This window comes from Eulemur rufifrons, chromosome 29 (genome assembly GCF_041146395.1).
Source record: "Eulemur rufifrons isolate Redbay chromosome 29, OSU_ERuf_1, whole genome shotgun sequence".
In the NCBI taxonomy this organism is placed as follows: Eukaryota; Metazoa; Chordata; class Mammalia; order Primates; family Lemuridae; genus Eulemur; species Eulemur rufifrons.
This window is the reverse complement of record NC_091011.1, coordinates 34,789,412-34,911,307: the sequence shown is the minus strand read 5'-3', so window position 1 is coordinate 34,911,307 and position 121,896 is coordinate 34,789,412. Positions and strand designations below refer to the sequence as shown.

Sequence of the window (121,896 nt, the reverse complement as noted above, 5' to 3'; positions counted from 1 at the left end):
GAGGGCTCTTTTATTACCCAAAGATAAGTGTTCATCAGTGTATAGATGAGGTACTTTGATGATTTTATTTTGCCGAGGGAGGTAGATCATGATTGACAACCTCAGACTAAATCTGCCTGCTGAATTCCTACCCAGTTAACACTGAACATTGAACTTCCTCACATGAAGTCACCCTGAGCAGCGTGATATAGGGCGTGTGAGGAGGGGTGTCCACTGGCACCGGGAGAAAAGTAATGGAGCATAAGGAAGATGAGAATCAACACGATACCAGAATTTCATCAGCAAAGTGAGGTGAGAATTCTAATCATTTTGATCTGCAATTATATATATTAAAATAATTATTACTTTGTTCTCCAGTATTTGCGAAGTTCCCTACTGTTTAAGTTCTCTAATATTTCTCTAACATTTGCCACCCGCAACAACAATAAATTATGAAACAAGATGAGTTATATATATTCATAGGCATGATTTATTTTAAAATCAACACAAGAAACCTTGCAATGCAGCACTATCTTCAGACGTCACAGTCTAGCTCTGTTTACGTATCACATACGCTAAACACTGATGCCAGGACATTCTCTAAATGACAGTTATAGATCAGTGTCTGGACAGGAAGAGTCCCATGAAAAGCTTACAGGAAGATAAAAGTCAGCCTTTCAGGTGGAGTATGGCACATGAATTAGTTTTACAGTAATTGTGTACACAGTATGTTTAGCCATTATTTAATCAAACATTTCAGGAAGTTATCTTTTTTTTTTAATGTGCATGCTGAGATAAGCCCAGATATGCCTTAGTTCAGCGGTCCCCAACCTTTTTGGCACCAGGGACCATTTTCATGGAAGACTATATTTCCACGGACTGGGATGGGGAGGGGTGGTTTCAGGATGATTCAAGCACAGTACTTTTATTGTGCACTTTATTTCTATTATTACATTGCAATATAAAATGAAATAATTATACAACTCACCATAGGTTGGGGACCCCTGCCTTAGTTCCTTCTGAGGGATTGGACATTTCTGAAGGTGCAAATACAAACATCACTGTGGGAACTACACAAAGTTCAAACTGCTCAAGATCATTGCTATATAAAACTACAATTAGCTGAACTATGGCAGAGATCCTTTAACATATAGCTTTTCTTCATTTCACTGCATCTTAATAAGCAGAACTTCACTATTTCAAATGCTATTTATATGTATTTTATTTACATATAAGTTATGATTTTCCTATCTACCCATCTCTGTGGCTATAAAATTTTTCTTTCCTGAAAAATCTCTCTTCCCTACCTGTTCTGCTTGTCCCTTTGTTCCCTAAAGCTTATATTTCTCCTTTAAGGGGATTTGTTTTCCTTTGAGAACATTTGCTGGGGAGCCAGCCTCAGAAAGGGAATAGAAATATTTTTCCCGTATTTTGAAAGAGACAAATTTTCATAGGAATATCTGTTCAGTTACAGAACAGAAATCAATAGGAAATTAGGGCATAGTAGACAGAGCTTTGCCTGTGAACATCTATTCTACGAAACATGGAATCCTGCCATGGTGTCATGCAGGTATCACGAGGCAATGAGGATACATTCACATGAGTTTTCCAGCTACCTGCCAGGGTGAGGACCATCCATGCTGGCACGTGCTATGGTTTTTATTCCTCAGACACCTGCGGACCTGCGGGAGCATCCTGTAAGCCTTCCAACCCGGCCTCACTTTGAAGACATTCTTTCTCTTCTCCCACAGCATCTTTAGGATTGGAATCCTCTCGGGAGACACCCGTTTCAGCCTCTGGCTGCTCTTCATTAACACAATTAGAATTGACATCGAGTTTGACATCTGATTAAAAAAACAAAAAGTTATTTTGTTCCTACCATGTGGCGGACACTCTTGTAAATGCTTCACATGTATGAATCTATTTAATCCTCATCAACTACATAGAGGTACGTTATTATGTCTACTGTCATTACTTTTGGTATTTTATAAATGGGGAAACTGAGAAGACAGGGGTTTGGTAACTTGCTCCAAGCTTCACAGCTAGCAAAACAGCAGAGCCAGCATTTGAAGTCAGGTCTCTGCTTCCAAAGCCGGTCTCCAAATCAGGACTGTTTTGGGGATTTGACAAAACCTTCATTCAAACACAGCTTTCCTAGTACTTAGCTTGATGTCCTTGGGTAGGTAATTGCCTATCTGTGGTTGCTTCCCTTATCTATAAAATAGGGGTAATAAAGGCTACCCCACATTTTTGAAGAAGAAAGGGGTCTGCAACATTTAGAATAGTGTGGGCCACGTGGCTCATGCTTTACAGCTGGAAGTGCCCATCCTACGAGCAATCTTCATCTCCCACAGTGGTTCGTTAGTACATGAACAGTTGTCATTCTCTGTCCTCAGCATATAGAATAGAAAAGTTTGGTCCAGAAAACAGGAGGAGGCATGGCAATCAGAAAGCCTGACTATTCTCTTAATGACAAATGGTTTAATTTTGATTTAAAATATAATCATCTCATCCCACTAAGCATGTTTCTCAACCAAGTGGAAAAGGAGACATGGCCCTTTGAGGGGTGCAGGCGGAAGTGCCTAGTATCAGAGCCATCCAGGTAAATTTTTCAATCTATGTACACTTCCCTAGAACATATGATACATGTTCTGGGGTGGGTGTGGGGGTGGGTGTGGTTCTTCTCTCCAACGTGAGAATCAGGAGGAAGCCACTCACTATTTCTGATGAAAATGAGTCACATAACCTCACAAGGAATGGAGAGAAAAATATGAAACACTGTTCTGATACTTGCCGAAATTACAATTTAATCTGTAATTTACAAGTATATTCTGTAATTTCACATGCAGTTTTGAAATTTAATTAAGAAATTTAAAGGCTTCCGACCTTAAAATCTTCTGGTAGTCATTAGGGGGAATTTAATTATTTCCCTATTCAAAGACCTTAAAATCCTTCATGAGCAGAATACAAATGAATACCCATTAAGAGTCTCATTGTTCCAGGGCAGTCTCCTGAGTTAGAATGTAGAATGTGCAATAAACTACATGCCTCAGAATTCTATGTCTCTGTTTTCCAGTGATGTCTAGGCTGGCTATATCCTATGCATTATCCCAAGGACTCAAAAAAGGGACACCTTGGAGCTTAAGAATAATCCTTATGTTGGTTTCCCCGATCTCTCGTGATTCCCAGAGAAGACTCAGTTCCGGTGTGCCCTGTGTTAGTACTATCTAGCATTCCTTTCTCTGCTAAGAAGCACAATGAGCTCAGGTTTTATTACGTACTGTTCTCCTCTTGACTCTTTTCTTTGGCAGCTTCCAATTGTTGCTTCTCATAAATGTCCTTCAGATTCTTACAGATTTTCTTATGCGCAAACCAGTGTGTTTTCTGGCAGGTTTGATCGCAATATATTACCTGAAAGCAATTGTAGGTTTATTTTCATTTCAAGAGCTCTGATTGCATGATTTCCCAACTACAACATTAAACCAAGAGCTATGCTGTAAAAATGTTCATTTTTCTATACCCTATTTTAAAACCATGATGTGTGGCTGTATATTGATTTAAATTTGTACTTCCTAATTTACACTTTCAAACTATAATGGCTATATAACAAACTGCCTACCAAAAACTCTAACAAATAGCTTACTATAAACCCTCTATGTGACAGAATTGGTATAGCATAATGACAAAGAAGATACAGCTGTTGTCCCAGAGGAACCTAGCATCAAGACAGAGCAGGATTAGGCAGAAAGGAGGGAGGCAGGCACCTACCAACATGATTTATAACACAGCACAGGATGTCAGAGCGATGGGAGCACAGAGCAAACAGTGACTCACTCTAGCTGGGGGCATCAGCGTAGACAGAGAAATGGGAAAGAAGCTTTCCAAGTGGAGGGAATATCTTGTACAAAAATGCACAAGGGAAGTGAATGATATGTTCAAGAACAACAAGATGTTTTTGTAAATGAGCTTATATTTTTGCAAGTGAGAGAGGCAAAGAGATGGGAATGAACCTTATTAAATACTTATTATATGCCAAGCACTGTGCTAGGCCCTTCCACGTAGATGATGTCACAGATTGTATTATTGGCCCCAATTCATCCCTGCATTCATACACTTTCCCATGTGATTTCAGTTCTTTGCACTAAAGAGGAAGAGACTTGACTTTGGATTTGGCCATGTGATTTGTTTCGACCGACAGCATGGCAACATGGCAATTTCAAGGCTAGCCCTGAAGACGCTTCGTTTGTTTCTACTTGCCCATTTGTTTCTCTGCATTGCCATGAAAACATGCTCAGTCTCGCCTTCTGGTGCAAGGAGAATGAGAGACACAAGGAGCTCGATTGCCCCAGCCGAGGCCAGCCAACCACAAACGTGGGAGGAAGACTAAATGATTATTTTTGTCAGCACTGAGTTTTAAAGTGTTTTTATAAGTGTCAATAGTTAACCAATATAGATAGTTTAACTTAATTCTCACAACTCTGGCTTCATTACACATAAGGAAACTGAGGTTCACACAAGTAAGCAATGAAAGATGAAGCTGGAGAAATAGGTTATGGCAGATTTTAATGGGTTTCATAAAATATGCTGAAGGATTTCAACCTTAAAGTCAACAGGAAATTGCTGTTACCTATGGGGTTAAGTAAACGTATAGACGTACGCGTGCAATATCTGGATGTGAGAAAAACACGATCAGATATGTGCTTTACAAAGATAATTCTGGCAAAAATGGGCAGTGTAGTCCACAGGGATTAAAGACTGGTGACACTCAGAAGGAAGTTGTAGTTTCACAAGAGTTGATGAAAAGATTGTCATTAAAGTCAACATCGGAATAGTTAAGACTGTATATTCATGAATTGTTCTATTCTAGGTTTTCATATCTGCACTAGCCTCAGTTTCCTTTCCCCATAGATAATCTTTCTCTTATTTTCTCACATTCATTCATTCACATCCTTTCCTTCCATGAGGTGGACAACATTGAAGCTGAGGAAGACTGGTGGTTTGGCAGAAGATAGAAACAACACAGAACTACGTTCATGTTATAATTCTCTCCCCAAACTACTTAAGTATTAGATGCAATATTTTCATGTACTAGAATTTATCAAAAAACTAATGTCAACTGTCATAGTTATAGAATATTAAAACTCAGTCATCAGCTTGGCTGCAATCTAAACCAGAAGTCAGTGAACTTGAAAGAACTCCATTCTTACCATTTTGCATACTGAGCATCTTTTACTTGCTCCCTTTTCTCCGCAGGTAGTGCAGAATTCAACATCCATAAAACCCACCTGACCAGTGATGGCCTGGGTAAGTACGGAGAACGCAGTGGGATCAGAACCCTAGAAGAGGAGGAAAAGAAACCCTGAAATCACCATGGAAAGACTACAGAAATGTCACCCCATGAATAATGCTATCTCACAATGTTGACATAAAAGGGAAGACACAGACTTTATGACAAAATGACAAATATCCTTTCAAGTATAACGTTTTCTATACAAAGCATGTAAGAAGTAAGTAATAGATCTCAATAATTAAACAGAAAAAACATGTCTCTACTTTAGAATAAAAGTTGTTTTTCAATTAGGATAATTCAGTAAGCCCACAGTGATTTAGATATAGGATAATGAACTCAAAGTGAATTTTCTTTTGAGAACTGACATCAAGATAATATTCTGTATGACAATTATAGGGCACATCGCAAATATTTAACTATTGTAATTCTTAAAGTTTGGTACAATGTAAGTATTTTAAAAACTTAATATATTTAAAATTATTTACTTGTTGTTGGTCTGCAATTCAAATAGTTATTACCTTTATCATTGGACCATTCCAAACTCTTTAAGAAACATACATGTGATTACATCAAAGTATTAAGAAAAACCTAAAGTGTGAAACTTATTACTAGAGGGCTCTGGAAAGTTAGAAAGCATCGTTAAAGAGGATTTATGAAATATTTTTGTTTGTTTTGTTTTGTTTTGTTTTGAGACAGAGTCTCACTCTGTCAGCCAGCTAGAATGCGGTGGCGTCATCATAGCTCACTGCAACCTCAAACTCCTGGGCTCAAGCGATCCTCCTGCCTCAGCCTCCAGAGCAGCTGGGATTACAGGTGTGCACCACCACACCCAGAAGATTTTTTTCTGTTTTTAGTAGGGATTGGATCTTGCTCTTGCTCAGGCTGGTCTTGAACTCCTGACCTATGAAATTTTTTTACAACAAAAATCATAAGGGTAAATATTTATTGGTTGGAGATAATGCTATTAAAATCTATCTTAAGTAAGCAAAAATAATTACAGGGCATCTATTATTCTTACCTACACCTAATAGTTCTGTGTTCTGCATTTTTCATATGTTTATTTCTTCCCAACCAGGATTTTGCCACTTTTCATAATTTTCTTTTCCAGTTGAATATTTGCTTTTTCTTTCTGAGAATATTTGTCTTTATATTATTTTACAAGCCATACATAATAGATCTTTAAAAATATCACCTGGGAACAATTTCTAGCACTGTTCTGTATACTCAAGATAGTCAAAGGAAATATTCAAAAGATTCAAGAAGCATTTTTAACTTAGCACTCATTTTGAAATTATCATATTCTTTCTGAATACAAATAATGATGGTTGGGTTTGTTTTTATGTGAAAATGCTGAGATTTCTCTTTTGGAATGAAAAATGATGAGAAAAAAGTAGGTAAAATGAAGCTTCAGATATTAGATACTGAAGTTAATAATTTCATCAGGAGTAAAGGTCTATGGCAGTGCTCAATGCTGGAGGAGCTCATCACAGAACCTGCTAAAAATTAGATCCATCCCACTACCCCATACCTTCCAAATCAGAATGTTTAAGGGTGTGGTCTAGGTACCAGCATTATTACCAACCACCCAGTTAATTGTAAGACGTACTGAAAGTTTGAGAATTACTGGTACTTAATATTGTACTGAATGTTTATAAATCTATATAATTCTTTAGTCTCAAAGGTAGAATACTGGATCAGATAACAGTGTGGTGCACAAATCAACAGAGTATGATGTATTCAACAGACATTGCGACAATTATGTTTTCATGTTCAAATATTTTTTCACAAAACTGCCTGAGACATGTTCAAAATCTCCCGCAAAATAGGACATTTGTGGGAGCCTTGGCACACGTTAACATTCTCACAGATGTAACTGAAGTTAAAACTGAAGGCTATTTTGCTAAGAGTATGGCTGTTCTTGTGAACTAACACTTCCGGAAAAAAGTAACGGTGGTACAGATGAGTGACCATGTAGAATCTTTCCTGTCACTGTTGTGTGACAAGCACTTTCTTGTTATACAGAATTTTCTCATCTACTTTGTTAAATATAAATCTTTCTAGGTGCCAGAGCTCCTCCCATGGAAAGAGATTCAGCCTAAAAACAAACAGGATGCTTTATTCAATGTAGGCTATCAAATCAAGAGATAGTAGCTAGCCTCCCAGAAGTTAAAATACACAGTGTTGATGGATGAAGCCAAACATCTTTAACAGTATAATCTGCTATAATGCTGGAGCAATATTTTTAAACTTAGCCATGCCTCACACTTTCTGTGGAGCTTTGGGACAGGCAGAAGGCAGAATTCCACAAAGCAGAGAGAATCAAAACCTGAGCAAGAGGCCCCAGGCATCAGCACTGTCAGAAAGCAACATGGGAGATCCTCCTGGCAGGCAGCCCTGAGAACCATTGTGTTCTGGGAAAAGGGCAGCTTCATTTCAGAGGCTTCCAAACTTGCAGTGTATATGACGAAACCCTTTAGGCAGTAAACAGTGGCAATCTGGATACCCATAACCGCAAGCATTTGAGATAAATAAAGTTTTCCAGAAAGTAGAATATATAACTCTTTTTTTTTTTTTTTTTTTTTTTTGTTGAGACAGAGTCTCACTTTGTTGCCCAGGCTAGAGTGAGTGCCGTGGCGTCAGCTTAGCTCACAGCAACCTCAAACTCCTGGGCTTAAGCGATCCTACTGCCTCAGCCTCCCGAGTAGCTGGGACTACAGGCATGCGCCACTATGCCCGGCTAATTTTTTCTATATAGATTTTTAGGTGTCCATATAATGTCTTTCTATTTTTAGTAGAGACGGGGTCTCGCTCAGGCTGGTCTCGAACTCCTGACCTTGAGCAATCCACCCGCCTCGGCCTCCCAGAGTGCTAGGATTACAGGCGTGAGCCACCGCGCCCGGCCTATAACTCTTAAAGAACAAAAGTTTTTTAAAAGACAATTCTTTCTAAAATGCATTAGCTACTATATTACAAACCTTTTCTTGACTCAGATCACTAGGATAAATATTCATCATTATACTTTATAAACTCTAATTACATTATTCTGTCAGCCGGGGCCAAGATGATTTGTTGACCCCTACACTGACCTGCTTTGACTTTTTTTTTTTTTTAAGTATTCTTGGCTATTTTTAGTTTTTCCATTTTCTTGCATGAAAGTAAAACATCAGCTACCACTCGTCAGTGCTGGAAATCCCTCAGAACAGGTACTGCTAGTTGCTTCTCTGACACTGCTTCCCCCAGCTGCCTCACTAACAGGAGCATAATTTTGTTCAGAGCAAGACTGTTTAGATGAGCCAAAAATAGTCCTGCACAACTAAGCATCATCATGTGACACAGGCAGAGGGTTTCTGGGAAAGCTTTTTTCCAGACATAGACCCTTTGCTCTTCCTGCCTGGATAGGAATGTGAGCCTGGAGGAAAAGCGTCAAATGCCTTGCAACCATGAGGTCAAAAGTATGTGTATGATATGAGAACCTACACGGTTAAGGAATTTTGGATGGAAAGACGGGAAAGTGTTTGAGTGTCCCATGCATTTTTGAGCCACTATGTCAGACCTGGTATGCCTCCCTTTGGGCGTCTGAGTATGTGTAAATACATAAACCCTTATCTATTTAATTCATATTTGATACGTACTGGCAAGACACATTTGTAATTGATAAATCACCCTTATAATCTGCTAAGTTTAATCTTCCAAAAGCTTAAATACCAAATAGCTGCCAAGTATACTAAAATATAAGAGTGAAAAATCTCTGTGTGAAAGTATGGGGAGCTCTCATGAATAAATGAATGCATGAACTTGATGAGATGGTCTTGTCTACTCAGGTCTTTATTTCACGGTTCAGAATAGGTGAAGTCTTAATGTATAAAGTAATACCTGGAACTCACTTCTAGCCCTGATTTTCCACACAGAATGATATCACACGTAGGGAAGGCACAGAGAAGGGCATTAACGTTGCCAGAGGAGAGAGGAAGCCATGGATGAGACTGGTCTCAGGATGAATTTCTTATCTGATAGATAAAGGCTGATAAAGGATTTGATTGAAACGTAAAAAAGCATAAATGGGTATAGATAAAGCGAACAGAAACTTATTCAAAATAGAAAAAGCAGGGAGTGTCTTATTAAATGTTACTTAATACATGTCAAAAGGGTAGTAAGTAATTTAACAAAGTGCACTTCCCATAGCTGGGAAGTATAAATGGATTTCTTTTTTAAGTATGGAAAATTTCTAATCAGAAGCATTAAGGTGGATTTTAGGAAGCTGGACATACTCTGAGATAGTTATGGGGAATCACCGTGAGCCTTCCCATGGCTCATCCAGCTACATCCCCACTGCCTGGACACATCACCCTAGATGATCAATTGTACCTTCATCTAGCACAAGACTCTGCACTGGTAATTCACATAGCCACAGGTAGATGTGTGTGCCTGTATTACATAGGTGATGTGTACCCACTTTTACAGCTTTCATAGAGGTATTTAAAATGTCAATTTCTACTATAATCACCTAGAATGCATTCCAACATAGGGAAATACTGTTTAAACTATGAACTATAATAATGTAAGAAGAGGATCATGAGATGGGAAATGGATAAACAGAAACCGATTTAACAAACAAACTTATCTCCATCTTTGTTCCTGAAAATTTTCTGAAATAATAAAAATAAATATTAAAGAGAACTTGCCTTTAACAATACAATATGTGGTTTTAATTAGGTCTTACTAACAGAGTCAACTTAGTTAAGAAGAGTCTTACAATTTCAACAGGAGCGATGCTTCGAACCAGCTGCTGGAGTAGTGTGGCTTCACAGTAAGGAAATTTTCGGATACTTTCTCTAATGATCTTTTCTTGATAGACTGGAAAGCCATCAGAAGGTCGACCTTTCAACAAGCTGAAAGATATATTTTTGATGAGTAATTGGAGTTGAATCACTAAGCATTCCCTCCTAGCTGAACCCAATAGCTTTTAGTAGCTTCTTTTAGTTACTTAAGATTTTCATTGTCTCTTTAAATCATGAGGAAGGACTTGATTCAAATTGCTATTGAACCTGTAAGTTAGGCTCGGCCTTATCAGGTTTGGGGCCCTGCGGTGAATAGGCAAAGGTGACCCCTATCATAAAACATGCTAAACGCTGTTATCGGATTAGCTAGTTACTCATTACCATGTCAGTTATTTCAACTAAGAATGAAAACTCTCATGGAGTCACACCCTTTTGACTTAGTTCCCTTTTCTCAGTAAAACTGCAAGAGAATTTGATCTCTGGTGGTCAAAGAACAAGGATAACACCCAGCTCCCCAAGGAACAGTAAGTAACAGAGACGCCCCAAGTGCCATTATGAACCCAGAGCTGCAACCTGCAGCGTAACATACTTATTCTCAGTTTGGACTTGGGCCACTTTCTAGCTGTATGATCTTACACACGCTATTTAACCTTTCCAAACCTTATACAAGAGTTCTCATGTATAAATTGGTGATAACAACAAAAACATCACTGTAAAGGGTACGGAACTGAATAATCACTCAATCTAAATATAATATTGTACCCAGTTTCTTGCAGACTAAATGTGATCCCAACAATAGCAATTGCTGCCAGAATCCTGAATTTTAAAATCCACAAAGAGGCTTTATACAATAACACATTATCCACTTGAGTGTATTTTATTCATGACATGGTAAAAACTGTACCTTTTGATCAGGGTGTCTAATTTATTCTCTCCATCTTTTAAGAAACTAATGCATTTCTGAAAGATACAGCTGATGTAATGCATTTTCATAGCCAGTACTTCATTCATGTCTCTTTGCTTCATACATTTCTCACAAATCAAATCCAGCACCTTGTAGCATTTATTCAGGGCTGCTGCTTCTGTCAGCAGAGGATTCTCATTTACAAGCATCACGATCTAGAAGAAATTCCATTGAACTTAGCAATTTCATGAGAGACTCTTCCATGTATAGCATAGTCCATTTGGATGATTTCAAAAGAAAGTATTTCTTAGGATCATGTAGTTACTATGTTAAATCAAATTAGAATGCAAATTGCCCCTGATCAAAGTTATAGAACTAATACAGAAGGATCCTGATAGCATGGACTCTCTTGAACTCTGTATATCAAAGTTAAATGTGATCTTCCACCTAGCTAAACCAGGGTATTAGTATGCCATTCGGAGTGCATGGTTTTACTGCCTGTGTTGAAAGCACTATTATTAAAGATAAACATGGCATATTTGCACAACCTTTATATATAGAATGAAATCATTGACCAATAACTGATTTTAGTTAACATTACTTGGCTCTAGAATTCCATGGCTAGCAGCACTAAAATTCTTGTTAATTCTTATTAATTATAAGAAAATGAAATTTTTTTTTTCAGAGAGAAGTATAAAAATGAACTGTGTTTTACTTTCCAATTAACTACATTTCTCTATGGAAGTTTTCCTGAAGATACGTCCAATCATCTAGAGTAAGGAGAATAGTTAAAGAGAAAACTATAAATTGCTCTAAGAGGGGGAATATTAGAGAGTTATCAAATCTTACGCGTTATGAGTCTCACATTTCCCATGTATGCACAGATTAAGCTTGAATTTAGTGTAATAAGAAGTATTTTTTTATTGGCTTTATTATAGGGTAGATTATTTGAAGTGCGTCTGCACGGGACAGTAATGTAAACATGTGTGTAACAGGGCAGAGAGTCAATCAGTACTTGCTAAGCCACATGTTACAGCAAAATCCCTGTACCAAGGATTGAAAATGTCAGGGAACAAGTAAATATCCTGAATTAGAGTCTTTTCTTTAGGCATGAAGAAAGATCATCTGTTAGTGTAAGTAAAATCCATGCCTAGCCTCCTACTTGGAAATTTAACACAGATTGAATGTCCCTGTGAAATTTAAACAAGATTTCCACTTATTTTTGACACTATTAGATTTATATGTAACCTAGTATTTTACTAAAAATCTATCACTTAATAATGAATTGTTAGACTTAATGAAGTAAGTATAATCAGAATCTTTATTGGTAAATTTGCTGATAACTCCCTCTATCAAAGTATACATCAAAATTAATTTGTGGCAGAAAAGAATAGACTCATTACTCATCTTACTATACTTCTGCTAACTATAATCATTTAAAATTGTCTGATTAATATTTTTATATATGGCATTTATAATCAAAGTATTAAACTCACAAGTGAGAATTCTTTTAAAAACTATCAAATAGAACCCAGATTAATGATTTTTTCTTTGGAGACATTAGACCTTATTTATTTTATAATATACAGCACAAATATATACCAAGAAAAATGATAAATAACCACAGCATTACCATGAGATTACGGAAACATTTATCTAGTTGCACACAAAAGAATAATACTTGTACTGGTTTCCTTCCTTTAATCTCTGCAGCATTATGAAGTAATATATTATAAAGGAAATCCTTATTATTAATTACTGAGGAAGGGTAAATATATTCCTGTCAGCATTAAATCTTATCTCCCAATGGACTGCTACCTGAAAGTATATCTACACAGTGGAATTTTGAATTCTTTTTTTTTAAATCCCATTTTTAAAACTTGCTAAATCTACAATTCTGGGCTTGAAAATCACATTAATAATCAAGACAGGATTGGTCTGTGCACATCTGCCTCCTGTCCACTTAGATACCCTGCTCTGCTCTTTTGCCATTTTTTTCCTGTGATTTTTGTTTTTCTTCTAGATAGCTTTCACATTCTGGGCATCGGCACAATTCCCAAGTCCCTTTTGAAAACAAACACATGCTTGTTGCTATAGCAACCACTTAACCTAGACACAAATGTAGCTCTGTTAGATGCACTGTGTAATGAAAAGGTGAGTTGTGTATTGGGGAACATTTCTGTGCTTATTTTCTTTTCATTTTCTGAACCAGAAGAAGGTTATCTGTGCTTATTTTAAAAGGTGCTTGACATTATACAGTGGCTTTTAGTTACTTTTCTTAATACTCCATATGAAAACCTATGCTAGCTTGAAAAAGTATAGAACAACAAAAATGGGCCACAGAAAAAACAACTGGCAGTTTTTATATCCAAAGCATGGATAAAAGAAAGAGTTTCAAGTGAATATTGTTTATACTTACAAAAATCAAGGTCTAGTCTGAAGGAAGGTACTATAGTAACAGACTAGTCTCTTTTAAAAGACTAAGTGCTCTAAAAAATATTATGTAGGCTACTTCAGATTATATACCTTTACAATTTATTGCTTGTATAAGTATGCCCTTAATCTAATTTTCTCACAGTGTATGCCTTTAAAGATATTTAAAGGTAGAATAATTCTTAAGACAATTCACCCTGAGACACTGGGTTCCATGTAAACATCAAAAATTATTCCATAGGCCAGGTGTGGTGGTTCACGCCTGTAATCCTAGCACTCTGGGAGGCCAAGGCCTGCAGATTGTTTGAGCTCAGGAGTTCGAGACCAGCCTGAGCAAGAGCGAGACCCCATCTCTACTAAAAATAGAAAGAAATTATATGGACAACTAAAAATACATAGAAAAAATTAGCCGGGCATGGTGGCTCATGCCTGTAGTCCCAGCTGCTCGGGGGGCTGAGGCAGAAGGATTGCTTGAGCCTGGGAGTTGAGGTTGCTGTGAGCTAGGCTGACGCCACGACACTCTAGCCCGGACAACAGAGTGAGATTCTGTCTCAAAAAAAATAAAAATAAAAAAATAAAAAAAAATTATTCCATAAACCCTTACTGCAATCTAGAGTAGAAATGTAGATCTAAAAGACAATGGGTCAGAAAAATACAGGAAAACTTCTTCAAATCAATCTAAACCAGAGTATCCTGTAATGCTCAGGCAGCAGGAGAACAAGGCTCTTGGAAAACCACACATACTTTCCACATTGAGAAATACTGTACTCCTACAAAAAACCTGTCTCCCCATCGCTGCCTGTCCTATGACTCAGACAGACAGTGCCACACACAGGGAATCACCGCTACTCACCTCACGGGAGTTCTCTCTTCCCCACATGTGCTGAGAGAGATAGAACCACTAACACAGAAGAGGATACACATTTTTTAAAGGTTAAATTCTAAGCCCCCTGTAATCTTCACCAGAAATATGAGCATGCAATTCACAGCTGAATTCCTTTTTCACCTACTTCTAGCAGTTCTTCCAGAATGTTAAGAAAAACCCTGAGTTTTCTAAAATAAAAATTGCAGATTTCACTTTCCTGTCTGATGGGAAAGTCATCTACTAACTTGTCATCTCTCTTAAAGGCCCGGAAAATTAATTTGGGTGGGGCACTACAAGATAGGTATTTTTTGTTTGTTTCTTGAGAGTCAAAGACTCAAGAAAGACGCATAGGGTGCATCAATAAAACAATACGGTTATATACATTTTGGATCTTATATCTTTGAATGAATGTTAGTCTTCAAAAGAGTAACTTTATAATAACTCTTATAGAACTTATTTATTTTAGAGACAGGGTCTCATTCTGTCACCCAGGCTGGAGCATAGTGGTGTAATCATAGCTCACTGCAGCCTTGAAATCTTGAGCTCTAGCAAAGCAATCCTCTTGGCTCAGCCTCTTAAGTAGCTAGTACTATAGGTACGTGCCACCATGTCTGGCTATATTCTATAATTTTTGTGGAGATGGGTCTTGCTATGTTGCCCAGGCTGGTCTCCAACTCCTAGCCTCAAGGGATCCTCCCACCTCAATCTCCCAAAGTGCTGGGATTACAGGCATGAGCCACCACACCTGGCCCTGTCTACTTATTTCAAGGGTGCTCAGTATATTCCATAGATTCTTCTTTTGTAATAGGCTTCTAAGGAATCCTATTTTACTATATGCTAGTAACACCTTGCATTAAAGAAAAAGCTCAACTTTTGACCCAACTTACTATCTTGCTCACCAAACAGCTCTGACACACTATCAAATCTTACACTATAAATGAAGACAGATACTAGACATTGAAATCTGAAAAAGGACATCACTGTAGCACACATATAGCTATGTAGATTTCGTTGATAATTCATTGAAGAAATTGTACTTCTTTTGACTGATTTAAAACTATTTTGTAAACAATAACAAAAGTTTGTATTAAATAAATCTGAAGAAAATAGTGGTGAAAATTGTTCACAACGGCTCTTGAAGTTTCCCAGCTAAGCCATTTAAACTTACGTGTTAGTCTCTATAAATTTTGAAAATCTGCTTGATTTGACTAATTACAGGAAGAATTCTATTACTTAAAGGCATCAAATGGCTACTTGCATTCAAAATGTGCTCCTGATTACATTTCAGAATATTTCCTAGAAAGACAATGAATGCAATAGATGCTGTTGGCGTCTCACCTATCTCGTCTCTACCAGGCCTGTGCACCAGGCCCCAGGGGCTCTGAGTGTGGGCTGCTAAGGCAGTTTCTCCAGAGAACTGTCCTCATTCAAAGGGAGCCACCTCACTTGGTACTATCTGAGAGGCTGTCCTTTCCCTCTGGAGACAGGCTCCAGCCAAGGACAGTCTGACGGATACAAAAACTGGACTCCGTTGCTTATCTGGAGCCATTTACGCTCCAGAGCTCCCAGAGGGATGGTGGGAGCTAAGCTTCAGCCAAACCCACCTCTTGGCCCGGCTTTTCCTCCGCCTCCAGGCTGTTTCCCTCACTCTCTTCCACTGAGAGTGCTCTTTCAATAAATCAATTGGCCAAGAGAATCCATTGCAAGCTCTATATCTACAAAGCCCAGCCCAAGCCAATTAGGATCCCATATAGTAAGAGCTGTTCAAAGTCTGAAGCAATATTTACATAAAAAGCAAATGCAATTAGCAGCACACTACCTTGACCGGATGAAGGTTAGTTGTGGTGATAATTTTGTGCAGCGGGCCTGCCAACTTTGGGGGCAGTTTTGGCTCTTTATCCAGTCCCTGGGGTTTAGTATAATAATCCAGTCTCTCTCGAGGAAAGAAATTGTTGATTATAGTCACACAATCATGTTGACCTTTTAATTGAAAAACAGAAATGTTGTATTAATAATTTTATTATTAAAAATAAGTCATCTGGATTTTTATTAATTATGCTGCTGCTTTCTTGTGAAGTAAACATGCATCAGTATCTTTATTTTTCAGGAAAGGAGAGTAGAGGAGGAGGAGGAGAGGTAAAACATTTCAGAGAATATTTATAAACATTCCGTATAAAGTCGAGAAATAATATGTTAAAGACACAGAATCCACAATACATATAAAGATTATGTGGATTACAAAAAAAATCACTGCTCAACTTATAATTGACTCTAAATATTTTATAAAAGTTGCTTGTCATTTAAATGTCTCTTCTTCCACTCCTACACAAATGACGGTCTTGGTTCCCTAATCACATCTGGTTGTATTTATACAAGTTTACTTGTTATAAAGTATATTTATTATTATAATCATTTTTAATATTATTAAGCTAAATCCCCCCTCTCCCTGAATTTGAGAAAAGATTGGCCTCTTTGTGAAATGAATAAGAGAAAAAGCTTTTGCTCTCGTAAGCTTGGAATCCATATCACAGCTTCTCATAGATGTCTAAGCCATTTCTCTAAGGCACTTCCTGCATTAAAAATGGTTCTACCAAAGCAAAGCTGGTGACTGGAAAGGTGTTCTGTTGCCTCCCCCTCCCAGCTCCCTCTCCCCTATCTTTCTGGAGCAAGGAAGTAGCCACTCTGGGCAAGTAGGCAAAAACCACAGGGCATATTGGAGGGTGCAAGCTCTTCCGAGATCTCCAGAAGTGACACTTCTTCCTCTCTGCCTGTCAAGGGCCAAGGGACTAGTGACAGCAAGTCCTGGGGAGAGCACCCAGACACTATGGCTCTGGCTCCTGGAGAACGGTCCACCCTGGATGGCTTGCATGGCCCTGGCCCACTTGTGTGTGATCCTGGGAGCATCTGCTTGAATCTGCTGACACCAGGTGACCTGCAGGGGGATTGCACTGTGGGCCGGCTGGAACCTGGGCACTCAAGGCTGGCAGAGGTTTATGCTTGTCCCTGGGAGTTCTTGGGAGAACCTGGGAATGGAGGGGTTCCTCCTTGTGCCTCAGCTGGTTTGTTGACCTGGGCCTACAGGTAAAGAGACATAGCCCTTTCCTCCACTACTCCACGACTCTATCAGCTTTACCGATTGCCTGGGAGGTACACAGCAAAGAACCCAAGGAGATCCAGCATCTCCGAAGACTATGCAATGCCTCCAACCAACGGCTTCTTGGTTTGGGAGTATATTGACAACATTCACCATAACAACAATCATAACCACTACCACCACCACAGCTAACAAATTAGAACACTTAAACAGATTCAATTATAGTCTATAAATAGACTTTCAAGAATTGAAGAAAGATTCAAATTTTAAAATGAATAGGCAACTGAAAGAGGTAATCCTGGTCATTACCAAGAACTCAATTAGTAATGTAGAAGATCAAGTGGATGAAATATCTCAACAGAGAAAAAAATCAGAGTCAGGAATCATTATGGCAGAGAGAAAATCTGAAGAACAAATCCAGGAAATCTAATAATGAAAAATAATAGAAGTCCCAAAGAGAAAAAAAGACATGGATGAAGAATTAAACAAATGATAGAAGAAAACTTCCCTGATGTGAAAAGAGAATTTAGTAGTGATCACAGTATCACTTTTGGTACTCCATGCTATTGTTAAGTACCAAAACCTTCTTTTTCAGGGGAAGGGGGAGGTATTTCTTTTCTCCTTCCTTTTCTTACTTCCTTCCTTTCCTTTTTTTCTTTATCAGAAGCTCTATTACAGACATCTTGAGGAGAAGTCAAACAGTAGCAGTCTATATTAAAAATGTGAAATGAGCCAAAGTGCCTTATTTAGACAGTGACCATCTCTTCCTCCAGAATCTTCAAGTAGAGAGAAAAATGACCTTCAACCATAAAAATCTCCGAAAGTAAGTGGGTTATGAACACGACAGCATCAAAATCAACACAGGTAGCTATGTGTGGGCATTTATAACTGCACATGAGGAAATAAGAGAAGATGAAGACAAACTGTACAGGCTTAAAACACTATCTATCTACAGCTTCAATAAAAAGATAGATGTTCCTATTAAAACAAAAAGTTGTTCCAAAACATCTCATCAAAAGTATCAAATGAGATATAGACAGATTTGAAGATAATGGGATCAGAGAAAAATAAGGAATTGTCTTATAACCTTATTTTCTCATCAGTCCCCCAACTGGTATGATCAGAAATGGCAATTAATAGTTGGAAATATTTGTATTACTATATAAAAATATCTGCTACATAACAATGACACTGTCACAGGACTAGGAATTTCTTAATTATACCTTTTGGAAAAGAAAAAATAATATTACTTTATTTTTTTTCAAGATTAATCTTTTTAATTTTAGGTAGTTGTTAGATTATTTTGATTTTTTTCCTTCTTTTTTAATTTTTTATTTTATTATTTCTTTTTTTTTATTTCAGAGTATTACAGGGTTACAAATGCTTTGGTTACATAAATTGCCTTTGCACTGCCCAAGTCAGAGCAACAAGTGTGCCCATCCCCCAGACAGTAAGTACCGCATCCGTTAAGTGTGGATTTACCCATCCCCTCCCCCTCCCACCTGCCTGACACCCCATGAATGTTACTTCCATGTGTGCCCATACGTGTTGATCGATTAGTACCAATTTAATGGTGAGTACACGTGGTGTTTGTTTTTCCATTCTCGTGATACTTCACTTAGAAGAATGTTATTTTCTTTTAATCTGCTAAGAATTTATATTTGAATAATATGTATGTTTAGAGCTTATCTTTGTGAATATAATTTTGACTTGAAAATTTATGTTTAAATTTTTAAAATTGAAATTATTAAATATTTAGTTTTACTGGCTTTTAATTTATGAATTCTGAATACAAACAAATAAAACAGTACTAGTCATACAGAAATAAATGCTGTGGAGGGAAAAGCAAGTACGTCATTTTGCTCCAGTGTTACAATCACTAGATTTGCATCTTCTAGACCTAAAGGGCTCACTGAGTCGCAGGCAGGATTAATGGGAATGCACACACACACACAACTAGACATAGCCTAGTAAAGTTTCTTACTTTTAAGGATAGATGGAAAATCAAACAGTGTTCCAGAATGAGAAATGAAAAGTTCATAATGGAAAACAAATTGAACTCTGATTTGCCAAATCAGAGTTTAGCAAATAGTAGAGTAACTTCTATACACGACTGAGAGAAAAGAGCTGATACAAGTCATAAAACTAGCCAAGATATGACAGACATTTCAGAGAGAAAGAGAGTTTTGTTATGATGGGCTTCAAAAATATATATATACAACGTTCATAACCCATCTGAGAAGTCCCTGTAACTAAAACCTAAATGAGAACAGAGATCTCAAGACCGAAATGGGAACAGGGAAAGGGAGTGGAGAGCACCAGAGGGAGTTAATCTGAACGGGAGAAAATACTGGCCCCGCAGATCACACTGAGGATTACCGAAAGAGAAGCAACACCCTGTCAATGACACTCCGATAACAACTGCTACTAAAAATACCAAACTCTCTCAGCTGAGTCCACAGCTAAAAAGGTATGATTGGCACAGGCTCTGAGGAAGTAGGGGAGGAGGCAGAAAGGAAAGGCGTATGGTCTGACAAGGCAAAAACAGACTGGGGAGCAATAATTGAGTTATGAGGATTTCATCTTGTCGGGGGTTGCTAAATGGGCAAATACAGGGCCTTGGGATCAGGGGATGAGGCACTGCATGGTTTTAACCAAGAGCATCACTTTAAGGAAACACACAGGTGTGCATACACATACACACAAGCAAAAACAACGACCAAGTAACATAAAGAGAAAAAATGAGGTAAAAGAGGAGGAATTCAATCAAATATATCAGTAATCATATTAAATATGCATAAGCTGAATAGCTATTAGAAGAGAGACTATTTTGAGTTATTAAACAGAACCCACCTATATGTTTATAAGTTACACTACTAAAATGAAATGATAAAGATTGAAAATAAAGAGATAGGCAAAAAGATTATCAACAAATACAAAAAAAAACAAAAAAAGGAATCAGGAATGGCTACAATAGCAGAAAAAGTTGAACTAAAAGAACTCAACAAGAAAAAGAGGGACATTATGCAATGATAAAACCAATAACAATATCATATTAAAAGTAAAAAAGCTAAAAACGCTTTCACCAAAAACAAGAAAAAGACATGCCAATTATCACTGTTGTTATTTCTTCTTGCTTTGAAGCCTGAAACTAATTCAAATAGAAAATAAAATGAAATTTAATGCTAGAAAACTTAGGAAACTCTAATAAAAATGATAAGAAAATAACATAGAAGTCAATAGCTTTTCTCTTTATTATTCATAACCAGCTAGAAATGACAGAGTGTGGAGGTGGTGGTAGGAATTCTCCTTACAATATGGACAATAACTACAAATTACTAAAAAATAAATTTTAAAAGAAAGGACCTACTAAATATTATGGAAAGACCAAAAATAAGTCCAAAAAATATATAAAGGCATACTATTTAATTGGGTGGGAAATCCTAACATCACACAGAAGTTAATTCTCTGCAAATAATTATATAACCACTTAGTAAAAGAGAATTTGACTTGCCACAAAGGTGGTATTTCAATTCAGTGGGAAATGTTGGGCAGTTTAATAAATGGTGCCATTGCAATTAGCTATATATACAGGTGAAAATGAACTGTAAACAGATAAATTCTAGAAGTATATAAAAAAAAAGGGGGGGGGGGGGCCGGGCGCTGTGGCTCACACCTGTAATCCTAGTACTCTGAAAGGCCGAGGCGCATGGATTGTTTGAGCTCAGGAGTTCAAGATCAGTCTGAGCAAGAGCGAGACCCTGTCTCTACTAAAAATAGAAAGAAATTATATGGACAACCAAAAATATATAGAAAAATTTAGCCGGGCATGGTGGCGCATGCCTGTAGTCCCAGCTGCTTGGGAGGCTGAGGCAGGAGGATTTCTTGAGCCCAGGATTTCTTGAGGTTGCTGTGAGCTAGGCTGACACCACGGCACTCTAGCCTGGGCAACAGAGTGAGACTCTGTCTCAAAAAAAACAAAAAGAAAAAAAGGAATCATAACAAAAAATTTCAAGAACATTTAGGAGAATACTTGTATAACTCCTCCTCCAAAAGACCTCTTTTAGCAAGACAAGAAATATGGAAGCTATAAAAGAAAAAAATACGACTACTTAAAAATAAATTTTCTCTGGCAAAAGTCCCCATAAAGTCAAAAGAAAAAAAGACTGGCATAAAATATTTGAAACACATTTGTTTAGATAAAGGGTTAGCATCCATAATATATATAAAGCTCTCTAGGCAGTAAGAAGACTAAGAAGATGACAACTCAAAAGAAAAATGAATAATGAATATGAGCAGGCAATCCACAAAAGAGAAAATACAAATGACCAACAATAGAAGAAGCTTAATTTCATGAATAATGAGGGGAAAGAATTCACAATATATCATCTTTTCAACTATCTGACTGGCAAAAATGAAAGAATGATAATATCCAGTTCTGATGAGGATACTGATGTGAATTATTATGCCCTTTTGGAAAGCAATCTAGACTTACATTAAGACTATATACCTTTGTCTCAGCAATTTTACTTCTGGGAAATAAGTTACATATTAAAAACATGTAAATATTAAAGTACTAACATGAAAAAAAATAAGATCTAGGATGATTATTATATTATTTGTAGTGAAGTTGTTAAAAAATTGTAAAATCTGTCCCATAAGGGAGGGTCAAATGAACTGTGGAACATCTGTCTCGTGGGATATTATGCAGCTGTTGAAATAACTGAATTCACTTATACCACTGAGATGGGAGGGACTCCATGATGTACTGGTAAGTATAGAAAACAAGTTACAAGTAGTATTTATTGCATGATTGATCACATGTTTTAAAAATGACAAAAATCTTGTATATGGGTGTATACATGTATACATATAAATACATTGATCCACTTGAAGGAAACAAAAAGGGCAGAATGTATTTTTTAAAAGGCTAATTATATGGAAAATATAATATCAACTGGAAGGGTATAATGTAATTTTCTGTTTGTGAAATTAGTCTGAATAGATTAAAATGGAATGAAAACATTACTCTTATTTTAGGGTGGAATTGTGAAAAATTTTTATGTTAGGCTTTTGTTAATATTGTAGTGTTAAGAAAAAATAAAAAGCATTGTATTAATGGTTGAAAGAACAGTCTCCTTCATTTCCAGCCCTGTGTCTTGAGAAAGTTACTTAACCTCTATCTGAGCTCTATTTTGTTACATCCTGAACATAACAAAAACTTGTAGAGTTACAGAGAACTTTACCGATCATCTAATTTCCTTGCTTCATTGCATACAGACCAGAAAATTGAGGCCAACAGAGATGAAGGGATTTGCCAATGATCCTGTAACTAATTATCATCAGCAGACAGGAGCTAAAATATAAGTCTCCAGATTTAGTGTTCTTTTTCCACTGGACTGATATCCTCAAAATTAGCTTAGAAGTGAGTTGGAAGAAACCTGGGGCCCCTAACTGTGGGAGATAAACTATTTCTCTGAAGTTTGCACAAGGCCATACCTTTCTGAAATCCTCCTGAAGCTGAATTAAAATAAAAGAAGAATATCTGTTCTAACAAAGCTGTCATATAAAATAACTGAGTGAGTGTCTGGCTTAATCAGCAGGAGCTACTATTAGTAGTTTCAAGAAAATTTAATAATAAAATTGGATACAATACACAGTTATTGTATACATCCTCTATCCCTGACTAATTCCCACTGTATCTCAACTTCAGTGTAATTTCTCTCAGAACCCCCTTGCAATGAGATAAAAGTTCCCCCTCTTCTATGTATTTCTATGGAATTCTTAAGTTGTCCCTTGGAGTTTATTTTCACTGTCATTGCTATTAGCCTCTAAGTGCCATGAAAGCACGAACAGCTTCTGTCTTGTTCAGCACTGTAACCAAGGCACCTAGAGTGATGCTTGGTGTACAAGTTGTGAACATTAAGTATTTGTTTAATGAATTATTAGTCCCCACAGGGCCACTTATAGAACTCCCAATAAATCAGATGTTTCTCTCTTTGCTTTTCTATCAAGGGACTCTCTTAACTGCCAATTCAATAGAGGCAAACTACCAATGTATTCACTCCTACTCTCCCCTAGAACCCCATAAAATGTCAGGTAACAGAATTAACATGCCAAGAATTATTGGTCACACAAAATAAATGTTTGTGGTTGATAAGGATGATAATGAAGCTGCTGTGTATTATAAACACTCATTCCTAAGAAAGAATCACATCGTTGTAATAATTAGTAACAACAGTAACTGTTACCATTTATTTAGTGCTACATGTAAAGTTAAATCTATCATTTCATTTAATCTTTATAATAACCCTGTGACCATTTTGCAGAGAGGAAACCAAAGGTTAGAACCATGAAGTACCTTGTTACTAAGTGGCACAGCCAAAATTTCAACTCAGGATTATTAACTTCACATTTCATATTCTTAAACATTAGGTTTAACAACTTCCATTAGAGAAGTAAAATATACTTGCTCAAAGCATTTGGCTGCAATAAAAAATGGCCCCACCATTGTTCGTATATTATAAAGTGGAAATTCAAAATAGCAGTTCATTTTTTCCTAAGAGTCATTAGATGTTTCACTAAGTTAAAATGGACTGTAAATACATTTTTTTAAAAAAAAACAAACATGACAGTATTGCTCCCTGAGAAGCAAAGTGGTATTTTCTCCACAGAGGAAATTTTCAGCATAATATAATGTATTATGCTGCCCTTTTAAAAACCAAACCAACCCAAACAAAAAAACTCACCTACAAAGGCTGCCATCTGAGCTGCTGTTCTCCCCACAGAGTTGACAACATCTGTCTCAGCACCAGCTTCCAGCATTACCCATGTGATGTCTTTATTACCTACAGTTAAAAAGGAATATATGTGTTAATATTAGGTGTGCACAGTTTAAACACTTGGTTTTTGGTGTCTGCCATGTAGATATTTTCATTTTTTTTCCAAAATATGAATCATAACTACAGTAAAAAGTAAAAGGCTACAGAGAAGACTTAGAAATTAAACTTATTTTTTGGAAAATAAATCAAGCAGTAAAAAAAAGGATATGAAATTGAAAATCACTTTTTTAAACAAAATGAAACATGTTTTCCTAGGGATAATGCTTAGTATAAAATCAAAACACACATATGAGAAATATCAAAAACAAAGACAGAAAAGATAAAATGAATAGAAGTCCCTGTTTAATGTCTACTAACCCATCCCATCCCTCACACCTACAGACTCTGGAAAACTATTAACCATTGGGGATCTGTCTTTTTTTTTTCTATCTAAACATCCATAGTTACTCTATTCACATTCTCCCCTAATGAAATCATTATGGACATTTTGCTATTATAAACTCCACTCAGTGAACAGTATTTTCCATTCTTTTTTGTTAAGTTTGAACAATGATTTTCTTAGAAACTGTTCCTGGGAAACATTGATGGATCAAAAGTTATGCATATTTTAAAAGTATTTTGCCAAGCTGCCATCCAACAAGGTTGGATTGATGTTCACTCCCCATAACAGTGCAAAGAAATACCTGGACATTATCACTGTTTCTTAACCTTTGCCAATATAATGTTGATCAGCCAATGGTATTTCTTTTGTTCTCTGTCTATTGTAATATTTATATTTTTCTTATTTATTTATGTATTTATATATTTATTTATTTATTTCTGTTTTTAGAGATGGGGTCTTGCTATGTTGCCCAGGCTGGTCTTAAACTCCCAGCCTCAGGTGATCCTCCTGCCTCTCGAGTAGCTTGGATTCTAGGCATGAGCCACTGTGCCTGGCTTTTCCAATTGATTTAGAAGAGCTCTTTATATGCAACAATATGACCCTTTAAGATATGTAGTATTTTCCTTCCTTTTTCATTTGTATTTTAACTCTATTTATGATATTATCTATATGTGAAAATGTTAAAATTTTGTGTAACCAACTGGTCAATGTCTATATTTTACATAATGCTTAAAATGCTTTTGTGTTCCAGGATTATGAAAATATAGATTACAGTTTTCAACATATAAGAATACTATATTGCTCCTGCATTTTCTTAAAGAACTGCAATAATTACAGGTAACTCTACTTGATTTCAGATAATTTCTCAATTGTATTTATTCAGCAAATAATAAACAACATGAATCAAGGTAAGTTTCTAAATGGATCATCATATTTAGTATATAAATGCCAGCGAGGCAAATAAAGTTCTATCACAGCAGCTATTTGATCAAGAGAACAAAGATGTTTTCATGTTGCTTCAAAATCTAAAGATATAGAATATCAAAGGAACTAACTTGAAAGAATAATATATCTAGTTTCTCAATTCTACCAAAGTATTGTCAATATAAATAATCAATTTATTTAAATAACTTAAGAAACAGACCACCAAATTAACTATAATTTATTTCATACATTATAGCTTTTCAAAAACCAATTCCCACTATTCCTTTGCGTAGAACTCAATCTTAAAATTACTAAAATGAAAATATATTTAATATTTTAACATATATGTACTTATAACAAATTTGTGCAGGTAATTGATATTAATAAATAGAGTAAACGCTGAAACATCACCAGAAAGTGCAGCAAACATGAGGGCTGTGTATCCGTGTTCATGCTGATGACAATTTACATCAGCTCCATGTCGCAGAAGGAGTTTGCACATATCAAGTTTTCCTTTATATGCTGCATGCATTAGAGGAGTCATTCCATTCTTTAAAAGAAAGGGAAAAAGTGCATTAATTGTACTTATTTACCTTTTCCCTACCTATGAACAACTGCTGCAATTAAATTAAAAACATAAACATGAATTAAGGAAACCATCTTTATAATCTGTAAAGTAGTTTTATATTTACTTTCCCACTTGGATCTTCCATTAACTTCAGAGGAAGAGAGATGGTTTTATTACCTGAGGTTTTTGTTTTTTTACAGATTAGCAAACAGATTCAGAGAAGACTTGCTCAACCTCACATAACTAGGAAATGGCTAGGCCAGGGATTAGAACCCAGATTTTCCACATTTACCAAACATACTTAGTTCCTGGGAAAACAAATGAACAAATGGATATACACACATAAAAAAAAAAAAAAAAAGCTTGAAGAAAAATCTCAAAACAAACAGAACACCTATCAAGGGGATATTTAACTCAGGATTATTAACTTCACATTTCATATTCTTAAACATTAGGTTTAACTACTTCCATTAGAGAAGTAAAATATACTTGCTCAAAGCATTTGGCTGCAATAAAAACGGCCCCACCACTGTTTGTATCTTACAAAGTGGAAATTCAAAATAGCTGTTCATTTTCTCTTAAGAGTCATTAGATGTTTCACTAAGTTAAAATTGACTGTAAATACTTTGTTTTTTTAAAAAGCAAACATGACAGTATTTGCTCCCTGAGAAGCAAAGTGGTATTTTCTTCACAAAGGAAATTTTCAGTATATCCACAACATGGGATATTATAAAGCCATTAAATAAATGATTTCATCTGTATTTATTGAACTAGAAAAATCCACAAATTATCATCAATGAGAAAAACAGGTATGGGAAATGTATATTATAGAGCTATTATTTTTTAAAACAATGATCCAAGAAACATATATTATAGTGGTATCTTTTTTTAAAACAATGATCCTCAAAATCACGTATATATTTTGATCATATATATCATTTGATCATATATGACTGTATAAATATGAAGAAATGCTGGGACTTGCTCTAGGCTACATTGTTTGGTCTCCGTATGTTTTGTGCATATTTAATGAGACATCTAACCTTACGTGTGCTAAGTACCTAATACTATTTGGTAGATAAATAAATGAGCTATTTCCTGTAAGTGAATTTTCTCAGTAACCCAGGCTAAACTCTGTAAATGCTGGAATATCAAAGTTGTTTTAGATGAAAACCTCTCTAAAACATATAATACCTTACCTTAGTATGCTAACATAATTTGAATTGTTCTTGATGCTTCCAGACTATTATTATGAACACAAGCCATCATACTGTTAGCACAGTACCACACTATTCTCAGAGGGTTGTGGACATGAGAATTATAGGGAGTCTGGGATTTTCATTTTCAGGTGGTTGCACAAGAGGCAATTTAGTGGAAGTAATCAACATTTCTTGAGAGTAAGAATGGAAAAATGGCAGGGCGATTATAACTTGAAGACTACCATGCCTGAGCATGGTGGCTCATGCCTGTAGTCCCAGCACTTTGAGAGGCCAAGGCTGGAGGATCACTTGAGGTTAGGAGTTCAAAACCAGCCTGGGTAACATAGTGAGACTCCATCTCTACAAAGAATAAAAAAAATTAGCCAGCCATGGTGGCATGTGCCTGTAGTCTCAGCTTGGGAGGCTGAGGTGGGAGGACTGTTTGAGTCCAGGAGTTCGAGGCTGCAGTGAGCTGTGATTGCACCACTGCACCCCAGCCTGGATGACAGAGCAAGACCCTGTCTCAAAAAAAAAAAAAAGACTCTTTTAGTCGGGTGTTTCTACAGGGATGGGGAATATTTACATGTTGGGAGTGGATAGGTTAATGGGTGTGGGTAAACAGAATCTCATTGTACAGACAATGAATGGAGTGCTTTAAGGAAGTAGGAAAGGACTACATTCATTAGTTTTTGAATGAAGCAAAAATGTATTGCATGACTAGGGTATCTCCTAATGGATGGTAAAACCTGTACATAAGAAGCTAGTGTATAGCCTGGAGGAAAAGGAAGGACCCTATACTGTCAGAAGGGCCCCAAAAAGAAGCACACAGCTATTTCTTTCACAAATTTTTAGGATGCAGACTTTAGCCAGGGAGTTCAGCATTTCTGTTCATCCAGAACAGGTGGGCAGTCAATCATCCAGTACTCCAATCCTACAACTAGAGGTTATCTAGCTCTGAGAATGATTAATCCCAAGACTGCAGAACTGTCCTATAGTTAAAAAAAACCAAAAACCTTTCAATACAATGTGGTAATCTGCTTAAAAGCAAAGGAGATATGAAAAGCTTTTGGATCCTACATTGCAAACTGTCCTCATTTTCTTGTCTGTGTGCTAACTGTCATCTATGTCAATCACTTCTGTCCATTTATCTCTCTGTCTCCCTCTGTTTCCTACTACTCCCTTTTCCCTCATTTTAAAATTTTACCTCTCACTTTTCTCTCTTGTTCTTTCTTGTTTACCAGCTGTCATCTTAGCAGGAATTGGTTTTTAGAGCAAACCTATGGCAGCTTTTTTCCCAAAAGGTAAAGAGATATCCCAGTCATACCATTTGCTGTGCAGTCTCTGAACCTGCTGTTTTTGTCATGTTTATAATGCAGTGTGTGTTTTTACCAAAAACCAAATTTTACCAATTGGAGACTTTTACCAAATTTCAGTGAGGTGCTGGATGGTCTCAGGAATTAGAAAATAAACTTGTGGTAAGTGACAAATTCATACTAGCTTTCCAAATAATTGGATATCACATGTACTCTCCTATCTTTTAATCTAATTTTGTGTTTGTTATGAGAATATAGAATTGTGCAAAGGAAATTATAAATTTTGAATGCAATGATCATTATGCATTATCTTAGTTCTAATACCACCCATTATTTGTAAAACTATTTCCATGAGCAAAGAATAGAAGTGATATTAATAAATTTTAATACTATAAATTTTCTAATCATTCTAGTATTTTTATGGTATTTCAGTGTAAATATCAAGAAAAGGAAAAAGGAAATGAATAATTCAAAACAATACTGTTAACCTATTAAGAATAGAAGAGAATATTCCCACATCTAAAATAACTTAAGTAAATTAAATTTAAAATGTTTTATTCCAGTTACAAATATGGAAGAACTTAGCATTAGACAGAAAACTAAAATACTGATTATCCATCTCTGCTCCAATTAGAAAGGCAGCGATAAGTTTCATAAAATATTATCATAGTGTTATATGTAATTCACCAATTCTAAGAAGAATTTCATTTTCATACTTAACATTTGTGAAACTGAGCTTCAGTTTACAAGTACTAGAATCTTAGAAATTACCATCAGTTTCCACTCCCCTCATTTTTTAGAATCTCTGAAATCTAGATGAGTCTTTAAAACTATGGCATCTTAGATTCAGTGAAACACAAAGGTAAAAATTCTCACCTCCTTGTGATTTCCCAAAGACAACCTTCAAAGAAGTGTGCCTAACTGAATTGTATAGAAAAAGTGCTTCTATAATTCTTTAGATAAAATGACCTTAAAAATAATTAAAGTTTCTCTCCCATAATTCTTAAATCAAAGAATTCATCCATATTAGGCTATTATATTGCAACTCTATATCATTAAATATGGCATGCATTCATTCAGCAAATATTTATTGAGTGCCTGATATATGTCAGACATAGATCTGTACATGTGGGTAGCAATAAACAAACTCTACACTCCTGCAAAGTCCCTGGCACTTAAATTTAGTAGGGGCAACAAGAGCTAGTGGAAAATAACGTAAGAGTAAGGGCGCAAGGTAGTGCCAGAAGGAAAGGGAAGATTATTATTTTTAAAAGGACACAGAGAGAATGTCCCTCTGACAAGCTGGCATTTGAACAGGGCCCGGAAGAGAGTTAGGGAGCAAGGAATGCAAATAACTGGAAGAAGAATTGTCCAGGTAGAGGAAATGCAAGTGAAAAACTGAGAGAGAGGAACATGTGTATTGTGTTCAAGGATCATGAAAGAGGCCAAGTCTATCTGCAGCCCACACACAAAATCTCTAGAAAACTCCAGGCATCTCCCTGTCTTGACCCTGGTGCTTCTAATATTTTAAGTATGATGCCAATGTTTGCGGAAGATTTCTGCAAACCTTTATCAAGTTTCAGAAGAGTCATTTTATCCTAATTTGTTACAAACTTTTACCATCAACTGTTAAATTTGGTCAAATATAGCATCTGTTGAGATGATCATATTTGTTTTTCTTTTATTCTATAACATAGTGAATTATATTGAAAGATTTTTGAAAACTGAACCATCCCAACACTTTTAGAAAAACCTTACTCAGCTGTGATGACTTATGAGGCTTAGGATATAGTGCTGGATTAACTTGCTAATATTTTATTTAGTATTTTAGCATCTGTATTTATAAAGTGAATTGGGTCCATGGTTTTTTGGGGGCTTCTTCTTATTTGGCATCAGCATCTGAACTGGGTATTTTTTTTATCTTTTTCTAAACTAATGGTATAATTTTTGTAAAGTGAGAATTAACTGGTGCTTAAAGTTTCATAAAGTTTAATCCGGTTTGTAGCTTTGCAAGGTGGTAGACATTTTAAAACATTTATACCCATCTTCCTTAATTATTCCAGTTTTTTTCTCTACTTCTGTATGAGATGAATATGTTCATTTTTATTTTTCTACAGAGTTCATGTGGGCTTTCAAATGTACTGGCTTAAACAAAGAAGTTATAACAATCCCCTTTATAATTGCTGTCCTTCCTTTTTTTCCTCTTTCCCTCCCTACCTCCTTTCCTTCTCTCTTTATTATCATTATCCTTATATACTATTTTCTTGCATGTATTTCTCAAGTTGTATCTATTTTTTTATTTTAAATTAATAATATTTATCAATTTAAAAACATTTTCATCACCTCCAAAAGATACCACATACCTATTAGCAGTCATTCCCCATCTCCCTCTACTCCTTACCCAGCTCAAATCATCCACTAGTTCACTTTCTGTCCCTATGGATTTGCCTGTTTTGGACATTCATATAAATGGAATTACATAATCTGCAGGCTATTGTGACTGGTTTCTTTCACTTAGCAGGTTTTCGTTCATATTATAGCAGCTATCAGTACTGCTTGCGTCTTTATGACTAACACCCTACTATATGAATATACTACATTTATCAGTAAACATTTGGGTTGTCTCTACCTTTGTCTATTATGAATAATCCTGTTATAAACATGTCTATGCAAATTTTTGTGTGGATATATGTTTTCATTTCTCTTGAGTATATACCTAGGATTGGTGGGTCATGTGCTAACTCTATGTTTAATCATTTGAGGAACTGGCTATTTTCCAAAACAGCGACACCATTTTACATTCCTGCCAGCAATGTACGAGGGCTCTAATTTCTTCACATCCTCACTAATACTAATTATTGTCTACCTTTTTGATTCTAGTCATCCTAGTAGGAGAGTGAAAGTGAAGTAGTGTCTCACTGTGCTTTTTGGTTTGCATTTCCCTGGTGGCTAATGAGGTTACAAATTTTTTCATGTACGTATTGAGCATCTGTATATCTTCTTTGGAGCAATGTCTACTGAGATCTCTCACCTATTTTTAAATTGGGTTATATGTCTTTTTATTACTGAGTAGTAGGAGTTCTTAGTATGTTCTCGTTACAAGTTCCTTATCAGATATGATTTGTAAAATTTTTCTCCCATTCAGTGGGTCGTCCTTGCACTTTCTTGGTGCTGTGCTTTGAAGCATACAAGTTTTTAGTTTTGATGTTTTCCAATTTATTTTTTATTTTATTGCTCATGTTTGCTTTTTAAAATTTTTATTTTTATTTTAGTTTTCCTAAACCATTTCTTTTATTTTTTTTAGTATACTTTACTTTTCAAAATAATTTCATGAATTGAAAGTTCAGAACACCACAAAGATAGAAAGCACAATGATAAACATCACAAAAATTCTTCTGAATATTGCTTTATACACCTAATATAGCTTTGGTAAATAGTAGCTTTTGATAAATGTTGTATTTTCAGTTCTAAACAGTAGATTATTTCTATTTCTATTTTTCTACTAACCTAAGAATTATGCAGAGTTAAAAAAAATAAATTCCAAGAAATGTGCTTCATTATTTGGATTACATTATTACTTATCTTCAAATGTATTATACTATATTTGGTGTTGTTTGAAATTAGCTAAAATTGTTTCAAATAAGCTACGTTGAAGTTGTTTGAAATTAACCTAAAATTTCTTTTATAAAATAGTATGTAACACATGGATTAATTTTTATCAGTGTTCCATGTAAACAAGGAGATACACTATCAAAGTTCAGTCAAATTTCTTGCACTAGAACTATGCTATATAATATAGTAGCCACTAGACACTCACGGCTATTTAAATTATCTTTTACTTGCTTAAAATTAAATAAAATTAAAAATCTGTACTTCCAGCCAAGATATAGTAACAGGAACCAGACTTATGTTCTTCCTAGAATAATGACAACAGCAACAGAAAAAATCATTCAAAATATATGAAGTAACACTTTGCAAGACACTGTCCATCAGGCAATGAAGGACATGATCCCTGAGAAATGGAGAGCAATTGAGCTGAGACCTATAACTGCCTACCTTACCACATTAAGAGAGTTTCTAGGATATAGTCCAGAGAGGGATAATCCAGACTGAGCCTGGCATACTGTCTGTATTGAGGGGATGGAGTTGAACATCCAGGGACACCAAGGTGGTTTGAGTCCCCAGGACAGAATGACAGAGAAAAGAGAGTTGCACAGAAAGAGAATTCTAAAGATTTGCAGAGGGTTCCCCTAGGGCATTTATTCAATTGAATACTAATCAACACATGCATGTGAGGAAACTAGCTAAGCCTGGGAAAAGAACTAGCTGAGAACTTTGGAGGAAACAGCATCCAGTACGCGTAGGGGGCCAGGAAGAGTGGCAGATCCCACCAGCCAGGGTAGAAAAACCTCCAGCATCAGAGAGCGATGCACAGAAGACAAGGAAGTGTCTTGCTTCAGCACTGGGGGAAAAAATTCTCGACTGAGCATCATGCTGGTCTCACCTAACAAATGTTGAAAACTAGAACTGAAAGAATCAAACTGCTTCCAAGTACTGAACTGTTCATGAGAAAAAGCTCATGAGTCTTTATCAGAATGCAAAATCATACAGCACCCAACAAGGTAAAATTCCCAATTTTATGGCACCCAGTAAAAAATAACCAGACATCCAAAGAAGCAAGAAAAAACAATCCACAATGAAGAGATAAATCATTCAAAAGAAATAAAGGCATATGTCCATACCAAGATTTGTACATAAATGTTTATAGAAGCTTTATTTGTAATAGCCCCCAAATTGGAAACAACCCAAAATTCCATCAACTTTTGAATGCATAAAAAGACTGTGGTATATACATACAATGAAAATTACTCAGTAATAAAAAGAAGTAATATATGCTACAACATGGGTGAATTTTTATGCTGAGTAAATGAAGCTACACAAAAAAGAGTACATACTATATGATTTCATTTATATAAGATTAGAAATGCAAACTAATGTATTGTGACTCAAAGCAAATTAGTAGTTATCTGCAGGAGTAGGGTGGGGAAGGGCAGGAAGGAGAGATTACAGAGTATAAGGAAACATTTGAGGTGATGGATATCTTTATTATCTTGATGGTGATGGTTTCACAGGTATATACGTATGTCAAAGCTTAACAAATTTTACACTTTAAATATGTATAGTTTATTGTGTATTAATTATACCTCAATAAAGCTGTTAATAAATGATGGAAAACTAAAAATCCAGTTACTCAAACATTCATTCCTTCATTCATTCATTTATTTTTTGTAGACAGGGTCTCACTTTGTCACCCACAAGAGGGCAGTGGCTTGATCATAGTTCACTGCAACCTTAAACTCCTGGGCTCAAGTGATCCTCCTGCCTCAGCCTCCCCAGTAGCTGGGACCACAGGTGTGTGCCACTATACTTGGCTAATTTTTTTATTTTTTGTAGAGCTGAGGTCTTGCTATGTTGTCCATGCTGGTCTTGAACTTCTGGCTTCAAGTGATCCCCCACCTTGGCCTTCCAAAGTGCTAGGATTATAGGCGTGAGTCATCACACCCAGCCAAACTTTCCACATTCGAAGTGTTTAATGGCCACACATGGCTAATGGCTACCATACTGAATAGCTCAGATGTTATCACCATCTCAGAAAGTTAATTTAGGTAGCAACAGTTCTAGAAAGTTGAGTTTAAGTTCAGTTAACTTTCCCTAGAAATGGAATTGCTGGATCAAAGAATATGTACTTTAAAAGTGACACTTCAAAATTTTCTTCAGAATGTTATGCCAATTTACACTTAATCCGTTAGTATATAAAAGTTCATATTTCCCACACTTGACAAGAAATAATATGATTTTGGTTTAATTTACACTTATTTGATTACTAATAAGATTAAACATGTTTTTACATGCTTATTTGTCTTTCGTGACCTGTCTGCTTACATTTGGTTTAAATATTATTAGTATAACTTGAGCATAAATGCTAAAAACAACTTCTATTAACAGATTGTGATTTTACATATTATCCATTCTCATATGAATAAAACATTTTATTAAACTTTAAAAATTTTACCTCATCCAAACAGTTGACACGAACATTCTTGCTGGATAATAATGTTCCAGCTTCTTGAACAGTACCTTAAAAAAAATGAAAAGTAATTTTATTTATCACTAGAATAGGAAAAAAAAATCAAACATCAAGGAAATGTACTTTAAAGAGTTACCCATAAAACTAAGACTAGTCAGACTGGGTTGCCAAGAAATAAAGCATCCAATCACATACTATTTATCTCACAAAGTAATTGTCCAGAGGAGTAGATTTACAGAAACTAAAATAGTTCCATCTTATTTTTACTTTCACTAATCTTAAAGTAAATTAAATTGGCCACATTTTCCTTTTGGCAGTAATACAATAACCACAAAGCATAAGACCTAATACCGAAACCAATCTAGAGGGCATCTAATTCAAATTACCATGTAAAGGTTCAATTCCAGTCACTATATTACTTGGAATTCAAAATGCAGTCAATATTTATATAATGTGTCAACACTACGTCTTGTGAATTGATGGCATGATTATGATAGCATGCTTGGTTTGGAAATGCTTAGGTGAAACATATCTTTAAAGCCTGGTACTATATAAAAGTGTTTCATGATCAGTATTTACCATGCTCAAAGTCATCTAATGTAAGTTGAAGGTCAGTCCTCGTAAATTTGGAAATAAGCTGTACCTGGGCCACAACTGTCAGTTTTTCCAGTCTTCTGTAAGGCATAATGACACAAGCATACTTGCAGGAGAGAGTGTTGCTATTATCATTAATACAAGCCAGCCCCAAGCTCTGCCAAGAAATTTCTGGTTTAACTAGGCAGAGAACAATTAAATTGAATGTTCTCAGAAAGGATGAGATAAGCCTCTCCTCTAAATGAACGTAAAAGAATAGGTGCATCCCCAACCAGGTTATTTCTTCTCTGTAAATTTAGAATCATAGCGTGAGAATGTAATAAACCCTGCTAGTCTTCCAGAGTAAAAGGCAGCATAAAGATAAGCATGCTTCCTTCTCCCTGACCCACTTCTTAGGCAAGTCACCTGAGTGCCCTTTACCAAGAAGAGAGAAACAGAGAGTGCACCTAGACAGGCAGAGAAATAGCTCTGTTGGGAAAACGTCAAGTGAATGATCTACACATCCCCGGAGTACGGCAGCAGCTATTTTTGTCCATAGTGCATTTTTCTGACCCTGTACTCCCTCTGAAGGCAGTTAGTATCACTGGCGAAGTGGCTATAAAACAAGAGGGCAAAGCTTTCAAGTGCATAAGCAAGTTCTACGTGAAACCGTATTCATACTTGTGGCTTCACATCAGAGACTTTCTCAAACACCTTGAGAGAGGAATTGAAACAGGATGAAAACTCCTGCACCCCAGTTTCACCTGTGCAAATGCTTCAGCCGAATCCCACTCTCCACCGAGAAACACCAGAAGTTGTTTTCTATATGGCCAGGAGATGTTTGTGCAGGAAAGGGAAAATACTATAGGGACTGTGAGAATGTCAGAGCCTGCCACATTTGAAGGCCAGGATGGGGAATAAAAGCAAAGACGTGTGGCTCTCCTTAGAGAACAGGACGATAATTCTCTAAAATGTATGCCCAATGGCCAGCATTCAAAGTTAATCTGTCCTGTCAGGGAACAATTTATTTTAAATAAAGATGAGGCATGTATAATGCAGGAGAAAACAAAGTGACTATTTTCCCCTACTCCACTCTTACTTCAAAGTCTCAATCCTTCACTTCTGATACCAGACGTATAGGGGTTTTCTCCACACACCAAGTAATCCTCCACTGGAGAATGTCTTACCATTGAACTCAATTCTGACACAACCTAAAGTGAGAGTCAGATCTCACAGGTTAAGGGCTCAGTCCCACAAGACTGTCCCCACTTCAGACACCACTCCCAGGTTGTGACCTGTGCTTCTGAATGACCAGCTCTAAATCAGGGCTCCCATGACCTCCTCTTCAGGTTCCATAATTTTCTAGGACAGCTCACACAACTCAGGGAAACACTACTTACATCTACCCGTCAATTATAAAAACTATTATAAAGGATACGGATGGACAGCCAGATGAAAAGAGGCATGGGGCAAGGTACATGGGAGGGGGCTTGGAGCTTCCATGCCCTCTCCAGGCTCTCCTTCCTCCATGGACCTCCATGTGCTCAGCAATCTGGAAGCTCTCAGACAGAAACCTATACTTCTGGGACATTTACGGAAGCTTTGTCACATAAGGCATGGTCGTTTATTAACTCAATCTCCAGCTCCTTTCCCTTTCCTGAAGGAAGGGGTGGGATGGAGTTGAAACCTTCAAGCTTCTAATCATGCATGGCTTGGTCTTTCTGATGAGCAGTCCCCATCCTGAAACTATCCAAGAGTTCACCAAGAATCACCTCCTTAGAACAAAAGATGCTGCTCCTATCACCCAGGAAATTCCAAGGGATTAGTGTCAGGAACCAGGGTCAAATACCAAATATCAGAACAAAAGAAGCACCTAGCACCCCTACTGCTCAGAGATTACAAGGGTTTTAGGAGCTCTGTGTCAGGAACCAGGGGCAGAGAACAAATATAAACTTCTTACTGTATCACATGTGCGCGCACACACACCCACACACACACACACCATTCAACAGGTTAAGGTTAGCTTTTTGAAATGCAGGAACCAGGATGAGAAAAATTATCTGAAACAAATTGGGCTTCTAGAGAATGAAAACAGATTTTGGAACATAGATGAGCAAAATACCCCAAGAGGAAAAACTGTGATGATTTCTAATTTGGTGTTCCTAATTTAATGACATTAGTAGGAAATTATAGAAGGTCCAGAATAGCACAGAAATGTGAAACACATGGCTCACACAGAAGGATTTTTACTTTTTGTCATTCCTTACTGTCCCACTCCATTCCTTTGAGTAGACTCTCAAATAATATTTTGCAACTAAGCTTAAAAGATTAATTGCTTTACTTTGAGGAGGAAATGTGTTAGATCTGATTTAACAAACTGCTATGGGGGGAAGACATATCACCATAAGAAGGGATGTGTAATGAGCCAACATTTACCTTTATTGGAGATTAAAAAAAAAATAACAGACCTAAACCAATGAACATTTGTTTAATGATTTGTTTCCCTTTTAAGAATTTCTTACAGTTGTTCAAACCAAAGAAAACACAATACAACCCACCTCATTAGAATGGGATTGATCAACTTATCTGGATGAACAAGCATTTTAGCAGAGAAGAGGTGATGCAAAGAATGATATTTCACTGTTATTGCCCTCTTTTCTACCATACTACAGCCCTTCCAGGACTACTATAAAATGGAACAAGACCTGCAAAACCCTCAGTTTCCTCATCTATGAAACAAAGACAGTATTAATAGTATCTATCCTGTAGAATTGTGAGAAGGACTAGGCTTGTCCTAACGTAGGACACATAGTAAACCAGCAGTGCATATTAGATGCTCTTGTTATTTTATATTCAGAGCAGCACAAGATAATTCACTGTTACATTTCTAATATCTAGATTGGGACCATAGGTCTCTACTGAAGACAAACAGATGTAGCCAAAACAAAAAGAGAGAAACAAACTTATGATATTCTGTTTCCAGCAATTCCTCAAATAACCATGAGATTCAGACATGTATGGATTTCCATCATCTAGTGGAATCCCACAAAAATGGATATTTTAAGGAATCTATATCCAAATTAAGTGTCTAAAAAATTATTTGACTTGTTTGTTGCTATAATGTTTATATATAAGTAAAATCATATAAAAATTTTTAAAATGTTTTAATTTTAAAATAATGTATGATATAGATTTCAATATAACCATAAATATAAAGCTATAAATATTTCTAAATAGTGGAGACTTCTATTATAACATGCATTTTGAAATAGAGAATTTGTCTGATAGTTCTAAAAGTTTTCCCACTCATATCTATTTTTAGACTTTGTAACAAAATGGCCTTAAATTAGGATGATGAAGCACTGTATAAAATTTAGAGTGTCTAAAAGAACTGTTGTTGTGTAAATGAAGACAATGAAGCCCACTGAGGTTGCATAACCTGCCCAGTCATATAGCTAATGACAATCTTATCTTTTAAGTTAAATTTTTCTTTGAACTCTGTACTATAATTGATTATCATCAGACTTGAATCTTTCTAAACCATAAATAAACTAGCAGGTTGGGCACAGTGGCTCATGCCTATAATCCTAGCATTTTGGGAGGCTGAGGCTGGAGGACTGCTTGAGGCCAAGAGTTTGAGATGAGCCTGGGCAACACAGCAAGACCCCTATCTCTCTATTAAAAAAAAAAAAAAAAGACACTAGCAGGGACATTATTTACTACACAGGACCTCAGAACAAGATCTTATTTTAATAGTCCAAAATTGGAAACAACTTAAATGTCCATCAATGTGAATGGATAAACAAATAATGGTACATCCAATAGAAATAAAAGAAAATAAGAAACAGACTATTAGTACACACAACACAAATGAACCTCAAAATCATAATGCTGAGTGAAAGAAGATAGGTGAAGAAAAGAATACTTACTGTATGATTCCACTTATACAAAATTCAAGAATAGAGAAATCTAATCAATAGAGATAGAGACCTATCTGTGGTTGCCTGGAGATGGGTGTGGAGGGAGTGGCAGATTACAAAGAGGCATAAGGAACCTTTTGGGGGTGATGGAAGCATTCATTATCATGATTGTAGTAATGGTTTCATGGATAAATGCTTAAGTTAAAACTGATAAAAAGTATACACTTTAAATATGTGGTATTTATTGTACTTTAATTGTACCCAATAAAGTTGCTAGAAAAAAATCTTATTATCCACATCTATTTCATAGCTCCTTTTGCCCAAATATGAAAAAAACATTAGAAAGTGTATTACTTTCTTATTAAGTCAGCAACAGTGATCCCAGGAATTTCAGGTACTACACAAGAGAAGTAATGGGAAGATGTTCTGGCTTACACCTTTAAAAAGGTTTAATTTATTTTGAAATAGTGCTGTCTTAGTGCTTAATAAAAAAAAAGGTATCAAAGCTTAGAAGAATGGGTCACTGTACAAATAATATAAGCCAGTTAAATATAGTTCAGATTTCAATTTTTTCTTAAATGTTATGAAATGGATGCTGTTATTAACTATGATTTAAATGGATATGTTGGAAACAGCTTTTCATTTTCATTTGGAACTTGTTGGCAGTCTAACAAATATACAATCTGTAGAATATCTATTATGCAAACTCACTCAGAAAACAAAATTGTTCTAAAAGTGTCCAGAAGTAATACATGGCATTCTTCTCTGAACTCTTAAGTTCCATTTACAGTCTGTCTGCTAGTTTCTGGAGGGAGTGACTGGCAGATAAGGAGGCATTTAAACATTTGCTGAGTTTATCTCAGACTGTTCGAGATGCCAGGTCAGACTTTGCTGAAAATTTATTGTTAGTTCAAAGTACTAGAACTGTCTAGTTGAGTGCTTTTCAAAGTTGAGAAATGTATGGAAAAAAAAAAAAAAAAAAAAGCTTTACCTAGCCGCTTAAAAAAATGCTTCATATGGGTAAAAATATAAAAACTTTGCTACTTTGCTTGTGACCTTTATTCAACTATAAAATAAAAATTTACTTTACAAATTAAATGTACACAAAACTATAAAATCAGTAATATTTAAAATTAAAATTAACTTCACAGATGATGTTTTGCTGAAATTAAATGGCCTCTCAAAGTGAATATGGTATGGACTGCTATGGTGTTGGTTTCATTTTTTGTTTAGTTTGTTTTTTGTTTTTAAGCACAGCCTATTTATTGGACTACAGGCCATAAGATACCTTAGCTCTGCCAATTAGCTGTTTGACACTCAGCAGGCTGTCTAACTTCCCAGTTCCTCAGTTTCCCAATCAACAAAGTGTAGATTACCATATTTATCATAATGACAGCTAACACAAGTGATGTTTCAAATGCTTTAACCATACTAACTCATTTCATCACTACAACAATGTTGTGAGATGGTTACTATTATTGTTTCCATTTTTCACATAGAGAACTTGAAGCTCAGGAAAAATAACTTGCCCAGGGCTACATCACCAGTAAATGATAGAGGTAAGTAGGATTCCAAGCTAGACCTGCCAGGGTAACCAGCATCCCATGCTGGCTCTTGTACTATTGTAGCTTAAAAAGAATTCCTAGCTCAAGATTAAATGCATTAATACATGTAAATTACTTAGAATTACAACAGCAGTCAATAAATGTTGGCTATGGTTGTTTGCTCATCTATCCCATAACCTTTCTTTGAGAGTGCAGTGATGTCCCACAGCCCTTCACTTGACGAGAATGCATCACATACTAAGTCCACCTCAGTTCTTTTCTCATTGGCCTGGGCCAACTGAAGTGATGAAAGATAGCATCTGTGCATTCATGCAACTTGATATAAGACGTGGGTCCACAAATATCACAGCTCTAACCAGAATAAATGCACATTAATTCTATTTTACATAATCTTCAGAATAAAAACTGATGGACACCTGAGAATACATCCAAGGACGCTCCTATCCCCTTCCCGAGACCCAGTTTATGAAACTCCTTATCGGTTTTCACTTTTAAGAGAACACGTGATAACTGGCCTGTTTTAAAATCAGAATTTTTGTCCCTGATGGATTGTAAGTCGATCCTTTGTCTCCTTTTTTGCCCGACACAGTACCTGGCACACAGCTGGGACTCACATGTTTGCTAAATTGAATCCTGGAGCCACCAAGGGCAGGGAGAAATTACCCAAGAGACAGGCAGAACAGAAAGACTGCAATGCCAAACAGATCAGCAAGAATCATGCAGAGCAAACAATAAAAATACCAACCTGAAGCCCCACAATTCCGGGCAAAGGACACTTATTGATAAATATAGGTGTGATTGACTTAGGAAGGTTGAGCTTAGATGGGGTGGGCTCCACTCATCAGCACCTGTTGAGTTCAAACCCGATTTTTTTCTCCTTTACGTTTAGACTTTCCTTGTCATTCTGATGAATAAATTTGCCTTGTTCTCTGGGGTTCCAGATTTGAGTCTGGTTAAACTTAGAAGATTGGAAACTGGGAAGTCTTACACTGCAATGACTGGCCTCTCTGCCATCCGAGGGCAGACGTGGCTATCTTCTTCTTGAGTTTAAAGCAACTACGTTAATTATGCCCGCAGACCCAAGCATCTCCAGGCCGGAGCCGCGGAGATCGTGCAGGGGAAGCATGCAGTCACGCTGATGTCATCTGCCAGGTAACGGGACTCGCCAGGGAGCCTCTGGGACGTCCACTCGGGGACTGCGGTGAAAATATGGCTCCGGGCTCGTCCCCGTCCCCGGGGCTCCCTTCCTGTGACCCGGGCAGCGGAAGTGGGACTCGTGATGGGAGAGAGTGGAAGAGACAGCGCGGAGAAGCGCGATTAGAAGATCGCTGCGGTGCAACGTGGGCCGAGGGGCGGGTGTGGACGCCTGGCCAATTTCCTCGCCTCTCTGTGGGTTCCTGCGACTACCGGGGCTTCTGGAAGGCAGACAGGGAGGCCCTGGATGCGGAAGTCCCAATGTGGCAAATTACAGACCTAGTTCTGTGCCCTTATAAAGAACCCCTCTCACTAAGAGCTGCCTCCAATGCCAAGCGGGGGCAGGGACCGCCAAGGGATCCAGATCTCTAGGCCTCCGGAAGTCAAAACGGCCCTTTAGATACCCGCTTAAGAACCTGACACTGCCAGGCCACTGTCGCCGAGACATACCGTGGTCAAAATCCCCAGAGTTTTGAAGAATGTGCACTGGGGCCCACACCCTGGGGACGCTCCTTATAATCCGAGGTGGGGTGTGAAAATCTGTACGTTTCCAAAAGCTGTTTCAGAGGACGAGCCTCTGTAATTATCTCTCTCGTCCCAGAAGGGCTTCTCCCTCCCACCTCTCTGTCCCCGCAACCGGTCCCAGACCAAAGGAGAAACGCTTTTTCCCCGTTCAACCTAGCAGAACCGCAGCCAAAAGTCCCCCGGGCCGGGGGCGACCCCCGGGCTCCGCCACGCCCCCCGGCCGGGCCGGCGACGCCCGGGTCGCTGCCCAGCGCCCGTACCTTTCCCGATGACTTCCAGCAGCTCCTTCTCCTCCTGGGTCAGCTCGCCTTTCTTTATGTGAACCATTGCTCCCGCCAGCTTGAAGGTTATTCTGTTGCTTTGGAAGTATTAAACAAGAAACGATGTGTCTGCGTTAGGAGCGTCAGCCGCAACGAGGCAACTGGAGACCGGGACTCAGGGTCGGCAACCGCGGAAGCGCTGCACCTCTCTCCCCGCCCGGGGGCCGGCGGGCAGCGGCGAGCTCGGGCGAGCTGGGCGGGCGGTCGCTGCAGGCCCAGCTGCGGTCACCACCCCCGCCTGTCATTGGCCGGCCAGGAGGAGGAGCTGCGGGCGGCAGCAGCGGGAGACTCCAGTTGGAGCAGCCTCGGAGGGAACAACCAAATGGAGAGAAGCAGAGGGGGAATTAACTTCCTCTGACATGTTGCCCGCCCCTATCTTGCCCAGTTTACATATTCGGAGACACGCAATATTTAAAATTTTCTAGCTGGAAGTTCAGTGATTGGTGATGGCCTCTAGGGGGGCGCAGAGGCCCCGGGGTCCCGCTACGCTCCCACTGTGTCCCCGCCAGTGGCGCGGCCCGGGCGGGGGGCGGGCTGGGAGGCGGGGGCGGGGCGGGAGGCGGGGCTGCGCTGGGTTCCGTGTGTCTATGTCAATGTGTCTGTCCTTCACTCCTCCATTGTCTGCCGCCGCTGCCGCCGCCGCTGTTGCTGCCGCCGCACGAGTCGCCGCAGCCCCCAGCCTTGCGCGTCGTCGCTACCTCCTCTGACAGGTGAGAAGCAGCCCAGGTGGGGTAGGGGGTGCCGGGAGGGTTGCAGGAGCCGCGACCGCCGCCCCGCTGGGTGCTTCCACCCGGGGCAGAGCTGGCGGGGAGGAAGCAAGTGCCTCCTGGGGTGGCTTCCTGCCTCTGGTCGGAGAAGCCCCCGCTCTGCCTCATCATCACCACACAGACGGTGCATCCGTGCCCCGAGACCGCCGGCTCACCACGTTTGGCCGCCCCGGGAGACTCGGGGACTGCGCGCGGGCGGGGGCCAGCCACGCGGTGGGAAGTGGCGAGTGCACATGGTCTCGTGCGTGGCACCTCCAGATGCGGCTCCCAGGGAGGCCGGGGCCGTGGCTCCCAGATAGGGGTGGGAAAGAGAGCTCCCCATTACGAGCGAGGTGAGCGCATGGGGAGAATAGACTGGGGAGAAGGTAGTTTTCTTTTGGCAAGCCTCGCCCTCCCCACTACTTGTCATCTCTTCTTTGGTCTCTGTGCAAGCAGTAGAAGAAAACCGGACCTAGTCGCCCTATGGTGCCTGTTGAGGATGTTTGGAAACAATTTACACTTGCACTAATACTTCGTTTGTGAGACCCAGCCTGGGGGAGGGGGAAGGAAGGGCCTCTTCGCTCTGCTAGAGTTCTCAGTCCCTTTGTAACTCACATCTTGAGATTTATGGAAATAGGCAGTGGAGGGTAGAGAGGGTGGAGAAGGCAGAGATTAAATTGGTGTTGCTGTCTATATATAGTCTTAGATTAGCCTCTTAATCCAATCTTCATTCAACTGTAATACGTAGCCTGGAGCTACGCCCATAGGTGGTCAGGGGGTAGACAGAAGTACGTACCCTACTGTGGCTCAGAAACAGGACTTGCTTGCTAAAATATGAACTCTGTCATTTCTCCAGGGTGCACATCTATAACATTTACAGCATCTATGAAAGTTTCTTTAGATATTGTTGTTTACGTTTTACTGTTGTTTCTCTACAGACTGGTATTGATGTTTCTCTCCAGATCCGTCTGTGTCAAAGAGAAATATTTCAGTAATTACGTAGATGGTTTTTGTTAAGCATCCCCTGGACCACTCTTTCTTCCTACAGTGCCATATATAAAGTGAAATGCATTTTCCTCTGGCCATATGCCTTCATTTTGCTGGAAGCATTCACTAACACTTCTGAAATCCCAGGAATATGTTTATCATTATTTCCTGCCTTTAGCAAAAATCTCTTCGAAACTCCAGCTGTCCCCCTCCTCCCCCCACAAAGCTTCAGCTTTAGAGGCTGGGACAGATATGAGCCAGAACATCTTACATGAAAATAGTTTGAAATTATTTATCTCAATGTATAACAAAGAAACTTTTGTTTGATGCTTTAATAATGATGTGGCTGTTCAAACAAGTAGTAAGGCTTTGGAGAGTGACCAGTCTTTTGTAATGCTGTTACTGTCACAGTTAGAATTGATTTATAACGTAGTATCAGGCAGAAAGGACCCATAAACCTAAGAAAATGCTTGAGGAGTAACCTCCAGGAACATGTGATCTAGCATCTTAAGAGCAGATGCATAGACAGAATTGGGTACTTCATTGCTAGTATTTCCATTTCTTGTGCCAAATCTGGGCCATGGTTACTTGAAGGTCACACCTGTTTGTCTCACTGGGGTTGTAAGTTCCTCGAGGATAGCAACTTTGTGTGTGTGTGTGTGTGTGTGTGTGTGTATGTATGTTGGCTACCTTATGACACCTGGTTGGTATTTAGTCCTCTGTGAATATGTGACTTAAGCAAATTTAGAGACAATGACATTTAAAGACAAAGAAAAACCAAAATCTACCCAGAAATACAGATAAATCAAATATTCAGTTTGAATTCCTAGAAACAGGTGTGTAATGGATAGTGTTCATTGGATGGATTACATTAATAGTTTTGTCCAGTGTAAATATTAAATGTAGGAATAAGATTAGCTACTGAGCATATTAAAATGTATTCATATCGAGGAAGTTTTATTGATAATAAAGTAGCTACTATACATTGAGTATTTAGTCTGTGCCAGATATTCTACCTGTTTGCATAGGATTGTTTGCCAGTATTATCTCCATTTCTGCAAAGAAGAGGACAGAAACTAAGGGAAGTAATTAATTTGTCCACAACCCCACAGTTAGGAAACAGCAGAACCTAGGTTGATCTGTCTCTAATACCTTTTCTCTTTTCTCTATTCTCTGCCTATGTACCTGGAAGTAAGGGAGAAATTATATATTTTGACTAGCTAATGGATAATACATCCATGTTTAGCATGCCAAAGATACAAAGTCTGCCTCCCACCTCTTTCCCCAGTCCTTTCTCCATGCCCCACAACTGATGAAATCTATTTTTTTCATATCCTTCCTAAGATATTTTGTTTATAGCTTATATGTATATTTCCACTACTTTTTATAGAAACGGGAGCATACTAAAACACTGTTGTGTAGTAGAATTTGTGTGATGCTCTTTTCTGTTTCTTTCGTCACCTTTTTAAGAATAATGATTTCTGAAATGTCTGAAGTATGTGTCCTCTCATCTCTTTTCTACTGCTCCCACCCTGGATCTACTGCAGTGAGTTCTGAGTAGCCTACTTTTCACTCACTTCTCTCCACCCAGCTAATTCAAGGAACTCCCAGTTCAATAAACATTGAGCACCCATCATCCTGTGCATGGTTCTGCACTGGCCACAGCACAGAGGTCTAGGTCTGGCCTAGAAGGCTCCCGTCCATCTTGTGGTCCCAGCAGGCATTTCCAGGCAGCCAACTCCTCCCATTCACTGGCCTCTAAGGTCACCATTCTGCTGATTCCCTAATCTGTCATTCATTTCCACCCTTTTGTTCCTGCTCTTCTCTTCCTGGAATGACCTTCCTTCCCTCTTCACTGAGTCTCCTCCCCAGATCTGATGAACTGCTCAACTTTCCAGACACTTTAAATAAAACCTCTTATCTTCAGTTTTCATGTTCACCTCTCCCACCCTATCCAGTGAGGGGAGTATAGACACTAATAAACATGTTCATTCATGTCTCTCAGCAAGAGAGATAAGTAAAATCTTCCCACTGGATAGTATTGATATGCAACATGGTTACTGGTGACATTTTTGGCGCCCTTTGATTCTCTCTTATCTTATGGGGCTTAGCCATCCCTGTCTTCCCTCCCTCCAAATTTACGCTTCTTCATGTGAATCTCCATGAAAATACCTAAAGCAAACATCTTTCTCATCACATTCTGTTACGATTATTATTATTAATAATCTGGCCCTTCTCATTCTAGTTTATTAATTAACTAAATCAAATTTACCTTGGTTTTTCAAGATTTAACCCCGTGTCTTGCACCTAGTATGTGCTCAGTACAGGCTGAGTTGAATTCAGTTTGATCTCTAAGTTATTTTAGGTGGATTTGTTTTCCTACTTGACTAATCCTTCCTGGCAATGTGAGGTGATGGCACTAAGTACACATAACCATAAACAGAGGCAGAAAGTCTTTAAATGTTTGGCACCTCAAGCTTCTTGACATTCTGATGAATGCTATCAACTAAGAAAAAAATAGTTCATATGCCCATGGGACAAATTTTATTTCCCCATGAAAGCCCCTGATCTCCAGCTCTCTGCATGGAGAAAATGCTATTTCCTTTTTATTGAAGGGAAATAGTTCATTTTGGGATATTATATCTTTCAGGGTACTATTTTTCTTGACCTTTGACTTTCTTTTCTTAGACTTAGGTATATTCCTTGACTGACTGGATATTTGATGATATTAAGGAAGCTTGATTTTTTTTTAGGTTTGAAATGATATTATGGGTATATCTTTACAAGATCCCTTATCTTTTAGAGATACGTACTGAATTATTTAAGGAGGCAATGATATGACATCTGAGATTTGCTTTAATATAATTCTGTGACAGGGGAACAGGGACTGACTGAGAATATAAATGAGATAAAATTGACTATTGTTAATGGTTGAAGCTGGGTGATGAGTACATTGGCTTGATTATACTGTTCTCTCTACTTTTGGATATATTTGAAATTTTCCATAATGAAGTATTTAAAAAGAAAGTTTGGAAGTATTGCAGCCTCTAAGAAATTATTGCTGTTGTTGTTTTTTTTTTTTAACACAACATAAGAAAGTAACGAATACAAATGTTCTTTTCTCTATACTTGGAGTTTAGCTTATGCAATTATTCATTTAAGTGTTAACATAGTTACACCTAAATCTACAAAGGACTGTCTTGTGAACAATGCATTTCCATAAACACTACACATCAGATTTTAACTTCTCCACAAAACTAAAAGGTAGGTGGCATTACTCAGTGCTTGTGGCACAGACTGATGAATATCTTACTGGCAGTTAATCTTCATCTTTTTTGGAAACTGACAAAGTAATTTGCGGACAAATCTGAAGAAGGGGTACAAATATATTTCATTTAACTGAGAAAATCAAGATGTGAATGAAGTGGAGATACTGATTTTCTGAGTACCAAAACCGCCGTGAGCCCTAGTAGCATTGTGACACTAAGTCTATTGATACAGAAAAATCAGGGTCAGACTCAGCACAGGCTGAGTCTGCTAGGTTCTTACTCAGGGTTTGCTTAACTGAATGCTTATTTTGATACCAACTTTCTGATTAGTTCAATTTTATAACTTATGTTTCTTGATTTCTAAATTTCTTTGATTATGTTTTAGATATACTAAACATCATTTATAACATGTCATCCTAGAATTTATTTGAGAGGTTTTTAAAGAATATTTAATTAATATAAAGTCTACCAATATTAGCAGGTCATACACAAGAATACTTTTCAGTCCTAGCTCACTCTGATGTCTGTGTTTTGAGGGCATGGGTCTTTTTAGCAAGTATCTTTTGGGCAGTTAGGTACCAAATGGAATGATTTGGCCTGTTCTACATTTGGCAGGTGTTGAGTGAAGAGTGCCAAAAATGTTTAGATAGTCGTACTTGTAAACTATCTGCTTTGAAAATAAAGGTTTAGGTAACTCACTGAATAAGCAATTCTTTGTCAAATGCCAAAGAGACAATGTTCTCATTATTCTTTCTTGATTTTTAGCATTAGGTGTTTCCTTTGATTTCTTTTTTTAAGTTTATGTCAAAAAAGAAAGAAAAAAATGTAATGATAATATCCATATAAGAAAGAATAATGCCCTGTATTGATATTAAAGATATTACAATCCTTTGGCTATCTTTAATTATCTTAATTCTGGAAACCCTAATATTTTAGTAGGGAAACAATAATAACAAATTTGTATGAGATGTAGAATTATATTTTTGCTTTTCATATCTCAACTTATTTTTCTAAGAGGTACTGTTATTTTTGAGGACTTGAAAATAAATCTCAAGAAAAGCCCCAGAGCAGAGGTGAGTGATGATATGGGATAAAAACCTTTGGCAATGCAGAGAACATATCATAAGCTACTGTTGGGTGTGTAGTTTTATGATATTCTACTGTCATCTTTTTCTTTCTGTAGTCACATGGAGGACTTTAATACTTTTCAGACTAACCTGAACAGCTTCCTGGACTTATGGTCATTTCTAAGGAAAAAAAAAGAGCATGACATATGTTTTCTGTGTGCAAGGTTATAGAATGGGGCCATTATAAACAGGAAAGAGAACCCCAAGTTGATGGTGCAGAGGAAACTGCTAGCTAGAGGAAAAGGATGTAGTGCTGGTGTTTGGGAGTGTGAAGATTGTGTTTTTGTTAGAGTTGAGCCTCTGGGGGAAGCAATTTAAAAACCGGATCCTATAGTGCTAGAGGTCATGGTGCCATAAATTTTCTAATATTTGAATGTCCCCAAATGGCAATATTTGTGTTAAGTTCTCTCTCTAAAGGTATTTTTTTTTTTCTCTTAGAACTCTACGGAGAACTGTTTGGCATTTTGGAGGTAACATATGCTAATTCAATTTATCCAAATGCTGAACTCGACTCTAAATTAATATTTATGCTCCACTCTATCTAATTCTAAACTATAAAATCTATGAGCCAAATAATGAAAAAGCTGCCTTCGAGAATCATATAAATAACTATCCAAGACATTGCAACAGCTTTGGTTGCCTCTCTGGAAAGTCCACTGAGTAGACAGTGGATCTGATCCTGGCCCTGACTCATCCTTGTGTGTAAGCTCCAGATGGGCAGGAATCTTTGATCTCCACTGTATCACCAGTGCTAAAATGGAATGCATGACCTCAGCCAAGTGGTTTGACATGTCAGAACCTTATGTGAGGGTTAGCTGAGGCCCTGGGTTTAGATTCAGGGTTTTCAAAGTGTTCCATTGCTCATGGATGTCAACTGTAAGTTAATAAGTGAAGAAACACATTTCACTATTAAAACATTAATAAACACAACTCAAAGGCATCACATGATGTATTTTAACATACTGGAGACTACCAATGCTTGTTAGCTTGCACTGCCAAATTGTGCAATGCTTGGAACAAAGCTCCATCTTCTAAAAAGTGAGCAGCATGAAACTTGTCTGATTTGGTCCCCATTGCATCCCTGTTGACTAGTATGAGACCTGGCATATTTGGTAAGCAAATAAATGAATGATTCTCTGTATGTTTAAGCCTTTTTAAAAAGTACAAATGAGAGAGTTTGTAGCTCTGTACTGGTGCTTTTATTTTTATTTTTTCTACTTTAACTGTGCGTGGTCTACCAGTATAAAATTGTGTCGAGTACAGTCCCATGTCATCAGTGAGCTGTGCCTCTTTAAACCCTAGGCTAGGCTTTGGCATTTCTTGCCAATCTGTGCTCTCATTGTGGTATAGGCATTTGTGTAGACAGTAACTTTGGTGTTTGTGTGTATGCAGCCCTTCAAATAAAGCTTCACCTGCTAGACAGGCTTGGGCAGATCCCTTTCTGGGAGGATGCGAGCAGGGGTTTCTTGGTTGAGAGAACTAATAAGTGAGCAAATGTTTGGACTCCTGCCCACCACCACCTTTGAGCTTCCCGAAGGTCCATTACCATGTTTTTTAAGCAATTGCTCCAATAAAACTACCCCACTGGTTACTAGTGTAGGACATTGTTTTGTTTTGTTTTTCCAGGACATTCTGTTTTCCCCTCCTTGATTAAAACCCTCTGAAGAGAGGAACACACTTGAATACCTCTTACCATAATAACTTATTTTCTGACTTCCCATTTGAACTAATGGTCACAAACACTCACATCAGTTTTTGTGTCTGTCAGGCCTTATTAAACTGACGTGCTCTGTGGCATTTAACACTCCACTCCTTGCTGATTTTCATCTCCTGGTTTTCCTGGTCTTCGTTAGGGAAGCTGTTGTGTATGCTGTCTGTAAGCTGCATACCTCTGGGTGGAAAGTAAATCTAATATAAAAATCATTTTTCTTCTTTACTATGTAAGGGTCAACATTTGTTGAGCTATTTTCCAATGAAAAAGCACTTTTCTGGAGGTAAGATTATTGGAGATGAGACTTTTTAATAAATGCTAGCTTTGTCTTTCATTCAGTATAGGTAAAAATCACAAATGCATAGATCTTTTCTAAAAGGTTACATAAGACAATGTTAAAGGGTTTAAATTATTGTTTCCATGGAGCGGGGCAAGAACATGAGGCCAGGAGTGAAAGGTTGGGAAATGGAATTTACTTTTTACTTTATACTCTTCTATACTTTTAGGTATATTTTTTGCCACCAATCTATTTATAATTTTAAAGATGCTAATTAAAATAAAAATATAGAGACTATCTTGTTTTATTCTAAGCTTAAACCACAATACGATTAACAAATTTCAAGGACATTTCCCTCTCTAAGTAATGTTTCTACTTTTCCTAACGTGATGCCTTGTAATACATGGCTTTTAAAAGAAAGTCATAGAGAATATCATTGAATCAAATCATATAACTTCAAGTCCTAATGCAAATAATTTGTTTAAGTTGCGCTTTAGTGTAATACTAGGAAAGATGGTAGAATTGGATTTTAAATGTTTTCTGTATGTGTGTACCCTCCAAAAGTATTGCGTTTGAATGCCATATATGAAAATCAGGCATAGTGCTATATAGTACAATTAGTACTCAGCTTGATCACCTACTTTTTTGTTTCTTTTCTGTATTTTTTAATAAAAATATTATGCATAAGCCCTCCAAAGGAATGGAGGATTATACAGTTATAATCACATAACTGTATACAGATATACAGTTATATGTTTAAATGTGAACAGTGGTCATTACTGAAAGATTTATAGATACTCTTCCCAAATTTTTCATACATATTCTATAATGTAAGTGGTAAGTTGACTTTATAGTCAAAGTCAAGTTTTAAGAGAATTTTTTTCTTTACAACAGGTATTAATTTTTTCACACCTTTATGAAATAATTAAGTGGTATGCATTATAATACATATAAGTGAATGACCATATATCAATGAGATAAATAAACATAAAGGATAACATAAAACCAAATCTTGGGAGATACAGACCTTCCAAATCATCACGTTGTGAGAAGATATATTTATTTACTCAGTTGATATTTCAATTAATCCATTTTTTAAATTGTTCATTGCAGAGTATTGCCTTTGAAGGCCATATATGAAAATCTGACACATTGCTTTATAGTGCTCTCATTACTCAGCTTGATCACCTACTTTTTTATTTCTTTTCAGTGTTTTGTTATAAAAATATCCTGCATAAAAAGAGTATGTGTGTTGGGGGATGTGATACGGTTGGACAAACCAGCTAGCTTCAAAATGGCCACCTACTTGTTTTCAGCAGATTAGACTCTGAAATATCTCTGATTTTCTACAATTAAATTCTCCGTCAAACAATGAAATTTCTCATCATTCAGGGTAATCAAAAGAATGTCCTGGAGACTCTGGGGAAAATTCTAAAAAAAAGAGGTTCATAAATCTATGAATTAAAAAGAGTTGATTAATGATAGCACTATTTGTTTAGTTTATTATTTTCCTTTATTGAAGGAAGAAATTACTTTGCTGGGTAAATTCTGGAATATATGTTTTTTAATTGGTTAAGTTACTATATAACATTTTGTACTTAACACGTTTATTGCTTGGATAGATGTATTTCAAATACTAAATGTAGAAAAAATAATGATTTTTAAATAGATTTTTTACGAGAGTTATTTTGTTTTTAATTGACACATAATAATTATACATATTTAGGGCACAGTGTGATGTTTTGATATATATGCATTGTGTGATGATTAAATCAGGGTAATTGGCGTGCTCATTGCCTCAAACACTTATTATTTCTTTATGGGGAGAACACTCAAACCTTTCTTGTAGCTCTTTTAAAGTATACGATACAGTTTTGTTGACTGTAGTCACACTAATGTGCAATAGAACACCAGAACTTATTCCTCTTTGTACATGGTCCCCAACCCCCTGGCCATGGACATGTGGTCCATGGCCTGTTAGGAACCGGGCTGCACAGCAGGAGGGGAGTGGCAGGCTAGCAAGTGAAGCTTCATCTGTATTTATGGCCGCTCCCCATCGCTTGTATCACTGCATGAGCTCCACATCCTGTCAGATCACCTGCAGTATTAGATTCTCATAGGAGCACGAACCCTACTGTGAACTGTGCATGAGAGGGATCTAGGTTGTGCACTCCTTATGAGAATCTAATGGCTGATAATATGAGGTGGAGCTGAGGCGGTGATGCTAGCACTGGGGAGTGGCTGCAAATACAGATTATCACTAGCAGAGAGATTTGACTGCACAATCAGTGTAATGCACTTGAATCATCCCAAAACTATCCCCCCACACTCCTGTCCATGCAAAAATTTTCTTCCATGAAACCAGTCCCTGGTGCCAAAAAGGTTGGGGACTGCTGTCCTATGTACCTGTAACTTTGTACCTGTTGACCAGCCTCTCCCCTCTCCCCATGTTCCCCTCTTTCCTATCCTCCCCAGCCTCTGGTAACCACTGTTCTACTTGTATGAGATAAACTTTCTTTAGACACTACATATGGGTGAGATAATGTGCTATTTGCTCTTCTGTGCTCAACTTATTTCACTTAACATAATGTCCTCTCGGTTCATTGATGTCGTCACAAATGACAGGATTTCATTCTTTTTTATGGCTGAATAGTATTCCATTGTGTATATATGCCACAATTTGTTTGTTCATCCAACAATGGACACTTAGGTTGATTCCATATCTTAACTATTGTGAATAGTGCTGCAGTAAATATGGAATTGCAGATATCTCATTTCCTTTGCATATATATATATATATATATACCCAATAATGTGATTGTTAGATTATGTGATAGTTCTGTTTTTAATTTTTTGAAGAACTTCTATACTGTTGGTACGTACTATTAGTACAGCCTCTATTATAGCTGTTCTAATTTACATTTCCACCCACAGTGTGTAAGAGTTCCCCTTTCTCTACATCCTTGCCAGCACTTGTTATTTTATATGTTTTGTTTTTGATAATAATCATTCTAACTGGGATGAGGTGATATCTCATTATGGTTTTGGTTTGCATTTCAATAATGGGTTGTTTTATTAAAACTTTAAAACCCTTTTCTGTTCAGGAATCATAACTTTTCCTTTAGGAACTTGTTTTGAATTAGTGAGAGTTATTATTTGTTTTTTTAAAAAACCTCACATCCTATTTTATACATGCACACTATTTTTTTTTTTTTTGCTATTGACTCTATTCTTTTCATCATGGTGATTTTTAATAATATTCAGTTTCATTTTATATACTTCTGCATCTCTCCTCAAGACAGTAATGTAGAAAAATATTTCCATGGCAGGACTACTAAAGGTAGCACACAGTGTGGTTAAGTGGTTCATACGGAGCTTATGCCTGGATTTTGTATAGTCTAGGTATGCAGCTCTTATTGGGGGATCAGAAACCCCCTATTCTGATATAGCAATAAGGGCATTTTAAAAAATAACTTCTTGCTGGGCACGGTGGCTCATACTTATAATCCTAGCACTCTGGTAGGCTGAGGCAGGAGGATTGCTTGAGGTCAGAAGTTCAAGACCAGCCTAAGCAAGAGGGAAACCCCATCTCTACCAAAAATAGAAAAAATCAGCTGGATGTGGTTGTGTATGCCTGCAGTCCCAGCTACTCAGGGAGGTGAGGCAGGAGGATTGCTTGAGTCCAGGAGTTTGAGGTCACAGTGAGCTATGATGATACTACTGCACTCTACCCATATTGACAGAGCAAGACTCTGTCAAATAAATAAATAAAGATAACTTCTTGTACACAGGGCAGCAAATATAAGGATATATTTACCAGCATAAGATATTTATTATAAGCACCTTCAAATTAAGAGTTAATTTTTCTTTAATCTGGAAAAACTTCTTTAGTCTTTGTTTTTAAAAAAATATTTATATTTCTGAAGAATGCAGACCAGTTGTTTTGGAGAACATCCCTAGATATGTGTTTATCTCTCCTGATTAGATTCAGGTCATGCATTTTTGTGAGGAATACCACGTGAACAACATCATCTTCTTTTCAGTGTACAACATCTGGAGATATGTGATTGTCTGTTGTCCCTTGGTTAAGGTGTTTCTCTAATGTGTAGTGACTATTTGTCATTTTGTAATTTTTGTGAAGATGATTTGAGAGTATGTAGGTATCCTGTTGATCATCAAGCACCCTTCCGCACACATACACACACAAACAAACACACACACCTACACACACACATCCGTATAGATTTAGCATACATTGATGATTTTTGCATGAATCAGTTTTTGGCGTGATGGTTGCAAAATGGTGATCTTCTATTCCATGTTTCCTTCTCTATTAGATGGCATTCTACTGAAAGAAAATCTTTCCCTTCTCTTTCCCAGCTTCTTCCCTTTCCTTGTGTAATGAAAAATTTGTTTTCTTTAAAATGAGCATAAATTTATGAGCATGGACCTATGGGTTTTCATTTTATTCAGTGTGATATTGCTATCCTTATTTTGGTGCTCAAATTGTCCAAGGCTAGGCCAGTGGCATTGTCTACAAGACGGTGTCTATGTTGTTTTGATTTTTTAGAAAACACTTTTGTATTTGCTGACACAGGATGACCCAGGGTCATAGTGATTCTTCCCTGCTCCAACCTTGGAATCAGCCACTTGTCCAAGGAACTTTGGTTTCTTTTTTTTCTTTTTTTTTTTTTAACTTTAAACAAATTTTTATTACACAAAGGTTGTCACATAATTGGATATTTCTCTACTTTGTACACAATTATTCTTACTCTCCACAGAAAAGCTGCTTCTTAACTTCTCATCTAGTGATGGCAAGCACTAAAATCCTGATTTGAACAGAATAGTAGTAAAAATGCCTCAGTGATTTAAGTTGAAAGCAGTACATTGGAATGATATTTAGACCTTGTGTCACTTTTTTTATGCACCAAATATTATTGCTTCTGACTTTTTTGAAATTGGTTCGAACATCAAAAGAGGTTAAATTTTTTTCACTTAAGCATATACAATTTTCTAACTATAAAAGTTATATGTATTTAAATTTATTTTATAGATAAAATATACAAGTATAGATGAGAAATAAAATGTCCCCTACACCACTCATGTTGACCACTGTTGAGTGCTAGTGTATTCTATGTAGCTAAGAACACATCATGTCTGTAGAATTTGGCATTTTGTCGTATCTACATAGAATATTGTTTTTCTCTAAGTCATAAAAATTAGACAATTTCTTTTTCGGTCGTATATTGCTTTTTAAAATTCCTCTTTTCTTTGTTGTCTTTTTTTCTCCCATTATTGCAATATCCTAAAGTAGGAAAAGTTAGTCTGCTGGTGGTCAGCTTCTTTTTCTTCCTCTCTCCTTAAAACCCATGATCTTGCCTATCCTCCACCACCCCCTAAATATCAGAGGATATAAAATTCTGGAAATAAATGTTAGTATCAAAGACTATGGAAAACATTTATTTTGTACAGTCTAATTTTGGGGTTTTTTGGTTTGTTTGTTTGTTTGTTTGGGGGCCAGGGTCTTGCTTTTTGCTCAGGCTAGAGTGCAGTGGCATCACCATAGCTCACTGCAGCCTCAAACTCCTGGGCCCAAGTGATTCTCTTGTCTTAGCCTCCTGAAATGTATGCTTAGTTGCTGCTTGTGTGTTTAGACCTGTGTGCAAAATTTTCAACCTTTGAGGGCTGGGACCATCTCTGGCTTTGCTCACCATTGTTTCCTCCCTAATGTAGGGTTTTTCAGCCTCAGCACTATTGAAATTTCAAGCCAAATAATACTTTTCTATGGGGAGCTCTCCTGTGCATTTAGGTTGTTTAGGAGCACCCCGGCCTCTACCCTACTAGATGCTAGTAGTACTCTCCCTACCATAGACTCCTACCCCCATCTCATGACAATTAAAAATGTCTCCAGACATTGCCAAATACCTCCCTGGGGGAGCAAAATTACCAATCATTCCTGGGTGAGCCTACCATTCTAGTACAATGCCTGACACGTAATAGGTACCCCCAAAAATACATAACACATAAATAAATATATTTAAACCACAGCTGGGCATTTAATCATTGGATATTATCTTGTTTTTGTACCACCAATTCCTCCTAATTCTCAGAATTTACAAGTTCGATATTGGAGGTTTACAATTGACACAATCATGTTGTCTTGTAGACATAGGTTCTGAGTTTTATCTTATCTAGAGCAGAGGATTTGGGGCAATTATTTATTAAAACACCCTGAAACATTGTATTTGAGGAATGGGTTTTCTAAAAGCCAAAGTATGCTACAATGTGGGTAGTGTATGTCAGCAGTCCCCAACCTTTTTGGCACCAGGGACTGGTTTCATGGAAGACAATTTTTCCACACACAGGGGAGGGGGAATGGTTTCAGATGATTCAAGCACCTTACATCTATTGTACACTTTATTTCTGTTATTATTACATTGTAATATATAATGAAATATTTATATAACTCATCATAATGCAGACTCTAACGCTGCTGCTGATCTGATAGGAGGCGGAGCTCAGGCAGTGATGCAGGCAATGGGGAGCTGCTATAAATACAGAGGAAGCTTTGCTCATTCACCCACTGGCTCACCTGCTGCTCACTTCCTGTTGTGTGGGCCTGTTTCCTAATAGGCCATGGACTGGTACTCGTCTGTGGCCCCGAGGTTGGGGACTGCAGGTGTATGTGTTTGAATCTTTCAGAGTGTTCAGAGACATAAGAATGACATCAGCAAGACAGCAAGATTAGACCATCAGGAAGGCTGGATGAGCATGGCCACTTGTTGGGGGAAGGAAAGCTTCTGGGATAGAGTCCATCTGGGGAAAATGCTAGGGCCCACAGAAAGGAAGGCACAAGCCCTAAGGGTATTCTCCGAGATTGTGTTAAATAGAGGCCATAAATTGATTAGTAGAGTAGAAGTACTTTATACTTGAAATTTTTTGAAAATAACTTCATTGAAATAAAGTGACACTATGTAATTACCTTAATTTGTTCCCATGAAGGGGCTGTAATAATACATGGGTACTTAAAATATAATTTTTGAAATATTTAAAAGGAAACAGAAAATCAGCATTCAGAACTTAGGTAGGAATATGAAGTTTAAGGTGTAAAATAGTTTTGAAACATTAAAATGAAAATTATTAATATATCATGGTACCTTTATGTTTTCTTAAGGGAGATTGGGATTTACATGTTAACTTTAGTGTTCTTTCTTTCACAACACAATTTCTTTGGCTTTGATAATTCTTTACTTATAATGTAGTTACTTAGCACAATTAAAGATTTCACCATTAATGTTCCTCACTGGAAAATATGTTTATAACTTTTTGAGGAGAGGACTATTATGTTTCATGCTTTTTAAGAAAGATATTTTTGTTCTGTAATATTAAGGATAAAAATGAAGGGGATGTGAGTATATAGCAATATTTTTGTATTAAAGAAAGGAATATTTAATTTTATTTAGAAACGCTTTTATGAGTAGATTATCTGATATTTTAAATTTTAATTTTCTTCGATTATTATAAATAGTACAATGTTCATAGAATTTGTTAGGAAATAAAATAATTAAGCTTTTCATAGAGGCTGAGTGATTTTGAGTATGAAGAGGCTGTTAGTTTCTAAAACCATGATAAGGATAGTAAACGAGCTAATGTTATTCTGGGCAACAAATTTTATAGTGTTATTACAGACATATATTTAGTTTATTGCTTTAGAGTGTTAATTGTTTAAACTTTTAGAGCCGATTTAATTATTCTTTTTTCTTTTGAGAGAATAATGCTACAATGTTGTTAACCCAAAAGATTCCTAGATCAGACACTTTCTGTAAAGGATTTTATTATGCCTTTTTTTTTATTTTCAGTTTTAGCTTTTATGGAAATGAGACTAGTTTATAATTGTAGGTAATTTTTAGTTTCTTTTAGTGGTGCATGATTTCACTCACTTAGAATATGGGATAAAAGGTAATTCTTGAAACTTGCACCTAAGCACAAAGTACTTCATGGGAACATTGCAATGAAGTGGCTCAATTTTATTGAGTTTTGTGTGTTGTTATTATATCTTTATGACACACTTTATACTTTGGGGGTGATATTGTTGCCCTGTAATCTTTAAACTTTAAGGTCTTTTTCCCTTAAAGTCTTAAGCAATATTGACTACACACAGAAAGCTTTAAAGTGTGGTACTTTTTCTTTTCTTTCCACTATAACCACACAGCTTGGAAATTTGTGCAAAATGCTCCTCAGAGCTATCTTATTTGAAAAATATTAATTTAAAATTTCTATTTAGATGTATTTTTACCTTTTTATCAAATTTAAGTGTTTTAATCCATAAGGATCACTTTAAAACTGCATTGCCCAACATGTAGCCATTAGCAACACTGGCTATTTAAGTTTAAATTTTAATTAGGAAAATGAAACAAAAGTAAACATTTAGTTCTTCAGTCACACTAGCCACATTTCCAGGACTCAGTAGTAGCTACCGTATTAGATGGTGCAGATATAGAACATTTCCATCATTGCAGTTCTATTGGATACACTGCATTAGATTAGGAGTTCACAAACTACCACCTGAGGGCTCAATCTGGCCCACCAATTGTTTTGTTAATAAAGTGTTATTGGAATACAGCCATGACCATTTGTTTGCATATGGTTCATGGCTGCTTTCCGACTGTAACAGCAGAATTGGGTAGTTCGAACAGAAACCTTATAGCTTACAGAGACTAAAATATTTTCCTTTTATTTTTTTACAGAAAAATGTGACCTCTGCTTTAGAGTATATATATTCATAAAGTTAAGGTTGTTCAAACAGCAGAGTTATTATGTGCATGGCATATATTACTTGTATAGCATGTTCTACAAGGCACGTTATCATAGTTCAAAGATGGGCCAAACCAGAACAGTCAAAAATAGAGTATAAGAGCAAACCTAGATTGCTAGGCAAGAACAGTCATTCCCTTGTAGGGACAACTAGAAGATAAGTCCTCTGGTAGATCAGTTCCTTTCCCAAATGATGAGAGAGAACTAAAGAAAGAAGAGTATCAGCTAAGACTTAAGGTGGGCTGGACAACTGGGAGGCTTAGTGCCCAGGTGCCAAGAGATCCATCCGTGCTGGTGGCCCATTGTTGCACCTGGGCCATCTGGTTGGGAGTTATGGGATGGAATCTACAAAGGGGACACTAGAAGATTAATAAAGTAAGGTGGGGTGAAATATAACTAATATGTAACTAATATGTTAGATGGAATGACCTTTCTTTTTTTTTTTTTTTTTTTTTTTTTGAGACAGAGTCTCACTCTGTTGCCTAGGCTAGAGTGCTGTGCCATCAGCCTAGCTCACAGCAACCTCAAACTCCTGGGCTCCTGCCTCAGCCTCCCAAGTAGCTGGGACTACAGGCATGCGCCACCATGCCTGGCTAATTTTTTCTATATATTTTTAGTTGTCCAGATAATTTCTTTCTATTTTTTAGTAGCGACAGGGTCTCGCTCTTGCTCAGGCTGGTCTTGAACTCCTGAGCTCAAACAATCCGCCTGCCTCAGCCTTTCAAAGTGCTAGGATTACAGGTGTGAGCCACTGTGCCTGGCTAATGGAATGACCTTTCAATTTAACCTTTCAATTTAGACTTAACTAGGAATTTATTCAAAAATGTTTGATTCATTAATAGAGTATCAGCCTTCTACATTTTGATTGATTGGATCATTTTAGTATTTTTATAGTCCTCTTTTATCTTGTGGAGTATCTAAGAAGTGTTGTCTCTCGGATGACATGTGAAATACTTTCAATCTATTCTGTTTACTAATTTACCGACAATTTTTAATACTATTTTAAACCTTGGAACTGTTCCATTTTGGTGGCACATGGTTAATTTTCTGTGTTTGGCTTATAGTTTTTTTAATAGCAGCCACATTGTCATGACGCATAGGTTGTACCCCAGACCAATTTGTCTTTGAGGATTCTGTTTTATATTTTAACTTATGTATTTTTTGTTAGTTGATTTTAAATTGTAAATTGTAGCGCAATGTACTAAAAGTTAGCTTTTGACAGTGGCCTAGTAGAACTGTCTTTGCTACTCTTTGTTATCCCACGTTTAAGCTAGCAAAGTTTCTTATTCCAAGTGCCCTTGCTTCTCTTAGGACAGGACTTTTATAAGGGCTCTGGGAGTACCTTATAAAGGCTAACCCTCACTGCAGCAGATTATACTGTAGCGTGCAGAGCTAAATTTAGAGGAAAGCCAAGCCTCTGCCCCAAATAGTAACAGCTAAAGGATAGATACTCTCTGTAAGCAGAATATCTTCATTTAGTCTTTCACTACCAGTGGGTGAGTTTTTTCTTTGTTTTTGTTTGTTTCAATTTTTGGTGTTATTTATATCAAAATCTTTGAGTACCTTTTTATGTTTGCATGTTATTATGTTATCTTCTACATGGAATATATCAAGGGTGTGAAAAATAAGTGCACATAACTGGGCTACGAAGAAACAAACTTTTGTGCTGAGAAGTAAACTAAGTATAAAAGTGAAAGGTTTTGAAAATAGAGTAATTCTCTCATATGCTGTGTTTGGTGGTAATTCTTCATTAACAGAAAAATTAGAAACAAAGTGTAAAGATAGCGTTAACTAGGGAATTCCAAGAGTTTGTATTCTAAACCCCAAAATAAAACTTTTAGAGGGACTCACACTTTAAAATTTTTAAATTTACAAAATAAAAACATCTTTAGCTGGGGTGTGGTGGTGTGCAACTATAGCCCTAGCTACTCAGGAGGCTGAGGCAGGAGGATCACTTTAGCCCAGGAGTTCAAGGACAGCCTGGGCAACATAATGAGACACTGGTCTCTAAAAAACAAGCAAATAAAAACATCTTTGGCAGAGAGTAACTCCTTGCTTACATGTTCACCTGCTGGAGAAGTTTCAGGCTAGCTGAGCTCTATTTTTATTATTGCATCATGGTACAGGACCCAAGCTCCTGACAGATATTTTTCTTTGCTAACATGCGAGTACATTTTGTATAATTATTGTACTGTGGAGGTGGGGAGACAATGAGGGAAACATCCCTATGTCATCATGACTTTTGCACCAATATAGTATTTGCTGATCCTGAGTGAGTGTTGAAAATGCCAATAGGGAAATTTCTGAAGAAAAGAGTTTTGCAGTGAATTACAAATAATGTGTTAGAAGCTCTATTTCCAACACCCATCAAATGAAATGGGATTTCATGGATTAAGTTTATAGCATTTGTAACGATTTCTGTATGTGGCCATTGCACGATGCACATGGAGCCATCAGTTACTTTCTCTACCCTCCTAGTCTGGGCTTCTGTTGTTTCAACTATGACATTGTATTGCAAATGTTTGGGTTTTATCCCTCCCACTGGGTTCCTTGAGGGCATGGCTTCTGGCTTAATGATCTCTGTATCTCAAAGCATGATGTATTAAGTTCATTTTACTTTATAGAATTGATAAAAAAGAATTGTCTACTCAAACCATGTAATAAATTACTTTTTGTACTTACTTTATTTTTAATTAGTTTCACTTTTAAAATTAAACAATAATCAATTTGAAATTTTCAATGATAAACAGATTTTTTTTATGTGAAGCTATAAGTTTCTCTTCTTTCATGGGGGGAAGTAAGATTTGATACATAAATAATAATTTTTCCATGTTCTTAAGTATTTTTAAAGAACCTTTGGGAAGTAATTAAATAATGTACTTAAATACTATAAATTTTCTTGATTGTTTGATGGTGTAAGCAATTGGCAAAATCTAGACATTGTCAAATCAATTTCTAAAAGCTTTGAAAAGTAATAACATCCTTGAATAATGCACATTGTCTGAAATGTTTGGCCTTCATAATTTAAGCAATGTAGAAGTATTTTCAGTTTATAATATTTATGCCAGCAAGTTTATTTATTCTCAATTGTTGAGAGGTCTTGTGGAGCAGGTTTTACAGTTTTTAAAAAAGATAATTTACTATATTTTTAATTGTATACTGAATCCAGTAGAAAAATACAGAGTACCCAATTCCCCATCCACTGCAGCAAACAAAAAATTAAAAACTTGTTAACAGTTTCTTGTATCCTTCTTAAATGTTTTTTGCATAGAAAATCATATATTATATACATCCCCCTTTTAATCAAGTACTTAACATTCTTTTATTCAACTTGCATTTTCCCACCAACAATATGCCTTGAACATCTTTCCATATCAATGCAGCAGCACTGACAAGTATTTATTAAATGCTTAAACTTTGCTCAGCATTTAGGTGCTAAAGATATAGCATTGAGTAAAACCTACAAGGCCCCTACCCTTTTGGGGGTTACTCCTTCATGGGGGAAATAGGCCACAAACAGATAATAAAATGTCAGGTACTGCTAAAGCCCCTGAAGAGAAATAAAGCTAGGCCAGGAGAGAGGGTGACAGGGGGGAGAAGTTGTCATGGGGATGGTCAGGGAAGGCCTCTCTGAAAAGAAGGCATTTGAATGAATGCAGGAAGTAAGGCATGCGGGCAGATCCTCACCAAATGCTTCCCAAAAGTATCGCATGGAGTTTAACCTTTACGCCAAAGTGGATGTCTGGTTGTTTTCCCTATGTCCTTTGCCAACATTGAATATTGGTAAACTTAAACATTTTTGCTAGTCTGATAGTTTAAATTGGATCTCATTTTAAAACTATATTCAGTTATGGGTGAGGTTGAACATACATTTATTAGCCATATATTTTTCATATGAACTGCTTGTTTGAAATACATGATCTTTTTTTGTTTTGTTTTCAGAAATTTTATGAATAAGCATCAGAAGCCAGTGCTAACAGGCCAGCGGTTCAAAACTCGGAAAAGGGGTAGGTTGCATTTTGTGTTTGTGGGTGTGTGGCTATCAGTGTGGGAGGGTGTGTGTGTTTAAATTTCTAATCAAAATATAAAATTGGAGAAGACTTCGAATGATTCCTGTTTTCACCTACCCTCACTAATTCTACTAATTGGAGGTCTGAATGTAGAATCTGAAGTTCTACATTTGAGCCCTTGAATTGCCAGTTACTTAGGTGTTTCATGTTGAACAAGACATTTAACTTGCCTGAGCTATGTGTCTATTTACAAAGTGGGGATAATTATACCTGTTTACATTGTCTTACTCTGGTGAAGTTACAAAGGCAATTGATAAACTTTACTGGTTTTGACATCAGCATTTGTATTTGGTTTTTGCTTTCTTTGTTGTTTTGAGAAAATATTGATGGCAAAGATGGTAAAACTAAGAGAAAAGTAAATTAAGGAGTTAGATATTGAAGATTTGTTTTGCTTTTTGAGAAATTAGTAAGTCAAATCTACTGCCCTAAATACCCTTAAAACTCATGATATTTTCAAGTGTCTTTTATTGTGGAGAGAGTAGTAATAGACTCAGTTTGATGAATGATAAAATTGCTATTTGTGTGACTTCTCTTTTTTATATAATGTTCATCTTACTGTCCTTTCTGTATAAAGAACATTTTAAACATGGTTTTATATTTAGTCAGTTTTGCACAATGATATAGAGGTTCTCTTAGATAAAAGACTAGTTGAACTGAAACTCAATAGGGAGAAAAGAGGAAACCTGGTAATAAATTAAGTTAAATAACTTTGAAAGGAGTGACTGAGAAATATTTAAGGAAGTATCATGTGTAAAATGAATGATGTTGAAGCATAATCCCATGTAATGATCTTTGAGCACTAAATAGTTTGATTGATAAACCACTTTTGTATGCCTTTGGCATTGCCGGTGCTCAGGCAGCATGTATAGCCTATGTTCTCTTGCAATGCTGTGTCCACTGAAGTAACAAGTCGTGTAGAAAGAAAAACAGTCCCTACACAAGGATACAATACATCATTTGGATCATAAGAGTTTGCAAGAGTCACCAGATAGACTGAATTTATCTGTGTGCTGCCTGCTGGAAAGTTTCAAGTTCACACACACGCACACACACATGAAAATAAAAAGAATTAAAAGTAACCGGAATATTGTTATTTTGTACAGTATTTCTGTCTTGCACTCTCGTTTTTCTATTTTTTTCATTCCTGGCTCATCCCCATAAGGTGAATAAGTACAAATATTGCCCGAGCCACTCGTCCTCATCTTAGTCTTACAAATTGTGTTTCTACTCCAGTTCCCCATTGAAATCTGAAAGCAGATATCAAACAAAAGGTGCTAACCAGAATGCATTCATTGTCCCATTGTTGAAAGCAGTGTTGAAGGGAAAATGACGTGGATGATTTCAAAAGGACTTATCAGTAATGAACAATATAGTTCAGAAACCTATTTACAGTTAAGGTATTGTGGGACCTAGTAATGTGATAATAGTTAATATGTGGCCAACTGTGAGGCGCAGAAAGGCTTTCCACTGCCTGCCCACTGAGGGAACGTGTTAATCTCAGACCTGGATCTCCAGCTCAAGTAGCTTTGTTAGTGTGACGCTGATTCACTGTAACTGAGCTGAGAGCAAGAAAGGGCCCAAGAATGTGTTGCACAGCAGCAGATGTGATTCAACAAATAAACTGGCCCTTACCGTCTGTCTTCAGTTTAGAACAGGAAAGGTTTTCTCTCCCTGTGAACAGGTTTGCCTCTGATTCATTTGGTGGTCAAGATAGCACCGCTGGAGTATGCAGGGAGAGCCACTGAGAAATATATATTATTTGTCAGTTGATCTGGATTTACATAACTCAGGTCTGTTGGAAATTTAAGCAATACTTGAGCCATTTAGTGCCAAACTGCTGATTGGGGAGAGAAAAAAACTGAGTCAACCTCATTTTCTGCTCTTCGTAGTAGAGAATTGCCTTCTGACAATTTATCATGCCATGGCTTTTCTTTGCCGTTATTAAGGGGCTGACTTCAAATAATTGGTTAGCAGTTTTGTAGAGCTGAGAAAAAAAAAACTACTGAGGATATTTCAAGGTCATTTTGATAGGCTGTTTTCTGAGATCTGTCATCACTTTGAAACTATTCCCTCGCAAAGCTAATGCTCTTGCATGCTAAGTTAGTATGATGATGTATTTCTTATTGCTTAACATTAAGTATAAACATTATGATAGGACACACTATAGAGAACTCCATTCAGGCCCTATTTTCCTTTATGAAATACTCACATCTTGTTTATGGCATGTGCTCCAAAGTTGTTATGTTTTCCAGTGTGGCTTGTGGGAGTCTGAAAGGATGAAAATTTCTCCTGCAAGCCATTGTTATGCTTTGCTAAATGAAATATTTCTTGGTTGAACTGGCCTTTCTGTATGGGGTTGTTACAGAAATTAGATTAAAATTAGTGACAGTAGGAGAGCAAAAATGGCCAAATTGCAGGCATCTGGAGTGACCATGTACTCACGTTTGTGCCTCACACTTTGGCCCTGTGCTGTTGGTTTTAAATCACTCTTAGATTCATGGTAAGTGGTGATAGTAATGAGTTGAGTGAACCTTTACATCTTGAAATATATGTAAATGTGTGTATGTGTGTAGTTAGAAAATATATGATATTTTTAATTCACTTACTATAACCTCAGTGACACTTATAAAGGAATGTAGGTTATGTTAGTTATCACTTCATTAGCAGGTTGGAAAAATGCTATATAAACCAGTTACTGTAGTTCCATAGTAAGCAAGTTAGATAAGGTATAGGCACATTTAAGTGTCAGTAATAGGCGTGTTTCTCTAGGTCAGTACAAAGGCCTTTATTACTAACTCTTCAGTGTCACCCTTGCGATTCACCACACAGTATAAATTTGAGACCCTAGTAAGATACAATCCCATTTCAAGGGAGGTTGGAATTGTCAAATAGAAATTCAAGGAGGCAATGTCATATGTTCATTAGAATTTTGTTAGTATATTTGCTAGACTAACCTCAAATAAAATACAAGCTGCATGTGCTGTTTTTTCAGATGAATAGGAATCTTTAGGTAAATTGTTGTCTTGTTTCCCAAACTTCCATTAGTGTTCTTGCCATTTTCTTGTACAGGAATTTTCTATTCCTCTTGATGGGCTCTTAGTCTCAGTAGATAGGAGCTTTTTTTACTCTGTAAAAGAATTATCATGCCACTATAACTTTTTAACATTCCCAAGCTATAAGTGGTCATTTCGATCTAACACCTTATTGCTGTCTGTTGAAATATCTTTGGCCATGATATGCTATCTTCCTTTTTCTGTTTCTTGGCAATTCTTTTGGAAAATTATAATGAGAGGATAAAGGCCTTTTTACAAACAAGTTTTTAAGTTGTCTCTTAAATTCAAAACAAAGTCCTCAGCTTGGATTCTTGGCATAGTCTGGGATTTTCCTTATTTACCAACTTATATTTCCCAATGTCTCCATTTGTATTTTCGAAATCATTAAAATCTGTTCTACCGCCTGAGTCAACATCCAAGCACGTTGTAGTGCCCTTGTGGGGATGGCCCCAGTCGATTTTGGAAGCTGGTCATAAGACTTAATAAACAGCTTGTGGTCTTTTTACTTTTATTCTCATAGTATAGGAAAGAAAATATCTTTCTCCAAGGGGGAAGGAGAATTACCAATTAGCTAGAGACCCTAAGTAGGAGATGAGGTTTTCCTTGCTTGCCAGTGGGTTCCTCTTGTGTAGAGACACAGTTATCCCCTCCTCCAGCTCCACATAATATATTCTTCTAGAGTTCTCATCCATTTTCCTCCCCCTCTACAAAACAAGACTCTAATTATATTTTTTCTGCAGTCAACATTTGCATGTTCTTGGCTGCATAATGTTTTGCTTAAAGCATCAAAAGGACTTTTTATCTCTTGTTCACGATGAATATTGTTCCAGTTAATTTATGTGTGTCTTTATGGTATGCTGCGTGACTCTGACTGGTACTGGGCATGCCATTCTTCTCTGGTTCTGATGCTGATGTCATCGATGTTAACCACTTACAACCCATCCCTTTTGTTAGACGACTAGGAGTAGTCAGTCTGTACAAAGTAAGCAGTTGCTGTGTGGTTTTTAAATAATAGTTTTTAATTTTATCAAAGTTGTGGAGGCACATGGTGTGGCTATTTCTTGGTTTTTCTGTTGGAAGCAGTAAGCGTGAACTTACTATTGTGGAAGGTGAGGATTCAGCTCTTTTTCACTGCCCTCCCCACCTGCACACCTGCTGTCCTTCTGTGTTCCCTCATTCTGTCATAATTTCAGCTAGGCCAGTGTCTAGGGTTTATATTACTGTCACTTTATACATGCTATTCACCAATGAACTGTTATTTGATTGCTTTTCTTTTTCTGAATGTCATTTTGTTATCTCTGAATTTAATAAATGTAGTAATTTTTCTTTTTTGTCCCCCTCCTAGTTTTTTGTGCCTTAGAACTATCCAATCCTAACCTTTCCCTTTGTGGTTATATAAATCTCTAAATACAAAACATTTCAGGAGTTATGGCAATGATAGTATTAAAGGAATTCTTATATCATATCATATTACATTATTATATTGAACAACTCTCTCCTGGTCGGGTAGTGCTGTCTAGGCCAGTTGTAAAGCTGTCAACCTGAAATGCTTGAAATGTCCTTTCACCATTATCCACAAAAGTACTATTGCCTATCTCATATTTTTTCCCTTTTTTTCTGGGATCTCATAACTTACTCCTTAGTTATTCACTATTTTGGAGGCCTTAAATATTTCAGTATACGTATGTTCATTCTGCTCTTACCCTTGTTTGAAAGTTGGGCTACTTTGAATTCTAGGTTGGAAATTGTTTTCCCTCAGAATTCTGAAGAACTTCTTCTAGCTCCTGGCACTTCTGTTGAGCAATTCAATGTCTGTTTCTTAATACTTATATATCACTTGTTTTTTTGCCCCAGAAACCTTAGATAGTTGCTGTGTTCCCAGAATTCTGAAATTTCACCATAATGAATGTACTTTGTGTGGATCTACTTTCAATCATCGTGCTGGTTATTTGGAAATCAGCTAGTTATTTGGAAACTCATGTCCTTCAAATCTTTAAAACTTTACTGAAATTTTTAAAATAATATCCTTTACTTTGTTTTTTCATTCTGTCTTTTGATTATAATTATAACATTTATACATTTGACTAATCTGCCCTTTTTCTTTTTTCTTTTCTTTTTTTTTTTTTGCTACTTTTTTTTTTTTTTTTTTTGAGACAGAGTCTCACTCTGTTGCCCAGGCTAGAGTGAGTGCCGTGGTGTCAGCCTAGCTCACAGCAACCTCAAACTCCTGGGCTTAAGCGATCCTACTGCCTCAGCCTCCCGAGTAGCTGGGACTACAGGCATGAGCCACCATGCCCGGCTAATTTTTTTGTATATATATATTTTAGTTGTCCATATAATTTCTTTCTATTTTTAGTAGAGACGGGGTCTCACTCTTGCTCAGGCTGGTCTCGAACTCCTGACCTCGAGCGATCCACCCGCCTCGGCCTCCCAGAGTGCTAGGATTACAGGCGTGAGCCACCGCACCCGGCCTTTTGCTACCATTTTAAAGCCTTTGACCTTTTTTTCCAATTCCTAAGAGATATTCTCAGCTTTTTCTTTTAATTCCTCCATTGAGTTTTTCACTTTTCTATTTTTTATTCCCAAGAACTCTTTTTTTATTTATAAAATGTTTTTATAGTATTCTCTTTCCTTCCCCTTCCTCCTTCTCTTCCTCCTTTTCTTCTTTTTCTAGTGGCAGTATCTTCACTTAGCTCTCTAAAGATATTTATGATACAATTTTTTCTTTTGAAATGTGGAGTTCATCATTTACTCCCAACTTCCAGACTTATTCTCCATGGGTGGGGGCGGGGTGGGGGAAGGTGATGTCCTTAGAATTGAATCTTCGATCCTTTACCTTTAGTATATTCATTTTGTTCTTCCTAGTCTGACCTCTGGTTTGTCATCTTCACTTCTTTTCAACATTAAATGATCCCTGCTTTGTTCAAGACCTGATTCCAACCCGACCATCCACAAGAAGTCTAGCTAGAGCCTAGACTATAACTCCTTCCAAATCCTGACCTCAGCACACCATACTGCTTCTCCTCCACACTCATGTGTGCCGTTCACCATTGCAGCTCCTTTGTGCCTTTGATGTACGCCTTTCTATATCGGTCTTATCAATGTTAATGAATACACATTCTAAGATTATCTGTTTTAATTGTAGTAAAACAAGTATCCCTAGATATACCCTCCATAAACAAAAAAACTCTTTGGAATCCTCAGTACTTTTTAAGAGTATCAAGGGGTCATAAGACCAAAACGTTTAGAACATCTGCTCTGAAGCTATAAATATACATATGTAGCTCATGGCATTTATTAAATATTTAAGCATTCTGGAATAAATTATCTTTTTAAAGAGACATCTCTCCTTATTTCCCCTCTCCCAATCTTTATTTGTTGTTTATGTCTACATATTTTTCTGTATTCTTTGGTGATTCTCTGTGGATGGTTTTCTATCTCAGTTGAAATAAAAATTTAAATTTTGATTGTTATACTCTTTATTTTTTTTCTCTGATTAGGGTTAGTAGATTACATTGGCCTATCCTATAAGTGACAAGCATGGACAATCATCGATTATATTATGTATTAGAGTTAAATATTTTTGTGGCCATATTAAGCAGAAATAAATTATTCAAGTAAATGTTTAAACAAGGAATTTCAGAGCATGGAAATCTGATAGAAAAATTTAAATTGTCCTTCAACTTTTAAATAATCACAGTATCAAATACAGACCTGTGAACAAAGGAAATATACGCTTAGTCTCTTTGGAGAATATGATACATACACAAAGGAATAATTTTATGAATTTTTTATTTTAGATGAAAAAGAGAAATTTGAACCCACAGTTTTCAGGGATACACTCGTCCAGGGGCTTAACGAAGCTGGTGATGACCTTGAAGCTGTAGCCAAGTTCCTGGACTCTACAGGCTCAAGATTAGATTATCGTCGCTATGCAGACACACTCTTCGATATTTTGGTGGCTGGCAGTATGCTTGGTAAGCCATGCATTATCACATCTTCTTGTAGTGTATATATATATTTCCAATTCTACTGAAGTGTTTCCTTATAAGATAGAATCTTTATAAGCTTGTATTTACTATAGTTGATATAAAACACAAATGGGAATCCAAAATTTTTTGCCTAACTTACAATTTGGAATGGTATTAATGGTGGGTGATTATTGGTTAACAAGGCATAGAACCAAGGGTTATTGTTGACATTTGATCACAGGTAGCCACTTTGCTTTTTGCTTGCTAAAAGCTAACTTTCCCAGTGTCCCCAATCTTTGAATTTTTTTTTTTTTTTTTGAGACAGAGTCTCGCTTTGTTGCCCAGGCTAGAATGAGTGCCGTGGCATCAGCCTAGCTCACAGCAACCTCAAACTCCTGGGCTTAAGCGATCCTACCGCCTCAGCCTCCCGAGTAGCTGGGACTACAGGCACGTGCCACCATGCCCGGCTATTTTTTCTATATATATTTTAGTTGGCCAGATAATTTCTTTCTGTTTTTAGTAGAGACGAGGTCTCGCTCTTGCTCAGACTGGTCTCGAACTCCTGACCTTGATCGATCCACCCGCCTCGGCCTCCCAGAGTGCTAGGATTACAGGCGTGAGCCACCGCGCCCAGACTTTGAATGTTTTTTGAGGGTCTGTAAAAAAGATAATTTCTACAGAAACGTATAACTTAGTGTATGTCATCTAGATCCTTCTCATATAATGAACTCAAATGCCATATAGCAGCTTTTCTTTTGAACCTTGCTGCTCCTTTTTTTTTTTTTTTGACATAGTCTGTGTGTCGTCACCCAGGCTCGAGTACAGTGGTGGGATCATAGCTCATAACTCACTGCAGCCTCAATCTCCTGGACTCAAGTGATCCTCCTGCCTCAGCCTCCCAAGTAGCTGGGTCTACAGCTGCATACCACCATGCCTGGCTAATTTTTTAATTTATTTTTTATGGAGACAAGGTCTCACTATAGTGCCCAGGCTGGTCTCGAACTCCTGGCCTAAAGTGATCCTCCTGCCCTGCCCTCCCAAAGTGCTGGGATTTCTTACAGGTGTGAACCATCTTGCCTAGCCCAAACCTAGTTTTTAAAAAAAATCCTTTTAATTATGAGTATATAGTTAGGAGAATTAAAGATAGAAGACTAGAAATTATTAAAGTAGGTAAAAGTAAAATAAAAGCTACGTCTTATGGAGCAGAGGCATTGTTAGGTAAGAAGGCTTCAGATTACTATGTAAGTGTCTTAAATCATTGGTCCAAATGTTTGTTAGGTATTGTAACCGCCCATTTTTCCTCTCATAGTCATTCTTTTAGATCTTATTTCTTGTAATTAGTACCTGTGGTAGCCATGAATTACTAGAAGTGGTCAAATCTCCTAGGACAGTGATTTTCCATTTGCAAACGTGTGGAAGTGTTTTGGTTGTTAAAAAGACTTCAGAGTGGGGGCCAGGTATGCAGCCTACCTTTCCATACGAGGGACATACCATGCAATGCAGGACTGCCCTGCCCAAAATGCCATCAGTGCCTTTTCTTGAGAAACACTGCTTGAGGCAACCTTCTTTGGCTTTGAGACAGAGTGTGTACATTCCTCCATTTTGAGGTGGAGCCACCCTTAAATTCCTTTTTCTCTGGGCTCTTATTTCAAGCTATCTGTTATGCTAAATGGCTCCATAAATTACCAAGTCCCCTGTAGTTCTGCATTGCTGGTTTCCACCACATATCACTGTAGGTAATTTAAGTCCAAGTATAACAGCTATATATGGTGTGTTCAAATGCCAATACGCAGAGATAATCATTGTTAATATTTTGGTTAATTCCCTTCTAGAAATCTCTTTACCTCACAAACTTTTGAAAATGGGGTGATCTTATACAAATATGATACTGTACATGCTAATTTATATTCATTCAGGAATATGTTGTTACTTTTCACACTCATGAGTGTAACACTGTATGACTCTAAAAAGAATTAAAGCCAAACTGATGTTAAAGAATTTTTAAGTTGATTCCATTTTTTGTTGTTATAAACAACAATGTCATCGGTGTCTGTGTATACTTATCTTTGTGGTCTTATATTTATCTACTTAGCGAAGGATTAATGGATTAAAGGATGGAGATATTTATATCTGTATCTATCTATATCTACCTATCCGAGAAAGCCAGCCTTTTAAAGGAATGTTCTAGTTAACATTTTGTCAAAAAGCTTGAGTCCTTTAGCAATGTGAGGTACTCAATTCTGTCAGCTTTTTACATCTTTGTGGATTAGGTTAGTGATAAATATTTACATTCAAAATTTTTAAGTTAATAGTGGAATTGAACATTTACTAATATGATTATTGGCTTTTCGTATTTCATTAACTATGGCATATTTTTCTCAACACACTGGTAAACTCCATGGAAGAATAATTTTCAATGACTTTTGGTTCTTCTTTAAATCACACATAAATACGTTAGTCTGTCAGATGGTCCCTTTTCAGTCCTGAGTGACCTCCAGGTAGCACTGTTGATGCTTCCGTCATTCCTGAACTACTTGATTTTCTTCCCTTACATGAGACCACCTAGACCCCCTCCCATGTCTCTAGATGCCACTACTTACGTGACTCCCCCATATTGAATTATGTGTACATTCTGCATTGATTATTTCAAAGCTTCATTTACCATGATCAGCATATTTCTCTCTGCAGCCCAGATTTCACTTCTTCGCTCTATGTCCATATATTCAAGAAGAAGGTAGAGCAAAGCTTTTGGTATGACTTACTTAGCATAGGCTGTACAACCCTAGATGTCTCCTGAGATCAGACGTATGATATAATGAATGAAGCCAGTCAGATGCATTCTTTTTTTTTTTGAAACAGAGTCTCACTCTGTTGCCCAGGCTAGAGTGCTGTGGTGTCAGCTCAGCTCACAGCAACCTCACACTCCTGGGCTCAAGCAATCCTCAGCCTCCGGAGTAGCTGGGACTACAGGTGCATGCCACCATGCCTGGCTAATTTTTCTATTTTTATTAGAGACGGGGTCTCGCTCTTGCTCAGGCTGGTTTTGAACTCCTGACCTCAAGTGATCTACTCGCCTCAGCCTCCCAGAGTGCTAGGATTACAGGCGTGAGCCACCGCACCCAGCCGAGATGCATTCTTTTTTATAGGAACACTGTTTAATTATTAAGTATGTAGGAATTTTCTTCACACACACACACAAATTTACTTTCTCTCATTGTTCTTAAAACAACTGCCATCTTGGTCTTTCAATTTTACCCTTTCTATAGTACTTACAAGAAATATTTTACTTTTACTTATACCTTGAGGAAAATGGCAGGCACTGCAAAAACGTTAGAAATAGCAGCTAATAGTTGGTCCCAATATCAGGAAAAAAATTTATAATGCAAGCTGTAGCAATATTATTAATGTGCAATTAGTTTTCTGTATAAGAATGTAACTTTTAAAACTAGCTATTAAGAGAAAAGTCTACAGTTTCAAAACCAGACTTTTCAGTTATGTAATTTCTATCAGGTAGGAATAATTAGCCCAGAGTTTTTAAAGATTATCATCTTCATAAAATTTTGTTCCAGGTGGCTGTATTCATTTAAAAGGGCTAATTAAATCTCATGCATAAATTAATTCAGTGAAAATAGACTCCTGAAGGAGCTGACTCCTCCAAAAACTAATTTACTTACAAAATTGTGTGCTGGAATCTGAAGCCCATAGAGAAAGTGATAGGCTAACGAGAATATAACTAAACTGAATTCTCATTCGCCTATGTCTACTAACAAAGGTGGCTATATGTGTTCCCTTTCATTCAGAGATCTGAAATCACAAGTTAAATCAAGGCAGTTATACACTAAAACACAAATAACAGGAGTGGCTAATGAATGGAAGACAGTGTTTGTCTTTTCAACTCACTTGGCCTGCTCAAATTTTCTACCTTAATTATAGTGAAGTCAAATCAGAAAACAGAAATACCATTGTGTTCTGATTCCATTCTCCTAATCAACCGATGCTAGTAACAGTTGAAAATTACAGCAGGAGCCTTTGAATATGGAAAGCTGAATTGGAGGAAAAAGGCATTCTTTTGTTCTGGTCCATTTAGTCCATGGGGGAAAAGGATGGGAGAGAATAAAATACTCTCCTGGCCAACATGCCTGTTGAGCAATCAAATACAAATGGTAAGGAATCAGTGCAGACTGCTCAACCGTGCATGGGTAGCTGGGTAGTGAAGGAGGGAACAATGTTAATGGCCACCCAAGTAGAAGCCAAAAAGATCTGTAAGAGTCAATTCTGGTCCACTCTATAGTTGATGAACTAGACTCCAGCAAGACATCATCAAGTCTGAAAAGAGAACCATGTCCTGAAGTGGAAAACATCTTGAATTGCATTAGGAATAATGGAATTAATTTCACTGATTAAAGGTTATTATTTTAGTTTTCATGGTTAAGACTATAAATTAAAACCGCCTTTTACAAATCAACAAAGAGGTACAAAGCAAGAACTGTGGTAAGGGCATAAAACTCAGCGAAGGCACAGGCCTAGCTAAAAGTAATGATAATAATCAGCCACTGTCCCCCTATTTGCTTCTCTATAATTACTGCTCTGGAGTCACATAGCTGGTGGTCATAAAGACTCTTAACTTTCTCCATAGATAACATCACCTTTTCGAAGCCTAAAGGTAGTTTGTGAGATATCTTCCAGGCCCTGAATTCCAGTAGGAGGGCTGACCCATGCAGACCAGGGGCCCATACCAAGGAACTGACTCAACTGGTGGTATTACATGACCCCCACCCAAGAACCTGCTCAACAAAAGACAATTTCCACACCCCTATGGTTCCACCCTGAAACCAGCCAATTAACAGACCCAATTGCCTAATCTTTGGCCCACCAAACTATCTTTAAAAACCCTTTCTCCCAAATACTCAGGGAGGCAGATTTGAGAAATTCCTCCTATCTCCCTGCTTAGTGCTCTGAAAAATTAAACCCTTTCTCCATTGCAAGGGCAGTCTCCTGACCACCTAAGTGTCTTGGCTCTTCTCTGTGCAGCGGACAGTACAACCCAGTTGGGCGGCAACAAATTGGGGGCTAGTATATTAATACATCAGAAAAAACCAGACTTACAGGATCTGGTGATGGCAAGGATATAGAACAAGAATGTGTTAGTATGAAATGGAACAACCAATGCATAGTATATTATAAACATAAACAAAAATACAGCAAGATCTATACATCTACATATGCACATCATTCTTTGAAATTTTATGTGATTCTTAGGTTATACATCTACTTTCATTGTTTTACTTGATGTGTCAGAATTGATCTGTTCTTCAAAGGCTATTCTCAATTTTTACTATTATCCTAACTGTGATTATCTTTCTCTTTTCAGCCCCTGGAGGAACACGCATAGATGATGGTGACAAGACCAAGAAGACCAACCACTGTGTGTTTTCAGCAAATGAAGATCATGAAACCATCCGAAACTATGCTCAGGTAGAGCTTGTCATTGAGAGATTACCATTGTGTTCGAAGGGGAAGCATTTGAACAGTATTAAGGAAAACATTTAGGTTCAGAAACTCTACAGCCCACTTTTTAAATAGGAATATAAATGTATGAAAAGATACTCAGTGGCACTCTTAATTAGACAATGGGCATTAAAACTATAAGAAGATATCTTTTTTGTTTTTATTTACTTATTTATTTATTTTTACCTCTCATGGGGAACCACATGCTCACAGCAATTTCTGGTGGGAGTATAAATTGGTCCTACGTCTATGGAAAGCAGTTTTGTACTGTCTCTCAAAACTAAGACTGCACATTCCCTTTAACTCAGTAATTTCACTTATAGGACTTCATCCTGCCCATGTGTGAAACAACACATACAGTGGTAATCATTGTTGTATTGCCTGTGATTATATCAAAGAATGAAAACAATATAAAATCAACAAAGGACTGGTTAAATAAAGTTTGGTAGTTGGTATTAATAGACTACTATGTAGCTATTAAAAAGAAAGAGGCAAGAAGATATTTATAATGCTTAAAACCTGCAATAGATTCATATCTAAATTAAATGGAAACCTGTAAGTCAATAAAAAAAAGACACACAGCCTATTAGGAAAAGATACATACAGGCATTTCATAGAAGAAGAAATACAAATCCCAAAAAAACATGGGAGACGTGTTTCTTCAAACTCATTAGTCATTAGGTAAATTTAAATTAAAATCGTGCGATATAATTTTACATGCATTAGAGAAAAATTAAGTCTTTAGCCATAGTAAAGGTCAGGAAGTGAGGGGAGTGTAAAATGGAACAACCTATTAGACATTACTTTATGCAGCTGAACATAGGCATCATGACTAGTCAGCTTAAGGTTGGCATGTTCCTATTCTGATTCTATTACTGACTCTTCCTAGAAGTCAGTGGTTACTCCCAACTCAACTAATTAGGGCAAGTCTTAGGGCAACAGGACTTGTTATACACATTTCAGTATATTAGATGAAAGGGACCCATGAATTAACTATGGCTAAGTGATGGCATTTCAGATGATAGAAACCATGTCTTTATTAAAATGTATAAGACATGCTAAGCAAAATAATTTGAAATATGTGGCCAGTAGGGATTTTAAACTCTTAAAAATGATTTTTAATTACATATTATTTTTAGCAAAGATATTCCTCTCCTTTTTTATGTTTAAGAAATGTATAACAAATAAACACAAAGAAAATATTTTTTAAACAGAGCAAAAGGTTAAGCAGGCGAGATTCAGTGGGCCAGGCTCTAACCTGTTCCTCCAAACATCTTTGCTTCTACTATGTATGGAATGACTTTAAACACCTTGAGAAGGTGTATACTGGAGTAAATATTCTCAATTCAAAACTGATCCTTTAAAATGTCCCACTCACCTTTTCATACATTAGATAAGGGCAGTTCACTAGGGATCACAATTTCTAACTTCTTATTCCTGCTTTGATGCTTAATAGCAGTTGCCGGGTCTGCAAATAATGATAACGTCTGCCTTACCCTCCCCACCACATTTTTTTTTAAGATCTAATTAACACAAATACAAGATGTATTATTATTTATATTCCAAGGGAAAGAAAAATAAGAAGGCCTGGAAGAAAAGTCAGTACAGCTGCTCCCATAAACAAAAAGATATGAAATTTGCCTCTTCGTTATATCTAAATAGCATAGTTTCTTGTTATAATTGATTTTATTTTTCATATGAAATATAGATATTAGATGAATGACCCTTTGATGTATTATTGTATTTAAATTTAAAAATTATTGCATACTTACGGACTGACAGAAAATCCTAGTCAATGGGGTGGTCAGGCAGAGAGAGAAGTTAGTTGGAAAAGGAAATTTGAATGGAGATTAATTTTATAAACTGTTACCTCATTAGACAATGCTTTTGTAGTTTGGCTTTTGCTTTCCTATATGGACATTTACCTATGGAAATTTAGATAGTTATTCTTGGATAAGGAGAATTCTTTTTTCTGTTAATAATCATATTAAGCAATATGTGAGTATTAGCATTAAGTTGGAAATAAAATTTGTAGGATTTTAATACAATTTATTTCTTCTTATTATTGCATATTAATTCTCTGCCTAGGTCATCACTCCAAAAGTTATAAGTAAGAGTAGAGCATGTGGATAGAAGAGAAAAGAACCAAATTAAGAAATCATTCCCACAGTTATTAAAATAACCAACATTTACAAAATCCCCATTTAACTAACGACACAATTTCACTTACAAAGCAGTCTAGAATCTCATTGATGTGATTGCAAACCCTGCTTCAGAGTTCTAACTGGATTGTGGGGGCCAGTAATCCTTTATTGCCAGGAAGTTATAACATTTTTTGCTTATCTGCTGAAAACATGACTGTTGCCCACCTGGAGCGTAATCTCCTCTGCGCTGTGCTTTCCTCCCCATCATGTCATTATCTAAGTGATTATGTCTTTCACTCTCAGTTATTTTCAATCTGCATCTCGTCGTTTAGAAATTACATTCATTTTATTTTCATCAAAGTTGTTTTTTGTTTTTCTACCTGTTATATTCTTGAATGAGTTTGTTTTATCCTTTGTGTGCATTTTGAGCCTGTTTTTGTCCCTAGGTCATAGTAATTGAACTTGTAGTTCTCATACCACAGTGTGAGCTCATTTATGCATTTTTATTATTATAGATCTGTGGTGTAGTTATGGTGAGTTTCTATACCTTTTTTCTATGCCTTTTTAAATTGTTTACGCAGTATTTAATGGTTCTGTTTTATATTTAGGTCTTCAATAAACTCATCAGGAGATATAAGTATTTGGAAAAGGCATTTGAGGATGAAATGAAAAAGGTAAAACTCAAATATAATGCCTATTTAAAGTAATGAAAGGGGGAGGGTGCAAAAATTTTACATATATAATGATAGTTCCAAAGTGCCACGTACGTAGTAAGTTTTTAATAAATGTTTGTTATAATAAATAAGTGAATGAGTATGATAGGACATTAGCTAATAGCTATAGGAGGAAATATGTGACTGTGGAGGACTTTTCCCATTAATATTTAATGTGACATAGTTTGCTTTGTTCAATAGGAGTAGTCTTACAGAATATGATCTCTGGCCTCACAGAGGTTAAAATGAAAACTAGAGATTTTGAGATACAAAGATAAATATATCAAGGCAAGAATCAAGATAAAGTTGATTTAATTAGTTAAAGCCCATGAAAGAGCATAACACAGCAGCTAATGCTCAATAAAATTCTTTAGTTTAGAAGACACAATTTAGCAAAAGGGATAAAAGCACATATTTGTAGATAAAGCATATGAGTATAAATCTCAGTGCTTTTTCCATGGGTGAAATAGCTATAATAAGCGTATATACCTTATGTTTATTGTGGGAATAAATGAGATAACATGTTAGGTGGGTAGCATGGTAAATGGCCTCTGATAAGAAGCCAAATGAACAGTAGCATCTTCTTAAAATAGTCTTCTTTTTACTAGTTTGTAACTCTGTATTTATATATAGCACTCACTGTATTAACTTGTTACAGATTTATATGTTGCTTTGTCATTGTTTTGAATTTTAGACATCAGCCTAAAGTATAAACCACACGAAGAAAGTAACCATAACATCTACTTGCAATTTACTTACTTCCCCCTGTTCAAAGTGATTCTGTATATAATACTGAAGAACAATTTGGCAGTAAAGTCATTTAAAAAAATTTCCATAATCCACGATCCAGCTGTCCCATTTATAAGACTCCTTTAGCATGGATATATAAAGCTATATGTACAAAGATGACATCACATTTTGAAATACCATAATTTAACTAACCAATTTCCTACTAATGGAGACTGGTTAAATTATGGTTTCTCCATAACAGTAGAATATTATGCAGTCTTTTAAAGAATGAGGCATAATTACATGAATTGATAAGGGAAAATGTCCATGACAAATTAAGTGAAAAGGCAAGGTGCAGAACAAATACTTGGTAGTAGTTTGACCTTGGGCAAGTTATATATAAGTGTATTAAAAAATCTGGAAGGACATACATCAAACTGGTAATGTTAATTCTTAGGGGGTTGAATTAGAGTATTTTTTTTTACATGTTTATATTATTTGACATTGTTTGATTTTGTTCAAAAATGATGTATTAAATATGAAAGAATTTTAAATGGCAAAAAATGGTTCTAATGGACTGCCAGGTCCTCAGAAAATAATAAGAGCTTGATTAAATAAAGGAATGGAAATGTTGAGGAAAAAAATGATACAAAGTTCAAATCAATTAAGCATTGCTTTGTCTATTAATATCAATCATGTTTTTACTCCTCACAGTTCATCTAAACCTTGAAAACTTTCTTAACTCTTTCATTCATATGGTGAATACACTCTCAAGAAGTATTTTTTTTCATAGTATTTCCATCTTTAAAGGCCAGCTCTGTTGTAAAACATGCATCCCAATTTAATGTTGACCAATATAATTGAGCAATGTGATTATTATTTTTAAAAGAATGATTAATTTTTATCTTATTTCATTATGATCAAGTATGTTTTCTGTGAATATGAGTCATGAATGTGCTTTAAAGAAGTAACATTAAAACTTAATTTTAGGGGCAATTTTTTATTGTTCACTTTTATCTGTTCTTCATTTTTATAGTGAGGGAAAAGGCCAAATTGATAAGAATTGTCTTTTGTGTTAGTTTACTGTACCCCATTCCTGGTGCTTCCTGGAGTTTTAGTCTTCTATACCCTCATTCTCTCACTCCCTGACACATAGACATGACGTCTTTTTAATTTGTTGAGAATTTAATAGGTATAAATTAGAAATCAAACGGGCTGGTTTGGTTCTAGTTTTGTCACTTACTAATAATGTAAATATTTGGAAAGTCACATAACGTCTCTGTAGCATAATAATCCTTCATTTGTTGGGGGATAGTAAATTAATATTGTCCTACCCACCTCATAAAGTTAGTGGAAGAATCATATCATTAGGATGTGAGCATTTCAGTTTATATCAGTGCCAATGACTTTTCATTAGTACAAGTAATGGAAAATCAGCAAGGTCTCTGTAGTGATAGTGGCCCCGAGGGCATCTCAGTGGCATGCCTAACAACTGGTGAAATAGAGAACATAGCAGAATCAAAGCACAAGGCAGAGGAGAGCAGCTAAGACTGACTACTTTTACAATTCAAAATAAGAAGTGGGCTATCATCTCCTTTGCTTTGACTTGCATTGGAATTTTCTGGGATTGCTACTGTTTCAGTTCTCCTTCTCTTAGGGGAAGCGAATTGGAGCACTGGGACCCAAGAACCATCTTCGCTCACTCATTACCCCTCCAAAATTCTCTTTCCCACTCACATCAGAGAACTTTCTACAGCTTGTTTTGGAACTTCCTTTACTTCATGTCTTTCATTGCCCCATCACCAAAGCTGGTGGTAAAACTATATGATACAAGAAATACCAGGTTGGAATCTAAATATTTTAAAAAGAGCATCAAGAACTTAGAAAAATCCTCTCTCCTTCGGCAGTATTGCTCTGAATACTCTTACATGCCGTGAGCTCAGAAAAGTGTATATCAGATATCAAAAGGTTAACATTGACTGTTTTTTTTTTTTTTTGCCATAAAAATTCTATTTTTCAAAGAAAAGGAGTACATATAGCAAAATAGATGGGGTCACCCAAAGAAGTAAAAAAAAAAAAATCAAAGATAATATATTTCAGTAAACATTATATCCATTGTGTATATTTATCGTTTTTCATGCGCATAGTCAAATGTAAATTATTTATCTATTCACATGTTCTCCAAATGTCTCTTTTCCTTCCCATGAGTGTTAGCTACAGCCCTGTATAAGTGAGCTTAGAAGAAAGGAACTATGCCTGAAAAAGTCATTTTCCATAGCAACCAATTTATAATTGAACATATCTGTTTCCAGTGAACAGCTGTGCTTTGCATGTGCCCTACTGCGTGTTGTGCCACGGAGCCGTGGCTGTACGTGCTGTTTGTTATCTTCCTACTTTCGTCCTTTGCATTATAGACATGGTTTCTTTTGTTTGACCCACAGCTTCTCCTCTTCCTTAAAGCCTTTTCCGAAACAGAGCAGACAAAGTTGGCAATGCTGTCGGGGATACTGCTGGGCAACGGCACCCTGCCTGCCACCATCCTCACCAGTCTCTTCACCGACAGCTTAGTCAAAGAAGGTAATGATGCTGCCGTTCTCTCACCTGGTGCATGTCCAAAGCAAAGTAAAGCCACAGATAGTTAGAACAATTCCAGTGGCTCTTTTTAGTGTCATCTACTACCCATCCTTCATGTAAGAGAATATGTATGTGTGTATATATTCCTTCAAATAATAAAAGGAGTGTATGTGTTAGAAGAAACAATATGTACACTTGTACAAAGACGTACAAAGAAAGACTGTTAGCAAATTAAAATCTTAGCTATAAAACTCAACACCTAGGTCAAATACCCTGAAAGGGATCTGGTACAAACTATTTCTTTCAACTTAGGTGCTCTTGGCATATTTTATAGGGGCAGTGCTTCATTGTGAGGGACTGCATTGTGCTTTGTGGGACATTTAATCTTTTGGCCCTCAGACACAAAAGGCCAGGCTGTAACTCCCACCTCCATTTATTGTAATGACCAAAAATGCCCCTTCACATTTAAAACTGTCCCCCAAATAGGACCCTTCTTCTAAACCGTTTCCCGTCAAGGTGTGGGGAAACTGATGCTTAGATGTTCGTTTTGATCACACAATTAAGATACTCATAGTCTCGGTTTTGGGAAAAAAGTTAAGACTGCTACATTAGAAAGAGGCTTGTTTCAATTTTAAGGCATTAAACGAGTTTGACAGGCATGCATACCATGATATGGTTGTAGAATGAAACAAAAGGGGGCTGTTTCCTTGTAGGAGGATAATGACATTCAAATAATAATCCAACACAAAACACAGTTATTTTTCCTTAAAAATAAATTAAAAGAGCTTTTGTGAGAAGATCTGTTTCTTCTGAGAACTTAAAAAGTTTTCCTCCTACATATATGAAGTCCCAGCCTCATTCATGCCTCTAGTGAAAGGGGTTATAGTTTTCTTGTAGCTAAGAAAAGAATAGTACATCAAGAGTCAAATGGTATTATTCCAAGATTCTCAATAGTTTTTGGCTTAAAATAGCTCAGATTTATCACAGTACAGGCTCTGTAAGTGTTGATGGTATGTTATTAATATTATGACATTTTAAAGTTTTCCTGAAGAGAATTCAATATGTCACACATCTTATTTATGCTATTAGCCATTTTACACATAAAATACAGGTAGAACATAATCATTAAACATGAATTATATTTTCCTAGCCACCATAACATAAAATAATGGCCTTTCTAGTTGTATTAAAAGCCTAAGTGATGTCTGCAATTTCCTTTGAATGTGTCCAAAAATTACATTATTGGATAGATACATGGTAGATATGGGATAAAGGGAATAAAGCAAAATATCAACAGTTATAGAAACAGATGGTGGGTATATGAGTGTAACTTTTCTTTATGTTTGAAAATTTTTATAGTAAGATGTCAGGGTCGAGGGAGAGGAGAAAAATGCCTTTGCTATGGAAATAACACACTGCCTGTGTCATATAGATTTTCCTCAAACTCCACCATCTTTAGAAACTAGAGGTTTAAACACTTGCTTTCTAATGAGAAAAAGGGACTTATACCGTTCCCCAACACCCATGTAACAATTGGCCAAGGGAGAATGGGACCATCCTACCCAGGAGAAGAGTGACTACAAAGAAATTTCCCCAACTTTCCACCAAGGGCCACTTTTAATACAAAGTGATCAGTTTAAATCAAGATTTCAGACTCTTAGTTTTGAGCATACTCTATTTTCTTTACTTACAACACAGACTAAGGCCTAGCATTAATTTGATTTGAGCTGAATTACATAAATTTACATTAAATTTGATACTCATTTTATGAGCTGATGATAATGTTAAAAATTCATATTAAAACAAATTAAAAAGTTGTTAACATAAAGTTCCCCAGCATATTAAAGTAGGGCAGACTTCAGAGTGAATAGCAATATCAGTTAGGACTCATGTATTTTTTCCTATTACCATGCCAACTTCATGCCAAGGATGGTGCCCCTCATCAATATAAGATGTCTGGTGGTACAGTTATCGTATATGTTTCCTGGTTCTGGTTCAGTGAAAGATCCCTCCTCCTGAATACAGGGAAATTTATCTTCCCTTCAGTTGATTGGCTGGCACAAGCCACATGACTAATGCAGGTCTAGTAGCAAATGCCAAGGAAGTGCCATGGGCAGATGAGCTTGAGCTGAAATTGCTAAACTGATATGCAGAATGAGGTGGTGCCAGGACTTAGACTAATCAAAAGTCACTTGGCCTGGAAAAAATGGGAATTCTATCAGGAAAGGAGATAAGGAAAATAGAGAGGCTGCTTAGGCCACATACAATAGTGAGAACTTAAGAAAAGTCACTTAAGGCCGGGCGCGGTGGCTCATGCCTGTAATCCTAGCACTCTGGGAGGCCGAGGTGGGCGGATCGTTTGAGCTCAGGAGTTCGAGACCAGCCTGAGCAAGAGCGAGACCCCATCTCTACTAAAAATAGAAATTATATGGACAGCTAAAAATATATATAGAAAAAATTAGCCGGGCATGGTGGCACATGCCTGTAGTCCCAGCTACTCGGGAGGCTGAGACAGGAGGATCGCTTGAGCTCAGGAGTTTGAGGTTGCTGTGAGCTAGGCTAACGCCACGGCACTCACTCTAGCCGGGGCAACACAGTGAGACTCTGTCTCAAAAAAAAAAAAAAAAAGAAAAGTCACTTAAATATTTCAGCTACACCTTAAGTCTTCATTAAATTAATGCAACATAAATTTAGAAATTTGAAGTGTTTACAGAAAAAAACTATTTCCTAGTTATCTGATTATTTCTCTTTGGAGATAAGTCATAATGTAATTGTGGACATGTGATTGAGTGGTTTTCTGATTACCATAACTAGCTTAATAACCATTATTTAAAATCCAGAAGAGTTTAACTTGAAAGAGCCTTGATAGCTTAACTCAAGATATTTTTAAACACTTTTTACAAAAAGTAAAGTAGATGATACATGTTCATCATAGCTATACTCATATCTGTCACTATTAGTTCTTTTACTGGCCCCCTTTATCAGCAATTAGTTGACTTAGTTTTTCCCTATTTCAGGAAACCTAGGAAGAAACATTGCTTTTTGCATCTTCACAAGGAGTTTTGCTTATAGAAGAAATGTAATTCTCCATTGTGTTTTAACAGGCATTGCAGCCTCATTCGCTGTCAAGCTTTTTAAAGCATGGATGGCAGAAAAAGATGCCAACTCTGTTACCTCGTCTTTGAGAAAAGCCAACCTAGATAAGAGGCTGCTTGTAAGTGTTTTCTGGTCAAAGGGTTGTATGCTCGATGCTTCTGTCAGAGCTCTGGCAATGTCTACAATGGGCAGTACATGACTAAGGTGGCTGGGTCTGTGTGGAATTGGAGCACTGTTCCTTTTATTTTTATACAATTGGTAGATAGAAGTAAATTCCACTTTAATCTTTATTGTGCCAACAAATGGCATAATAAAATTAAAGAATCATAGGGAATAGGGACTTTCAAATTTGGAAGTTTGTTGACATGGTGCTAACATTTTATTAGAGTTTAGAATTTTCTTTTATAACCAATAACTTTCTAGAAATTTAAAGTTTTAATATGATAACAACCTCATGAATCCCACCTAATTAGATACTTATGATATCTTGGGTGGGAATACACTGGTCTCAAATACGTGTTAAATAGTTTGCTGACAAAACAGGAGTTTAAATAAGATTTTTGTGGAAATATTTAAACTGTTGAAGAAAGCAAACAACTTCATTGTATCATCGTTGCTTGATTATATTTTTATTTCTCCATCTTTGCATTTTTCAAAGAAAATCAAGAAAAAAAATATTTTGTTCTTATAACTTCTATCTGTTCCCTATAATTTCTTTGTGCTACAAGCAGCAGCTGTAAAATGGCAAAAGATTTCTCTAAGTAGAATTGCCTTTACAATTTTAGTCTAAAATTAAAACATACCCTGCTATCTTCTTTCTTTTCACCTACTCTCTTCTCGGTTTCTCTCTTCCCGTGTTTCCAGTATGCAAGGCTGCCAATCCCATGGGATAATTCTCAAACTATCTCTTTCCCTCAAGAAAACCTGCAAATAATTTTAAATATAAATCCCTGTACTTTTAATCCCTTAAAATTCCTTGTCTCTTGAAGTTTACCCTAAAATATCCCTGTTTGTGTCTATAAAGTCTTTAGATTATGATAAGAAAGAAAAATTAGGAAGTCTAGATTCTGGTTCATTTCTGCTAATGATAGTATAATGATTTTCATTCAGCATACATTTACTAAGTTCCTGCTCTGTGCTAGGCATGGTCCCACGAGCTGCAGAGCCAGTAGAGAATGGGGTAGAAAAGTTCCCTGTTAGTGGACTTAGGGCAGATCCCTTTAAATACAAGCAAGAAGCAAAAGTCATAAAAGATGAGTGTAGGTTGCTGAGGAAGGAGGAAGTTCGTATGAAAGGACCATATCTTTTGTCCATGAGCCTCTGGGTGGTCTGTAAATGAGCCGTGTCTTGGTGAGGGCTGGCTCAGTTCCACGTGCCTTTTCATTGTGGGACCCAGGCTGAAGGGGTAGCCCCCATCTTGGGTAATTCCTGTCCCGATGACAGGAACACAGAGACTAAACTGAACCCCTCAAGTACCTTAAAAATTCACCTTTAGTTGGCCAGAAGAAATCACTAAGATGCCTGGCAATAGGATGGGAAAGTTCAGTCCACTAATAGGCTGCTTCTCCACCCCTACAGATAAACTTGGCAAGGAGGGGCTTCTCTTAATACACTTTTGAAAGAGAGGAGGTGTGTGATTGGGAGCAAAGATAAACTGTATCACAACTTACCACCAAAAACTCAGTTAAGAAGCAGTGGTTTCTTAAAGATATCAATAATCCTAGCCTTAGGATCAATTTAATTAGATCACTTCATTTACAAAATTCATTTCTTTTTTGAAACTACATGTTATTTAACTCTTCTTGCTAGATTATATGTTTATATATATTTTGGGAATGAGGAGCATAAGTGGTGGTCTCTGCCACAAACACCATAAGCTGGGGAAGGGCAGGGTAGTTTTCTATTGTATTGTGCCTGCCTGCCATTTGTTTATTCAACAAGTGAATGAGGAAGCAGAGGGTCAGTTCCACTCTCAAGGAACAAATTTTGTTTCATGAACACACCCAACAAAATTCTCTTTAACTCTGAGCTATTCCATTTCAGAAAAATAGCATATTTTTGGACTTCAGTGATCACCCACTACTATAATACAGAAGAAAGAAAAATGTATAGTAATTCAAAGAAGAGAGAGGATGGGAAAAACCAACCCTTATTACTGGAAAAGGGAAGAGTGATTAAGAAATTGAAGACATTGCTTTCTTCCTTTATTTGTTAAATAAATATTTATTGGCTGTATTATTTGCCGGATACTTTTGCAGGAGCTGGGGATATTGAAAGGAACCGAACTAACAGACCCTTTCCTTTCTGGGGCCCACATTCTATTGAAGGGGAGTGGGCAAAAAACTAAATAAGTAAAACATGTATTATAATAAAGGTAAAAAGTGTTATGGAGAAAAAAATCAAGTAGGGAAGAGCTAAGGAGCATCAGAATGTGGGATGCAATTTTCAGTGGTCAGGGAAGTCCTCTGGGATAAGGTGACATTTGTGTAGAGACCTGAGGGAGGTGAGGGAGTGAGCCATAGAGGTATCTCAAGGAAAAGTATTCCAGGCAAAGGGAACAGAAAATGCAAAGGTCTTGAGGCATGGCATGTTGGGGACAGCAAGGAGAGAGTGGGTAAGAGCTAGAGTGTGGAGGGGATCAGGATTTTGGCATTTATTCCGACTGAGATGGAAAGGTTTGGAAAAATTCTCTGCAGAATTGTGCCTATAGTATAATTTTAAGTCTCAACAGCATCACTCTAGCTGTTGCTCTCGGAATGGACCCAGGAGCAAGGACAAAAGCAGGGAGACCTTATTCTGGGGCTATGATGATGGAGATTTGTACCAGGGTAGGGTTTCTCTAACAAATACAAACCATGTTCCAAGCCAGAGAGTGACATGGTATGATTTAGACTGGCTTCACCTCATTTTAACCTGAATAATAATCAACATATTACATACCATTCATTAGGACTTTGGATATAGTTCATACATGAACTACTGGTAATATATTTGATGGCATATTGCTCTGAACATAACTTTAAGTCAAACTTTGCAATCATATTCTTCCTAAATAGAATATCGAGTGCCAGCACAAAGTAATGGCATAAGTATTGACTTTGGGGCCACACAGCTTGTTCTTAAATATTTCTGACTGCATAAAGTGGGTTAGGCTACTTAACCTTGTTGGAACTTAGTTTATTATCTAGAAAAGTTTCTACTTTGCACAATTAGTGTGAGGAAAGTGCCAGCACATCTTGATTCATAGGGAAAAACTCAATAAAATTGAATTAGTTCCCTATCCCACAAGTTTGGTAGATCTTGAATGACAGCAGAAATGTCAATGATGCAATTTTAGTGTAGTATGAAATGTTTGCTTTAAGATGAATGCATGTTTGATAGCTGCTACCATCAACTCTGTTCTGACATTTTAAAACATATGACTCAACAGGGGATTTATAGGATGATAATACGGAGAACACTGAAATATGAGTCCTGACATAGGCTGTTGTTCCGATCTATGGTGGCAAACCCATTACAGATCCTTCTACTGAGACTTCTACTGCAATCACATAGCCATTGGCCACCTACATGCAAATCTAACCAATGCAGAAAGTTAGGATCTATTTTTTTAGACTCTGCAGCAATCTGAAAAATGTGAGAACTTTGAAAATTGTCTTCATTTCATAGTTGGGTGTTGAATTCACACAGGATTAGATCATGACTAAGTGTTACTGAGACTCCGCCAAGCTGTATGGGGTAATATGGAAATGAGGTGAAAATATGAGAGCAGCTACAGTGTAGTCTCTTTTTTTTAATTTCCACCCGAATTATGTAATAAAGAAAAGAGTTGGTAGGGTGGGTGTCTTAGTCCGTTTCTATTGCTTATCACAGAATACCTGAAACCGAGTCATGGATAAAGAAAAGGACTTTATTTCTCACAGTTATGGAGGCTGAGAAGTCCAAGGTTGAGGGTCTGTATCTGGTGGGAGCCTTCTTGCTGGTGGGGCCTCTACAGAGTCCCAAGGAGGCTCTGGTGATCACCTGACAAGGGGACTGGGTGTGCTATCTCAATCTCTTCCTTGTCTTATGAAGCCACCAATTCCCCTCCCAAGATAACCCATTAATCTATGAATAGATAAACAGTGTGGTTATCTAATCGTTTCGGGTTTTTTCTTCTCAGTTTAAAGCGATCCAAACATATTTGAAGTTATTTTATTTGCATTTAATTCTGTATTTACACATGCTATACTTGATTAAAGTAAATGAAAAATGAAATGATGGTTCAAAATGATTGGATCTAGTTTATCTAAGCTGCTTAGTATTTTTCAAACTGTCTTTGCAAAACTGCCTGATTTTAGAAGGTGTTTGACTCAATAAATATGCCAGAGATTTATGGTTTTGAAAATCAGTCCTTCTTCTTTTCTTCCAAAAGAAATATTCTAAGTGAAATGAAGATTTTGCTCTTTATGCCTGCTGATATTTGAATAGCTTGCTGTAGTTGTATAACCGCCTTTTTTCCTTTTTCCTTCAGGAACTCTTTCCAGTTAACAGACAGAGTGTGGATCATTTTGCTAAATACTTCACTGACGCGGGTCTGAAGGAGCTTTCTGACTTCCTCCGAGTCCAGCAGTCCCTGGGTACCAGGAAGGAACTGCAGAAGGAGCTCCAAGAGCGTCTTTCTCAGGAATGCCCGATCAAGGAGGTAGGAGCTGACCACCAGACATCACTGCAAAATACACGGATGAGAGGAATTATGTAGACTGTGTAGCACAAGCTTAGCCTCTCGAGGAGACAGCCTTATGTGTATTGCTATACACTTTGTGCATTTGTTCCTACCATTTAAATTAATTCAGTTTCAAAGTATTGATTCAGAATCCTGTATTTTATCACACTCTAGGATGTTCCAGAAATTAATGATTATTTCCACACAAATGAATTATTCTGTCAGGCTGCTCGAATTATCAAAATATTTCATCTGTCAAATAGATTTGACCATCCACTATCAGTATAATAGAGTATCATAATATGGTGCTTTTAATTTAGTTGCAGGTTATCTAAACTGTGTAAGCATTTGGTTGGTGTTTGGAATCTACACTGGATTTTTGTGCATTATTATGTATGAATATGTAGGCTTTTTATTTGAAAAACAAAAGTTTGAATTCATATCATGGGAAGAGACCAGTTGGATCAGTGGGTTGTTTGAGCCTATTCACACTCACAATAGCTGTATATCCGCATAACGTAAAAACTACATTCGTAATAACCATGTATATACATAGTTTGCGTACACATGCTATAATTCTGCGGTCCCCAAACCCTGGGCTGCAGACTGGTACTGGTCCGTGGCCTGTGGAACTGGGTCACACGGCAGGAGGTTAGGATTAGGTGAGCCAGCGAAGCTTCATCTGTATTAACAGCCACTCCCCATTGCTCGCATCACCACATAAGTTCCGCCTCCTGTCAGATCAGCATGGCATTAGATTCTCATAGGAGCTCAAACCCTACTGTAAACTGCACATGTGAGGGATCTAGATTGTGCGCTCCTTACAGAATCTAGTGCCTGATGATCTGAGGTGGAGCTGAGACAATAATGCTAGCACTAGGGAGTGGCTGCAAATACAGATTATCATTAGCAGAGAGGTTTGATTGCACAGTAAATGTAATGCTTCTGAATTATCCTGAAACCAACTCCCCCTCGGCTCCCTTCTGGTCTATGGAAAAATTGTCTTCCATGAAACCGGCCCCTGGTAACAAAAAGAGTTGGTAACCAATGCTATTATTATCCATAAAGCTATGACTGTATCTTTTTTTGTTTATTTGTTTGTTTTTAATGTGCCTGGAGAAAACTTCCTATTTGAACTTAAAAAAAAAAAACTTTTTCCATGACACTCTAAAAATTAAATTGAAGAGAGTCCTTTCCTTTTCCCACTTGATCTCAAAGCCCTGACCCTCACCACCTTCTGCCACACTCTAAAGCCCTGCAAGGCACCTCACATGGCTGAAGGCTGGAGAATTCTAGTCTCACACTATCCAGCAGATGGAGATGTTGGAGCAACACACATTCTTAAGTCTCATGTCATTAAAGTTAGCAATATAGTCAATGCTATTTCTCCAAGTAAGAACTTATATATGATTTTCCATGGGAAAAAAAGCAAAACAAAAACCACTGTGGTACTTTGAGACGCAGGGATGTCCCCTTCTTTGCAGCTTCCTCCAGCCAGCTTAGGAGCGACTTCCTAGCTCCTTCCACTCTCAAAAGCTACTCAACCCCCTGTGGACATTTCTGCAATGCAGGCCACAAGGGAAGAAAGCAACATGTTTTCACTAAAAAGCAAAAAGAAAAAAAAGTTGTACTATTACTCACGAAGTAGTATACTTGAAATATATTATGGTTTTTAATCACTTCTGAGGCCCTAACCTCTATTTGTGATTTTATTTTAAAAGGAAAAAGCATTCTTAAATAAACTTGATATAAAATATGTTAAGTTTGGCAGACCTATATTCCATACTATCAGGGCTAAGAATAAATTTGCACATTTACACATAATTCTAAGGGGATAATAATTGGCCAGGCATTGCTGAATTGATATGTATCAAATTAAAAACTTGCCTTTTGCACTGAACAGTTTATTTACAAACTCACTTTTCACTGAGCTGGATCATGAGGGTCATCAGAAGTAATAACTGAAGAATAAATTGTGGAGAATGGACTTATACAAACCCATAAAGAGGTTTCTAAGTTGAGGGATGAAAGTAAAAATTCACAGCTCTATTTTCCCTTCTTCAAATCCCAATTAAGTCAGACTGGCTCAGGTATCCCTACTGTACTAGACCCAAAGGCGTTCCACTATATAAGAAAATAACTTGGCTGAGCGCGGTGGCTCACACCTGTAATCCTGGCACGCTGGGAGGCTGAGGTGGGAGAATCAGCTGGGCTCAGGAGTTCGAGACCAGCCTGAACAAGAGTGAGACCCTGTCTGTATAAAAAAGAGAAAAATTAGGTGGGTATGGTCCCAGCTACTCAGGAGTCTGAGGCAGGAGGATCGCTTGATCCCAGGAGTTTGAGGTTACTGTGAGCTATGATGATACCACTGTACTCTAGCTGGGGCAACAGAGTAAGACTTTGTCTCCAAAAAAAAAAAAAAAAAATTAAAAGAAGCATAACTCCCAAGAAACAAAGATTCTCTTATTCCATGCTATCCAGCAGCTCCTGGCCAAAGCTAAGCCTATTAATTTTTGGACTAAAAATAAATCTGCTTTGAGAACAAATTATTATATTTTCCCTCCCTCTTCTAATCTGAGTATACATACCAGGAAAGAGGGAGCTGAGCAGACTATTTCTTATCTGCCCTGAACCTTCTACTGACCAGGCAGTGAGGGGGAATCTTTCCATCTGCCTCGTCCTTTCTGATACCTTTTCCATGAAATGTAGGTGGTGCTTTATGTCAAAGAAGAAATGAAGAGGAACGATCTTCCAGAAACAGCAGTTATTGGACTTCTGTGGACCTGTATAATGAATGCCGTTGAATGGAACAAGAAGGAAGAACTCGTTGCAGAGCAGGCTCTCAAGCACCTGAAGGTAAAGGGTCTCAGCAAGGAACTGTCCCAGCTGCAGGCCGGCTGCAGCTCTGAAGAGTATGACAGAAGGGTTCCAACTGCATTTCCCCCCGACTCAGACTAAACACATACTTGATAATTTTTTCTTTTCAAACTTGCCACTGCCTGAAAAGTTTCAGATGTAAGAGCCTATGAAATATCTAAGGGTAAGTTCTTATTTAAAACAATATTAGAAAATCTACAGAATCATCGCCTACAGTCTTAAAAAGAAATACAGTCTAACTCTTGGCTTTCTTTCTGTTCTATATGACAAAAACTCTTATCAAATATTTTTGTTTAAGTGAGCCACGTTAGAATTTGAGAAGTATCTGAGTGGTGGAAGAAATCAGCTGATTGTGTAAACTATATTTTTTTGTGCCTCAATACATGTGGTTTTGCTTTTATTAATTGTCTTCTCCCTGTTAAACAATGTTAAGACAAGTGGTAGACTTAGATGCTGCCTTCAGAATTTGCACTTGAGTCGGGAAGTCAAAGGGGGATATAAACTGGGTAGAATATAAGTTAGAGATGAATTTCAATGTTCGGGAGAACATAGCAGTGATTAAACTGTTTGTGTTAATTTGATCAAGGAAGTCTCGTTGGTAGAGATAAGTGCTGAATTGAGTGGGAGGTAGAGAAAACAGTGGCTATCCATCAGGGACTGAAAGCCATGGACATTTGGGGTAAAGGGAACAACAGGAACAAAGCGGTACAGTTGACCTGTGAGGAGTCTGGGACATCTGGAGAAGGAGACCCCACTCTTCCAATGGCAGAGCCACACTCCATTGATACAACGGATATTGTGTGAGGATATGACCTCATTTTCACAATTTCCATCAGACAGAGTAGACACAGCAGTTATCATTAATAGAGGCAGATTCTCATATTTGGTCTCTTCTTTTAGTAGATACAGCGGGGAAAATCTGATAAGATGCTGGGATAAAAAGCATTCATTTTGATTGGGCACCATATAAGATATTAATCCTACAAGTGAATGTTTTCTAAGCAAACCTCTGGATTATGATGATGATTCCAGCAGCGTCAGCTCTGTGCCTCCCACGCAAGTAACGGTTTTTTCTCTCCACTTCTGTTGCAGCAATACGCGCCCCTGCTGGCGGTGTTCAGCTCCCAAGGCCAGTCCGAGCTGATCCTCCTCCAGAAGGTTCAGGAATACTGTTACGACAACATCCACTTCATGAAAGCCTTTCAGAAGATCGTGGTTCTCTTTTATAAAGGTATCCATCCATGCGGTTCCGCCACTCTGTTTCTGTGTTTTATCGACACTCTTCAAGGGGCAGAGCAGGGCATGAGGCAGAGGAGGTCTTGGGGTCCTTGTTTGGCACGGGGAACAGCAAGATGCTAATTTGTGTAAGTTTTAGTGAGAAAACCGTATTATGTAGCGAGAGAAGGCACACCGCCACATGTGTATGCATCGCCTCAGGAACATCCAAATTAGGCCCCTGGGCACTTCTTACTGGTGGAAGTTGCCAGAAGACTGGTGGTGAACTGGTTATTGTTTCTTGGGGATGGTGAAAAAATGTGATTATATAAAATCGAGTCTGTTTTTGAATAGTAAGGATTAGCTCTAATAACAATGATTATCAAAATGCTGTACATATTATGTTCAGATCCTTTTAGGCGCCATAAAGCCAACTTTAAAATTACTGACATAATTAGACCTTTTTACTTTGTATTTTAGTTATTTGGCCCAGCCATTTTCCTATTTCCCAAGGAAATGGCTATTTTTAGGTTTTCACAGTTACTGTCTTTTCATTGTATTTATAAGGATCAGGTTGCCATGACAACTGGCACTAAAAAATGAATGCTAAAGGTTTTAACTGATCTCAATCTTTATACCCACAGCATATAAAAATGATCTTGGACTATTTTTTGTCTGGACTTATATAGTTTTATGAGGGAGATAAAGGAGCATTTAAGAAAATGATACATTTTGAACATTAGAAAATGCTTATTTTAAACATTATTTTATTAATAATGGCATAATAATCATAAAATATTAAAAAGTGTAAATTAATGCCAGCCAAATGTTTATTTTCCCTTTGATGTGTTCTTAAATGTCTGTTTTGAATGATAACTTGGAAATTTGGAATATAAAAATTTTATAATATTAATAACTATTTTTACAATGTTTAATAGCATTTCAGAATGAATTTTAATTGGCCATATATATTCTTCAAATGCATGCATTTTGCCCACAGGTGTTTGGGTGATATCTTACTTTTTCAGAACACTAAGGTATTCCACAACGAGTATTACATCAGTAGGAGAATATGACGGCTGCCAATTCCCATTTGAAATTCATTAATTCATTAATTGGTGTTTTCTCTGACCAGATCTGAGTTAGGTCTTTTTGGATGTGGTCATGAGATAATAGCATTCTAAAATTAGGGCTCACCAAATGATACCCAAAGTGAGCCATTAGAACCAAACCTGTAGGCCATATTGCCAATCCACATGTGGTACCCAGCAGCCAAGAATGAAAAAGCAGGGTCCACCCAGCCAGTAGCCATTCTGTCCACATTTGCCACAGCTGGCTGCATTTGTAAGACTGGTAGAAAAACCTACGGATAGGTTCCACATTTGCTTTGAGGGTGGTCACCATTTTCCACTACAGGAAAGCAAACTGTTCATAAACGTTACCTGAACACAATTTGCCTTCTCATTTAACAGCTGAAGGCAACCAGTGTTTCTTACCAGATTTTCTTTTAAACTGAGACATAGTTGTTTGAGCCACATCTACAGGATGATTGCATTTTATTATTGTACTTGATTCACAAAAGAATCAACAAACCATTTGCTATTGGTAATGGCATTTGGATCGCATATGAACTGTTAAAATCTTTCTTCAGATTTCTCATTGTAACCATGAATGCCAACATCTTTCTCCATTATACTCTTTATAACAACTACTGACAGGTAGTAAAACTGGCTACTTTTGGGGTTTTTTTCTTATTCTTCAGCCCCAAATGCCATGGGAGAGTGACCTGAAATTATAAAATAACCCAAGAAGAAGTGGGCACAGGAAGTAAAAAGAAAGAGGCATTAGCTCTTCCTTAGGCCATTCACTAAATAGGTAATCAGCTTCTAAATATTAGTAACACAAAGTTAGTAAGGTCTGTGGCAAGTATGAGCAGGCCCACGGGAACACCGGAAGGGTCAGTGTCAACCTCAATTTTATTCTGGTTTAGTTGGTTTTAGAAATGAAATCAGGAGACTTTTAAAAATGGAAACCTAAAATATATATTGAGATATTTTCAGTATCATTTTCTACGTAATTTTCTAATTTTCCACAAAATCATACCTACAGTATGTTTTCCTGGATGAAATAATTACATGTTTGCTCTTGAGAACATGAAATCCCTGAAGAATGATTGTTCCACACCCCTATTAAGAGAGTTACTATGTTTACGTTATCTCTTTTTTGCCAGTTTTTTACTTTGACCTTATTTTGTCCACCAAACGCTTGTGCAGCAGAGACATGTATTTGATTTGCTTCTACAAGGATTTGGATGCTCTTGTTCTGTATTTTATCTGCCTAGAGAGGCTTGATCAACAGTGAGTTTAAAGCACTGCTTTCCCCACTCTAGTGTGCATAGGTAAGAATCACCTGGAAAGCTTGTTAGAAGAGAGACACCCCAGGGATCTGATTCATTAAGTCCAGGGCTGAGTCTGAGAATATGCATCTTAACAAGCTTCCAGATGATGCTGTGACTGTTATACCAGGGCCTGAAGGGTATGGCATTTGAGAAGCGACTAGTTTTACAAACTAAAATAACATGTTCAAGAATATACTTATCGTGGATTCCATGTATATATACATATTTTACAAACATTGAATAGTGTTTTACCTGCTTCTTTTATCTAGTGATGTGGATTCTTTTTATTATAAGGAACATTTTGTTTTAAAGCAGGCTTTTAAAAATGTAGTGGAAACCCTTGTTCCTTTTTCATTTTTCTCTCTCTTATACACACAACACACGTATGTACACACCCCTTCCTCAACATTCCCAGAACTTGAGGATAACAAAAACATAGAAATTCGATTCCCCTGCTCCTTTGGTAAGCCTAATTACTTAATTGAATGTCATTTTTGAAAGAATTTTAAATCTTTTATATAAATTGGAATAAAAGTGAGTAAACTATATATAATGCTTTTCAGCAAAGAAAAAAGTGGTGATTGGTCATTTTGCATTTCTGTATTAAAATCTAGATTTTTACATTTCTGAGACACTAAGAAATAGTAAATCCATTGCTAACTTTCAGACATCACATTATTGACTTTTTAAAATAATTTCTCTTCCTTCCTAAAGATAAGTATCATAGACTCTGCTAAAAAGTATAAAACTACCTTCTCAGTTACTATTATTATCTCTATCATGGGTTTTCTTGTTTACAGAATTTTTTTAGGTTAAATTCTGTCCCTCATGCAAATTTTTCTAAAAGGAGTTTCTTAATTCTTGTTCTAAAAAAAGGTGAGTGCCCTTCTCAGCATATATTCCCAGCATTCTTAGGGTAAATTATTTTTGACTTGTGTCCCTGTGTGACATCCTTAATAAAAAATTCCAAAATTTCCTAAGTTCCAAGTGACATAGTTTTAGACTTAACTATCCAAATAACTAACATTATGTAAAGCTTAACAATTCTCAAACTACCTTTACAGTATTGTCTCTTGGATCCTCATGAACACCCAAATTTTAAACTAGAGCTCTACAAATTGAGAAATATTTAATTTTTCTCATCAAGTTAATAAATTTGTTCATTATATACGTGTTGAATGCATCCTATATGGCAGGTCTTACATTAAATGCTGGAAGTGAGATGAACAAAATAGTCCCTGACTTCCTAAGTTTCTGGATATAGAAGAAAGCAAAGGATTATGGTCACCATGTCATTTGCCAAAATAAACCTCATAGAGAGGGTGTCAGAAGGGGTAGGACAACAGAAAAAGGTCACCTAACTTAGGAGAATGCAACTTTTCAGTGGACAATGCATTTGATAGGTTTTACCTGTCGTTTAGTACCCTTTTCACATGCACTGTCATTGACAAGCATTTTAGCGGTTGCATGGCCTCCTTTAGCCTCTGTGGGGCAATAAAACACAGGAATGAGCTCTTGACCGTCAAAAGGAAGCCTCAGACAAATAATATCACTAAACTGCAGTCTAAATGAGCTTTCTGGCATGTACTTTGTATCATCCTCAATTCATTAAGGTGCGGAGAAAAAAATGGTATTCTCCTTTATATGTTTGTCACATTTTTTAATTCTATTTGTTTCATAACATTAAGAAGAAGAAGAAGAGTTTAATAGTACATGCATATAATTTATAAACTCAAAAATATACATGTTGGGTGTCCATACTCAAAATTGTCCTACTGATAAGGAAGCATGATCAGAACACTTTGATAATTACTGATCTAAGTCGTGAGCATCTTAAAGATAATTTATAAATTATATAAAAGGGATTTTTAAAATCCCTATTAATGTTCTAGAAAAATCTCTTTAAGGCAGTCTTGCACAATAACAGGTCACTTCCTCAGGCCACATCTGTCTGCTCCTCGCCTCTATGAAAATTGGACTTTGATGGCTAGTGGAAATTTCTTTCGTGAGTGGAGAGTGGAGAGCTAAGAACAGAAGGAGCTAAAAAGCTAGAAGATAAGAACAGTCCTATAAGACTGCTGGTTATAATTCTCGTGTCCAGTGCTTATAAATCAATAAATCCAGACGTCTTCCTTCCTTTGCAAAATGTAGTGTATTAATGATAAAAATAAACAAAATACTTAAATTTTCTAAAACCAATCATGTTCATTTGTAGTTAGTTTAATTTCTTCAATTTAATTCAAGAGCCTTTTCCAAAAATTATTAATTTTCTTAAAAAGGATAGGAAAAAACTTAATGTTTTGGTTATGAAAAGGTCAGTGCTACTTTAAATGAAAAAAATGTTAAATGATTTCTGTCATTGTCATAGGTCAAAAGTATATCTTAACTGAAAATACATTGTACATCCAACCTTGCATGGATTTGTCAGCATTTGTAATGGATGAGACACACACATTGGGAATAATAATAAATGCTTTTTATTTACTATCTCATTTCCCACTCTAGAATCCTAAAAGACAACCCATTAGAACCTTGGCATAGTGTACAGGCTGTTATTCTCCTTTTCTTAACTTTAAATATTCTCAATCAATGGTAACTTGAGGGTATCCAGGCACACTTGTGGAATTTAGATTTTTAGATAATGGTTAGCATTTTTTACTAGAAACCTGTAGGACCTGTATGTCTCTGTTTTTCTCTAACTGTAGTAGTAGAAAAACATTACTTTTGTAATTAGGATATTATGCTTTAGGAAAATAAATTAGGTATTTAGTGATGGAATAAGTGTAGAACTTTGGCTTATGAATATATCAATTCCATGACATACCCCAGGAGCTCATCTTTATATCTGATTGTTACCATCATTATTGTATACTGGTCTATATTTTCCTCCCTTTGCCATTTTCTCCTAAAAAAGAAAATCCCCTTAAAAGACCAGTCATTTGAGGTTGCTTCTTGATCAAGATATGGTTGAACTTGGCAGGACATAGACTAATCTGAAATGCTGGAATTGCTGATTCATTGGCAAAATCATAAAGTAACACTGCTTTCTACCAGCAAATTGGCACTGTAAGAGATTTCCAAGTTTCAGCAGTGTGCCCTGTAGGCTTGCATTATGTCATGCCTGATGATGTATGTCATGATCATCATCATCACTAAAGCCTTTATTAAGCTCACTGTCAAAATATGGCATTGTGCTACATGGAAATGAGCTTGGTTCCTTTCTTTTGATAAGTTTCAGATATAGATTTCTTTTATCATAGAGTGTTTTAATATTAAAAAAGATTACTTTGTATTAAACTATAAAACATGAAGTTGTTTTAAAACATGACATTTGTATAGTAACTTGAAATCTTTGCTTTGAAATTGCAGCTGATGTTCTGAGTGAAGAAGCAATATTGAAATGGTATAAAGAAGCACATGTTGCTAAAGGCAAAAGTGTTTTTCTTGACCAGATGAAGAAATTTGTTGAGTGGTTACAAAATGCAGAAGAAGGTACGATCCCATTTAACAACTTTGATGGTCATTACACAAATACTTTCTCATTATACTTCAAAATACTTACTTCTTAGCAAGATTTTTCTTGCTGTCTTAAGTTCTTGAGGTATCTTTCATATCATTTTGCCTACATCTTAGCCCTCCTTTCTAAAATCAAGGCAATAAAAATTTCTACATGGTTTTAAAATAAAAAACTTAAATTATCCACCCTAATGGAGAACAACGAGGAAGAAATAATCAGCAGATGTGAAATGAAAAAAATATATTTGGCTTCATCACACATTATGGGACACTATAGGTTTTTATATCACCTTCACCGGTTGATTGGTATTTAAACTGGGAACACAAGGTGGAAGAATAATAATGGGTGAAAGTGAATCCAACTAAGAATAAAAAGTTTATCTTAGGTCATCCAAAAAAGAAAAAAAGTTATATTGTCCAATGATATATACAAGCATGTTGTGTTTTTAGGAAGGCAAATTTCACTTGAGAGCAAAAAGGAGCAAGAGTTTGCTATCTGCCCTCACATATAACTATATATAATAAATGGGTGCACAGGGTAAAAGAGTCCTGGGGTGATGGCGGGGTTGTGTGTTTAGGGGGGAAGGGGTTGACTAGAAACTCTCTACCTTGTGTAAAGGAAACTGGGGGGAAATGCCTGACTTTTTTCTTTCTGCTCTTCTAGAATCTGAATCGGAAGGTGAAGAAAATTAAATGGCTCACCAAGCACAATACTTAGGTTACCACACGACACTTCTTGATTGGGAATGCTGAAGCATTTGGGGAGAGAAACTTGGCTTCTGTTTTCACAAAGGAAAAAAAAAAATAGGATAGGCTTCCCTTCTGCAGAGGGGGAAATGGTTTTTGTTTTTGTTTTGTTTTTAAATGGAGCCCTGAGGCATCAGCTATTATACTTGGGACTCTACCTCTCACTCACGATATGCTAACTTAAAGCCATTCAACAAGGAGTCAAGTAGGAATCTGAAATTAAATACTCAACAGACTCCTCTTTTTTAGCTGTATTTTTCAGGTACTATGTGGTGAACGCCCCACTGGTGTCTATTACAGGGCCACTTTGGTAGTTGTGTATCTGCTCGTGTATGTGATTTGACAAACCAGTTTTTTAAAATAAATGGCTTTTTAAAAATCTGGGCTTATATCTTCAGAGCTTTTATTTCTTTATTGTACACGACTTCTTACACAGATGGCGTTTCAGTGTTATGTTTTTCCCCCATCCAAAATGTTGGATGGTTATATTTTGTCCTCTATAAAAACTACTCTGTTCCTTTCATCATCCTAAGTAATACATTTCAGTTATCCTCATAGTGAAGTCGAAATGAACCCCAAAATCCATGCACATAGCATTATACCAGGCGGTTATATTATTAATAATTGGACATGTAAGTATATGTTCCACATTCCTTATGTTTTCCTCAGCAGTATTTCCTCCCTACTTAGAGGAGAGTTGAAAGATTTATATATATAAATAGATGTTTGTTTATTTTCATTTGTAACTAAGTGATTTTATTCTTTAAATTATTCTGTTCTCAATAGTAACAATGTAAAACATCTGACCTTTTGGGAAAACTTAGAGTTTTATTACAAAAATTCTTGAACAACTTAAGGTACTGCCCTATTGCTGATAGTAACCTCAAAGAAAGAGAACATTTTATCTGAATCAGAGTCAAACAAAAATAGGAGACATTGGTAAGCAATAAACTCATTAAGGTAAATATAAGAAAAACTTTATAATTGTTGGGGCATCATCCTGTATCAAAAGATAGTTTTCTAGTTTCCTGTTTGTCTTCGGGAAGAAAAAATACGTATATTTTTCCTATGACTTCACCACGTACCTAAATCTGTAACATGATGGATTCCTCCCATCTTTTAGATGCTAACCTTTTGATAAATGGCTTTCTTGCCATATAGTTAGAACACTATCAAGTTTTCTGTCCCAACAAGAGACAGAGAAATATCAATTTGAATAGATCTTTCTGAAAAAGCATCCATATGTGAAAATGTTGTTTTCATTATACAGGAAATAATGACAGGACAACTGTGGCCAAGGATGATTGAATGTCAGAGAATAAAGAGCTTTACAGCACAGCCCTGGGGGGACGTACATATTCTTTCCGAAATTGACCTACTTGATAATGTCCCTCTTTCATATGCTGGTGCTGTTTTCCTTCCCAGTCTTCCCTTTCACAATTGCCCTTCTCCTCTTTTATAAAAGAAAGTAATAACTCATCCGTCCCAATATGGTACACTGCCCTAGGGATGAAAAACATATGGTACTAAACAAAGGGACGATTCTAGAATGTGTTGCTCTTAATAGGCTAGTCCCTGGGGAGAAAAGCTCCAAACTGAAGTGAGAGGCCTGATTTCTTCCAGGCCACTGATTCATGAGAAGTCTCTATTATCTATCTACCCTTCCATCTATCAGAAATTAGAATTATGAATTTAAATGTGAGTCACATCACAGCATGTATATTGTGTTTATTTGAACTGAAAAAAATGAAAATTTTAATTGAAAAGTAAATTTGGCCAGCTGACTGGACAATTGCTGACTGCCAGGAGACACAGTGGGCACAATCCATAAATGAAGTTAAATCTGCAGCTCTAATATATTGATAAAAATTGATTAAAGGTAAAATATTGAAAATTACATTCAAGTAAGAATTTTGTTGACTTTTATATGTCTCATTTTGTACTTAAATTTCTTTTCTTTCTTTCTTTTTTTTTTTTTTTTGAGACAGCCTCTTGCTCTATTTCCTAGGCTAGAGTGCAGTGGCATCTTCAAAGCTCACTGCAAGCTCAAACTCCTGGGCTCAAGCAATATATTTAATTTTATATATCAATATGTAAGAGAGGTATCACAGCACTTTAGGTAAACATGAATAAAAAGTGTGAGAGTCACTATGTTAGAACATACTTGACTTTGTTTTCTCCATGATTTTTAAGGCTGAGACCCAGAAAAGCACAAAGTTGTCCGAGTTCTCAGAGTAAGTGACAAAGATGGAACTAGAAAGTCCCATGTTCAGGGACCAATACCTATGCTATTTTCTAATGTATAACTGTAACAATTATGAACTACTTAGCATTTTCCAGCAGAGTATTTTTCCCAAACAGAACTTGAGATAGTGACTTCAGGTTAAGTGAGCACGGGGGGAATGCTCAAACAGCATGGACTTAACAAATCCTCAAACCCAAAGCCCTCTCTTTCTCTGAAAGACAAGTTCTTCTGTTGTTGTTGTTTAATAAAGCCTGTTCCAGTTATAGAAGTAGTTAAACTAGTTACCTATTGCTGTGGAACAAATTATCCCAACATTTAGCAGCTTTAAAACATAAACATATATTATGTCACAATTTCTGTGGGTCAGGAATCTGGGAGCAGCTTAGCTGGGTGGTTCTGGCTCAGGTCATCTCATGAGGTTACAGCCAAGCAGTTGATTGGAGCTACAGTCATCTGAAGGTTGTAGGATCTGCTTCCAGGCTGACTCACTAGGTTGTTGGCAGACCTCAGTTCCCTGCTAACGTTTAGCCAGAGCTTTCAGTTAGGCTGCCTGAATGTCCTCATGGAATAATAGTTGGCTTCCCCCAGACTGAGTGATTTGAGAGGAGGAGCCCAAGAAGGAAGCCATCTTTTAATAACCTAATAATGGAAGTGACATCACATCACTTCTGCCATATGCTATTGGTCACACGGGCGAACCCTATACAAGGGAACTGCATGAGAGTGAATACCAGGACTTAGGGATAACTGAGGGCCAACTTGGAGACTAGCTACCACAGGTACATATATACTGACAAAAATAATTTCTGGATAAATAAATATTTTCACCTAGCATTAAAGCAATGAAAGCACTAAAAGAAAATATAGGAAATATCTTTATAACTTTGGCACAAGGAAAGCATGACACGAAAGCAAAAAAAAAAAAATTTATAAAAAGTTAAAAAAATTTTCCATTCTGAAAGGTACATGAATGATAACAAATCATATGTGGGATCAGTAGAGCTTCAACAGGTTGATTAAAAATAACAAGGATTTAACAATACATAAAAAGAGCTTCTATAAATTTATAGGAAAATATAAGCAATTCAATTGAAAAATGCAGAAAGAATATGAAGAGTCAATTCACATGGGCAATTAACATGAAAAGATCCTCAATCTTAATGTTAATTGGAGATGTGCAAATTGAAACAATAAAATAAAATGCTTTACTTACTAGGCTGGAAAAAGTTACCAAAATCAGTAACCAATGGTGTTGGTATGGAGAAATGGGTTCTATTCACACATGGCCTTTAGAGTTAAAATTTGGCAATCAATGTCAAAAATTTTGAAATACATATCCATTGACCCAGCATTGCCATTTGTAGAGATCATTCCATAGGTGTACCCAAAGAGCTATGTGCAATGATCACTATATTAGTGACAGAACTGGTAAATGTAAAATGTCTATGAGAAGGAGACTAGTTAAATAAATTATGATAAATCCATGTCAGGGAATGAGGTAAACTCAAAAAGATGTTATAATATATCATTAAGGGAAAAATGTAACCTAAAAGAATTTTTTCCACTAAAAAAAGCTATGTGTGTATATATAATACACCTTTATAAATACATTAAAAAGGAACAATATTCTCTAATTATTGTGGTAAATAACTTATTTCTGTATATATCTTGGGCAGTGATAGGAAAAAAGAGAAGAAGGACTTTTTTCTTTTTACTCTTTATACTTATTTGAATTTCTTTAGAAAGAATATCCAATAGCTTCATAATTTTAAAAATGTTTATTTTGGAAAATATTAAAAAGCTATTGGAAGAAACTAAGCATTACAAAGTATTCGACCTCAGAGATGAGGACTCCTAACTTTCTTATGCTTTTAAATATAGTATAACAGCCTATAGTTTTGCTTAATTCCTTAAAAAATTAAGTCCAGTCTGTATCAGTTTTATATCCTGCTCTTTATTTAATAGTGTTCTGTAAAATTTTATCATATCAATAACCGTTATTCAAAAACATGATTTTTAAATATATAATTGTTCTTGGTGTGGATGGGGCATAATTTATTATTCCATTGTTCTATATAAGGTATTCTACAACTTTTTGCTTTTAAAAATTACCATTTAAAATTTATTTTATAAATTTTTGTTCATCTATGTTTATTTAGAAAAATAGGGAATTGGGGTCAAAAGATTTGAACATGTTTAACACAATGATCTCATTTTCTGAATTTGCATTTATACGTATGAATGCATTTTGCTGCCATCTGGGGCATAGTTCAAGGAAATATCATTTCAATAAGAAATAAAATCATCTGTTATCATCTAAAAATAGAAGAATTTGGAACTTCTGGAATTCAGCAGTTTCCAATTTATAAAATTTCATAGGGCTAAAGGGAAATAGAAATCTTTCTTTTTCAAGCCAAGAAACCAACAGTCATGGGACACATCAGGTCCTGCATGGTCATAGCATGGTCTGGTTTGAGCCAAGGTATGTCCCGTTACTAATTATTAAACACCTCCCCAGCTGAGGCTGATTCACTGTCTCTGACCTCACCTTCCCGGAGGTAATGACAATTATTTCCTTTCTGCTCTCTACACTTTTGAAAAACAATAGACTTCAAGGTCCCTCTTGATAGATAGCCCTACACTGCTCTGACCCTCTATGTGTGGAATAGATGACTGTAAAATGTTTCTGCCATGAAAAACACATTTTAGAGCTAGTCTTTGCTTATTTAAAATCTCTACATCTTGGTTTTATGTGTGTTTTGACTATTTTATTGACATACAACATATAGATAGATGCATCTAAGTCTGTGGGTTGAATGGAAACAGCACACCTTTATTACAAGCGACCAAACATTAGTCCCCTCATTCCCCTCCCACCGCAACCTCCACCCCTCAAGGGAAATCATGATTCTGAATTCCGACAGCACAGATTCACTTTGCCTACATTTGAAATAAATGCACCTAATATTATTTTGTTAATGGCTTCTTTCACTCTGTTTTAGCTTTTTGGCTGTTAAAGCTTTTTTGTGTTTGGGTACAGTTAACCTACCAACTAGAATGCCCAGCTCTTTCAGCAGGAACATGTGAAACATGAGAAGATTATATGTTAATGAGCCAAAATGTTGCACTGTTCTCTTGACAGAGAATAATTCCTAGGCACGTATCTGTTTTTCTGAGATAATTTTGGGGCACACGTTTTTCCTCACGCTAGTCATTACAAAAAGGAAAATCATCTTCTCTGGAAGAGTAGACACGTTTTCTATAGAGGGTGTTTTAATGAAAACATAGATTACTCTTGCTTTAGTTATTTGTACTTCATCCCACATTTGGCTTTTGCTGCTGTGTAAGTGGAGAAGCAGAGATATGAAATTGGAATTGGCTGGCTTGAGCTTGGAGGCAGCACTCTGCCATTTAATTAGCTGTTTTACTAATTAGCAAGTCATTTAACTCTTGGTATTTACTTTGCTTAATTGTAAAATAAGGGCCTGGAAAAAAATGAGTCCTTAAACTGGGACTGTGAACCACCCAAAGTAATATGTAAAACTCCATTTTCATCATATTCTCAGTGGTCTGTGACCTAAGAAAAATAAAACATAATTGGAGGCTGGGCGTGGTGGCTCACACCTGTAATCCTAGCACTCTGGGAGGCCGAGGGAGGGAGGATCTCTCGAGGTCAGGAGTTCGAGACCAGCCTGACCAAGAGTGAGACCCCCCCCCCACCATCTCTATACAAAAAAAAAAAAACATAATTGGGCTACAATGCTGATCCTCAAAATTCAGCATGCATCAGGATCACCCAAAGGGCTTGCTAAAACTGATCACTTCCCCCTTTTCATCCCACAGTGTCTGAGTGAGTAGGTCTGGACCGATGTCTAAGGATTTGCATTTCTTTTTTTTTTTTTTTTTTTAGACAGAGTCTCACTTTGTTGCCCAGGCTAGAGTGAGTGCCGTGGCGTCAGCCTAGCTCACAGCAACCTCAAACTCCTGGGCTCAAGCGATCCTCCTGCCTAAGCCTCCCGAGTAGCTGGGACTACAGGCATGCGCCACTATGCCCGGCTAATTTTTCTATATATATATATTTTAGTTGTCCATATAATTTCTTTCTATTTTTAGTAGAGACGGGGGTCTCGCTCTTGCTCAGGCTGGTCTCGAACTCCTGACCTCGAGCAATCCACCCGCCTCGGCCTCCCAGAGTGCTAGGATTACAGGCGTGAGCCACCGCGCCAGGCCAGGATTTGCATTTCTAACAAGCTTCCAGGTGATGCTGATCCTTCTGTATCAGGACCAGAACCACACTTTGAGACCTGTTGGGCCAAATAGTTACTAACGTACATTCCTGTGCTGACTTTCTGAAGTCCACGATGCCTTCAGTAAAGGAGGCAGATTATATTGTGCTCAGTCCTGTATCTTTGATTGCCTTACGGGACAGCACATAGCTTGGCAGGAAATTGGTGTTCAGTAAACATTCGAATGAATAAATGCGTGAATGTGCATTAGAAATTCATTTTTAAAGGGTTGATCATAAATTCATCCTAATGTGTTTCTATACCTTCTTTAAAAAGTTCAGCATCGGGCCCACAGCCTGCTATGTATCGAGAATTGGGATTAATGCACTACATAGAAATAGATCATTACTGATTATGTCATTCTTTGGAACAGAGCCAATAAAATGTGCACGCATAAGTGATTTATAAAATGAGACTGACACTATCCCTTATTATTTCTTTCCAAGTGAAGCAAAAATACTTTCCTATGAGGACTGTCTAACCCAGCTCTGTAACAATGCATTTGTGGGTGTTGACCGCTCAATGTTGACCAATTGTGAGCCCCTCAGCCTACCTCCTGCATCCTGGATCAGGTCTAACAAAGGTAAAATACCACCACATTGGGTCAGTAGTTCTTGAACTTTAGTGTGCATCAGCATCACCTGGGGGCTTATTACTTACAGGTTGCTGGCAGCAGTCCCCGAGTTTCTGACTCAGTACCTGTGGGGTGGGGCATTTCTAACAAGTTGCCAGGTGATGCTGCCTCTGCTAGTTCAGTAACCATACATTGAGAACCCCTGGGCTAGATAGTGTCTAATCCTTTAGTAACCGGCATGTTGCGGCAACCCAGCCCCATAGGATAGGACCTTGATTCAGACCAGTTTAAAAGCTATGGAATTTCCCTAATTTCTAACTTAGCGCTCCCAAACTCCTGTCTCTTCAGAAATCCTAAAGTATTTTCAAGAGGCACAGGAGGGTTGGAAATATCTCAAATTCAAACAGCCTAGGCTTCTTACAACAGACTAAATCTTTTGAGTAAATCCTAAACCTTTTCTTAGCATTCTCTTTTCCCTTTAGTAGAAAAAACTCATGGTTTTCTAAGTGTAGTCCCCTGACCAGCGGTATCAGTATTACCAGAGAGCTAGCTAGAAATGCAAGTGTCAGGACTGACTAAATCAGAAACCTTGGGGGTGGACCCAGCAGTTTATCTTAACAAGTCCGACTGGCGAGTCTGATGCATGCTTAGGCTTACGAACCACTGGCCTAACCCAAACTTCAGGTGTCAAAACATCTTGGAACACATTCCTACAGAGACATAAAGGTAAGTGGACAATTACAACAAAAGGCCCAGGCTTTGGGGGCACAAGAGAAGGGATTAGCAGGATGGCAAATTTCACTTTTCTTAAAGGCTGATTAGAGAATGGAAGATATCTCTGGTGGCAAGATGACCTGGCATTCTTCAGTGGTTTTCACCTGAAATAAGTAGAGCGTGGATATCAGTACTCTGTCGCTATATGACTCAGATCGAGCTATGGAAATAGCTGGTAGCTAATCTGAACTCATTCTCAAGTGCATGGGAACACCTTCTGAAAAGTAATAGTTCTTCTAAAACTGGTTTTTCTCCATTTTTTTTAAATTTTCTTATTGAGTAATGAAATGAAAATGTGTTCAGGGTGTTTTTTTCCTTTCTGTTTTCCAGTATGCTCATCGACAAGCACAACAGCAGGTTTTGTAGTACCAAACAGCAGCTTTTCTAAATACAGTGGAATCTAGGAGATGATGTTTACAACATATCTCACACTTCTGGAGAATAGAGAGGAACAACAGGCAACAGAGTAGCAAAAGATGAATTTTATATGTACATGCATGTAGGAGTCTAGAAAGGAGGGTAGTAGGCAAACGAGCTTGTAACAAAAGATTTTAAAACTCTGGTGTGGCATTAATGCTAAGGATAAAATAACAAAGGATATATTTGATCTTTTATTTGGGGAGGGTGCCAACCTTAAAGTTTTTCCATGAATTTCAGAAAAGCTGTTCATTTTGTCCATATGGCCTCTAGTCTTTTGTTCAAATCAAAACATGTTTCACATCATAGCATGTACATGCTAAATGGCTTCAGAAATGCAAGCAATGACAATGGCCCAAGAATTCTTTACTAGCATATTGTTTAATTTCCAGATATTTGGATTTTTCTTATATATGATTGCTATTGCTTTCTAGTTTAATTTCATTGCAGTGGGAGAACATATACAATATGATTTCAATGCTTTTAACATTTATTGAGACTTGTTTTATAGCCCAGCATGTGGTCTGTCTTGGTGAGTGTACTATGTGCACTTGAAAACGATATGTATCCTGCAGTTGTTGGATGTAGTGATCTATAAATATTAATGGGGTCTTGGTGGTTGATAGTGTTGTTTAGAGATTCTGCACCTTTCAGGATTTTTTTGTTTGCCTAGTTGTATCAATTGTTGAGAAAGGGGTATTAAAATCTCTGGCTACGATTATAAACTGTCCATTTCTCTGTTTAATTCGGCCAAATATTTTGCTTCATGTGTCTGGAAACTCTGTTATTAAATCCATACACTTTATGATGGCTGTGTCTTTCTCAGGAATTGACCAATTTTTCATTATAAAATATCCCTTTTTATCTCTGGTAATAATCCTTTGAAGTCTGCTTCATCTGATACCAGGATAATCACTCCACCTTTCTAGGCATTCAGTTTGCATGGCATATCTTTCTCATATGTTTACTTTCAAACTATCTGTGTCTGTGTCTTTATATTTAAAGTATGACTCTTGCATATAGCACATTACTGAATCTTTTAAAAAAAAATCCATTCTGATAATCTCTGTCTTTTAAATGGTATGTTTGGTCCATTATTGATAGGGGTAGATGTAGGCTCACAATTTGACAGTTTTTTTTTCCAGTTTGTCCCCACTGTTTTTATTCCTCTGTCCCTCTTTTCCCACTTTCTTTTTGGATTACCTTTTAGGCTGCCATCTCTTTCAGATCTTATCTACTTTGGCAGAAGCAAGAAAAACCTGTTGTTTTGTTAAAATCACTATAGGTGCTCTGGACAAATGCTGTTGCGCAGAAGGAGTGCTTCCTTCAGGTTATAACTTACCATATCACAAAATTAATATTATGTCTTGTTATGCTTCAGTTGATAGGAAAAACACAAAGTTAAAAATACTGGCATATTTCCTGGTAGTTTTAGCATCATCTCTACTGGAAGCTGTTCAAAGCACTTACAGATAATGATAATAAACCATTTTAGAAATAGATTTTGGGTTCCATTATGTTCTAGAACTTATTCAATGCTTCATTTTTTATTATAGCATAATATCAATATATAGATACCAAAATATGTATTAGGATTCTACCAGAGAAACAGAACCAATAGGAGATTGGAGATATATATATACACACACACACACACATATACACACACACACACGCATACATGTGTGTACATGTGTATAGGGGAGAGAGCGATTTATTGCAAAGAATTGGCTTATGTGTTGTGGGCTGATTAGGCAAGTCTGAAGTCCATAGGAAGGTCAGTCTGGAACTCTTGGGCAAGAACTAAGGTTGTAGCCCACAGGTAGAATTTCTTCCTCATAAAAACCTAATTTTTGCTCTTAAAACCTTTCAACTGGTTGAATAAGACTTACCCAGATTATGAAGATAATCTCCTTTACTTAAAGTCACCTGATTGTAGATGTTAACCATGTCTATAATACACCTTAGTTAAATTCACACATAAAATGAACCATCATGTATATTGATACATACAGATTTAAGAACATTAATAAATAGAACCAATCATGGAAGAACCAAAAGAACTATGAATTTTAAACTTGATAGAAATGACAAATGTATAACCTAGTAGAAAGTAAAAATAAGATTTGTGGCAGGGCATAGTGGTTCATGCCTATAATCCTAGCACTTTAGCAGGCCAAGGTGGGAGGATTGCTTAGGGCCAGGAGTTCAAGACCAGCTGGAGCAAGAGCAAGACTCTATCTCTACAAAAAATAGAAAAATTAGCTGAGAGTGGTGGCTCATGCCTGCAGTCCCAGCTACTCAGGAGGCTGAGGCAGGAGGTTCGCTGGAGCTCAGGAGTTTGAGGTTGCAGTGAGCTCAGATGTCACAGTGCACTCTAGCTAGGGCAACAGAGTGAAACCCTGCCTCCAAAAAAAAAAAAAAAGAATTTTGTTTGTTATGACAAAATTCCCAATAAGATAGTTCTATCCATGTCTTTAAACATGATGGTGAGATCAACAACTTCTATTCCTTGAAAGTAAGAGGCGTAGGTAAGATGTGGAAGGAGACAGGGCTTAGCATAGGCAGAGGAAATTTTAACATCCACTCCTCCTATTTAACTTTTTGTAAAAATTTAAACAAATAATAATATCCTTAAGAAGAAATAAAGGCAACTTACAGAAAGGCATTCTTGTATATTAAATTCTTACTTATTAGTTGGTTTTCTGCACATCTTTTATGAAAGTTCAAATTTCTAGCAATCTCATAAAAATACTACTACAAGGTTTCTTTTAATACATAATTAAAATTGACAAAACATGAGTGTTTTCTATTTCTCTTGATTAGAACAAAGTGCATATTCACAGATTGTTTTCATTTATGGCTAAATTCCAGTGCTCAGTAAAAGAAAAATGAGTAGAGAGAAGCAGATAATGATGACAAGATTTCAATTCTTCTCTTTTAAAATTCAACAGATTGATACCTACAGTTTTTAATTATGGCCAAAGAGCCTGGGAAGGCAGAAGTAATGAAAAATTACTATAGTAGAGTCAGTATATTTTAATACACAGGCACACTCATGCATTTATGTTTTTTATAAGTGTGTGTATCTTTAGTCATTATCCTTTTAAAATATAGTAATCAAGCTGAGCATGGTGGCATGTTCCTGTTGTCCCAGCTACTGGGGTGGCTGAGGTAGGAGGATACCTTGAGCCCAGGAGTTCAAGTCCAGCCTGGGCAACAAAGGCAGATCCATCTCTTAAAAAAAAAAAAAAAAGAAAAAAAAAAAAACTAGTAATGATTGATTGATTTGTCCAGTAATTTTGTAGCTTACTTTCAGTTCAAATTAGTTTCGTTTTTATTTCAGTTCATTTAGGGTTAGAGTAGAAGAGTTAATGAACAACAACAGAAAAAAATCTTTTGTTTTCTCTAGCATATAGTATCTTTCTAAAGAGATAGTCTTACTTGATGGGGAAATTAATGTCTTTATATATTCATCAACAACAATAAAATTAATAATAGCTTATGTTTACTGAGTGATTTCTAACAACTGTGTTAAACACTGTGCACACCCTATTTTATTTGATCTTCACAAATACAATGGTTTAGGTCAATGTAATTCTATTTTCCCAATTTACAAAGATAGAAAAATTAAGGAACCTACCCAAGTTCATACAGGTAATAAAAATGGATCCAATGCTATCTTATTTCAGAAACCAGGTTCTTAAAAACTAAATACTCCTATTTACGATGGGGATAAATATACTATTTCACATGGCAGTTACATGAAATAACAAAATTGTATTATTGTAAATGCTGCAAATATTATGAATTCACTTTTTCTTCAGATCAAAATCATACTTCTCAAACTGTCAAGAAAAATCTCTAAAATGAATATTATAAACTTTTCATTCTTTTAATAGTTTGGGGAAGAACTATGTTTATGTTCAAAGTCTGAAGGAACATAGTTTTGGGGGACAAGTGCATCAGATTGATTCAAAAGATCACAGCCTCTCTGTTCTTCATTCTTGTCTTCTCTTGACTTGGTTTCCTTCTCTTGCAGAATCAGAGGGTCATTGATGATGACCTCTAAGAGCACATATCTTTCTATGTGTCTACAATTCTATAATTCTTTAAATAAGCTCTGACACTTGGAGATAATTCAGAACTGCCTTCTGACATCTTTGAACCTATATTCTCAAGGAACCCTAAAGAATGATTATAATAGAAAGATTTAAAGATTTACTAATTCCACAAATCACAATTTTTTTAATGCTCAATGAAATTCATAAAAGCCACTGTTAAGGTCCTCCACCATCCTATGGTTAAATATATTCATTTAAGCCAAACATGAATGCCTAATGTTGTTATAGTTAGAGATTAAAGGTTTGTTCATTTTACCCCCTTATGTTAAAAAATAAAGTTATTTTCCATGTACAATGATCAACAAAGTTTGAAGCAAACAAATTAACTCCCCAGAAGCTATTATGATTTGTGTAGTATTTTAGATGTGGGGAAAATATTCTTGTTCTTAAAATCATTCTGAAAGGAAAAATGGATTCTAACAGTGAAAGATCTGGTACTAAAGGACTACAGTAGATGCCTTTGAAGATTAGACTGCAAAATATGCTAAAAATGTGGGCATTCAGGAAAATTACATAGAACACATGACAAAATGTGCCACTTCCGAGAAAAACAAATAGTGCCTGGCTGGTGAGGGCTTGCCAGCGGTAACTCATGGAAGGTAATTAGAGTTGGACAGCCCGCCCACCGCATGAAATGTATGTGCCATTTGCAATATCTGAGTCCCTTACTGCGTCTCATTTGTGTCCTGAGGGCTGTTCTTCCTTCAGGCATAGTCTCACGATGGGAAAAATGAAGAGGAAAGTGGAGCATAAGGTATGGAGAGTAGAAGAGACGCGAAAAGGAAGACTGGTGTTGCCATAATGAAGAGCCTGCTGCAGGGGACCCCTTTCTTTTGTCCACATCTCAGTTTGCGATTAGACTTAGGACACCACAGGATACTGTTTCTGAAAAAAAAAGCGACAGCCTATTTTCTAAGAAATACAGAGTAGTGTAGATATTTCAATTTATATTTTTGTTTTTAAAAACTCAGGTGATACATTTGAGTTGTCCAACACAATTGCAAATTAAGGATTATGGCCTAGTAATGTCTCTTTAGGATGCATTCGTTTTTTTCTTACATTTTGTAAATACTGAAAATGAATTTAAAAGGTAAAAAGCAAAGCTGAAGGGCTCAGTTTTGCAATTTGATTGGAATGGTTAGAGGTGACTAGCTCCCAGGATTGCAATACCCAGAATAAATGAAATTTAACTTCATGTCTTGTCCTTTTTTTAATTTGATCTCCCTCAGGCCATATTTCAGCAGGATTTTAGCAGAAAGTGCCGAAGGACAAACAGCAGAACAGCCCTCAGTTTATGACTTCAGAAGGTAAATTAAGGATAGGATGAGAAAGCACGAATCAAATCCAGCCCAGAGAAATGTAGGGAGATGAAATAATTTTCTTAACTCTACGTGGAAGCAGAAACAAGCCATAGACAATCTGGGCTCTGAACCAAATAGGTAAGAGGATAGTCAGAGAAAACTTCAAAGATCAATATTTAATTAAAGAAAATAAAGGTAATACAGTTGGGAAACATTTTTTATATCAATTTGGTCTGATGATTCTAGACTTAATATAATAAAGATTTAGGGTGAGTTAATGCTACTCAAATTTACAGGAAACCAAAATTAGATTCAGCAGTGATAAGCAGTTCAAACTTACTGATAGAGTCACTAATTGGATTTAGGTATTGGTGTTTCCTTAAATTATCCTCTACATTATCAATTTATTAGCCTTTTTGTTAAAGTGAACAAGCTTTCTAATCTCTATCTTCATTAGTTGCCTGTAGGAGAATCCTAGCTGCTTATCATAAGGCAGCTCAGGCAGCACAATTCACCTGAGGCTTCCACGACCTTCCAGGTCAGTACACAGGCACAGACTTGAGCAGCGTTGGCCTCGCAAACACACACCTACCAGCAACACCACAGGCTACATGTGCAGATCCCACAAAGAAGATGAGCGACAGCTGATTACAGACCATTGCTATGTTAGTGTCCTATTGGCATTAATGAATCATCACAAATGTAATGACTTAAAGCCTCACAAATTTGTTACTTTACAATAGGCAGAGCTGCATTCCTTCTGGATGCTTTAGGGAAGAATCTACATCCTTTCCTTTTTTAGCTTCTAGAGCTTGCCTACATTCCTTGGCTGGTGGCCCCATCCTCCGTCATCAAAGCAGCATAGCCTCTGCTTCTCTTGTCACAGTACCTCCTCTGCCTCTTATGGGACCCTTGTGATGACAGGAGACCCATCCTGACAACCCAGGATACTCTCCCCACCTCAAGATCCTTAATCACATCTGCAAAGTCCCTTTGCCATGTAAAGTAACATAGTCACAGGTTCCAGACATTAGGATAAGGACATCTTTGGTGGCTATTATTCAACCTGCAACAATTGTCAAAGTGCTAATCAGAATATAAAGATGCTTTATTGTAATACACATTCACAATGAATGAGGGAAAAGAAATTATAAACCCCACATACTTCAATTACGCCTTGATTAAATTAAAGAAATAAATGTCACTAGACAAAGTTTTCCAAGACACCTGGAAGGAATGAAAAGGTGCTGAAACAATTGACTGAGAATGCAAAGTACTAGGTTAGTCATTACTATGTTCTTAGAGAGATAAGGGAGAAAGATAAGAAATAGAGATTATTAGGCCTTTATTTACCATAGAAAGTAAGTTAAATCTATATTTATTCATTTGTTTAGGGATAGGATCTCTCTGTTGCCAAAGCTGGAGTACAGTGGTATGATTATAGTTCATGGCAGCTTCCAACTCCTGGGCTCAAGTGATCTTTCTGCCTCAGCCTCCTGAGTAGCTGGGACTACAAATGTATGCCCCAACACCCACGTAATTTTTTTCAAACTTTTTGTAGAGACAGGGTCTCTCTACATTGCCCAAGCTGGTCTTGAATTCCTGGCCTCCAGCAATCCTGCCACTTCAGCCTCCCAAAGTGCTGGGATCACAGGTGTGAATCACCATGCACAGCATAAACTACATTTAGTCTGTCCCTTATCATCCTAAAATGGAATATTTTAGTCTGTTAACCAAAAGGGGAAAGAAAATTTTCTTTGATATTTCAATTTGCTATTTTTTTATATTCATATTTAATATTTGTTTTTATTAGTTATACTCTGAGGACTATTGACTTTAGAACCATTTCGTTTTATGGAAAACAATGTTTGTGAAGATATTTGTTTTAGAGAATTATTTGGTTGCTTAAAGTTGTAAACAATGTTTGCTTAGGAGGTTGAATTTCCTCACTGGCCTGGTGATCACTATTGACTATAACTTCATTGATCCTGTTGTAATCAACTCAGCCAATTATATAAAAAAAAATAGTTTAATCATTTAAGAGTGTCTCATAACCTTCTTATTTGTGAAAGTTTATTTGCAAGAAATTACTTTGTTGATTTTTAAAATAGTCAGTTTTGAAACACTGCGTAAGATTTTTCCATTCTCAGTAGAACAGTCTTTTTATGAGTCTTTTGATCCTTCTATCAACTCTTTTCAATAGGGTGAACTTGTATCTTGCATGTGGATATCCAGTTATCCCAGCATCTGTCTTCTTTTTCATAGGTTTGAAATTTTTCATAATTAAAATGGAGAAACTTTATTTTATGACCATTCAAAAACATACATTTTGAAATTATATTTTAAGAATCTAATGGCACTTCAGATCTTTCATTGCCAAGTGTAATTTTGAAATATCTGTGATAATGCAAATGGATTTCAAATCCGTACAAACTTTTAAAATACCAAGTAGCTCAAAGTAATATGGAAACTTTCATCGTAACATGGATTTTACAGCAATGACACTTCAGCAAACCTAAACCCCACTAATAGTGCACACCATCAGTCACGAATGTTGGGAAAACCCAAAGCATAGGCCATGTTGAAAGTCGAAGAATAAATGATTCAAAATTAAAAAAAAAATCATTTGAAAATTTAATTGTTTAAATTTATTACACTTAGGCCAGGTGCAGTGGCTCACGTCTGCAATCCTAGCATTATGGGAAGCTGAGGCAGGAGGATTGCTTGAGGTTAGAAGTTCGAGACCAACCTGAGCTGGTCTCTAATTAATTAATTAATTAATAACACTCTTGGGAAGTTTTAAGAAAGTTTGAATAATACACTTTTTTACTATGGTAAAAACATACATAAGAAAATTTACCATCTCATCCATTTCTACGTTTACATACAGTTCAGTAGTGTTATGTATAGTAACATTATTGTGCAAACAATCTCCTGACTTTTTTATCTTGCAAAACTGAAACTCTATACCCATTACAATGGACTAAATGTTTGTGTCTCCTCCAAATTTATAGGCTGAAATTCCCCAATGTGAGATTTTAGGGGTTGGGGAGTTCGGAAGGTAATCTGGGAGGTCCTGAGGGTGAAGGCCCCACAAATAAGATTAGTCCTTATTAGAGAGATGCAGAGAGCTCTCTAACCCTCTTCTGTTGTTTATAAGCCACTCAGTCCATGGTATTTTGTCATAGCAGCCCAAACTAAGACACCCATTGCACAATAACTCCCTATTTCCCTCTCCCCTCAGCCCCTGGCAACCATCATTCTACTTTCTGTTTCTATGAATTTGACCACTGTAGATAACCTCGTATGCATGGAATCATACAATATTTGTCTTTGTGTGACTGGCTTATTTCACTTAGCATAATGAGCTCAAGGTTTATTCATGTTATCGCATGCAACAAAATTTTCTTCTTTTTAAAAGCTGAATCGTATTCCGTTGAATGTATATGCCACATTTGATTTATCTATTTCACCTGTCAGTGGGCATTTGGGTTGCTTCTACTCCTTGGCTATTGTGAATAATGCTGCTGTAAACATGGGTGTACAAATATCTCTTTGAGACCTGGCTTTCGATTCTCTCGGATATATGTCTAGTGGTGGAATTGCTGGATCACATGGTTGTACAATCTTTAGTTTTTTGAGGAACCATCAGACTATTTTCTAAAGCAGTGTCAATATGTTACGTCTCTATCAATGGTTCACAAGGGTTCTAATTTATCAACATCAGTGTCAATACTTGTTTTTCTTTTTCCTTTTTTTGATAGTAGCCATCCTAATGGGTGTGAGATAATATCTCTTTGTGGTTTTTATTTGCATTTCCCTAATGATTAGTGATTTAGCATTTTTTCATACACTCAGCCAAATAATAAAGTTCTAATTTAATCTATGTTTTGGTCAGTATGTGCCATCTTCAATGGGACTGAAAAAATATTAAACATTAATTCTTCAAATTTCTCAAAACTAAATAAGTGCAGAGAAATTTAAATAGTCCTCATTTTGTAAGTTTCAAGCTCATTCTGTAAGTTTGTAGCATCTATACTACTGAAGATATTAAAACTTTAAACTAGGACTTTTGAGACACTGTGTATATAAAGTCAGATATTCAGGTTTGCTGGTTGGAGATGTACCTGGCCTAAGTCCCCACTTGGCAACTGGGTTCAAGCACACCCCACCCTCCAAAGCAGCCACACTTGGAACTAGTGGACTTGCTCCTTGGACACCAGGAACACAACTCCTCCAACTTATCCCTGAGCTCCTTGTCCATGGTGGGCAGCGTCACCCCCTGAAGCTGTCCTGTATGTAGTACATGTCCAGGTGACAGACTACACACCATCAAGGTGTCGAAGAGGAGTGACGGGTGCCCGTGTTGCTCATTTTGCTCATTGTTTTAGGAGACCACGACATGCCCTTCAACTCCTCTCCCTTCAGGAGTCTGCAAAGCAGCTGCCCAGAGCTGGAGTTCGCCACCCTGGGGACTCCAGCACCCTCAGAGCCTGCCTGGTTGCCAAGGAGCTGCAGATGTCCAGGTGTGCTAGTTAATTGAGTCTTCTTTCTTTGGCTGTGGTTATCACTTAGCTCTTAAAAATCTGTTTATATTATCAGCCTAATTGTCCTCTTGTGAGCTGGTAAAACTCACAGAGTTTCAAATTTCTCTGGACATTTCAGTGAATATTCAAAATACTTTCAGCATCTTTTTGGTTTTTGATCTCATTGGAGACTCCATTAGCTGGCAGTGTTCACCACACACTAATGAAAACAAACCCAAAGAAGTAAAGTCATAATAGTGTTTTGAATTTACCCTGAGTTACTATATATAGATTTGCCAGTGGGCCCAGATCTGTAAAATGTTACTTGCTAGTTCTTTCTAAATCATTTGAATACCCTGAGTGATACATAAATAATTGAGTAGTGACTTTTAATTAAGGCTCTGTAGTGAAAGCTGCTTTATGCAAAATTAAATGTTTTTTAATAGCTAATTTTAAAATCACTTTTTAACACTGGAAGTATCATACCAGGAAACTGAGCAAATTGCTAATTTGAATTGGCAGTGTTTTCAGATGACACATAGGATTCAGTTCCTTTTTGTAAATGAATGTTCCTTACAGAATTTTATTTCAATATTACCAGTACTTCTCACAGAAGAAAGTTATCAAGCGAAAAAGTGTAGACCATGTAATAAATTAAATAATATTTCATAATATGAAAAAATAATACAACCTATGAACACTTGAGAGCTAAGTAATGCTTCCTACCCTTATATAAAGTTTTATAGATATTAAAGGTAACTAGGTGTTATGGGTTGAATTGTGTCTCACTCAGATTCATATGTTGGTGTCCTAACCCTCAATACCTTAAAATGTAAATTTATTTGGAAATAGGGTCATTGGAAATAGGTAATTAGTTAAGATGAAGTCATAATGGAGTAGGGTGGGCTCCTACTACAATACAACTGATGTCCTTCTAAAAAGTGACAATTTGCACACAGGCATGCACAGAGAACAACATGTGCTAATGGGGACAGAGCTGGGATAATATAGCAGAAGCCAAGGACCACCAAAGGGGGCCAGAAAACCACCAGAAGCTGGGAGAGTTGCATGGACCGGAGTCTCCCATACAGCCCTCAGCAGGAACCAACCCTGCTAACACACTGGTTGCAGATTTCCAGCCTCTGTAACTGTGAGACAATACATTTCTATTGTTTAAGTCACTTTCTGTGGTACTTTGTCCCAGCAGCCCTAGGCAAATGTTATGAACTGAACATTTGTGTCCACCCCACCACCAAATTTATATGTGGAAGCCCTAACTCCCAATGTAATGACACCTGGAGGTGGGGCGTTTGGAAGGTGATTAAGTTTAGATGAGGTCATGATGTTGGAGCTCTGTAGTGACTGCTTATAATTTTATGTTGCTTCAGCATCCATTTTGACATAAGCTGGACTTTTCCATACCAGAAGCAGGGCTCAGTCACCGTTAGCTAAGCTGATAGGGAAACTGGAAGAGTTTTATTCACAACAGGTCCTTAAGATGGGTTTAGTGTCCTTATTAGAAGAGATGCCAGAGAGATTGTTCTCTCTCCGCCATGTGAGGACATAGGGAGAAGGCTGCCCTTGCAAGCCAGGAAGCGGGCCCTCACGGAGCACCAACCATGCTGACATCCTGATCTTGGACTTCCCAGGCTCCAGAACTGTGAGAAATAAATATCTGTTGCTTAAGCCCCTCAGTCTAAGGTATTTTGTTACAGTAGCCAGAGCTAAGGCAACAATTAATACAATAGATATCCCACAGAGAACTCCAAATTGAACATGAAGCACAAACAGCTCTGCTGGTTATCTGAAGGCAAGTTTACATAAACATATCTTTTAAAGTATTTGAGATAATTATGATAAAATGACAAATAAGTGAGCATCCTAAAATTAATCACACATTACTTTTAGAGACAGATGAATATAACAAATACTATTAAATATAATATACTATATTCTAAATTGCTTCAGTATTGGGAATCTTGCTACTAAGTCCTAATTTAAGCATTTACCAAATTAAATTGCATAGTAATCAAATAAATACATAGGCTTCTGTAAATGTGACTAGGTAAACATAATTGTCCTTTCAGTAATTATTTTTAATTCTCTATGGCTAAAAATTAATTTTCTTTTTATCTTCAAAACAATCCCGTAGGGTAGAGCTATTATTAATCTGACTTTGCAGCTGATGAATCAGCTTAGCGAAGCTGAATAACTCATCCACATTTTTACAGATAAAAAGTCGTGGAAGTCTGATTTCCAGGCATGAGTACTTAAGTATGCTCTCTACTACCCTTAAAGAAAATGCATAACTTTTGAAATACAAATTCTATTAGTAAGTTTGTTTTGCAAGCCTATCATCATTTTAATAAAAAACTTAAAAATGGAAATTATCCTTAGAATTTACCATTGCTGAAGGCTAAGGCTGGCTCTTTGAAATATGTGATTATATTGAAATATACTTAAATACATTATCTCTGGGATTTTGATTTTCTTAAGCAGAGAACTAAAAGAAATTTTTAAACTCATTGTTGGTGGAGGTCTTATTTCTCATGGATTCTTTTATTTTTTTTGAGACAGAGTCTCACTCTGTTGCCTGGGCTAGAGTGCCGTGGCATCAGCCTAGCTCACAGCAACCTCAAACTCCTG

The 121,896-nt window shown here is 36.8% G+C and overlaps 2 protein-coding genes across 4 annotated transcripts; one reads left to right on the top strand and one right to left on the bottom strand.

Annotated features, from left to right (window-relative positions):
* Positions 1 to 473: 473 nt before the first annotated feature.
* ANKMY2 (ankyrin repeat and MYND domain containing 2) lies at positions 474 to 42,974 on the bottom strand. The gene is made up of 10 exons (XM_069461502.1): positions 42,697 to 42,974; positions 34,645 to 34,709; positions 25,903 to 26,041; positions 24,093 to 24,191; positions 16,069 to 16,229; positions 10,952 to 11,166; positions 10,023 to 10,158; positions 5,187 to 5,315; positions 3,261 to 3,390; positions 474 to 1,823 (listed from the first exon to the last, which is right to left on the bottom strand). The coding sequence occupies exons 1-10, from the start codon at positions 42,761 to 42,763 to the stop codon at positions 1,639 to 1,641; spliced, it is 1,326 nt and encodes a 441-aa protein (XP_069317603.1). The 5' UTR covers positions 42,764 to 42,974; the 3' UTR covers positions 474 to 1,638.
* Positions 42,975 to 43,364: 390 nt separating this feature from the next.
* BZW2 (basic leucine zipper and W2 domains 2) lies at positions 43,365 to 101,382 on the top strand. 3 transcript variants are annotated; one of them, XM_069461518.1, is made up of 12 exons: positions 43,365 to 43,466; positions 63,630 to 63,694; positions 70,611 to 70,787; positions 76,153 to 76,256; positions 79,042 to 79,107; positions 82,317 to 82,452; positions 85,554 to 85,663; positions 90,059 to 90,229; positions 92,960 to 93,106; positions 94,220 to 94,358; positions 100,110 to 100,232; positions 100,921 to 101,382. In XM_069461518.1, the coding sequence occupies exons 2-12, from the start codon at positions 63,637 to 63,639 to the stop codon at positions 100,947 to 100,949; spliced, it is 1,260 nt and encodes a 419-aa protein (XP_069317619.1). In that variant the 5' UTR covers positions 43,365 to 43,466; positions 63,630 to 63,636; the 3' UTR covers positions 100,950 to 101,382. The 3 variants fall into 3 exon arrangements, with proteins under 3 accessions (XP_069317619.1, XP_069317620.1, XP_069317621.1); XM_069461519.1 differs by having other exon boundaries at positions 43,365 to 43,482; XM_069461520.1 differs by lacking the exon at positions 82,317 to 82,452 and having other exon boundaries at positions 43,365 to 43,482.
* The last annotated feature ends 20,514 nt before the right edge of the window (positions 101,383 to 121,896 follow it).

Coding starts and splice junctions, on each gene's coding strand:
- ANKMY2 (XM_069461502.1), bottom strand. CDS start 42,763: ATGGTTCACATAAAGAAAGGCGAGCTGACCCAGGAGGAGAAGGAGCTG. Junction 24,192..25,902: donor CATGTTTGCTGCACTTTCTG/GTGATGTTTCAG, acceptor TTTTAACTGTAG/GTAATAAAGACATCACATGG. Junction 1,824..3,260: donor AAAGAGTCAAGAGGAGAACA/GTACGTAATAAA, acceptor TTTTTTAATCAG/ATGTCAAACTCGATGTCAAT.
- BZW2 (XM_069461518.1), top strand. CDS start 63,637: ATGAATAAGCATCAGAAGCCAGTGCTAACAGGCCAGCGGTTCAAAACT. Junction 70,788..76,152: donor GGTGGCTGGCAGTATGCTTG/GTAAGCCATGCA, acceptor TTCTCTTTTCAG/CCCCTGGAGGAACACGCATA. Junction 76,257..79,041: donor CCATCCGAAACTATGCTCAG/GTAGAGCTTGTC, acceptor TTTTATATTTAG/GTCTTCAATAAACTCATCAG.